Raw genomic sequence first — 144,179 nt, forward strand, 5'->3', positions numbered from 1 at the left:
AACAAATTCAAAATGCCACAACTCCGCAATCTTCCCCTTCACATTATTATTGTCACACTCCCTTGTACTCCTATGCCCAGCTCCCTGCTCTTGTTTTTGTTGAGGGTCCGGGACCCTCTTATAACAAGGCAAAAGGATAAAGAAGTGTACTGGGTGTCCAATCAATGTTTTTTTTTATTTGCCAGTTGCAACAAATTATCTCTGGGTTTCTAAAATCAATGCCTTACCTGTCATCTATTGTTCAAAAGGATGCCATATGTCCTCTTTCCTGCAGTTGTTTCTGTTGATGGTCCTGGACCCTCTGCTAAAAAGTCCTAAGGATAAAGAAGTGTACTGGGTGTCCAATCAATGTTTTTTTCTATTTCCCGGTTCATATAAATTATCTCCGGGATTCTTAAATCAATGCCTTACCTGTAATTAATTGTTCAAAAGGATGCCATATGTCCTCTTTCATGCTGTTGTTTCGGTTGAGGCTCCGGGACCCTCTTATAAAAAGGCCTAAGGATAAAGAAGTGTACTGGTTGTCCAATCAATTTTTTTTTCTATTTCCCTGTTCATATAAATTATCTCAGGGATTCTAAAATCAATGCCTTAACTGTAATCAATTGTTCAAAAGGATGCCATATGTCCTCTTTTCTGCTGCTGTTTTTTTGAGGCTCCGGGATCCTCTTATAAAAAGGCCTAAGGTTAAATATGTGTACTGCGTGTCTAATCAATGTTTTTTTAGATTTCCGGTTGCAACTAATTATCTCTGTGTTTCTAAAATCAATGCCTTTCCTGTAATCTATTTTTCAAAAGGATGCCATATGTCCTCTTTCCTGCTGCTGGTTTTGTTGAGGGTCCTGGAGCCTCTGCTAAAAAGGCCTAAGGATAAATAAGTGTACTTGGTGTCTAATCAATGTTTATTTAGATTTCCCGGTTGCAACAAATTATCTCTGGGTTTCTAAAATCAATGCCTTAAATGTAATCTATTGTTCAAAAGGATGCCATATGTCCTCTTTTCTTTTTTTTTTAAAAAAAATTTTCTCTGTATTTTTGTTTATTTTAGAAAATTTAATGCACTTATAGGTTCACTAAGATTATGACTTTGCACACTGCCATTTTCCATGCAGCATTTTGACATGTCGTGTGATATGACTAGAAGAATGGTATGTTTTGAATCTGCTGAGCATAATAATAATAAAAATAAAAAAAATTAATTTAACTTGAGTTACTAACTGAAGCATGACTTCAGGAGTTAGGCATGGTCCTATGTAGTGGTTGTTACTTAGCAGATTCTTTTCACTGCAAATTGCAATTGCCACAGCGTGCATAAAATGTGCGTCACCAGTCTCCAAATCTTACTTTTTAATGCCAATTGAAATTGCCACAGCTTGCACAACAGTAAATAAAATATGCGTCACCACAGTCTCCAAATCTGATGTCAAATGTATACAAAAAGACTGATAAAGTATTCCTTTCGGGGCACAAAGAGATGGCTACCGGAACACTCCAGGAACTTCACAAGAGTAGCTGTCTTGTGTTTATGGTGATGTTGGAGACATCTCTGTGTTGTGTACAGGGAAACCAAAAATACTCTCCATCTCTGTGCACGACAGGACGTCCTCCTTGTCATCCATAAACACAGGAAATTGCTGGCATTTTCATTGCTTCAAGAAGTTCAGCTTTTGTGGTGATAGTACAGACTTTAATAAACTATGATTTCCTACCATACTCAAGACAATCTTGTAGTTCAAGCTTATGACTTGCTGTGGGAAACAGTGGCCTGTCCATACCAGGAAGATTTAGACAGAAGTAACGATCTCTGCTTGCAGGTGACACATTTTTAGCGTCAATCATCAAAGGGGTTGCGTGAAGAATATGGCCGATGGACCCTTATTCACATGTTTGTCCAGAGCCACAACATTTTCAAACAGCCAGAAGAAAGGTCGGTTCTCACCAGCCTTAAGTCACGCTTCATTTACCAAATGCTGATATTCAAAAAATAGACAAACAGTGCCTTAAAAAAGACATTTGCGATATGGATTCACCAGAGCAAGGTCATTGCAAGTACTTCCCACGATAACAAATTCAAAATGCCACAACTCCGCAATCTTCCCCTTCACATTATTATTGTCACACTCCCTTGTACTCCTATGCCCAGCTCCCTGCTCTTGTTTTTGTTGAGGGTCCGGGACCCTCTTATAACAAGGCAAAAGGATAAAGAAGTGTACTGGGTGTCCAATCAATGTTTTTTTTTATTTGCCCGTTGCAACAAATTATCTATGGGTTTCTAAAATCAATGCCTTACCTGTCATCTATTGTTCAAAAGGATGCCATATGTCCTCTTTCCTGCAGTTGTTTCTGTTGATGGTCCTGGACCCTCTGCTAAAAAGTCCTAAGGATAAAAAAGTGTACTGGGTGTCCAATCAATGTTTTTTTCTATTTCCCGGTTCATATAAATTATCTCCGGGATTCTTAAATCAATGCCTTACCTGTAATTAATTGTTCAAAAGGATGCCATATGTCCTCTTTCATGCTGTTGTTTTGGTTGAGGCTCCGGGACCCTCTTATAAAAAGGCCTAAGGATAAAGAAGTGTACTGGTTGTCCAATCAATTTTTTTTTCTATTTCCCTGTTCATATAAATTATCTCAGGGATTCTAAAATCAATGCCTTAACTGTAATCAATTGTTCAAAAGGATGCCATATGTCCTCTTTTCTGCTGCTGTTTTTTTGAGGCTCCGGGATCCTCTTATAAAAAGGCCTAAGGTTAAATATGTGTACTGCGTGTCTAATCAATGTTTTTTTAGATTTCCGGTTGCAACTAATTATCTCTGTGTTTCTAAAATCAATGCCTTTCCTGTAATCTATTTTTCAAAAGGATGCCATATGTCCTCTTTCCTGCTGCTGGTTTTGTTGAGGGTCCTGGAGCCTCTGCTAAAAAGGCCTAAGGATAAATAAGTGTACTGGGTGTCTAATCAATGTTTTTTTAGATTTCCCGGTTGCAACAAATTATCTCTGGGTTTCTAAAATCAATGCCTTAAATGTAATCTATTGTTCAAAAGGATGCCATATGTCCTCTTTTCTTTTTTTTTTTAAAAAAATTTCTCTGTATTTTTGTTTATTTTAGAAAATTTAATGCACTTATAGGTTCACTAAGATTATGACTTTGCACACTGCCATTTTCCATGCAGCATTTTGACATGTCGTGTGATATGACTAGAAGAATAGTATGTTTTGAATCTGCTGAGCATAATAATAATAAAAATAAAAAAAAATTAATTTAACTTGAGTTACTAACTGAAGCATGACTTCAGGAGTTAGGCGTGGTCCTATGTAGTGGTTGTTACTTAGCAGATTCTTTTCACTGCAAATTGCAATTGCCACAGCGTGCATAAAATGTGCGTCACCAGTCTCCAAATCTTACTTTTTAATGCCAATTGAAATTGCCACAGCTTGCACAACAGTAAATAAAATATGCGTCACCACAGTCTCCAAATCTGATGTCAAATGTATACAAAAAGACTGATAAAGTATTCCTTTCGGGGCACAAAGAGATGGCTACCGGAACACTCCAGGAACTTCACAAGAGTAGCTGTCTTGTGTTTATGGTGATGTTGGAGACATCTCTGTGTTGTGTACAGGGAAACCAAAAATACTCTCCATCTCTGTGCACGACAGGACGTCCTCCTTGTCATCCATAAGCACAGGAAATTGCTGGCATTTTCATTGCTTCAAGAAGTTCAGCTTTTGTGGTGATAGTACAGACTTTAATAAACTATGATTTCCTACCATACTCAAGACAATCTTGTAGTTCAAGCTTATGACTTGCTGTGGGAAACAGTGGCCTGTCCATACCAGGAAGATTTAGACAGAAGTAACGATCTCTGCTTGCAGGTGACACATTTTTAGCGTCAATCATCAAAGGGGTTGCGTGAAGAATATGGCCGATGGACCCTTATTCACATGTTTGTCCAGAGCCACAACATTTTCAAACAGCCAGAAGAAAGGTCGGTTCTCACCAGCCTTAAGTCACGCTTCATTTACCAAATGCTGATATTCAAAAAATAGACAAACAGTGCCTTAAAAAAGACATTTGCGATATGGATTCACCAGAGCAAGGTCATTGCAAGTACTTCCCACGATAACAAATTCAAAATGCCACAACTCCGCAATCTTCCCCTTCACATTATTATTGTCACACTCCCTTGTACTCCTATGCCCAGCTCCCTGCTCTTGTTTTTGTTGAGGGTCCGGGACCCTCTTATAACAAGGCAAAAGGATAAAGAAGTGTACTGGGTGTCCAATCAATGTTTTTTTTTATTTGCCAGTTGCAACAAATTATCTCTGGGTTTCTAAAATCAATGCCTTACCTGTCATCTATTGTTCAAAAGGATGCCATATGTCCTCTTTCCTGCAGTTGTTTCTGTTGATGGTCCTGGACCCTCTGCTAAAAAGTCCTAAGGATAAAGAAGTGTACTGGGTGTCCAATCAATGTTTTTTTCTATTTCCCGGTTCATATAAATTATCTCCGGGATTCTTAAATCAATGCCTTACCTGTAATTAATTGTTCAAAAGGATGCCATATGTCCTCTTTCATGCTGTTGTTTCGGTTGAGGCTCCGGGACCCTCTTATAAAAAGGCCTAAGGATAAAGAAGTGTACTGGTTGTCCAATCAATTTTTTTTTCTATTTCCCTGTTCATATAAATTATCTCAGGGATTCTAAAATCAATGCCTTAACTGTAATCAATTGTTCAAAAGGATGCCATATGTCCTCTTTTCTGCTGCTGTTTTTTTGAGGCTCCGGGATCCTCTTATAAAAAGGCCTAAGGTTAAATATGTGTACTGCGTGTCTAATCAATGTTTTTTTAGATTTCCGGTTGCAACTAATTATCTCTGTGTTTCTAAAATCAATGCCTTTCCTGTAATCTATTTTTCAAAAGGATGCCATATGTCCTCTTTCCTGCTGCTGGTTTTGTTGAGGGTCCTGGAGCCTCTGCTAAAAAGGCCTAAGGATAAATAAGTGTACTTGGTGTCTAATCAATGTTTATTTAGATTTCCCGGTTGCAACAAATTATCTCTGGGTTTCTAAAATCAATGCCTTAAATGTAATCTATTGTTCAAAAGGATGCCATATGTCCTCTTTTCTTTTTTTTTAAAAAAATTTTTCTCTGTATTTTTGTTTATTTTAGAAAATTTAATGCACTTATAGGTTCACTAAGATTATGACTTTGCACACTGCCATTTTCCATGCAGCATTTTGACATGTCGTGTGATATGACTAGAAGAATGGTATGTTTTGAATCTGCTGAGCATAATAATAATAAAAATAAAAAAAATTAATTTAACTTGAGTTACTAACTGAAGCATGACTTCAGGAGTTAGGCATGGTCCTATGTAGTGGTTGTTACTTAGCAGATTCTTTTCACTGCAAATTGCAATTGCCACAGCGTGCATAAAATGTGCGTCACCAGTCTCCAAATCTTACTTTTTAATGCCAATTGAAATTGCCACAGCTTGCACAACAGTAAATAAAATATGCATCACCACAGTCTCCAAATCTGATGTCAAATGTATACAAAAAGACTGATAAAGTATTCCTTTCGGGGCACAAAGAGATGGCTACCGGAACACTCCAGGAACTTCACAAGAGTAGCTGTCTTGTGTTTATGGTGATGTTGGAGACATCTCTGTGTTGTGTACAGGGAAACCAAAAATACTCTCCATCTCTGTGCACGACAGGACGTCCTCCTTGTCATCCATAAACACAGGAAATTGCTGGCATTTTCATTGCTTCAAGAAGTTCAGCTTTTGTGGTGATAGTACAGACTTTAATAAACTATGATTTCCTACCATACTCAAGACAATCTTGTAGTTCAAGCTTATGACTTGCTGTGGGAAACAGTGGCCTGTCCATACCAGGAAGATTTAGACAGAAGTAACGATCTCTGCTTGCAGGTGACACATTTTTAGCGTCAATCATCAAAGGGGTTGCGTGAAGAATATGGCCGATGGACCCTTATTCACATGTTTGTCCAGAGCCACAACATTTTCAAACAGCCAGAAGAAAGGTCGGTTCTCACCAGCCTTAAGTCACGCTTCATTTACCAAATGCTGATATTCAAAAAATAGACAAACAGTGCCTTAAAAAAGACATTTGCGATATGGATTCACCAGAGCAAGGTCATTGCAAGTACTTCCCACGATAACAAATTCAAAATGCCACAACTCCGCAATCTTCCCCTTCACATTATTATTGTCACACTCCCTTGTACTCCTATGCCCAGCTCCCTGCTCTTGTTTTTGTTGAGGGTCCGGGACCCTCTTATAACAAGGCAAAAGGATAAAGAAGTGTACTGGGTGTCCAATCAATGTTTTTTTTTTATTTGCCAGTTGCAACAAATTATCTCTGGGTTTCTAAAATCAATGCCTTACCTGTCATCTATTGTTCAAAAGGATGCCATATGTCCTCTTTCCTGCAGTTGTTTCTGTTGATGGTCCTGGACCCTCTGCTAAAAAGTCCTAAGGATAAAGAAGTGTACTGGGTGTCCAATCAATGTTTTTTTCTATTTCCCGGTTCATATAAATTATCTCAGGGATTCTTAAATCAATGCCTTACCTGTAATTAATTGTTCAAAAGGATGCCATATGTCCTCTTTCATGCTGTTGTTTTGGTTGAGGCTCCGGGACCCTCTTATAAAAAGGCCTAAGGATAAAGAAGTGTACTGGGTGTCCAATCAATTTTTTTTTCTATTTCCCTGTTCATATAAATTATCTCAGGGATTCTAAAATCAATGCCTTAACTGTAATCAATTGTTCAAAAGGATGCCATATGTCCTCTTTTCTGCTGCTGTTTTTTTGAGGCTCCGGGATCCTCTTATAAAAAGGCCTAAGGTTAAATATGTGTACTGCGTGTCTAATCAATGTTTTTTTAGATTTCCGGTTGCAACTAATTATCTCTGTGTTTCTAAAATCAATGCCTTTCCTGTAATCTATTTTTCAAAAGGATGCCATATGTCCTCTTTCCTGCTGCTGGTTTTGTTGAGGGTCCTGGAGCCTCTGCTAAAAAGGCCTAAGGATAAATAAGTGTACTTGGTGTCTAATCAATGTTTATTTAGATTTCCCGGTTGCAACAAATTATCTCTGGGTTTCTAAAATCAATGCCTTAAATGTAATCTATTGTTCAAAAGGATGCCATATGTCCTCTTTTCTTTTTTTTTTAAAAAAAATTTCTCTGTATTTTTGTTTATTTTAGAAAATTTAATGCACTTATAGGTTCACTAAGATTATGACTTTGCACACTGCCATTTTCCATGCAGCATTTTGACATGTCGTGTGATATGACTAGAAGAATGGTATGTTTTGAATCTGCTGAGCATAATAATAATAAAAATAAAAAAAATTAATTTAACTTGAGTTACTAACTGAAGCATGACTTCAGGAGTTAGGCATGGTCCTATGTAGTGGTTGTTACTTAGCAGATTATTTTCACTGCAAATTGCAATTGCCACAGCGTGCATAAAATGTGCGTCACCAGTCTCAAAATCTTACTTTTTAATGCCAATTGAAATTGCCACAGCTTGCACAACAGTAAATAAAATATGCGTCACCACAGTCTCCAAATCTGATGTCAAATGTATACAAAAAGACTGATAAAGTATTCCTTTCGGGGCACAAAGAGATGGCTACCGGAACACTCCAGGAACTTCACAAGAGTAGCTGTCTTGTGTTTATGGTGATGTTGGAGACATCTCTGTGTTGTGTACAGGGAAACCAAAAATACTCTCCATCTCTGTGCACGACAGGACGTCCTCCTTGTCATCCATAAACACAGGAAATTGCTGGCATTTTCATTGCTTCAAGAAGTTCAGCTTTTGTGGTGATAGTACAGACTTTAATAAACTATGATTTCCTACCATACTCAAGACAATCTTGTAGTTCAAGCTTATGACTTGCTGTGGGAAACAGTGGCCTGTCCATACCAGGAAGATTTAGACAGAAGTAACGATCTCTGCTTGCAGGTGACACATTTTTAGCGTCAATCATCAAAGGGGTTGCGTGAAGAATATGGCCGATGGACCCTTATTCACATGTTTGTCCAGAGCCACAACATTTTCAAACAGCCAGAAGAAAGGTCGGTTCTCACCAGCCTTAAGTCACGCTTCATTTACCAAATGCTGATATTCAAAAAATAGACAAACAGTGCCTTAAAAAAGACATTTGCGATATGGATTCACCAGAGCAAGGTCATTGCAAGTACTTCCCACGATAACAAATTCAAAATGCCACAACTCCGCAATCTTCCCCTTCACATTATTATTGTCACACTCCCTTGTACTCCTATGCCCAGCTCCCTGCTCTTGTTTTTGTTGAGGGTCCGGGACCCTCTTATAACAAGGCAAAAGGATAAAGAAGTGTACTGGGTGTCCAATCAATGTTTTTTTTTGATTTGCCAGTTGCAACAAATTATCTCTGGGTTTCTAAAATCAATGCCTTACCTGTCATCTATTGTTCAAAAGGATGCCATATGTCCTCTTTCCTGCAGTTGTTTCTGTTGATGGTCCTGGACCCTCTGCTAAAAAGTCCTAAGGATAAAGAAGTGTACTGGGTGTCCAATCAATGTTTTTTTCTATTTCCCGGTTCATATAAATTATCTCCGGGATTCTTAAATCAATGCCTTACCTGTAATTAATTGTTCAAAAGGATGCCATATGTCCTCTTTCATGCTGTTGTTTTGGTTGAGGCTCCGGGACCCTCTTATAAAAAGGCCTAAGGATAAAGAAGTGTACTGGGTGTCCAATCAATTTTTTTTTCTATTTCCCTGTTCATATAAATTATCTCAGGGATTCTAAAATCAATGCCTTAACTGTAATCAATTGTTCAAAAGGATGCCATATGTCCTCTTTCATGCTGTTGTTTCTGTTGAGGCTCCGAGACCCTCTTATAAAAAGGCTAAGGATAAAGAAGTGTACTGGGTGTCCAATCAATGTTTTTTTCTATTTCCCTGCTCATATAAATTATTATCTCAGGGATTCTAAAATCAATGCCTTAACTGTAATCAATTGTTCAAAAGGATGCCATATGTCCTCTTTCCTGCTGTCGTTTCTGTTGAGGGTCCGGGAACCTCTTATAAAAAGGCCTAAGGATAAAGAAGTGTACTGGGTGTCCAATTATTATTTTTTTCTTTTTCCCTGTTCATATAAATTATCTCAGGGATTTTAAATCAATGCCTTAACTGTAATCAATTGTTCAAAAGGATGCCATATGTCCTCTTTCATGCTGTTGTTTCTGTTGAGGCTCCGGGACCCTCTTATTAAAAGGCCTAAGGATAAAGAAGTGTACTGGGTGTCCACTCAATGTATTTTTCTATTTCCCATTTGACCAAAATTATCTCAGGGATTCTAAAATCAATGCCTTAACTGTAATCAATTGTTCAAAAGGATGCCATATGTCCTCTTTCATGCTGTTGTCTCTGTTGAGGCTCCGGGACCCTCTTATAAAAAAGCTAAGGATAAAGAAGTGTACTGGGTGTCCACTCAATGTATTTTTCTATTTCCCATTTGACCAAAATTATCTATGGGTTTCTAAAATCAATGCCTTACCTGTCATCTATTGTTCAAAAGGATGCCATATGTCCTCTTTACTGCTGTCGTTTCTGTTGAGGGTCCGGGACCCTCTTATAAAAAGGCCTAAGGATAAAGAAGTGTACTGGGTGTCCAATGAATGTTTTTTTCTATTTCCCATTTGCCAAAAATTATCTCTGGGTTTCTAAAATCAATAATGTACCTGTACTCTATTGTTCAAAAGGATGCCATATGTCCTCTTTCCTGCTGTTGTTTTTGTTGAGGGTCCGGAACACTCTTCTAAAAAGGCCGAAGGAGAATGACCTGTACTGGGTGTCCAATCCTGTTTTTGTTTTCAATTTCACGGTTCATAATAAATATCGCCGTGTAACTAAAATCAATGCCATACCTGTACTCTATTGTTCAAAAGGATGGCATATGTGGTGTTTCATTCTGTTGTGGCTGTTGAGGGTCGTGGCCATGGGACAGCGTATAAAACGGCTGAAGGAGAACGACCTGTACTGCCTTGCTGCTCCTTTTAGGCAGGCCAGCTCTTTACATACATGCCCACAGACTCTGTAACAAATGCCTCTTTTAGGGAGAGGTGCAGCCATAATGCAGGGTCAGAACCTCTGCCTGCAACTGTTATACTCGATTTTGCAAAAGGAAGTAACCTTACCATGGTTCCCTGCACGCACGTATTGTTGGTGAGGGGAATCATGATGGCCATGTAGACCACCCCCAAGAGGCATGGAAGTAAGGGATGAGATGAAAGTGCTAAGATTAGTACAACTTGAAAACAAAGAGTTAGCCATGGGTGTTAGTGCAAGACCGCTTGGCTTTTTTTGGACTTTGGGTGCGGCTAATCATGCAGGCCATATAGAGCTGCCACCATTTGGTGTTGTATCATCTATTAAACTAATAAGAACAGAACTACCAAAAAACAGCCAATGAAGGGCCTTATGAAGACTGAGCCAAGGTTGTATTGTAGTATTTGGTTTGGCTAATCATGATGGCCATGTAGACCACCACCGAGAGTCCTGGAAGTAACAGGGATGAGATGAAAGTGCTAAGAATAGTACTACTTGAAACAACTGAGTTAGCCATGGGTGTTATTCCAAGACCTCTTGGCTTTATTTTTGTTTTGGGTGCGGCTAATCATGCAGGCCATATAGAGATGGCCACCATTCTGTGTTCTATCAGCTATTAAACTAATAAGAACAGTACTACCAAAATACAGCCAATGAAGGGCCTTATGAAGACTGAGCCAAGGTTGGATTGTAGTATTTGGTTAGGCTAATCATGATGGCCATGTAGACCACCACCGAGAGTCCTGGAAGTAACAGGGATGATGAGATGAAAGTGCTAAGAATAGTACTACTTGAAACAACCGAGTTAGCCATGGGTGTTAATCCAAGACCTACTTACACTGATTGTCATATGTTACAACTCACAGGTTAATTTCGACCTCTATGATAAATATAGAGAGAGATATATGAATAATCCCTGTGTGTAACTTTTTCTCAGTGCTGTTCTATAACCTTTCCTTCTCACGGCACAGCAACAGGTTCATTTCTACCTCCCTGAAAGCTCTGAGGTAGATGTATGAGTAATTCCTGTGTGCCCATCGATCGCATTATGTTTGCACTATAGTAAGAACTTTCTGCTGTATAGAAAAATCACCCATAAAATACAACGGATATTACACAGGCCGGAGCCTACTTTTGAAAAGAAATCATCCATTGGGGAGGAGAAAGACGGATCGACACTGAGCTGTTTTGAACAGCTGAAGATTAATCATCACGGACTTTGGAAAAATCATTTGGACACTTGCAAGTATCATTAGTGACATAAAGTGTCTATTTTCTATTGAGACTCTCTTGTTTCAAATCTGTATTCACTTTTGGCTCACAGGATTGGAGGACTCTGATTAGTCAGGTCACGTGATGCACACAGCTCACGGCTTGTTTTCTCATAGCTGCTATTAACGGCTAACAGATTGGACTCACTCGATATTTGCTCCAACACAAGAGCGGTTTGATATTATTAGCTCTCTGCAACTATACTGCTTTTTTTGCTAATCGATAAACTGCCTCTATCTAGATATATCTGCCTAATCAAAGTTGTACTTATATTTTAGATATCTATGCAACAATATTGTATCAATTGTTTTTTAAACGGTTTAATGTATATAGCTCAACCCTTAGCTATATTTTAACTCAGTCGATGCCGGCATCATATATGTATTTTTAACCATTTGTGTATAGTGTATATTACGGTATCCATTACTACGATATTCACATATAACTAATACACATTATTCATTAAAATCTTTTTTTATAGATCACTTGGTTTTGTTCTCTTTAAGTTTATAGAATATATGATATCACACTTTTTAAATTAACAGAATAAATTGTATCATACATTCTTATTTGGTGAGCTCCCATATAGAGCGCTTATCCCACCCCCTTTCTCATATTATACATATAGAACTCCACCAATAGGGTGAGTAACAGGTATTAAAATGCTAAGAACAGTACTACTTAACACAAAGTTAACATGAGTCCTAGAGCATATGTCTTATTATTATATTTTGTTAGGGTAATCATGCAGGCCATATAGACCTCCCCCGATAGGGTGAGTAACAGGTATTAAAATTCTAAGAAGAGTACTACTTTACACAACCTAGTTACCATGGGTGCCAGACCGCATGTCTTGTTATTCTATTTTGTAAGGGTAATCATGCAGGCCATATAGACCTCCCCTGATAGGGTGTGTAACAGGTATTAAAATGCTAAGAACAGTACTAATTAACACAAGCTAGTTACCATGGGTCCCACACCGCATGTCTTGTTGTTATACTTTGTCAGGGTAATCATGCAGGCCATATAGACCTCCCCCAAAAGGGTGTAACAGGTATTAAAATGCTAAGAACAGTACAAATTAACACAACCTAGTTACCATGGGTCACAGACCCAGAGCAGATGTCTTATTATATTTTGTATGGGTAATCATGCAGGCCGTATAGACCTCCCACGATAGGGTGAGTAACAGGTATTAAAATGCTAAGAAGAGTAATACTTAACACAACCTAGTTACCATGGGTCCCAGACCGCATGTTTTGTTATTATATTTTGTAAGGGTAATCATGCAGGCCATATAGACCTCCCCTAACAGGTATTAAAATGCAAAGGAAATTACTACTTAACACAAACTAGTTACCATGGGTCCCAGACCGCATGTTTTGTTATTATATTTTGTAAGGGTAATCATGCAGGCCATATAGACCGCCACCGATAGGGTGAGTAACAGCTATTAAAATGCTAAGGACATTACTACTTAACACAACATAGTTACCATGGGTCCAAGACCCAGAGCAGATGTCTTATTATTATATTTTGTATGGGTAATCATCCAGGCCCTATAGACCTCCCCAAATAGGGGGAGTTACAGAGATTAGAGTGCTAAGAATGGTACTACTCAAGGATCTGTTCTGGGTCCTCTACTCTTCTCCATCTATACTTCTTCGCTAGGTAAACTTATCAACAGTTATGGTTTCAAATATCACCTCTATGCTGATGACACCCAGATCTACCTTTCCACCCCTGCTCTCTCTCCCTCTGTCCTCTCTCATGTCAGCAACTGCTTATCTGGTATTTCTTCCTGGATGGCCTCTCACCACCTAAAGATTAACATGTCCAAGACTGAGCTCCTTCTTATCCCCCCCTCAAGCTCTACGCCGACTTCTGACTTCTCTATCCCTGTTGACGGCATTACCATTTCCCCATCGCCCCAAGTCCGCTGCCTCGGAGTCACACTTGACTCAAACTTATCCTTCATCCCCCATATCCAATTGCTTTCTACATCCTGCCGCAATCATCTACGCAATATTTCTAAAATTCGCCCTTTTCTGAGCGCTGACACCACAAAGCAAATAATCCACTCCCTTGTTATCTCCCGACTTGACTACTGCAACAACCTACTCGCTGGCCTTCCTCTTTCCCGCCTCTCCCCCCTTCAATCCATCCTAAATGCCTCTGCCAGGCTGATCCACCTTTCCCGTCGAACTGTATCTGCTGCACCTCTCTGTGAGTCCCTTCATTGGCTCCCCATTCACAGCAGAATTAAATTCAAAATTCTCACCCTTACATACAAAACTCTCACCAACGCCGCTCCCCTCTACCTATCCTCTCTAATACACAAGTATACTCCAGCCCGTCCACTAAGATCCAACAATGACCTGCTCCTTGCATCCGCAACTATCACCTCCTCTCATGCTAGACTGCAGGACTTCTGTCGTGCAGAACCTACCCTCTGGAACACTCTCCCTCGTGCTGTCAGGCTTTGCCCTAATCTTTCTTCCTTTAAATGCTCCCTGAAGACTTTTCTGTTCAGGGAAACCTACCACCCAACTCAATAATAAATTCATTTCACTTACCTAATATTTCCCTCATCTAACTCTGTATTAACATCCGTCTCAATCTTGCAGTCCTCACCTCCTGTTTCCCAACCTCCTACCCTTCTAGATTGTAAGTTCCCACGGGAATAGGGCCCTCAATCCCTCCTGTATGTGTTTGTAAATTTTACAAGTCTTGTATCGTTTTATTTAAATGAATTGTATCCATGGACAGCGCTGCGGAATATGTTGGCGCTTAATAAATAAAGTATAATAATAATAATAATAATACTTAAAACACAACCTAGTTAACATGGGTCCCAGACCGCATGTCTTATTATTATATTTTTTCAGGGTAATCAGGCAGGCCATATAGACCTCCCCCGATAGGGGGGGTAACAGGGATTAAAGTGCTAAGAAAAGTACTAATTAACACAAGCTAGTTACCATGGGTCCAACACCGTGTGTCTTGTTGTTATACTTTGTCAGGGTAATCATGCAGGCCATATAGACCGCCCTTGATAGGGGGAGTAAAAGGGATTACAGTTATAAGAATAGTACTACTTAAACACAACCTAGTTACCATGGGTCCCAGACCAGATGTTTTCTTATTATACTTTGTCAGGCTAATCATGCAGGCCATATAGAACTCCAACAAAAGGGTGGGTAAGAGGGATTCAAGTGATAAGAAAAGTTTTACTTAACACAACAAAATTACCATGGGTCCCAGAACGCGTGTCTTGTTGTTATACTTTCTCAGGGTAATCATAACCGCCATATAGACCTCCACCAATAGGGGGAGTTACAGGGCGGAAAGTGCGAAGAATAGTACTACTTAACACAACCTAGTTGGGTCCAAGACCGCATGTTTAATTATTAGACTTTATCAGGGTAATTATATATCTAAAAAATCTATCTATTTTTCTTCTGTCGATTCTATCTAACTATCAATCTATGTATATCTATCTATCCTATCTATCTATCTTCTGTCCGGACTGTTTGGAGACAGCCACTTGTGTTTCTGACAAATTTGAAGTAGGAGGACAGAACAATCATCTTCTTCCATCTCCCGGTTCCAAAAATGAAGGCCATATAGACCTCAACCGATTGGGGGAGTAACAGGTTGTAGTAAAATGTTAATAATAGTACTACTTTACACACCACGGGTCACAGACCACATGTCTTATTGTTATACTCTGTCAGGGAAATTAAATATATTTCAAATCCATTTATTTATATATCAAATCGATCGAACTAACAAACGTATATTACATATTTTCGTTGTTGTCATTCGTATCTATAAAATATATATTGCATCTTTGATTCCATAACATTCGTATCTATCAAATGTATATTGCATCTATTGATCAATGTAATTCGTATCTATCAAATGTATATTGCATCTATTGAGCTATGTACAGTGTATCGATCGTATGTATATTGCATCGATTGAGCTATGTAATCTATGTATCTATCAAATCTACCTATCTCGTGGTTCTGCAAGTGGACTGTTTGCGGTTGATTGCGGTGCGTTACACTTGGAGTTTGCTCTGTCACTGTGATGCGGCTGTAACCCTTACACTACCTGATAGATACGACATCATTACTGATGTTTTAAAGCACGTTATTGCAAACAATTTGGGAATGTTAGGTGATTTAGGCCCTTTATGGGTTAAAAGCAGACTCTGCATAAACTATGTAATTTTACATGGGAGTTTTGCCAGGGATCCCCCTCCAGCATGCCACAGTCCAGGTGTTAGTAACCTTGAAACAACTTTTCCATCACTATTGTGGCCATAAAGAGTCCTTGTAGGTTTTAAAATTCACCTGCCTATTGAATTCAATGGCGGTTCACGAACAATACCGGAAGTTCGAGTCCGCCGTTCGCGAACCGAAAATTTTAAGTTCGCGACCTCACTAACAGCGTTACAACTTAATATATTAAACATATACACATAAACATCCTAAAAGGATCTGCCTGGACTCGAACCCTTGTTGCCGTATTCTTAGGTTAAAAAAGATAAAGCCATTTAGGCTTTTACAGATTTTTTTAATTCTGATTACAAATACAGTATATACTATATAATTATTTACCATCTATTCAGCTTTGTGTGTTGTTCCAATTTTTAATGGTGCATTTCAGGTATTGTTACTAGTACTAAATTATAAAACTAAGTTAAAATTAAAATAGAATTAAGATTCAAAATGGTCCTCTACTTGGGATCAAACTCAGGTTGTTATGATAGCAAGTCGGGGGTAATACCACCAAGCTATTTAGTAGGGGGAATGTTTCAAATTGTCTAAATTTATTTCCATCTTAATATGAGGATAGTCCACGGCTTCATTCATTACTTGTGGCAAATACAGAACCTGGCCACCAGGAGGAGGCAAAGACACCACAGCCAAAGGCTTAAGTACCTCCCCCACTCCCCTCATCCCCCAGCCATTCTTTGCCTTTTCGTCACAGGAGGATGGTAGAGAAGTGTCGGAAGATTCAGAGTAGTCTCTTATGGAGGGTAGTACTCTTCAGAATGGAACTGGAGTTTTAAGTAGTCTTATCAGACTCTCAGTGAGAGCATTGACGAATGTTAAGGTCTGGAGGTGCAGGGAGAGTCTTTCTGCAAAACCATTCAGACTCGTATTAACAGGTCCTTAACCCCTTAATGACCGAGGACGTGCAGGGTACGTCCTCCAAAAAAATACCCTTAATGACCAAGGACGTACCCTGCGATATCGAGGCATCCTGCAATAACATTTTTTAGCATTCTGATGCAGAGAGAGACACTCTGTGGCCCTCTCTGTATCGGCCATCGATGGCCACAATCGTTGGTGGGTGGGGGGCGGGTGGGCAGCCATTGATGCCTTCTTTGTAGCAGAGGGGGGCGGGATCGTGGGCGGGGTAGTCGAAGGTGCGCATGGACACGCGCGTGTGCACGGGGGGCGGGCGCATGCACGGGTAGGGAGCGGGTGGGAACCGCTACACTGCAGAAAAATATTTAAGAAAAAGTGGCAGAGAGGGGGAAATGAAAGTATAATAAAAATAATCTAAGGGATCTGGGAGGGGGTGGGGGGTTGGTCTTTGGGGGGGGCAAGCTACAATACAAAAAAAGATGGCTACCAATAAGTTAGAGGGGAGGGTTAGAGAGCTGTTTTGGGGGGGATCAGGGAGGTTGGGGGCTAAGGGGGGATCCTACAGAGCAGCATATGTAAATATGCTTAAAAAATAATCAAAAATAGCTTTTATTTTAGTACTGGCAGACTTTGTGGGGTGGGGGAGGGAAGAGAGCTGTTTGGGAGGGATCAGGGGGTGTAATGTGTCAGGTGGGAGGCTGATCTCTACACTAAAGCTAAAATTAACCTTGCAAGTTCCCTACAAGCTACCTAATTAACCCCTTCACTGCTAGCCATAATACACGTGTGATGCGCAGCGGCATTTAGCGGGCTTCTAATTACCAAAAAGCAATGCCAAAGCTATATATGTCTGCTATTTCTGAACAAAGGGGATCCCAGAGAAGCATTTACAACCATTTGTGCCATAATTGCACAAGCTGCTTGTAAATAATTTCAGTGAGAAACCTAAAATTGTGAAAACTAGCGCTAATTTTGAAAGAAAAGTGGTTTGGAAATAGCAAAGTGCTACTTGTATTTATTGCCCTATAACTTTTAAAAAAAGCAAAGAACATGTAAGCATTGGGTATTTCTAAACTCAGGACAAAATTTGGAAACTATTTAGCATGAGTGTTTTTTGGTGGTTGTAGATGTGTAACAGATTTTGGGGGTTAAAGTTAGAAAAGGTGTGTGTTTTTTCCATTTTTTCCTCATATTTTATATTTTTTTATAGTAAATTATATGAAGTGATGAAAATCATGGTATCTTTAGAAAGTCCATTTAATGGTGAGAAAAACAGTATATAATATGTGTGGGTACAGTAAATGAGTAAGAGGAAAATTACAGTTACCCACACAGTAAATGAGTAAGAAGAAAATTACAGCTAAACACAAACACCGCAAAAATGTAAAAATAGCATTGGTCCCAAACGGACAGAAAATGGAAAAGTGCTGTGATCATTAAGCAATGACAATGTTGACAAGTTTCACTGCCTGCTTTCTACCACTCAAGTCCATGTCAGGAGCAATGCTAGAACACTGTCAAACTTGAGAGGCCGTGTTCCTGTTCCACGGCATGGATTCTGGTAAGATCGTTTCATATTTTACATTTATATGATAATGCAAGAAGACAGGGTTATAGTGTGGTTCACTTTATCTGTATAGAATCAAGGGTTAATATCTCCGGAAGGGGATTATTGAACAGGGGGGGATTTATACATGATTGCTTTATTGTGTTTTTTGCTGCAACATGTGTGAGATGTGGCTCTGGCAATGTGCGAACAGTCAGGTTTTTCTTTCATTTTGATTAATTGTGCAGCCTGTTTAGTTCGGCACGCTTTTTCTTGGCTGCAGGGGCGGTCCTGCATGGCACTTCATGTGACCGGGTGTGGCCTCATTCTTTTCCCTTTCCTGACTGTCAGTTGCAGGGGACGAACCGTTTGCTCTGTGGGCCTGGGTCATAGGAGGTGGTGAGTGCCCTGGCCATTGGGATATAAAGGTGCCATTTATTTTGTTAGATAGTCCATATTAAAGCACAAGCTATGGAGGATTCTGATGCGTTAGAGGGTACTCCCTCTTTGCCTAAATCTAATACCTGTGTTTATTGTGAGGAGGTCTCGGTATACCCACCTGCTCAACTATGTTCCACATGCCTTGATAAAATAGTGATATCTAAAAAGAACAAGATTATTAGTTCCACTGAGCTGTCCACCTTTGAGGGTTCACCTGATTTTGCTGATCATTTGCAAACGGCGGTGTCTGCGGTCTTCAGTGCTTTACCCCGCCCTGATAAGCACAAGTGAAAGGTTAAATATCAATTCCCCTAGACTTACTCAGCTTTCCAAAAGATTCAACCTTCAAATGTCAACTTTTGTTCTATAGAAACATTTTAAACTCAGAACAAATGTCAACATTGTTTCTGGTATTTAAGTATATACCAAAGTGTGGAAAATGTATGCTGGGCTTTAGCATACAAAGAGTTAATACAATATTATATCAATCATATACAGTAATGCTAAATGTTATTTCTTTATCTGGTATCCATGGTAACAAGCTAGTGCAGAAGCTGATGATGGCACAGTATTCCATCACCTTATGATGTCACAGTGTGCTACATTATCACTGTGGGCTTTAGGTAAGAGTCTTCACTGGTGCTATTGGAGATGTAGTTGACAGCATTGGATTCTTGCTCTAAAGCAAACAAGAAGTATTCAGTGAATTATTGTGATTTATCCTTCATAGAATTATGGCAGCTGAGAATGTAAGTAGAATAACCGTTAATTTAATTGTTATTTGTTTAGAGAGAGCAAGAAATGGAATATATGTTACTGTAGGTGTCCACTAAGTACATCATGGTCTGCTCTTACAGTATCACATTATTCACTACTTATGCATATTATATTTCTGACCTCTATATCCCTTTAAATGAAGACATATACACACAATAGAAGTTACACATGAGACTGGGATTGTCCATATAACAATATTCTTATTATCTTGTCTTCTGAAGATGCTGAATGATGTTCTGTCTTTTGATGACAAGATGTTCCTCATTGACTTTAAGGTAATTAGATTAGTTAGCATTATCCTAATCTACCCCTAACCCACACTGTCTCATCCTATTACATTTCACTGTAATATTAAATAGAATACTGCAGAACCTTTCATTTCATTTGCTTGTGTTTCTAGTCTGAAATATATAAGGGATTGATGGATTTTAAATGATATCCCTCTAAATGGCGATATAGGCCAATAATTTACCGTTACACACTGGGCACAATACTAGAGGAAAAGGAAGGAGATGCAGAGGATGAAGAGTTAAGTATACAATTTATCTAAGGTATGTTGTTGAGGAATGTGCTTATGGCCACTAAATGTTGTCTTGGGTTCTTGCCTTAAATTGTTTTGCCCCTAGCAATGCCCCTGCTCTTGTTAACCTCATATACACATATATATATATATATATATATATATATATATATATATATATATATATATATATATATATATATATATATATACTGTATACACCCACATTTGAACCCTTTCTAGTTGAATACCTGAAATTATCCCCTTAAGGCCCGGGAATTTCAGACTAAAACTTCCCCAAAAAAGAGCATGTTTAGTATTGTTGCCATCACTACATTTTAACAGAAATAGTGCCTTGTGTTGTTTTTTTATTTACCTATTAAAACTATATATTTTTTTAGTAGACAACCCAAAGTATTGATCTAGGCCAATTTTTGTATTTTCCATGCCACCATTTCTCCACCAAATCCCATAAAATATTTTTTTTTTACTTTTTCACAAACTTTAGGATTCTCACTGAAATGATTTACAAACAGTTTGTGCAATCATGGCACAAATGGTTGTAAAAGCTTCTCTGGGATCCTCTTTGCTCAAAAATAGCAGACATATTTGACTTTGCCATTGCTTTTTGGTTATAAGAAGGCCGCTAATTGCAGCTGCAAACCACACTTTTATTATTCCCAGCAGCGAATTTTAGTTTTAGTGTAGAGATTAACCTCCCACCTTACAATTCCCACCCCCTAATCCCTATCTGATCCCTCTCAAAAAGCTCTCTTCCCTCCCCCACCCTCCACTGGTCACCCCCATATTAAGTACTGGTGGACAGTCTGCCAGTATCCAGTTTTAGACATTTTCTTTTTTATTTATTATTTTCTTCAGTGTAGGATTACTCCCTTACTTTCCCACGTCACTGATCCCCCCAAAAAGCTCTCTAACGCTCCCCCTTCTAACTAATTTCCGCCATCTTAGGTACTGGTAGCTGTCTGCCAGTACCCAGTTTTTTATAATTTTTCTTTTCTGTTAATAAAAAAAACCACACATTTTGTTTCTGTAGTGTAGCTGCCCCCTCATTTACCCCCTCCCCCTCCAAGATAATTTTCCTACCATCTATACACCCCTTTCACTCTAGGATCCCCTCTCCCTCCTCCCCCCTCCCTGCCGCTCTCAGAATTTAGTTTTTCTGCAGTGTAGTGCATTATAAAAAAAAAATGACAGTTAGATAGCGCTAGTTCATGTGTGCTATGTAGATAAAAATAGTGCTCACTCCCGTGGAGTTATTTATGAGTCAGCTCTGAATGACTGAAATTCAAGTCTGTCAATAGAGATAAGGGGGCAGTCTGCAGAGTTTTATACACACGGTAATCACAGAGGTAAAAAGTGTATTAATATAACAGTGTTGCTTATGCATAACTGGGGAATGGGTAATAAAGGGATTATCTATCTTTTTAAACAATTTTTTGGTCCTTTAAATATTACAATTGTGATAAATGCAGCCATAATTTTCATATTGGTTTACATGGTGCGCTATACACAGTGATCTGGATTACCAAATGGTGCGCTAATTATAGCAGTATAAAAGAACATAAGCAGTATCGCTGGACCACACTAACATTAGCATTCAACTTGATATTTCAAGTCTATGGTAAATTCTAAAAACTAAAGGTGCGGGAGAAAAAGTGCTCCGTAGTTGGAGCTAACCAGATCTGAGGGAAAAAGTGATTATTATAGATTTCTATCGGCTAGATTTGGAGTTTGGCGGCCAAGGGGGTGCGTTAGCTACGCAGGCTTTTTTCTGGCCGCACCATAAAAATAACTCTGGTATCGAGAGTCCAAAAAAATGCTGCGTTAGGCTCCAAAAAAGGAGCGTAGAGCATTTTTACTGCAAATGCAACTCTCGATACCAGAGTTGCTTACGGACGCGGCCAGCCTCAAAAACGTGCTCGTGCACGATATCCCCATAGGAAACAATGGGGCTGTTTGAGCTGAAAAAAAACCTAACACCTGCAAAAAAGCCGCGTTCAGCTCCTAACGCAGCCCCATTGTTTCCTATGGGGAAACACTTCCTACGTCTGCACCTAACACTCTAACATGTACCCCGAGTCTAAACACCCCTATCCTTACACTTATTAACCCCTAATCTGCCGCCCCTGCTATCGCTGACCCCTGCATATTATTATTAACCCCTAATCTGCCGCTCCGTAAACCGCCGCTACTTACATTATCCCTATGTACCCCTAATCTGCTGCCCCTAACACCGCCGACCCCTATATTATATTTATTAACCCCTAATCTGCCCCCCTCAACGTCGCCTCCACCTGCCTACACTTATTACCCCTAATCTGCCGAGCGGACCGCACCGCTACTATAATAAAGGTATTAACCCCTAATCCGCCTCACTAACCCTATCATAAATAGTATTAACCCCTAATCTGCCCTCCCTAACATCGCCGACACCTAACTTCAATTATTAACCCCTAATCTTCCGACCGGAGCTCACCGCTACTATAATAAATGGATTAACCCCTAAAGCTAAGTCTAACCCTAACACTAACACCCCCCTAAGTTAAATATAATTTAAATCTAACGAAATTAATTAACTCTTATTAAATAAATTAATCCTATTTAAAGCTAAATACTTACCTGTAAAATAAATCCTAATATAGCTACAATATAAATTATAATTACATTGTAGCTATTTTAGGATTAATATTTATTTTACAGGCAACTTTGTATTTATTTTAACCAGGTACAATAGCTATTAAATAGTTAAGAACTATTTAATAGTTACCTAGTTAAAATAATAACAAAATTACCTGTAAAATAAATCCTAACCTAAGTTACAAATACACCTAAAACTACACTATCAATAAATTAATTAAATAAATTACCTACAATTAGCTAAACTAAAATACAATTAAATAAACTAATCTATAATACAAAAAAAACAAACACTAAATTACAGAAAATAATTTTTTTTTACAAGAAGTTTAAACTAATTACACCTAATCTAAGCCCCCTAATAAAATAAAAATGCCCCCCAAAATAATAATAACACTACACTATCAATAAATTAATTAAATAAAATACCTACAATTACCTACAATAAAACCTAACACTACACTATCAATAAATAAATTAAATACAATTCCTACAAATAACTACAATGAAATAAACTAACTAAAGTACAAAAAATAAAAAAGAACTAAGTTACAAAAAATAAAAAAAATATTTACAAACATCAGAAAAATATTACAACAATTTTAAACTAATTACACCTACTCTAAGCCCCCTAATAAAATAACAAAGACCCCCAAAATAAAAAAATGCCCTACCCTATTCTAAATTAATAAAGTTAAAAGCTCTTTTACCTTACCAGCCCTGAACAGGGCCCTTTGCGGGGCATGCCCCAAGAAATTCAGCTCTTTTGCCTGTAAAAAAAAACATACAATACCCCCCCCAACATTACAACCCACCACCCACATACCCCTAATCTAACCCAAACCCCCCTTAAATAAACCTAACACTAAGCCCCTGAAGATCTTCCTACCTTGTCTTCACCTCACCAGGTATCACCGATCCGTCCTGGCATCCGGTGCTGAAGAGGTCCAGAAGAGGCTCCAAAGTCTTCCTCCTATCCGGCAAGAAGAGGACATCCGGACCGGCAAACATCTTCATCCAAGCGGCATCTTCTATCTTCTTCCATCCGGTGCGGAGCGGGTCCATCTTGAAGCAGCCGACGCGGATCCATCCTCTTCTTCCGGCGTCTCCCGACGAATGACGGTTCCTTTAAGGGACGTCATCCAAGATGGCGTCCCTCGAATTCCGATTGGCTGATAGGATTCTATCAGCCAATCGGAATTAAGGTAGGAATATTCTGATTGGCTGATGGAATCAGCCAATCAGAATCAAGTTCAATCCGATTGGCTGATCCAATCAGCCAATCAGATTGAGCTTGCATTCTATTGGCTGTTCCGATCAGCCAATAGAATGCGAGCTCAATCTGATTGGCTGATTGGATCAGCCAATCGGATTGAACTTGATTCTGATTGGCTGATTCCATCAGCCAATCAGAATATTCCTACCTTAATTCCGATTGGCTGATAGAATCCTATCAGGCAATCGGAATTCGAGGGACGCCATCTTGGATGACGTCCCTTAAAGGAACCGTCATTCGTCGGGAGACGCCGGAAGAAGAGGATGGATCCGCGTCGGCTGCTTCAAGATGGACCCGCTCCGCACCGGATGGAAGAAGATAGAAGATGCCGCTTGGATGAAGATGTTTGCCGGTCCGGATGTCCTCTTCTTGCCGGATAGGATGAAGACTTTGGAGCCTCTTCTGGACCTCTTCAGCACCGGATGCCAGGACAGATCGGTGATACCTGGTGAGGTGAAGACAAGGTAGGAAGATCTTCAGGGGCTTAGTGTTAGGTTTATTTAAGGGGGGTTTGGGTTAGATTAGGGGTATGTGGGTGGTGGGTTGTAATGTTGGGAGGGGGGGTATTGTATGTTTTTTTTTACAGGCAAAAGAGCTGAATTTCTTGGGGCATGCCCCGCAAAGGGCCCTGTTCAGGCCTGGTAAGGTAAAAGAGCTTTTAACTTTATTAATTTAGAATAGGGTAGGGCATTTTTTTATTTTGGGGGTCTTTGTTATTTTATTAGGGGGCTTAGAGTAGGTGTAATTAGTTTAAAATTGTTGTAATATTTTTCTGATGTTTGTAAATATTTTTTTATTTTTTGTAACTTAGTTCTTTTTTATTTTTTGTACTTTAGTTAGTTTATTTCATTGTAGTTATTTGTAGGAATTGTATTTAATTTATTTATTGATAGTGTAGTGTTAGGTTTTATTGTAGGTAATTGTAGGTATTTTATTTAATTAATTTATTGATAGTGTAGTGTTAGGTTTAATTAGAACTTAGGTTAGGATTTATTTTACAGGTAATTTTGTTATTATTTTAACTAGGTAACTATTAAATAGTTCTTAACTATTTAATAGCTATTGTACCTGGTTAAAATAAATACAAAGTTGCCTGTAAAATAAATATTAATCCTAAAATAGCTACAATGTAATTATAATTTATATTGTAGCTATATTAGGATTTATTTTACAGGTAAGTATTTAGCTTTAAATAGGATTAATTTCTTTAATAAGAGTTAATTAATTTTGTTAGATGTAAATTATATTTAACTTAGGGGGGTGTTAGTGTTAGGGTTAGACTTAGCTTTAGGGGTTAATCCATTTATTATAGTAGCGGTGAGCTCCGGTCGGCAGATTAGGGGTTAATAATTGAAGTTAGGTGTCGGCGATGTTAGGGAGGGCAGATTAGGGGTTAATACTATTTATGATAGGGTTAGTGAGGCGGATTAGGGGTTAATACATTTATTATAGTAGCGGTGCGGTCCGCTCGGCAGATTAGGGGTTAATCAGTGTAGGCAGGTGGAGGCGATGTTGAGGGGGGCAGGTTAGGGGTTAATAAATATAATACAGGGGTCGGCGGTGTTAGGGGCAGCAGATTAGGGGTACATAGCTATAATGTAGGTGGCGTCGCTTTGCGGTCGGCAGATTAGGGGTTAATTATTGTAAGTAGCTGGCGGCGACGTTGTGGGGGGCAGGTTAGGGGTTAATAAATATAATACAGGGGTCGGCGGGGTTAGGGGCAGCAGATTAGGGGTACATAGGGATAACTTAGCTGGCGGCGCTTTGCGGTCGGCAGATTAGGGGTTAAAAAAAATAATTGAGTGGCGGCGATGTGGGGGGACCTCAGTTTAGGGGTACATAGGTAGTTTATGGGTGTTAGTGTACTTTAGGGTACAGTAGTTAAGAGCTTTATGAACCGGCGTTAGGCCAGAAAGCTCTTAACTCCTGCTTTTTTTCTGCGGCTGGAGTTTTGTCGTTAGAGCTCTAACGCTCACTTCAGAAATGACTCTAAATACCGGAGTTAGGAAGATCCCATTGAAAAGATAGGATACGCAATTGACGTAAGGGGATCTGCGGTATGGAAAAGTTGCGGCTGAAAAGTGAGCGTTAGACCCTTTAATCACTGACTCCAAATACCGGCGGTAGCCTAAAACCAGCGTTAGGAGCCTCTAACGCTGGTTTTCACGGCTACCGCCAAACTCCAAATCTAGGCCTAAGTTAATTTCATGAAGCAGAGGAGTATAATTGGATATGACAACATTGTATATTTAATTAATTTAAAAAACACACAATCTTCTAAAACATTTGATAAAGGACGATATATTCTAAACTATTAGAAATTAGAAATAAGATGCCGGCATCAATAAAATTAGCACTAAAAACAATTGTAAAGAATACGCATATAGCAAATGTAGAAAACAGACGGCTAGATTTAGAGTTTTGTCGGTAACGACCCTCAAAGCTAACGCTGGCTTTTTTCTGGCCGCACCTTTTAAATAACTCTGGTATTGAGAGTCCACAGAATGGCTGCGTTAGGCTCCAAAAAAGGAGCGTAGAGCATATTTAACGCAACTTCAACTCTCGATACCAGAGTTGCTTACGCACGCGGCCAGCTTCAAAAACGTGCTCGTGCATGATTCCCCCATAGGAAACAATGGGGCTGTTTGAGCTGAAAAAAAAACACCTGCAAAAAAGCCGCGTTCAGCTCCTAACGCAGCCCCATTGTTTGCTATGGGGAAACACTTCCTACGTCTGCACCTAACACTCTAACATGTACCCCGAGTCTAAACACCCCTAACCTTACACTTATTAACCCCTAATCTGCCGCCCCCGCTATCGCTGACCCCTGCATATTATTATTAACCCCTAATCTGCCGCTCCGTAAACCGCCGCTACTTACATTATCCCTATGTACCCCTAATCTGCTGTCCCTAACACCGCCGACCCCTATATTATATTTATTAACCCCTAATCTGCCCCCCACAACGTCGCCTCCACCTGCCTACACTTATTAACCCCTAATCTGCCGAGCGGATCTCACCGCTACTATAATAAAGTTATTAACCCCTAATCCGCCTCACTCCCGCCTCAATAACCCTATAATAAATAGTATTAACCCCTAATCTGCCCTCCCTAACATTGCTGACACCTAACTTCAAGTATTAACCCCTAATCTGCCGACAGGAGCTCACCGCTATTCTAATAAATGTATTAACCCCTAAAGCTAAGTCTAACCCTAACACTAACACCCCCCTAAGTTAAATATAATTTAAATCTAACGAAATAAATTAACTCTTATTAAATAAATTATTCCTATTTAAAGCTAAATACTTACCTGTAAAATAAATCCTAATATAGCTACAATATAAATTATAATTATATTATAGCTATTTTAGGATTTATATTTATTTTACAGGTAACTTTGTATTTATTTTAACCAGGTACAATAGCTATTAAATAGTTAAGAACTATTTAATAGCTAAAATAGTTAAAATAATTACAAAATTACCTGTAAAATAAATCCTAACCTAAGTTACAATTGAACCTAACACTACACTATCAATAAATTAATTAAATAAAATACCTACAATTATCTACAATTAAACCTTACACTACACTATCAATAAATTAATTAAATACAATACCTACAAATAAATACAATTAAATAAACTAACTAAAGTACAAAAAATAAAAAAGAACTAAGTTACAAAAAATAAAAAAATATTTACAAACATTAGAAAAATATTACAACAATTTTAAACTAATTACACCTACTCTAAGCCCCCTAATAAAATAACAAAGACCCCCAAAATAAAAAAATGCCCTACCCTATTCTAAATTACAAAAGTTCAAAGCTCTTTTACCTTACCAGCCCTGAACAGGGCCCTTTGCGGGGCATGCCCCAAAGAAGTCAGCTCTTTTGCCTGTAAAAAAAACACATACAATACCCCCCCCCCAACATTACAACCCACCACCCACATACCCCTAATCTAACCCAAACCCCCCTTAAATAAACCTAACACTAAGCCCCTGAAGATCTTCCTACCTTATCTTCACCCTGCCAGGTTCACCGATCCGTCCTCGGAAGTCTTGATCCAAGCCTCGGAAGTGTTGATCCAAGCCTAAGCGGGGGGCTGAAGAGTGACGTCCATCCTCGGGCTGAAGTCTGGATCCAAGTGGCGGCTGAAGAAATCCATCATCGGGATGAAGTCAGAAGTCCATCATTGGGATGAAGTCTTCTATCAAGCCGCAACTTCAATCTTCTTTCTTCCGGAGCGGAGCGGAGCCATTTTCTTCCCAGCGGACACGGATCCAAACTCTTCAAGCGACGCCTACTAGCCGAATGACGGTTCCTTTAAGGGACGTCATCCAAGATGGCGTCCCTCGAATTCCGATTGGCTGATAGGATTCTATCAGCCAATCGGAATTAAGGTAGGAAAATTCTGATTGGCTGATGGAATCAGCCAATCAGAATCAAGTTCAATCCGATTGGCTGATCCGATCAGCCAATGATCGGAACAGCCAATGGAATGCGAGCTCAATCTGATTGGCTGATTCCATCAGCCAATCAGAATTTTCCTACCTTAATTCCGATTGGCTGATAGAATCCTATCAGCCAATCGGAATTCGAGGGACGCCATCTTGGATGACGTCCCTTAAAGGAACCGTCATTCTTCAGTTGGATGTCGTCGGAAGAAGATTGATCCGCGCTGGATGTCTTCACGATGGAGCCGGTCCTCATCGGATGAAGATAGAAGATGTAATTTTGTAATTATTTTAACTATTTTAGCTATTAAATAGTTCTTAACTATTTAATAGCTATTGTACCTGGTTAAAATAAATACAAAGTTGCCTGTAAAATAAATATTAATCCTAAAATAGCTATAATATAATTATAATTTATATTGTAGCTATATTAGGGTTTATTTTACAGGTAAGTATTTAGCTTTAAATAGGAATAATTTATTTAATAAGAGTTAATTTATTTCGTTAGATTTAAATTATATTTAACTTAGGGGGGTGTTAGTGTTAGGGTTAGACTTAGCTTTAGGGGTTAATACATTTATTAGAATAGCGGTGAGCTCCAGTCGGCAGATTAGGGGTTAATACTTGAAGTTAGGTGTCGGCGATGTTAGGGAGGGCAGATTAGGGGTTAATACTATTTCTTATAGGGTTATTGAGGCGGGAGTGAGGCGGATTAGGGGTTAATAACTTTATTATAGTAGCGGTGCGGTCCGCTCGGCAGATTAGGGGTTAATAAGTGTAGGCAGGTGGAGGCGAAGTTGAGGGGGGCAGATTAGGGGTTAATAAATATAATATAGGGGTCGGCGGTCTTAGGGGCAGCAGATTAGGGGTACATAGCTATAATGTAGGTGGCGGCTCTTTGAGGTCGGCAGATTAGGGGTTAATTATTGTAGGTAGCTGGCGGCGACGTTGTGGGGGGCAGGTTAGGGGTTAATAAATATAATATAGGGGTCGGCGGTGTTAGGGGCAGCAGATTAGGGGTACATAAGGATAACGTAGGTGGCGGTCGGCAGATTAGGGGTTAAAAAAATTTAATCGAGTGGCGGCGATGTGGGGGGACCTTGGTTTAGGGGTACATAGGTAGTTTATGGGTGTTAGTGTACTTTAGAGCACAGTAGTTAAGAGCTTTATGAACCGGCGTTAGCCCAGAAAGCTCTTAACTACTGACTTTTTTCTGCAGCTGGAGTTTTGTCGTTAGATTTCTAACGCTCAGTTCAGACACGACTCTAAATACCGGCGTTAGAAAGATCCCATTGAAAAGATAGGATACGCAATTGACGTAAGGGGATCTGCGGTATGGAAAAGTCGCGGCTGAAAAGTGAGCGTTAGACCCTTTCCTGATTGACTCCAAAAACCGGCGGTAGCCTAAAACCAGCGTTAGGAGCCTCTAACGCTGGTTTTCACGGCTACCGCCAAACTCTAAATCTAGGCCAGAGGATTTAAAACAATCTCATAAATCATAACAAAGCATGTTAGTTATATAGCGAGATGATACTGTGGTACGTACAGCAGAGTTCATAAAACACTAATTGAAACAAATTCTAAAATGTCCATAAACAATTGTTGATTCTGAAATGTTCATGAACAAATGCTGAATTATACGCTATCAGAAAAGGTATAATATCCTTTACGATAAGGCATTGATTAAAGGTATTGCCTGAGGGAAAGATAAATCTGGGAACGTCTTCGGCTGTGCACAGTTTAGAAAAACTCACTGTTCATGATGGTATATCCAATATCAAGGTTCTGTCGGGTGTCCTGAGAAGTGCGATGACGTCAGAACACGTGTCCTGGTCGGCTCTTGATAAAGGTAGCTGGGTCTACCGAAACACGTAGAAATTTGCTTACTGTTCTTCACACACTTTGGGATATTTACTCGTTATTGCAGGTTCATCCCCATGTTCTAAAGATCTGTTATATGGGCATATGAATAATTCCTGTATTTACTTTTAATCCCTTTTTGCAGCACAACTATTAGCAAAATTCAGGTTCATCATTTGTTTTTTTCACAATACTAAGCAAACCAAATGTATAATTCCTGATGTGCGTTGTATGCAGTTTGACATTTATCTTTAATTATTGACGGATGTTACATTGCTACAATTGTTTCTCTTGAAACTTCAATTACGAGGACACTCTGTTTCTCTACAACAAGGAATTACCATTGCTGAAAGTCCTATAACATTAAGTCGACCAGGACACATGTTCTGATGTCATCGCATTTCTCAGGAGGCCCAACAGAACCTTGATATCGGATATACCATCATGAACAGTGAGTTTTCTAAGCTGTGCACAGCCGAAGACGTACTCAAATGCAATCAGCCAATAGGATTGAGCTTGCATACTATTGGCTGTTCCAATCAGCCAATAGAATGCGAGCTCAATTCTATTGGCTGATTGCATCAGCCAATAGGCTTTTTCCTACCTTAATTCCGATTGGCTGATAGAATGCTATCAGCCAATCGGAATTCAAGGGAAGCCATCTTGGATGACGTCATTTAAAGGAACCTTCATTCGTCGGGAGTTGTCGGAAGAAGAGGATGCTCCGCGTTGGTTGGCTTGAAGATGGACCCGCTCCGCGCCAGATGGATGAAGATAGAAGATGCCGTCTGGATGAAGACTTCTGCCCGTCTGGAGTACCTCTTCTGCCCGGATAGGATGAAGACTTCTGCCTGTCTGGAGGACCACTTCAACCGGCTTCGTTGAGGACTTTGGCCCGGTTGGGTGAAGGGGTGAAGACTTCTCAAGGTAGGGTGATCTTCAAGGGGTTAGTGTTAGGTTTTATTAAGGGGGGATTGGGTGGGTTTTAGAGTAGGGTTGGGTGTGTGGGTTGCAATGTTGGGGGGGTATTGTATTTTTTTTTTACAGGTAAAGGAGTTGATTACTTTGGGGCAATGCCCCGCAAAAAGCCCTTTTAAGGGCTATTTGTAATTTAGTATAGGGTAGGGATTTTTATTATTTTGGGGGGCTTTTTTATTTTATTAGGGGGATTAGATTAGGTGTAATTAGTTTAAAAATTTGTAATTATTTTTTTATTTTCTGTAATTTAGTGGGGGGTTTGTACTTTAGTTTATTTTATTTTATTGTATTTAATTGTATTTAGTTTAGGGATTTAATTTAATTATAGTGTAGTATTAGGTGTAATTGTAACTTAGGTTAGGTTTTATTTTACAGGTACTTTTGTATTTATTTTAGCTAGGTAGTTATTAAATAGTTAATAACTATTTAATAACTATTGTACCTAGTTAAAATAAATACAAAGTTGCCTGTAAAATAAAAATAAACCCTAAGCTAGCTACAATGTAACTATTAGTTATATTGTAGCTAGCTTAGGGTTTATTTTATAGGTAAGTATTTAGTTTTAAATAGGAATAATTTATTTAATTGTAGTAATTTTATTTAGATTATTTTAAATTATATTTAAATTAGGGGGTGTTAGGGTTAGACTTAGGTTTAGGGGTTAATAACTTTATTTATTTATTTTTTTTTTTTTTTTTTTTTTTTTTTAAATAAATATTTTTATTGAGGATATACTTTTAACATACAGCCTTTCTCAAACATGAATATAAGCAAAGTCAACGTTTAACAAAGTACGAAAGGAATATTCTTATGTACAGGTTTCAGATATTGCTGTCAAGTAACAAGAATAGGGGCGTCTTCCTGTGTGGGAATCCTCGTTTTTACAGAGGTCACCTTATGTATGTATAATGAGCATTTTAAAGGTATACAGGTATATAGCATATGTTTACAAAGGTGTAATCCTTAAAACCAACAATCCAGTCGAAAAGAGGCATTCAATCAGCAAAGTGTTACTCGGTATGTTATGACTCAGGCTCCAAATGTGATAGGGGGTTCCCCGACCCCTCTCCGCTTGCTATCTGGTAAGTAGAGCTTTGGGTTACTATCACAGGTCTCAGATACGGGAGGGAGCAAAAACTCAATATATGGGCCACAGACAAAGGTGTTTGGAGAGGGTGTGTTCTCATCTCTCTACCCTCCCCTTAGTGTCTAGGTTCCAGAACTGGGGGTCGCGTGAGATAGCATAGAGTCCCAGGGTTCCCAAATAACGCAATAATTACTCAGTTGCCTTCTCTCCCTAGCAACATAATTTTCCATATTTTTGAGGTAGTTCACGTTTTCAATTACACTTTGTAGTCTGGGGGGCTGGCTCTTTTTCCAGTTTCTGGCTATAAGTAGTTTAGCAGACATGAGAATATAAATCAAGAGGTTTTGTTTAGCTTTGGGGAGCCTGTCTATGTCTAAGTGTAGGATGGCTAGGGCTGGGTTCAGGGCCTGAGTCAGTTCCAGCTCTGTACAAATCTTACCGATTTTCTGCCAATAAGTCGCTAGCTTGGGGCAGGTCCACCAGACATGGATGGGGGATCCCGGCTCCCCGCACTCCCTCCAGCACAGCTGTGAATGTTCTGGGAAAAGTCTCCTTAATTTTGTGGGCACCAGGTGCCATCTGGTTATCACTTTAAAATATAACTCGTAAATAGTGATACAGTGGGTCGCCTTTTTCGTCAGTTCAATGGCTTTGTCCCAGCTTTCTGCCGGGAATGTAGCTTGTAGTTCCTCTTCCCATGCATTCATGTGTACTGTTTTTGGGGTAGTCCCTTCCTCTAAAAGACAATGATAGTGTACCGAAAGTGGTTTGTGTAGCTGCATATTAGTAGTCCACCGCGTCTCCCATACAGTCAGGTCTCTTAGTGTGTCATCTAGAAAGCCCCACGATCTCATTAGAGTGCGGAGTCTTAGTAAGTCAAATTGATGTCTAGAGGACAATGTGGGTAGGTCTACCATGTCTTTGTGGGTCAGTAGCTGTCCGTTCTTGTAGAAGTCTCTCACAGAATTTAGTCCCGTAGTAACCCATGAGCTGAGATTTGAGTCAAGTAGCCCTATCAAGAGACCTCTTATTGGGTGTATTGGTGAGGGGTGTGGAGCCACTAGTTTATTGTGTCTCAGCTTAGTCCAAGCATCTCGGCACCCTCTCACGATATCATTCGCGACATGGATCTTGGTTTGCCAGTGTTGGGGCAACCAAAGGAGATCCTCCAAGAGGATATATGCCGGGAGCGACGCCTGCTCCAGTTCCCTCCATCTCGTTGGAGGGAGGGCCTGAGCCCATGCTGTAGCATGGGTTAGCATAGCCGCCTCGTAGTATGTTTTGATACTGGGAAGGCCAAGGCCTCCTCTCTCTATTGGCTGTTGCAAGATATGTGCCGCCACCCGGGGTCTCTTGTCGTGCCAGGTATATGAGTTAAAGAGTGTCTGGAACCTCCTCAACAGCGCCCCCGGGACTGGTATTGGAATACAACGAAATAGGTAGGTGAGCTTTGGTAGAATCATCATTTTAAGGGCTGCTACCCTGCCCATCCAGGAAACATCGCTATATCTCTTTGAATTAATTTCTGAGGTGACCTTTGCTAGCAGTGTTTCAAAATTCTCTTTGATCACCGCAGTCTTTTTATGTGAGAGAAAGACTCCCAGGTGGCGGATCCCTTGGCAGGACCACTTGAATGAATAGAGGCGCTGGATCTCATCTCTCTCATTCTGCGGAATATTGATGGAGTAAGCCTCCGTCTTGGACACATTTAATTTATAATAGGAGATGTCCCCAAATTGTTTAAAAAGGGCCATCAAGGAAGGGAGAGAATCTACTGGGTCCGAGAGGAAGACCGTAAGGTCATCGGCAAAGAGTGCAAGCTTTTGAGGGATGTCATGCATCTGGACCCCGTGAATCAATGTCGATTCTCTAATTGCAATTGCCAGGGGTTCGATAGCTAGAACGAATAGTAAAGGGGAGAGAGGGCACCCCTGTCTGGTTCCATTGCTAATTGTAAGTTTAGGGGAGCAGAATCCCACTCCCCTAACAACTGCCGTTGGGATTGAATACAGCGCTTTAGTCGCGGTGACAAACGGATCTGGCACGCCAAACGCTGAAAGTGTCTGGAATAGGTAGGCCCATCTAACCCTGTCAAAGGCCTTCTCGGCGTCAAGTGACAGGGTAAGTATAGGGAGTCCCATGTCCATTGCCTCTGAATATATATTTAAGAGGCGTCGGGTATTGTCAGTTCCCTGTCTTCCCTGCACAAAGCCTACTTGGTCGAGGTGTATAACTGTGTGCAGGTGCTTCCCTAATCGGTTTGCCAATATTTTGGCATATATTTTGGCGTCTACATTAATAAGCGATATGGGTCTGTAACTGGAGCACAATAGTGGGTCTTTACCCTCTTTGTGAATAGTGGTGATATTCGCTTCTAGAAATTCTGCCGGAAAAGCGCCTCTAGTCGCTACACTCTGGAACAGTCGAAGTAGTACCGGAGATATGATTGGGCAGAGCTCTCGGTAAAACGTGACTGTGAACCCATCTGGTCCGGGTGCTCTATGGGGAGCTAGATCTTTTATAGCTCCTTTGACTTCCGCTAAGGTGAACTGTCGTTCCAGTTCGGCCCTGGAGTCTTCAGATAGGGTGGGTACAGGCAAGCTCTCCAAGAACCTGGAGATACTAACATGTGTAGGGTCGCTAGTTGCTTTCGAGTCCCCAATGTTGTATAGGGAGGAGTAGTAATCAGCGAAAGCTGATCCTATTTCTTTAGGGGAATATACTACACCGTTACTCGTTGAGATGCAGGGTATCCGTTTCTGGAGCGTGCGCTTACGGAGCTTATTGGCTAGGAGTTTATCTGCTCTATTGCCCTTATGGTAGTATAGCTGTTTGAGCTTGTGTAGGTTTTCCTGGACCCGCGACAAGTCTCTTTTGGAGATTTCGTCTCTGATAAGTCCTATTTGAAGGGCTATCTGGGCGTCTGGGCTTGTTTTATTCTCCTGCTCTAGGGTTCGGAGGTCTCTATATAATTTCGCTAAGGGTTGGCCAGTCTCTTTACGTAATCTGGCTGCTTTTTTTATAAAGTGTCCCCGCAAATATGCTTTGAGGGCGGCCCATACCATAGTGATATCAGTGAGTCCTGAGTCATTATGTGACAGAAACTCCTGTACTGTCTTTTGGAGTGCAGGCAGTTCTGTTTCAGATAGCCATTGCTCCGAGAGTTTCCATGGGGGTCTGGTAGTGAAAGCTTGCAGCTTAGTGAAGTCTAGATAGACCATGTCATGGTCTGACCACGTGCATGGTCTAATGTTGGGGTTGACGAATTGGTCTAAGGACCATGAGTCACAGAATATATAGTCCAGTCTGGAGTACGAGTTATGGGCCTTTGAATGATGCGTGAAGTCTTTCACTGAGGGTGCTAAGCACCTCCAGGCGTCATAGAGGTTATGTTGGTATATAAGTTTTCGAAAGGCATTGGAGATAGAGGAAGTGTTTCTCTCAGAATGTATTGCAACAGAGGACTGTTTGTCGATGGTTGGGTTCCAGACCATGTTGAAGTCTCCCCCTATTACTAGGTGTCCCCTCTTAATCTGATCTATGTGTGTTAAAAGTTTACGAAGGAATGGGATCTGCTTGGAGTTGGGTGCGTACAATGATACTAACGTAAATATTGAGTTATTGAGTGAACAGATGAGGATCAAAAATCTGCCCTCACTGTCTCTTTCGACATACTCCAAGTTAAATGATAGTTCCCTGCTGATCAAGATGGCAACTCCTTTATTTTTACTTTCTAGGTTAGAAGCAGTTTCACAGACTGGGTAGTGCTGGGAGAGTCCGGAGACACGGGGCTCCCCCATCCAATGAGTCTCTTGCAGGAACAGAATGTGAACCTTATGTGTCAGGACATATTGCTGTAATAGATTTCTCTTAGTGGGAGAGTTAAGACCCTGCGCGTTTAGCGTGGCTATGCGTATAGGGATCATTTTGGGGGTGTGGGCGAGACTCCTTGGGTTAATTGGAGTGCAAATGTGTTCTTAGTTAGGAATTATAGACGTCTGGGCGTTGGTAGTGGGGTCTAGGGGCCCGTGGGAAGTTCTGGACCGAGAGAAGTAGTATGTAGTAATTAAAGAGCCTCAGTAACTGGCTGAAAGTGGTGATCTTACACTTTCGCAATGAGTGCACCTACTGGTCTATGCCAGTGGGGCACAACTGATGAATTGGGGGGGAGCTAAGCGGAGAGGGGTTCATGGCCCCGCCGATTTGGAGCCTAATGTAAGAAGGAGTAAAGAGGAGAAAAGAAAAAGGAGAAAGAAATAGAAAAAGCCAAGATGAAAGAAAGAAAGTAAAGCTTAAGATACATATGTGAGACATGCATGTCATATATAAGATAACAATTAACTCTGTAAACCTCTTAATAAAACATTAATTACAGTTTCAATTTCAATAGGAGGGGCTGTGGTTTGTGTTTGATAGTCTAGCATCCAATGATTAAAAATTTCACAGTCACCACTCCCCTGCTAGGTATCACTAAACTTTTCCCGTCTAATAATATACTCTGTGTGTCATATAGTTAAGTTCTCCCTAATGGTAGTATGGACATTCGGGACTAAGATTATGGTATGATTCACTAGACCATGGGTCGCTAGCTAAAAGTCAGGGAACCGCATTAGCCAAGATCTGCCAGTAGAGATCTCAGCAGGGTTGGGACAACCTTCTAATGTTGGGCCCATAAGAGAGTGAAACAAAATGTCTCAGTAGTCACTATAGAGGGTAAGGTGTTACAGGGAGAGTTTAAATATGGTCTGGTCGTAGGGTAAAGTCAGTCAATGGTAGATTCTCTCTGGAGAGATGGTCATATTATTTAGGGGTAGGTTTGGTCTAAGCTCAACTTCCGTCATGCTCGGGTATCTGGGGTGGTCAGGTAGGTGAGTTTAGGGGTATTCAATGTTTTTAAGTGTATAAATCGGTTCTGTAATATCTGAGATAAGTATGTGATTCAATACCAAGAGACAAACCTAGTCAATTCCCATAGCTTATATAATGGATAACAGTATATGTAAGGACAATAAAAGAAAAGAGCAACCATGTTTAAAGTCTCTAATAAGTGTCCATTGTATAGAAAAGCAGTGGCAAGACACACATGAGGGTTCCTGGTAGGCGTCCATTGTAGTAATAAACCATAATAGTGGACATGTGAACAGTAATATGAGAACCAGAAAAAACGAACATATCTAAAGTCTGTTATAAAAGCTCATGTAATCAAAAAGAAAAACCAAGGGAAACAGATAAATTACACTATACAATAGCTTAGATCTCACCCATCTTCATGCCTTTCAGTCCATAAGATAGACCATCAGGGGTTGGGGAATTTTCCCTCCTGTGATGAGCTGGTGGTTTCTCTCAGAAGGTTCAACAGAGGTAGTAAAAATCAGAAAACGTAGAACATAGCACATAAAAGCAGGCTCTCTATGGGTCTGAGTCTTGGTGTGGGCCAGTAGGGTTTCTGTGCTTCTTGAAGATCTCATTAGAATGTCCAGTAGTGCTAGGGGGTCTCTGTGGTAAAGGTTTCCATGGTGGAGCCGATGCTCTTAGTCCAGAAGTCGGTCCCGGGGCAGAAGAGTGATCCTCCCCGTCAGCAGGGAGTAAGTTCCATTTTTGGAGTAATTCACGGGCTTGTTGTGGAGTGGAAGCCATATATTGCTGGCCATCTTTGGTAATGAAGAGGCGTACTGGGAAACCCCATCTGTATTTTAATTCTTTCTCCCTCAGTATTTTTGTATAGGGCTGGTAGTGTCTGCGAATCTGCAGTGTGTGGGTGGAGAGGTCAGGATAGACTTGCAGACCGGCATATTCTTCAGGCAGGCGTTTATCTCTGGCTAGAGCTCTGAATATTTTCTCTCTGTAAGTGTAGTAGTGGAGCTTCGCTATGACGTCTCTTGGTTGGCCTCCATCCGCAGAGCGAGCTCTAAGGGCCCGGTGGGCTCTATCTATAAGGGTTTCAGAGCCTGTTGCAGGTCCCAGTACTGCTTCAAACAGTCCCTGGAGATATTTTTCTAGGTCCTGTGGTAGCACTGATTCCGGGATGCCTTTGATGCGAATATTGTTCCGGCGAGATCTATCTTCTAGATCTGCCAGTTTTAACTCTAGATCTGTGATTTGAATGGCTAGAGACTGAGAATAGCCGAGTAGGTTGGTGTGATCTATTGCTAGGTCTTCCTGTTTGCGCTCAAGCGCGTCTGTTCGCTCCCCTATGAGGCCAATATCTCTCTTTAAATCTGCATGAGACCTGTCGAATCTCTTGGTCAGGGAGTCATGGTGTGAGGATAATAGGGACTGGATGGCTTCTATCATATTGTTATTGGGACTATCGGACGCTCCCAGGACTTGTGTCGCTTTCTGTTTCAGTAATGATCTAGTTTGAGTGTCTGAAGCACTCCCGGCATCTGAGTATTCATCCTCTGAGCCCGGTTGGAGGGCGCTAGCACGGTGCTGAAAGTGATCAGCAACAGTTCTCTTTGGTGTGGCTTGGGGCTTCTGTTTCCTTTTGTAGGCTTGCGACATTCTGTTGCTATGAGATACAAGATTTTTTTATTGGCACGTATATATCACTGTGGAGGGCCTGCTTGTTTCACATATGTTAATAAAGAGACATTGACCGGCGGGGCCACAAACACTTGAGGTTTAGTTACATGCTGTTAAAAGATTTGCTTTTTAAAGGAAAATATATGTCCTCCTGAGAGCTACGTGGCCTAGGGGTCTTGCTAGCAGAAAGCTTTGTCCTGCACTGCTGGGTACGCTGGTGGTAGAAATGAAAAGATGGCTGGACCCCGTGGAGGTCAGATAAAGGGTAGAAAGGCCAACTAAACTTCTCAGGTTGCTCAAACTTTTCCCAAGTATAAATTATATCTGCAGTATCTTGTGCGGTAATAGGAGGGTAGTCTCTAGTTTTAGTACCGTAATAGTGATAGGTAGGGGATGAAGTTGGGGCCTGGGGTATCAAATCCTTTGCAGGGTCACAGTTAGTTTGTTTATCTGCAGTGTCTCTGATGGAGCCTTAATAATCCACTGGCTGTTTATGGTATCACTATCATTCTGTGTGTGCTGCACAATAGGAAACCATTAACTGCTGTTTACAAAGGCTGTAGGTAAGAGGCTATACATTGGGTGAGAAAGGAGGCTGCTCACAGTCTTATGTTTCTAGGGATGAGCCTTTACCTATGTAGCCTGAAATACTGTAGATAGCTCTGCAGGACGAGCTCTAAGTGCTGTCACAGGGGAAAGAAATGCTGGAATTAACGTTCCCTGAAGTGTCAGTGGGGTAACGCTACTTGGATGTATCCTAATGAGCTCAGTAGTGCAGAAAGGGTTAACGGAGTGTTTCAATCTTACCCCAAGAGTCGAGTCAGTCCCTTTGGATCTACAGGCTAGGCGTGCAGCAGTTGCGGCCTGAAGGTGGAGGTAAAATGGCCGCTGTTCGCGCCACTTTCCCTGCAGCCGTTATCGGTAAATTCCCTCTGCTTGGAGGATGGCCCGGGAAATGTAAGTGGGAGTGCGGGCTAATTCCTGGTCCTCTGGAGGTTTCAGGTACTCGGAGGGATGGGTAGCAGTGTCTAAGTCCCAGATGGTGTCCGGTGTATGGTGAGGAAGAGGGCGTCTGTCTAACGCCAGTCGGCGGGTACACTGGGGGCACTTCTTGTGTTACTCACTCTCCGGAGCGGAGCCCCGACCCTCCGGAGATGATGGTCAGTGGTACCCGGTCTGTCCGTTTCTCGATCGCCGGCTGATCAGCTCCTGCCTCAGTTTCTACCTGGATCAGCGCTGCAGGAAGAAGAGGTCGGTCCGGTCAGTGTTTGGCACGGTTGATCGATTAAAAGTGACCAACCAGTCTGGGTATATAAAAGCTGACCCTCAGAATACAACAAGTCAGAGGTTTTGTCTGAGTATAAGTTAGTTGATTGACTTTTAGTGGTTTTTAGTGCGGAGCTCTCTGTGAATGCGTCCTCACAGTTAGGCTGCTAGCTCCGCCCCCCCTAGATGGAGTAAATTTTGTTATTGAAATGGTTAATAACTTTATTATAGTGGCAGCGACGTTGGGGGCGGCAGATTTGGGGTTAATAAATGTAGGTAGGTTGCGGCGACGTTGGGGGCGGCAGATTATGGGTTAATAAATATAATGTAGGTGTCGGCGATGTTAGGGGCAGCAGATTGGGGTTTATAGGTATAATGTAGGTGGCAGGCAGTGATGTGCAGTGACTTCAGAGGCTGGTGAGGCAGTGGCTATGAATCGGATACGCCTTCATTCTTTTTATATCCTTTGTTGAAAATCATATCTAAATATGCTCAGTATCTACTGAGCATATTTAGATATGATTTTCAACAAAGGATATCTGGTTTTTTCATTCTTTTGATATCCTTTGTTGAAAATCATATCTAAATATGCTCAGTAGTTACTGAGCATATTTAGATATGATTTTCAACAAAGGATATCAAAAGAATGAAGAAAATCAGATATCCTTTGTTGAAAATCATATCTAAGTATGCTCAGTATCTAGACGGTTGCTTGAATAAGGTTTTTTAAAATCTCACGATTTTCAGTCACTTTTGCATTGTGGTTGATGATATCTAATCTCCGCTGTTCATTTAAAGAAATATCTATCCTTCTCACTGTCACTGATCCAAAGGTTTTCCAAGCAAATTGGTTTTGAATGTGACTAGTCGATTTCTCATGTTTGTTAGTGCCCCTTGGTAGATTTTTTAAATCTCCAAATCCAGCATTTGTCAAAACATTATCTGTAATGGAGAATAAAATACATGGAAAGCAGTAAAGGTGATTCTTTGTAGCACAGCCACACAGCCATTCTTTCCTTTGATACCTCTCCATTTGGAATGTACGTGTCATGGTTTTGTCTTTTTGAAGTAAGTCCTTCAGCTCAGGCATTGGTCTTCCTTTATTTATTACTTCAATTTTTTAGGGAAAGTCCAATCTTGAGAAATTTCTAAGGTTGGATATAGTGTTTTCCATTTTCCAAAAATTAGAATACTGAACACCTGGCAACAGAGAAAAAAAGAGAGAAATCAGAAGGAGAGAACTAGAGTTAATCAAAGTAAATCTAAAAATAAACATATTGTGTAAAAAACAACAAACAACTTACTTGCTTTCTTGCATAATGAACATCTAGATATGCTCTGTGTAGTGTAGCCCTGTCCTTATTGCGATATGGGAGCTGATATCTTTTAAACTGCAGTCAGATTCTGAATAACTATCTACGCATGCGCAACAACTGGCACATCAAAACGAGGTCAAGGTCAAAAGGAATTTGAATAAACTACATTAAAAAACACTAAAATGGATAAACATATGTAGACTGTCACATACGATAGCAGATGACATTGGTTAGTGGGAACTTACAGGTTTCAGTAGATACATTTTCACTAACGTCAAAACCACCCCCAAAATTTTTTCCTTGACACATATCGCTGTCAGAATTACTAATTAAAATTTTTAAAAAATAACCTCATTATGGGGTAAAGAAAAGCACACAAACCTAGCTTTCAACCCTCAAAACTTTATTAATACCAAAGAAGGTATCTGCCATTAAAGGGACAGTAAACAACTTGTTATTACAAGACATTTCTGTTTTGTTGCTAAAGAATAACATATTAGTTTAGTCTTAAAAAGACACAAAACACAGTCATGTATGCTCATGATTCAGACTAAGCAGCAATGCTAAACAACTTCACAATTTATTTTATAACATTTGCTTCATTCTGTTAATATCCTTTGTTGAACGAACAGAAATGCACTACTAGGAGCTAGCTGAACACATCAGGTGAGCAGTTTTGATTATGTGTTTAACCTCTCTGCAGGGTTTAATAGCAAATCCACAAAATAAATAAAATGTTTGAAAAGATTTGTCTGGTATTAAGTTTAAAGGGACATTTCATCCCAAAATTTTCTTCAATTTACATTGTTCCTAATAATCCATTTTTCAACTATAGTGTATTAAACTGTTTACAAGTAGCTCACTATTTTGCCCTTTGAAATAGATGATTTAGCTTGTGGCTTACCAAACTATACTGACATATTTGATACTGGAGTCTCAGTTATTGAATAGCCAAAGCAAGCACAGCCAGCAGAAGAAATTACACTCCCAGTGGGGTGCACTGCAGGATAGTTCATTAATAAAAAGATTATAATTGTAACACCAGCCATGGTATTTTATGATAAGTGTTTTTAAAGAAAGTTAAGTTTGATAAACAATGTCTATAAAATACTGGAGAATTAGAGCATGGTTGTAGTTTATTCAAACTGTGTACTTTTTTGGGTTCATTGATAATGTAGCATAAAATGAAAAAATAGCTTGTACTCTAATGAGAATGTTCACAGGAATAAAAAAATCAAAAGCTTATTAACACCAGGGGGTCGATCCAATATAAATCGTCGCCCGCAAAAGCCGGCGACGCCAATATTTGCGCGGATTTGGTATCACATATACGGCGTAACCTAGAAGTTACGCCCGTATATTTCTGCCGTCGCCCGCAGTTTTTTGGGCCATAGGCAGGTATACCAAACCCGCGCAGTTTGGTATCCAATATGCAGCGTAAGGACTTACGTGGCGAAAATGGAGAAAACTTACTCCATTTTCACCTCGCCACAAAAAGCAGCCGTAAGAAGCCTTACGCTGACTATTGGAGCCCCGTAACTCCCTAAACTAACTAGAAAATAAACCTAACACCTAACGCATGCGCAATGTCTATCTCCCTGTCAACCGCGATCTGCTAAAATAAACCTAACACCTAACGCATGCGCAATGTCTATCTCCCTGTCAACCGCGATCCCCCCCCCCCCCGAAATCCCTAATAAAGTTATTACCCCCTAAACCGCCGCTCCCGGACCCCGCCGCCATCTACATAAACTAACCCCCTACTGTGAGCCTCTAAAACCGCCGCCATCTACCTTATCTATCCCCTAATCTGACCCCTTACACCGCCGCCACCTATATAAAAATTATTAACCCCTAATGTAAGCCCCTTACACCGCCGCCATCTCTATTAAAATGATTAACCCCTAATTTAATCTACCTACCCCGCCGCCAGCTATATTATCTATATTAACCCTAAGTATATTATAGTTAATATAGGTATTACATTATATATATTAACTATATTAACCCTAATTATATTAGGGTTAATATAGTTAATATAGTGACTATAGTATTTATATTAACTATATTAACTCTATCTAACCCTAACTAAATTTATATTAAATTAATCTAATTCATTTATAAACTAAAATATTCCTATTTAAATCTAAATACTTACCTATAAAATAAACCCTAAGATAGCTACAATATAATTAATAATTACATTGTAGCTATGTTAGGGTTAATATTTATTTTACAGGTAAATTGTTAATTATTTTAACTAGGTATAATAGATATTAAATAGTTATTAACTATTTAATATCTACCTAGTTAAAATAATTACCCAATTACCTGTAAAATAAATCCTAACCTAAGTTACAAATACACCTACACTATCAATAAATTTAATAAACTACAAACATCTATCTAAAAATACAATTAAATTAACTAAACTAAATTACAAAAAAAAACAAACACTAAATTACAAAAAATAAAAAAAAGATTACAAGATATTTAAGCTAATTACACCTATTCTAAGCCCCCTAATAAAATAATAAACCCCCAAAATAAAAAAAATTCCCTGCCCTATTCTAAATTCAACAAATTTCAAAGCTCTTTACCTTACCAGCCCTTAAAAGGGCCTTTTGTGGGGCATGCCCCAAAGAATTCAGCTCTTTTGCATACAACAAATACAATACCCCCCCCCATTACAACCCACCACCCACATACCCCTATTCTAAACCCACCCAAACCCCCCTTAAAAAAGCCTAACACTACCCCCCTGAAGATCTCCCTACCTTGTCTTCACCACACCGGGCCGAACCCCTGATCCGATCCGGGCGATGTCATCCTCCAAGCGGCAAAGAAGAATTCTTCCTCCGGCGACGTCTTCCTCCAAGCGGCAGCAAAGTCTTCATTCTTCCGGCGGCATCTTCAATCTTCTTTCTTCGCTCCGCCGCCGCGGAGCATCCATCCCGGCCGACTGCTGAACTTGGAATGAGGTACCTTTAAATGACGTCATCCAAGATGGCGTCCGCCGAATTCCGATTGGCTGATAGGATTCTATCAGCCAATCGGAATTAAGTTAAAAAAATCTGATTGGCTGATTGAATCAGCCAATCAGATTCAAGTTCAATCCGATTGGCTGATCCAATCAGCCAATCAGATTGAGCTCGCATTCTATTGGCTGTTCCGATCAGCCAATAGAATGCGAGCTCAATCTGATTGGCTGATTGGATCAGCCAATCGGATTGAACTTGAATCTGATTGGCTGATTCAATCAGCCAATCAGATTTTTTTAACTTAATTCCGATTGGCTGATAGAATCCTATCAGCCAATCGGAATTCGGCGGACGCCATCTTGGATGACGTCATTTAAAGGTACCTCATTCCAAGTTCAGCAGTCGGCCGGGATGGATGCTCCGCGGCGGCGGAGCGAAGAAAGAAGATTGAAGATGCCGCCGGAAGAATGAAGACTTTGTTGCCGCTTGGAGGAAGACGTCGCCGGAGGAAGAATTCTTCTTTGCCGCTTGGAGGATGACATCGCCCGGATCGGATCAGGAGTTCGGCCCGGTGTGGTGAAGACAAGGTAGGGAGATCTTCAGGGGGGTAGTGTTAGGCTTTTTTAAGGGGGGTTTGGGTGGGTTTAGAATAGGGGTATGTGGGTGGTGGGTTGTAATGGGGGGGGGGTGGTATTGTATTTGTTGTATGCAAAAGAGCTGAATTCTTTGGGGCATGCCCCACAAAAGGCCCTTTTAAGGGCTGGTAAGGTAAAGAGCTTTGAAATTTGTTGAATTTAGAATAGGGCAGGGAATTTTTTTTATTTTGGGGGTTTATTATTTTATTAGGGGGCTTAGAATAGGTGTAATTAGCTTAAATATCTTGTAATCTTTTTTTTATTTTTTGTAATTTAGTGTTTGTTTTTTTTTGTAATTTAGTTTAGTTAATTTAATTGTATTTTTAGATAGATGTTTGTAGTTTATTAAATTTATTGATAGTGTAGGTGTATTTGTAACTTAGGTTAGGATTTATTTTACAGGTAATTGGGTAATTATTTTAACTAGGTAGATATTAAATAGTTAATAACTATTTAATATCTATTATACCTAGTTAAAATAATTAACAATTTACCTGTAAAATAAATATTAACCCTAACATAGCTACAATGTAATTATTAATTATATTGTAGCTATCTTAGGGTTTATTTTATAGGTAAGTATTTAGATTTAAATAGGAATATTTTAGTTTATAAATGAATTAGATTAATTTAATATAAATTTAGTTAGGGTTAGATAGAGTTAATATAGTTAATATAAATACTATAGTAACTATATTAACTATATTAACCCTAATATAATTAGGGTTAATATAGTTAATATATATAATGTAATACCTATATTAACTATAATATACTTAGGGTTAATATAGATAATATAGCTGGCGGCGGGGTAGGTAGATTAAATTAGGGGTTAATCATTTTAATAGAGATGGCGGCGGTGTAAGGGGCTTACATTAGGGGTTAATCATTTTAATAGAGATGGCGGCGGTGTTAGGGGCTCACTTTAGGGGGTTATAGATATAATATAGCTGGCGGCGGGGTACGGGAGCGGCGGTTTAGGGGTTAATAGCTTTTTTATTGTTAGGCTAGTGAGGGGGGATAGCGGATAGAGGGTTAGACAGTGCGGGCTATGTTAGGGAGGCGTGTTAGACAGTGCGGGCTATGTTAGGGAGGCGTGTTAGACAGTGCGGGTGTTTTAGACTTTAGTCAGGTTTTATAGGCGCCGGCAGTTTCTAACGTGCCGCAAGTCACTGGCGACGCCAGAAATTTGTACTTACGCAGATTTCTGGACATCGCTGGTTTGTGAGACTTACGGCACGTTAGCATCTGACGGCGACCTATATGGGATGGCTCGAGTTGCGAGCTGAAACTGCGGGCGACGCCGGTTTCCTCGCTTGCGCCGCAAACTGCGATCGATATCGGATCGCGCCCCAGGGAGTACAAAAATAAATTAATATGCAGGAGTCGGAGGAAATCATGTGTTGAATTTCTACTAATGATTCACATAATATTCATTTTATCTAGCTGTTTAGCCTTCACTTACTGCAATAAAAAGAACAATCAGCCACAGCTACTCATTAGGCACTAATTTGATCCAGCTTCCAAAGTTTGGATTTCTATTAATAACTTTATGACAACATTGAGCCTGTAGACAGCTCTGTTTAAACACAGCATCAAAGCAGCAACCTACAACATCAATAAATTGATTTGGGGATTGCTAAAATAATATTTATAAGGAGTGCACTGAGCACTCATACATCCTCACCTGTCCTTTAACATAGTCTTGGGCACTCAGCTCACGACCTCAGTATAATATAATATTATGTGCCAGTGTGCTACCTATAAATTATATGCGCCAGAATAAAATGTAGACTGCAATCTAAATGTGGCACAGTGCAGAGACACTCAGCTCGCCTCACCTCAGTTACTTGTTAATCAGTATAATATAATATTATGTGTTCACTGCTAAATACCCAAAAAAAACATGAGGCCATCAGATAAAAAAAAAATGCATAGTCTAAGATCCGGATGTGGCCACAAACAACTCAACAGCCTATAACACACAGAGTGGCACAGTGCAGACTCCAGAGAGACACTCAGCTCACGACCTCACCTCAGTACACTGTGAAGCTGATGTTACTGTCCCTATGCATAAAATATACCAATTAACCAGTGGATAACTACATTGTATTGTTCCAATCATTTTCTGAACATTATACAGTATAATAAATACAATATTATTCTGGGTTATTGATTTTGTCTCCCTGACATTCAGCATAATATGGTGCTAATATTGCATCTTGCTTTGCTCAGGCAGGTGTAGATTAATGTTACATAATAGTTGCAATAGATATAAAATCTAATTCGAATTTAACATTCTATTGTTTTAAAGTAATTTCTTTTGCATGATGTACCGAGTCCACGGATTCATCCTTACTTTTGGGATATTATCCTTCATAACAGGAAGTGGCAAAGAGAGCACCACAGCAGAGCTGTCGTATAGCTCCCCCCTTAACTCCACCCCCCAGTCATTCTCTTTGCCGGCTCTAAGCATGAAGGGTAAAGTGAAAGAGGTGTTAAGCTGCTAGTTTAATTTTAACTACAATCAAGAGTTTGTTATTTTTAAATGGTACCAGTGTTGTACTATTTACTCTCAGGCAGGACATAGATGAAGATTTCTGCCTGGAGGATTATGATCTTAGCATTTGTAACTAAGGTCCACTGCTGTTCCCACAGAAGCTGAGGAGTACAGGAAAACTTCAGTGTGAGGAGCGGTTTCTTGCTATGCAGCAATGAGGTATGTTCAGTCATATTTTCTGCAGAGACTATCGCCTAGATTTAGAGTTTGGCGTTAGCCATCAAAAGCAGTGTTAAGGGATCCTAACGCTGCTTTTTACCGCCCGCTGGTATTTAGAGTAAGACAGGAAAGGGTCTACCGCTCACATCCCTACCGCGATTCCAGGCTACCGCAGATCCCCTTATGCCAATTGCGTATCCTATATTTTCAATGGGATCTGCCTAACACTGGTATTTGGAGTCTTGGGAGAAGTGAGCGGTAGACCCTCTACCGACAAGACTCCTAACGCCAAAAAAAGTCAGTAGTTAAGAGCTTTATGGGCTAACGCCAGAATATAAAGCTCTTAACTACTGTGCTCTAAAGTACACTAACACCCATAAACTACCTATGTACCCCTAAACCGAGGCCCCCCCCCCACATCGCCGCCACTCTAATACATTTTTTTAACCCCTAATCTGCCGACCGGACACCGCTGCCACCTACATTATCCCTATGAACCCCTAATCTGCTGCCCCTAACATCGCCGACCCCTATATTATATTTATTAACCCCTAATCTGCCCCCCCCCAACTTCGCTGTTACATAACTACACTTATTAACCCCTAATCTGCCGACCGGACCTCGCCGCCACTATAATAAATGTATTAAACCCTAAACCGCCGCACTCCGCCTTGCAAACCCTAGAATAAATAGTATTAATCCCTAATCTGCCCTCCCTAACATCGCCGCCACCTACCTACAATTATTAACCCCTAATCTCCCGCCCGCACCGTCGCCGCTACTATAATAAAGTTATTAACCCCTAAACCTAACTCTAACCCTAACACTTCCCTAACATAAATATAATTTATATTAAACAAAATAATATTCCTAAAATTAACTAAATTATTCCTATTTAAAACTAAATACTTACCTATAAAATAAACCCTAATATGGCTACAATGTAATTAATTATTACATTGTAGCTATTTTAGGATTTATATTTATTTTACAGGCAACTTTGTATTTATTTTAACTTGGTACAATAGCTATTAAATAGTTAATAACTATTTAATAGCTACCTAGTTAAAATAAATACAAAATTACCTGTAAAATAAATCCTAACCTAAGTTACAATTAAACCTAACACTACACTATCATTAAATTAATTAAATAAATTACCTACAATTACCTAAAAAAAAATACAATAAAATAAACTATTCTATAATACAAAAAAAACAAACACTAAATTACAAAAAAATAAAAAAGAATTACATGCAGTTTAAACTAATTACACCTAATCTAAGCCCCCTAATAAAATAAAAAAGCCCCCAAAATAAAAAATTCCCTACCCTATTCTAAAATACAAAAGTAATCAGCTCTTTTACCAGCCCTTAAAAGGGCTTTTTGCGGGGACTTGCCCCAAAGTAATTAGCTCTTTTACCTGAAAATAAAATACAATACCCCCTCAACATTACAACCCACCACCCACATACCCCTACTCTAACCCACCCAAACCCCCCTTAAATAAACCTATCGCTAACCCCCTGAAGAATCAGATTGAAGTTTAATCCGATTGGCTGATCCAATCAGCCAATCGTATTGAACTCGTATTCTATTGGCTGATCGGAACAGCCAATAGAATGCGAGTTCAATACGATTGGCTGATTGGATCAACCAATCGGATTGAACTTCAATCTGATTGGCTGATTGCATCAGCCAATCAGATTTTTTCTACCTTAATTCCGATTGGCTGATAGAATTCTATCAGCCAATCGGAATTGAAGGGACGCCATCTTGGATGACGTCCCTTAAAGGAACCTTCATTCGTCGTTAGTCCGTCGGTAGAAGAGGATGGCTCCGCGTCGGCTCCTTTGATAGTTTAATATAAATTATATTTATGATAGGGGGGTGTTAGGGTTAGGGTTAGAGTTAGGTTTAGGGGTTAATAACTTTATTATAGTAGTGGCGACGGTGCGGGCGGGAGATTAGGGGTTAATAATTGTAGGTAGGTGGCGGCGATGTTAGGGAGGGCAGATTAGGGGTTAATACTATTTATTCTAGGGTTTGCGAGGTGGGAGTGCGGCGGTTTATGGGTTAATACATTTATTATAGTGGCGGTGAGGTCCGGTCGGCAGATTAGGGGTTAATAAGTGTAGATAGGTAGTGGCAACATTGGGGGGGCAGATTAGGGGTTAATAAATATAATATAGGGGTTGGAGGTGTTAGGGGCAGCAGATTAGGGGTTCATAAGTATAATGTAAGTTGCGGCGGTGTACGGAGCGGCAGATTAGGGGTTAATAGTATAATGCAGGTGTCAGCGATAGCAGGGGCAGCAGATTAGAGGTTAATAAGTGTAAGGGTAGGGGTGTTTAGACTTGGGGTACATGTTAGGGTGTTAGGTGCAGACTTAGAAAGTGTTTCCACATAGGAAACAATGGGGCTGCGTTAGGAGCTGAACGCTGCTTTTTTGAAGGTGTTTTTTCAGCCCAAAATGCCCCATTGTTTCCTATGGGGATATCGTGCATGAGCACGTTTTGACAGCTTACCGCTACCGTAAGCAACGCTGGTATTGAGGGTTGTAGTGGAGCTAAGTTAGGCTCAACACTCCCTTTATTGAGCCTAACGCAGCCCCTCAGACAACTCTAAATACCAGCGTTGTTGGAAGGGTGCGTTGGCAAAAAAAAGCAGCGTTAGCTACGTGGCTTTTTACCGACAAAACTCTAAATCTAGCCGTATGTTAACTCAGAAAGGCTGACAGTATCCCCATTAGGGCAAGGGTAAGAAGTAATCCTAGTATGAAAGAGGCTTTACTAGCTTGCATGAAGGGCTAAGTTTTTTGGGCACTCAGTTGGTTTATCAGACATCCCAACTCTCCCTGAAGTTCAGGGAGTCTCCCTGATTGTAATAGTGGCTCCCTGATGCCAGCAAATGGAATGCAATCTCCCTGAAACTCCAAGTACCATGATCCAATGTGGCCCAAATCCGGAAAAGTGTGTCTTTAATGAATGCCTTTAGTTGCTGGGACGTTATAGAACCCTCAAAGCATGTATCAGTAACCAAAAAGCCCCCTCTGATTTTAATAAAATAAAACACAAATACTACCTTATTTACTGCACGTAATTAAACTTCGTATTCTAAAATATTTAAGCATTCAACAAGCGTACGATCACTGGAAAATAGGTTTGTTGTATGTGGTTGTGCAATAAAGCTACTTTTTTAATGTGACTTTAGTGGGAAGCTACTTTAATGATAAATCTTTGTCTTATTTAGGGTTTCAAGGTGTCCAATATATAACTGGGAGGGAGGTAGCAGCGCAGTAGCGGGTGAAGCCACCTCCCTGAAATGAGTTTTTGCAGGTTGGGATGTCTGGTTTATGAGAAAGTGGGACAAACGTTTGTGTGTTCTGGGAGTAACTTTTTTTATGTTTATGGGAACATTTGCTTGAGGGGTTATTTGGCTTATTTAGGGTTGTTATAACCCACATGGTTTTCAAACATAGCTAGATTTGTATAGGCCCCAGCAACATCAAGTGAGGTGGGCGGGCCTATTTTCCCGCCTCAGTTGCGCATTTAGTAATTCAGACAAGCAGCAAGCAACTTCTCCTGAGGTCCTGTTAGTCTTCTGAGGGCCTATTCGAAGCTTTAACCCCATATTATCGTTCCTAAGAGCAGGTAGGGCCACAGCAGAACTGTGGCAAGGTGCTAATAGGGGTTTTAACCGGTTTTAGACAAATTTCAATCCGGTTTTGTCATTTGTGGGTTTATTGCTTATTTACTTGTGGTGCAATCGTTCTAAAGCTTAGTGGGTACACTGTTAAAATTTTGGAAAATTTGAAGCAATTTTAACCTGTTTTGCAGTTTGTGTATGCCTTTTTTTCTCTTAAAGGCACAGTACCGTTTTTGCAAATTGTGTTTTTTTCATTAAATAAAGTGTTTTCCAAGCTTGCTTGCTTTATTACTAGTCTGTTAAACATGTCTGACACTGAGGAAACTCATTGCTCAATTTGTTTAGAAGCCATTGTGGAACCCCCTCTTAGAATGTGTCCCACTTGTACTGATATGCCTATAAATTGCAAACAGCATATTTTGACTTATAAAAATTTGGCATTAAATGTCACAACCGGTAACGCCCGCACAAGCGACGCCAAGTACTTCTAGTGCGTCTAATTCTTTTACCTTGCAAGATATGGCTTCAGTTATGAATACTACCCTCACAGAGGTTTTATCTAAACTGCCTGGGTTGCAAGGGAAGCACAGTAGCTCTGGGTTAAGAACAAATGCTGAGCCTTCTGACACTTTAGTAGCCGTAGCCGATATTCCCTCACAATGTTCTGAGGTAGGGATGAGGGATTTGCTGTCTGAGGGAGAGATTTCTGATTCAGGAAAGAAGTTCCCTCAGACAGATTCAGATATGACGGCATTTAAATTTAAGCTAGAGCACCTCCACTTATTGCTCAGGGAGGTTTTAGCTACTCTGGATGATTGTGACCCTATTTTAGTTCCAGAGAAATTGTGTAAAATTGATAAATATTTAGAGGTTCCTGTTTACACTGATGTTTTTCCGGTCCCTAAGAGGATTTCGGACATTGTTACTAAGGAGTGGGATAGACCAGGTATTCCGTTCGCTCCCCCTACTGTTTTTAAGAAAATGTTCCCTATTTCTGACACCATAAAGGACTCATGGCAGATGGTCCCTAAGGTGGAGGGAGCTATTTCTACTCTGGCTAAGCGTACAACTATACCTATTGAAGACAGTTGTGCTTTCATTGATCCTATGGATAAAAAATTAGAGGGTCTCCTAAAGAAAATTTTTGTTCATCAAAGTATATATAGCATGCATTGTTCCTGTAACCACTGCAGCTGCCTTTTGGTTTGAGGCTCTGGAAGAGGGTCTTCAGATGGAGACCCCATTAGATGATATTTTGGACAGAATTAAGGCTCTTAAGTTGGCTAATTCTTTTATTACAGACGCCGCTTTTCATCTTGCTAAGTTAGCGGCAAAGAATTCAGGTTTTGCCATTTTAGCGCATAGAGCGTTATGGCTTAAGTCCAGGTCAGCTGATGTGTCATCTAAATCTAAGCTTTTGTCCATCCTTTTCAAAGGTAAGACCTTATTCGGGCCTGCACTGAAAGAGATCATTTCAGACATTACTGGAGGGAAGGATCATACCCTCCCTCAGGATAAGTCAAATAAGGACAAGGACCAAACAAAATAATTTTTGTTCCTTTCGAAACTTCAAGAGTGGTCCCACTTCCTCTTCCTCTGCTGCAAAGCAAGAGGGGAACTTTGCTCAATCCAAGCCAACCTGGAGACCTAATCAGGCTTGGAACAAGGGTAAACAGGCCAAAAAGCCTGCTGCTGCCACTAAGTCAGAATGAAGGGGTAGCCCCCGATCCGGGACCAGATCTAGTAAGGGGCATACTCTCTCTCTTTGCTCAGGCCTAGGCAAGAGATGTTCAGGATTCCTGGGCAGTAGAAATTGTAACCCAGGGATACCTTCTAGATTTCAAGGACTCCCCTCCAAGGGGGAGGTTCCATCTTTCTCAATTGTCTGTAAACCTGACAAAAAGAGAGGCGTTCTTACGCTGTGTAGAAGACCTTTCTACCATGGGAGTGATCTGCCCGGTTCCAAAAGCAGAACAAGGGCAGGGGTTCTACTCCAATCTGTTTATAGTTCCCAAAAAGGAGGGAACATTCAGACCAATTCTGGATCTCAAGATCCTAATCCAGTTCCTAAGAGTCCCATCTTTCAAGATGGAGACCATTCGGACTATCTTACCATTGATCCAGGAATGTCAATATATGACCACCGTGGATTTAAAGGATGCGTATCTACACATTCCTATCCACAAAGATCATCACCAGTTCCTCAGGTTTGCCTTTCTGGACAAGCATTATCAGTTTGTGGCTCTTCCTTTTGGGTTGGCCACAGTGCCACGAATCTTCACGAAGGTGCTAGGGTCCCCTTCTAAGGCCACGGTGCATAGCAGTGGCGCCTTATCTAGACAACATTCTGATTCAAGCGTCGACCTTCCAACTAGCCAAGTCTTACACGGACTTAGTGTTGGCCTTTCTAAGATCTCACGGGTGGAAGGTGAAAGTAAAAAAGAGTTCTCTTTCCCCCCTCACAAGAGTTTCATTTCTAGGGACTCTGATAGACTCAGTGGACATGAAAATATTTCTGACAGAGGTCAGGAAATCAAAGATTTTGTCCACCTGCCAAGCTCTTCACTCCATTCCTCGGCCGTCAGTGGCTCAGTGTATGGAGGTAATCGGTCTAATGGTAGCGGCAATGGACATAGTTCCGTTTGCTCGCTTGCATCTCAGACCACTGAAACTATGTATGCTCAATCAGTGGAATGGGGATTATGTGGATTTATCTCCTCAGATAAATCTGGATCAAGAGACCAGAGACTCTCTTCTTTGGTGGTTGTCACAGGATCATCTGTCCCAGGGAATGTGTTTCCACAGGCCAGAATGGGTTATAGTGATGACAGACGCCAGCCTTCTGGGCTGGGGTGCAGTCTGGAATTCCCTAAAGGCTCAGGGTTTGTGGACTCGGGAGGAGGCTCTCCTACCGATAAATATTCTGGAATTAAGAGCGATATTCAATGCTCTCCAGGCATGGCCTCAGCTGGCTTCGGCCAGATTCATCAGGTTTCAGTCGGACAACATCACAACTGTGGCTTATATCAATCATCAGGGCGGAACAAGGAGTTCCCTAGCGATGATAGAGGTCTCAAGGATAATCCGATGGGCAGAGGCTCACTCTTGCCATCTTTCAGCGATCTATATCCCAGGTGTAGAGAACTGGGAGGCAGACTTTCTAAGTCGTCAGACTTTTCATCCGGGGGAGTGGGAACTCCATCCGGAGGTGTTTGCTCAACTGGTTCGGCTATGGGGCACACCAGAATTGGATCTGATGGCATCTCGTCAGAACGCCAAACTTCCTCGTTACGGCTCCAGGTCAAGGGAACCTCAGGCTGTACTGAAAGATGCTCTAGCAGTACCCTGGTCGTTCAACATGGCTTATGTGTTTCCACCTTTCCCTCTCCTTCCACGTCTGATTGCCAGAATCAAACAGGAGAGAGCATCAGTGATTTTGATAGCGCCTGCGTGGCCACGCAGGACTTGGTATGCAGACCTGGTGGACATGTAATCTCTTCCACCATGGTCTCTGCCGCTGAGACAGGACCTTCTGATTCAAGGTCCATTTAAGCATCCAAATCTAATTTCTCTGCAACTGACTGCTTGGAGATTGAACGCTTGATTCTATCAAAGCGGGGTTTCTCTGAGTCAGTCATAAATACCTTGATTCAGGCTCGAATGCCTGTTACCAGGGAAATCTATCATAAGATATGGCGTAAATATCTTTTTTGGTGTGAATCCAAAGGCTTCTCCTGGAGTAAAATTAGGATTCCTAGGATTTTGTCTTTTCTCTAAGAGGGATTGGAGAAAGGATTATCAGCTAGTTCTCTAAAAGGACAGATATCTGCTCTGTCTATTTTGTTGCACAAGCGTCTGGCAGATGTTCCAGACTTTCAGGCTTTTTGTCAGGCTTTAGCTAGAATTAAGCCTGTGTTTAAATCTGTTGCTCCGACATGGAATCTAAATTTAGTTCTTAGAGTTCTTCAGGGGGTTCCGTTTGAACCCATGCATTCCATAGATATTAAGCTTTTATCTTGGAAAGTTTTGTTCCTAGTTGCTATCTCTTCAGCTCGAAGAGTTTCTGAACTATCTGCATTACAATGTGACTCGCCTTATTTTCCATTTCCATGCTGATAAGGTGGTTTTGCGTACCAAGCCTGGGTTCCTACCTAAGGTAGTTACTAACAGGAATATCAATCAGGAAATTGTTCCTTCTCTGTGTCCTAATCCTTCTTGTAAGAAGGAACGTCAGTTGAACAACTTGGACGTGGTTCGTGCTTTGAAATTTTATTTGCAGGCAACCAAAGATTTTCGTCAAACATCTTCTTTGTTTGTTGTCTATTCTGGAAAACGTAGGGGTCAAAAGGCTACGGTGACTTCTCTTTCCTTTTGGCTGAAAAGCATCATCCGTTTGGCTTATGAGACTGCTGGACAGCAGCCTCCTGAAAGGATTACAGCTCATTCTACTAGAGCGGTAGCTTCCACATGGGCTTTTAAAAATGATGCTTCTGTTGAACAGATTTGTAAGGCTGCGACTTGGTCTTCGCTTCATACCTTTTCCAAATTTTCCAAATTTGATACTTTTGCTTCTTCGGAGGCTATTTTTGGGAGAAAGGTTTTGCAAGCAGTGGTGCCTTCCGTTTAGGTTTCTGTCTTGTCCCTCCCTTGATCCGTGTCCTAAAGCTTTGGTATTGGTATCCCACAAGTAAGGATGAATCCGTGGACTTGGTACATCATGCAAAAGAAAACTAAATTTATGCTTACCTGATAAATTTCTTTCTTTTGCGATGTACCGAGTCCACGGCCCACCCTGTCTATTCAAGGCGGATGGTATTTTTTATTAAAAACTTCAGTCACCTCTGCAGCTTATAGTTTCTCCTTTTTCTTCCTTGGTCTTCGGTCGAATGACTGGGGGGTGGAGTTAAGGGGGGAGCTATATAGACAGCTCTGCTGTGGTGCTCTCTTTGCCACTTCCTGTTAGGAAGGATAATATTCCACAAGTAAGGATGAATCCGTGGACTTGGTACATCGCAAAAGAAAGAAATTTATCAGGTAAGCATAAATTATTTTTTTTTTATTCGATGATATTCTCAAGCAGCAGAATATAGGCAACCTGGCAATGTAATGTACAATACTAATATAAAAATTATCAAATTTTCTTCGTTCTCTTGCTATCTTTTTTTTTGAAGAAGGCATCTAAGCTAAGGAGACAGACATTTTTTGGTTCAGCACCCTGGAAGCGCTTGCTAATTGGTGGGTGCGTTTAGTCACAAATCAGCAAGTACAACCCAGGTATTGAACCAAAAATGGGCCGGCTTCTAAACTTACATTCTTGCTTTTCAAATAAAGATAGCAAGAGAATGAAGAAAAAGTGATAATAGGAGACAATTAGAAAGATATTTAAAATTGCATGCTCTATCTGAATCAAGAAAGAAAAAAATGGGTACAGTGTCCCTTTAAGACCTTATATCAAATAAATATCAGTGGTATGAAATATGTAGGTAGAATGGTCACAAATTGCATTACTTACTGATGGATTACAACCCTGAGATTTTGTATTCTCTGTCTAGATTAATACATTTGAATGAAAAATGGTGAGGAGAAAATAGTCACAAAATTCTCTTTACATCTGACCACCGACTAATACTTGACAATCCCCAGTCAATAATACATTAGAAAGTAATGTAATATATATAATATTTAAGTACTTATTTGTATTCAGTGTAATATGTTAAATCAAAATCAGTGTAACAAAAACACTGACAGAGGGCTATTCTGTTCTGCTCTACCTTTGATGTGGACGTTTTTATTGTTTGTTAAGGTTTGACACCTGTGCACTGCAAAAGTGTGCCCTGACTTGTGTCACTCTCCAGTATCTGGTTCCTAAACAGGATTGTAAATTTTTGGTCAACAAATCTGGTATATTATTGCTGTCCCTGGGCTCTATTAACCTTAACCACAGTGGCAATTCTATATCCTAAACCAATTACCTGTCTCATGATACTAAGACAAAAATGCTCATCCAGAGAAAGAGTATATATTTATTGTTATAGTATTAAATCTATATTCACGATGCCCATGATTCAATGAGATCATGGATCTACTTTTTTGTGTGTGACTGTTGCAATGTAATTTCAAACATGTGTGAGAAATATCAGAGAATATAAATAGGCACCAAAGTATGTATTTTTCTTTTATTTAATCACTTTCATGCAAAAATACCAATTTTTACTTGAATTGAATTTGACATTGTCAATTCAAGTAAACATTGGTATTTTTGCATGAAAGTCATTAAATAAAAGAAAAATACATACTTTTGGTGCCTACTGCCTAATCCTATTTATATTCCCTGATATTTCCCACACATGCTTGAAATTACATTGCAACAGTCACACAAAAAAAGTAGATCCATGTCTGATCTCATAGAAGAATCATGGGTTGGGCATCGTGAATATAGATTTAATACTATAACAATAAATATATACTCTGTCTCTGGATGATCATTTTTGTCTTAGTATCATCATGATGAGACACAGCCTTGGTTCTTCCACTTGGAGTGCGAAAACACATTTTATTTGTAGCTTGAGCAAGTTGAGCTTCAGGTTCAACTCTATATAAGTAATATATAAGTCAGTCTGAGGAGAAATAACACAAGCAGGATGATTACTGAGGTTCAGTCATCTGTATTTAATTTATTGGAATAAATCTTGAGTAGTACTTGGTGAATCTTCGGATTTATTTTAAGATAGTGAGGTGAGCTGGGGACAGTATGGTATTGCCCCAATTTTTCTTCACATCAGCTTTATAATTATAGAAGCACTGCTTAATTTGTTTCACAAATTTTCTTTGATGAACCAACACATAAGACCATGCTGCACCAATAGAATATTTTCATCATGGTTAAAATGTATACACCACCTTTGCCTATTGGTTGTTTGTGGGTGCCGTGGTCTAGTTTCCTAACTTCACAACTACAGTTATTCTATATCATTCATCATCATTATTTGATTATGATAGAATACAGTTTTAAAAATACTTTTAAATGTAATTCTATTATCTCTTTCTCTTTGTATGCTTTGTATTACCACCCCCACCACTAGAAATTCGTTTCGTTTCGATTCATTTTTTTTTTTTTTGGCTCGGTTCGGTCAAATCAATTCGGTAATGCATTCTTATTCGTTTCAGTACCGTTCGTAGTTTCGTTAATTCGTTCTTTCGGATGCATTCGTAACCGCAATTCGAATTTCGGACCGATTTTTAATTTCTGACGTTTTTTAATTTCGTATACGATACGGTTCGATTATTTCGGATATATTCGATTTGTTTTTCTAATCGATTTGATATTATTTAATCATATCAAATATTATTCCTAAATGAAATGTATTGTATTCCACTTTTAAATGACTGTAATATATTAACAATAATAAATGTAATATGTAATTTATTTTATTTTAAAGTTTTTAAACACTATCTTTATAATTAATTATTTATACTGTGCAGTGTGCAGCCAATCATGCAGCCTAATTATGCTTGCATCACTCCTGCAGTCTGCACACTATAGCCACACCCATGTAACATATCTTATTCTTAAATTTTTTTGTGAGAGTTGAAGACTGAAGACAGAGAGCAGGTTGTTGGAGAGAAAGAATGTCTGAAATTGCTATTGTTCATGGAGGTGATAGGGGGGACATTAGAGATAGCGACAGTGTAGCTATGGAGAGTAGTACTAGAGGTAGGGATAGGGACCGTGGAGAAGGTAATAGGGATAGTGATAGAGGTAAGGAATCTAGGCGTCGGATTCATCATAGGGATAGGATTAGGCAGTTTAGGGACCTAGTTGGTAGTACTAGTACTACTAGGCTAGGTAGGGACAAGGAGAGGCATGGTGAGCACACCAGTGCCAAAAAACATATTAGTAAGCGGAGGAGGCCACTTACAACAAGTTCCTCTGAGTCTGATGCTATTGAAGAGCGTGCTGCCACATCACCAAGGCACAGAGGGCCAATTTTTACAGCCGATGAAAATTTGTGCCTAGTGTCAGCTGTGCTCAAAGTCAGGCACATTTTATTTTCATCAAGTGTTTCCTCGTCGGCCAAGCAAGCGGCATGGGACACTGTTTGCGATGCCATCTTCGCAGTTGGAGCAGTGGAGCGTACAGCCGCCTGTGTCAAGCACCGGTAAATTTTCAAAATCAATTTTCTTTTATAGTAAAAAACTAACTCTAGTGTGTGTTAGCCTGTGTGTACATACTACACAGGTCAAAATGTGTAAACTAAAGAAATACATTCAATTAATATTATTTTTCATTGTCATGGCATCTTTATTTGAAAAAACAGGAATGTAAGTCAAGCTTAAAGCCAGGGATAGTAAACTCTGAAAATATATTTCATGATTCTGCTAGAGCATTTATTTGTTAATCAACTTTCTAATGACTCCTATTTTATTATTAATTAGTCTTTTTTCTCTTATCTTTATTTGAAATTGTAGCTTGATAATTTAAGGACAGGACAGAGCCTGCCCATTTTTTGTTTTAGTACCCCCTGGCGAGCTTTTGAGATTGGTGGCAACTGGCAACATTTATTAAACCAATTCTGCACCTAAAAAATGCTCATTCCTGCTTTCAAATAAAGATTCCATGTGAATGAAGAAATAATGACTTACTATTAAATTATATAATTGTTTAAATTTTCATCTCTATCTTGAAATAAAATGTTTGTATTTACTATTTTATTAATTATCCATTTAAGGCCTTTTTTATAATATTTACAGAATTAAAGATGGAAACTTTGCCCAAAAAATACCAAATATATTCTTTTTTTTGGATTATATATATTTTACTTCTCATGATTTATAAATAAAGGCAAGGGATAAACTTTAATCCACTTTATGGGGCACAAAGTCAGATTCAAACGTAAAGGGACACTTAACCAAAATTATTTCTTTCACGATTCCGATAGAGCATCAATATTTTTTTTTATCAACTTTCTAATTTACTCCTATTATCAAATTTTCTGTGTTCTCTTGGGGGTCAATGTATTAATGTGGGAGGGGAAATGATACGATGTAGCGTATCATGTCCGCCGCACATCGATAAATGACAGCTGCTTCATAACTTTTCCTGCGAGCCTCAGGGGCATGAAGCCCCGTATCGAGCTTGATAAATTAACCCCTTGGTAACTATCTCTTTATTGGAAAAAGAATGAATGTAAGCCTATGAGCCAGCCCATCCTTGGGTCAGTACCTGGGTAGAGCTTGATGATTGTTGGCTAAATGTTGCCACCAATCAGCAATCGCTATCCAAGATGCTGAACCAAAAATTGTTCCATTTCTTAAAGGGACAGTCTAGTTAAAATTAAACTTTCATGATTCAGATAGGGCATGCAATTTTAAACAACTTTCCAATTTACTTCTATTATCTAATTTGCTAAATTCTTTAGATATCCTTTGTTGAATAAATAGCAATGCACATGTGTGAACCAATCACACAAGGCCTTTAGGTGCAGCAACCAATCAGCAGCTACTGAACATATCTAGATCTGCTTTTCAGCAAGTGATATCAAGAGAATGAAGCAAATTAGATAATAGAAGTAAATTAGAAAGTTGTTTAAAATGACATGCTCTTTCTAAATCAAGAAATAAAAAAATTGGCTTTCATGTCCCTTTAAGCTTTACAATTATTTACATTCCTTCTTTTTCATATCAAGCTCCAAGGAGACTGACTAAATATTAATAAAAAAAAATAATAGTATTAAATTTTATTAAAATTCTATGCTCTACCCGAATCTTGAAATAAAAAATTTGTCTTCAGTGTGCCTTTAAATATTCATTTATAAAAAAAATTATACTTATCAATTTATTATCAAATTCACTTTGAGCAGCGCCGTCCTCATGCTTTTCTCGTGCAGTTTTCTCTACTCTCCACTGCACATTCAGCGTTGGTTGTATTATTTTTTAAGTCCAGGTATGTTTTTCTCATGCTGCAGTCTCACTCTCTAGTATGTGCATGACAGCATCAGCCAAACATACCTGTCCTTATAATATAAATATCTTATTGTTAAAGGACCGCTCATGCTGCAGTCTCACTCTCTAGTATGTGCATGACTGCATCAGACAAACATACCTGTCCTTATAATATAAATATCTTATTGTTAAAGGACCGCTCATGCTGCAGTCTCACTCTCTCTAGTATGTGCATGACAGCATCAGACAAACATACCTGTCCTTATAATATAAATATATTATTGTTAAAGGACCGCTCATGCTGCAGTCTCACTCTCTCTAGTATGTGCATGACTGCATCAGCCAAACATACCTGTCCTTATAATATAAATATCTTATTGTTAGAGGACCGCTCATGCTGCAGTCTCACTCTCTCTAGTATGTGCATGACAGCATCAGCCAAACATACCTGTCCTTATAATATAAATATCTTATTGTTAAAGGACCGCTCATGCTGCAGTCTCACTCTCTCTAGTATGTGCATGACTGCATCAGCCAAACATACCTGTCCTTATAATATAAATATCTTATTGTTAGAGGACCGCTCATGCTGCAGTCTCACTCTCTCTAGTATGTGCATGACAGCATCAGCCAAACATACCTGTCCTTATAATATAAATATCTTATTGTTAAAGGACCGCTCATGCTGCAGTCTCACTCTCTCTAGTATGTGCATGACAGCATCAGACAAACATACCTGTCCTTATAATATAAATATCTTATTGTTAAAGGACCGCTCATGCTGCAGTCTCACTCTCTAGTATGTGCATGACAGCATCAGACAAACATACCTGTCCTTATAATATAAATATCTTATTGTTAGAGGACCGCTCATGCTGCAGTCTCACTCTCTCTAGTATGTGCATGACAGCATCAGCCAAACATACCTGTCCTTATAATATAAATATCTTATTGTTAAAGGACCGCTCATGCTGCAGTCTCACTCTCTAGTATGTGCATGACAGCATCAGACAAACATACCTGTCCTTATAATATAAATATCTTATTGTTAGAGGACCGCTCATGCTGCAGTCTCACTCTCTAGTATGTGCATGACAGCATCAGCCAAACATACCTGTCCTTATAATATAAATATCTTATTGTTAGAGGACCGCTCATGCTGCAGTCTCACTCTCTCTAGTATGTGCATGACAGCATCAGCCAAACATACCTGTCCTTATAATATAAATATCTTATTGTTAGAGGACCGCTCATGCTGCAGTCTCACTCTCTCTAGTATGTGCATGACAGCATCAGACAAACATACCTGTCCTTATAATATAAATATCTTATTGTTAAAGGACCGCTCATGCTGCAGTCTCACTCTCTCTAGTATGTGCATGACTGCATCAGCCAAACATACCTGTCCTTATAATATAAATATCTTATTGTTAAAGGACCGCTCATGCTGCAGTCTCACTCTCTCTAGTATGTGCATGACAGAATCAGCCAAACATACCTGTCCTTATAATATAAATATCTTATTGTTAAAGGACCGCTCATGCTGCAGTCTCACTCTCTCTAGTATGTGCATGACAGCATCAGCCAAACATACCTGTCCTTATAATATAAATATCTTATTGTTAAAGGACCGCTCATGCTGTTTAATAAATAACATAATTAAGAAGTAGCTATAGCTAATAAAAATACAATGCAATTCTAACACTTCATTAAAATGTATATAATTATTTTTATACCAATTTTATTTGTTTATGGTCACCTGTATATGTGACAGATATCATCCAATCACAGACTATGGGGCATATGTTGTATCAAGCTCCGAATGGAGCTTGATGCCCCGTGTTTCTGGCGAGCCTGCAGGCTCACCAGAAACAGCAGTTATGAAGCAGCGGTCACAAAGACCGCTGCTCCATAACCTGTCCGCCTGCTCTGAGCAGGCGGACAAAACTCGCAACAATACAACCCAATCGAGTTGATTAACACCCCCCTGCTGGCGTCCTATTGTCCGCGAGTCTGCAGGGGGCAGCGTTGCACCAGCGGCTCTTGTGAGCTGCTGGTGCAATGCTGAATAGGTCGAGCGTATTGCTCGCCGTATTCAGCGAGGTCTGTCGGACCTGATCCGCTATGTCGGATCAGGTCCGCCAGACCTTGATAAATATGCCCTATATGTATAACCTGTGAGCTTCTGCACATGCTCAGGAAGTTATTACATAAAAAGACTGTAAATTAAATGTATATAAATGAAGTAAATTATTAAATGTATATACCTAAAAGGACATGAATCAATGTTTCTTCCACGATTCATATAGATAATAAAATTTTAATTAAATAACTTTCAAAATAACGTATATTATTTGATTATCTTCCTTCTCTTATCATTTGTTGAAATGTTTTTCTAGGCAAGCTTTGGAGCAGCAGAGAAGCTATTTTCTCGCTGTTGATTGGTGGCTGCACAGTGCATATACATATATTTCAATTTGATTGGCTCAACCAGGTGTTTTGTTAGAAATTATTCGTGCATCGCTGCTCCTTCAATAAATGATACCAAGAGAATGAAATTAATTAGAAAATCAAAGTAAATGCTAAATGTTTGGAAAATTATATCCTCTATCTGAATCAGGCAAAATATTTTGTTTTCTTTTCATGTCCCCTTAACTTTCCAATTATCTGATCTAGCTGATTCAGAATCAGAAAACTTTATTTTCACTTTATAGTCCATTTCAATGTATAACAGATAAGCAAAGACTACTGTACTAACTTTACAAAAAAAAACCCAATTTATTTGTTACATAACTAAATTTTACATTCATATAAAACAACAATAACCTGTGAATTTATATATATATATTTCTATTAATCTATCCATCTCTATAATATAACTTTTTAAAAATAAAAAAATCCGTGGTAAAGGTCAGGCACTGTCATTCATTTCCAATAGCTCCGCTGGTATTCTTTGGATGTATCTGATGCAAAATGTAAGAAATCCTTATTTTCAAATAAAGTCAGTATAGTTTATCAATAACCAAAAATATGTTTTTATTTTATTTATAGGTATTATGATTGCAGGGCCATTGTAAAAAAGAAAATGTCATTGATGCACTCCACAAAGAGAGTGCGTTTTAACAGTTGGGAGATGGAGATGCGGGACAAGCTTCTTGAAGAGGCTGTTGTCACTGGAGAAGGAAGTGTCACTGGAGAAGGAAGCTCAAGTAGGAGAGACGAATCTGTCAGGGAAAAGAGAGCTGGTGAGTAAAATTAAATATACGATTACTTTGATTACTTTGCATGGGTGTGGAAATAAAAACCAAAAAAAAGGGGAATAAAGTGGAATACAAGACAATCGGTTTATCCTTTAGCTATTACAATTTCCCTTTTTTTTAAAAAAAAAAAACAAATAAAGAAAGACCCATATCTGTAAGGCCAAAAAATCATGTATGACGGGAGTTGCATTCTAGGCAGCATATATAGTTACATAAACATATTTCATAACTCAATTTCCATCATCCACATACATTTCTTGTGTATGTGAATTGTGAATGTGAAAGATGGAATATGAATGCATCTGTCATAGTTGTATATGAGAGAATCAAAATCACACTTTTTATAAGTCTGGTGAGGTAGCTTGATTGTCAAAATGCCATGACTACAAAAGCCTGTTCAAAGATACAAATGTTCATATCCCAGCAGGGCCAACTCAGCCCTTAATCCTTCTGATGTCGCTCAAATGAGTACCATTACATTTCTTAATAATAACAACTATAACTATTCAACTACCGATTTTTTTAAATTTTGAGAGCGAGCGCTGAAAATGACCTTCAAGACTTTGAGTACCACTGTGAGAAAGGCGCTATATAAATAATAATTATATATATATCATCCTTCTCCCTCACCATGGCCCTTCTTTTGTGTTCCCCTCACTCCCCTATGCCCCTTCATTTGTTGTTCCTCTATATCCTTTTTCCTCATGTCATCTTTCTTCTCTTTCCCTCCCAAGGCCCTTTTTTTTTTTCTTTCCCTACCTCACCAATACCTGAATTTTATACGCTGTGGCCTTTGCATCCTTTTTTCTGTAATGTGACTTCAAATATTTAAAATATAAAAAATCGACCATGACATTAAATGCCTATTATGGTCTGTTGACAAGATGTTCTATATATATTTCACTACCTGGCCTGTATAGGTTTTTTTTTACATTATGATTCATTCATCACTAACAACTTTTGTCCACTAATACACGTGTTAGACTTACCTGTCTCTTATCCTTGATGTTTTCCAGATCAACGAAAATACTCTGCAGGCCGATCATCAGCCCCAAGCACGTCTCAGCCAAGTTCTGGTAAGTACCTAAATAAGGAATACAAAGTAGGTTTTAGAATAAAAAAAATGGATTGAAGATTAGATTTCTACTCCCAGAGTATTACATTCAAATAGTAGTACCCTGTCCCAGTTCCCTAGCCCATCACTAATAACTATTGTTCACTAATACACGTGTTAGACTTACCTGTCTCTTATCCTTGATGTTTTCCAGATCACCGAAAAAACTCTGCAGGGCGATCATCAGCCCCAAGCACTGATCAGCCTAGTTTTGGTAAGTATCTAAATAAGGAATACAAAGTAGGTTGTAGAATAAAAAAAATGGATTGAAGATTAGATTTCTACTCCCAGAGTATTACATTCAAATAGTAGTACCCTGTCCCAGTTCCCTAGCCCATCACTTATAACTATTGTTCACTACTACACGTGTTAGACTTACCTGTCTCTTATCCTTGATGTTTTCCAGATCACCGAAAAAACTCTGCAGGGCGATCATCAGCCCCAAGCACTGATCAGCCTAGTTCTGGTAAGTATCTAAATAAGGAATACAAAGTAGGTTGTAGAATAAAAAAAATGGATTGAAGATTAGATTTCTACTCCCAGAGTATTACATTCAAATAGTAGTACCCTGTCCCAGTTCCCTAGCCCATCACTTATAACTATTGTTCACTACTACACGTGTTAGACTTACCTGTCTCTTATCCTTGATGTTTTCCAGATCACCGAAAAAACTCTGCAGGGCGATCATCAGCCCCAAGCACTGATCAGCCTAGTTCTGGTAAGTATCTAAATAAGGAATACAAAGTAGGTTGTAGAATAAAAAAAATGGATTGAAGATTAGATTTCTACTCCCAGAGTATTACATTCAAATAGTAGTACCCTGTCCCAGTTCCCTAGCCCATCACTAATAACTATTGTTCACTAATACACGTGTTAGACTTACCTGTCTATTATCCTTGATGTTTTCCAGATCACCGAAAAAAATCTGCAGGGCGATCATCAGCCCCAAGCACTGATCAGCCTAGTTCTGGTAAGTATCTAAATAAGGAATACAAAGTAGGTTGTAGAATAAAAAAAATGGATTGAAGATTAGATTTCTACTCCCAGAGTATTACATTCAAATAGTAGTACCCTGTCCCAGTTCCCTAGCCCATCACTAATAACTATTGTTCACTAATACACGTGTTAGACTTACCTGTCTATTATCCTTGATGTTTTCCAGATCACCGAAAAAAATCTGCAGGGCGATCATCAGCCCCAAGCACTGATCAGCCTAGTTCTGGTAAGTATCTAAATAAGGAATACAAAGAAGGTTGTAGAATAAAAAAAATGGATTGAAGATTAGATTTCTACTCCCAGAGTATTACATTCAAATAGTACCCTGTCCCAGTTCCCTAGCCCATCACTAATAACTATTGTTCACTAATACACGTGTTAGATTTACCTGTCTCTTATTCTTGATGTTTTCCAGATCACCGAAAACACTCTGCAGGGCGATCAGCCCCAAGCACGTCTCAGCCTAGTTCTGGTAAGTATCTAAATAAGGAATACAAACATAGGTTTTAGAAAAAAAAACATGTATTGAAGATTAGATTTTTACTCACAGAGTATTACATTCAAAATGTATCCTGTCCCAGTTCACTAGCCCTGTTACCTTTTTCTTGGAAAGTTACTTTCCATGATCAAGTGTTGTGCTTCAAGATATAATGAACCAAACATTTTTCTTTCATGATTTCATACTAGAATCTGCTAGAACAGCAAATGAACCTACTTAATTACAGTATTTGATAATCAATTTTTCTTTGTTTTCTAATATTATCTTTATTTTACAAAGCAATAATGTAAGCCTGGTCCCCGTTTTTTTTTTCTTTCCAACCCATGCATAGTGGCATAGTGCTTGCTTACATTCTTGATTTATAAAATAACAATAAGAAGAAGACAACAAAACAAATGTTATGATAGGACTATAAATTTATAAAGCTGCTTTATATTTCCTGCTCTTTCAAAATATTGAAAGTCAAATATTTGTTTAATTATCCATTGTATCGCGATTTTCATACAATGACTTTCATCAGCCTGATAATGATTCTGCCGGCCATCCACTTGTTGCGACTATCAGCTGACCATTCTCTGCTAAATGTATGGCACACTATTCACCCTTTCATTAAATAATTTTTTTTTTAATGCTTTACCATTTAAAAAAAAAAAATTAATATTCAAAATAAATATTGATGTCTTCACACAAACTTATTATCTATAATTTAGTATACCTTGGCTTGTGCTGATTTTATTCTATATTTAACAGTGTTAGTAACTCGGATTCGGATCCCACCAGTAGCAGCCTTCGGAAGTGGAGAGATGCCCACTACTCCTCCACGTAAGTTATAACAAACTGAAAATATAAACAAACAAGACAGGCAAAAATTATCTTGACATTTTATGTAATTAAGCCTTTACTATATCAAAAATAATCAGCTACAAATGATTTATAACGCAATTTTTCTACAAATAAATTTATTAAAGGGATACTAAATAAAAAAAAATTCTTTCATGATTCAGATAGAGCATGAGATTTTAAGCACCTTTCTAATTTACTCCTACTATCAATTTTTCTTTGTTCTCATGCTATCTTGATTTGAAAAAGCAGTACTGTAAGCTTTAGAGCCGGACCATTTTTTGTTCAGCACCTGGGTAGCACTTTCTGATTTGTGGCTAAATGTAGCAAACCAATCAGCAAGCTCTACCAAGGTGCTGAACTAAAAATGGGCCGGCTCCTAACCTTTTATTAATGCTTTTTCAAATCAAGATAACATGAGAACAAAGAAAAATTGATAATAATAGGAGTAAATTAGAAAGTGGCTTAAAATTGCATGTTCTATCATAATCATGAAAGAAAAGATGTGGGGTTAGTATCCCTTTAATTGAATATAACTTTTATTTAGATTTGACAGAGAGATAAAATCGGTCCATCCTGGATATTAAAATATATTTGAGCGAATAATGTATAATAAAAGTTTGTGGATAGTCTGTTGCTGTATTTTTCTTAGATATTATGGAAGAAATCTTTTAGCGAGAGTCTTTCTATGTCTGTACAACATGTCGACAAATACATTGGTTTTCATACAACAAAATAATATTTGATTACTGTTTCATCTATTTCAGAACTACGCTGCATTTCTGCAGGTGGAAGCCATAGCAGTCAACTGCATTCACCTGTTCTTTGTGTAGAGGGAATTCCTGTTGTAAATATTCAAGCAACATGCTTTTCACCATCGTCATCTGTCATCGTTGACCAAACATCAACAGAAGACCATGCCCCCATTGTGGATGAGCAGACAGCCCAGACTCAAGCACCTCAACTGGAAGAACAACATCGGTATAGCCGGACGGAAGAATTACTTCTGGAAAATTTACTGGCAACAAAAAAATTAACAAAAGCGGTCAACAATATGAGAAAAGATGTCCATAGACACATAGACAGGGCATTAGCCCGTGTCAACAGAGATCAGAAGCAAGCAATTGATCAAATGCACGAATCCATTTTGGATGCAATTTATCTGAATCTACACAATGTTTCCTGACCTGAAACATAGATAGAACTTTATTATATAACTTAATTTTATGACTCAAACTTGTGATACTTATATTATTTTACAAAGTTTAAAAATTGAAAGTTACATTAAAAACCTTCTTTATGAGCAGCACTCCATGCCGGTTTAATAAAAATTATTTTGAAGTAAACGTATTGATAATTCTTACCCGTGAACTCCTTGTAGCATCCTCTTTTTTAAGGTCTGTCTCCTCCCTCAAAGTCAAGTCTACAGTTTTTCTTTAGAATTCTATGAAAAACATGAGAAAGAAACACAGAATATTTTATTAATAAATGTAAATAAATAATGGAATGTGGATTAAGTGGTAAATTTAAAAGTCACTCACTTGTTTGTGCCTCTGTGCAAAGCATTACTATTATTGTTTTTTTTTTCTTATGAGGATCGGACTTCCAGAATGACAACACTGTCCTAGAGATTAACCGTATTTTTTTGCGTATGGTAGCAGCTGGCTGATTGTTCAATCTATATTTTTTTGTATCACTAATATTTTTTCTTACTGCACAAAAATATTATTCTTAGTTGTAATTCAATGTTTTTTTCTTAAACATTAAGACAATAATTTTGGATAACAGTCTCCAAAACTCCCACTAACTAATAAAAACATTTGTGGCTTAACATGAACTGTAACTAATGTGTGACAATGCTTACAACAGAAACTTTTCGTGTAACGTGTAAATATGTGTTAAAAATTGTAAAATTATGATGAAGGTGCACTTATAAATTATAAACGATTTAAAAAAAATGGATACACTAGTACAAATGCTTGAGCAAGCTTGTTTAGGGCGGCTAAATCAATATCTAAAAAAATAACGAAAAATATAAAGAAAGTCAATAGAAAGTTGAAATTGTAATAAAATCAACCATCACACCCTTGGGAAGTAAAATCGCTGTCAAATAGAAATTTATTTTTGGGTCGCCATTCTATGACAAATCATCACATAACATTTCAATGTTTATTATGAAATATTTAAGGTTGAAGGTCACATGACGTTACCTTCAAATTACTAATATAAATCAAAATAATGGGATTTTTGGGCCTTAGCTTTTAAGTTTAAATTATTTGTAATTTGTTTTACATTTTTGGATGGATACCCTGCTGTAGTGGGAATAAAATATATTATGTCTCAAAGAGGGGTAGAAAATTTTGAATTTGGGAAGTTACTTGATTGATGACCTCTAGCTAACTAAAAAATATCATCCAAATAAGAGATCTTTTGCTTTAGGAGCCATGATGATTGATTTGTCATGTAATGACAACCAGCAAAGCTGGATTAGCCTAACGGGATACCAGTAAATGTATTGTTGGGCGGGAGCAGATATGGCTAGAAAAGCTAGAATTTAAAGTGCTGATTAATGGATGTAATTGGGCTTTACAGTGCATATAGCAAGAATATGTTGAAAAAATTAATTAAAAAATTATATACTATAATTTGGAAAAAAAATATTGTGGGGAAGGAGTATCACAGTAATCTCACCTTTGGGAAAAATTGCATGTGTGCATTATACTGAGTGGACGGAAAATAGGGCTGTTTGCCCAATTTTCCAGGGATGATTTTAATTCCCAGTCCAGTACTAAATGGCACACTGCACAAGTGGGTCAGCAGGAGATTATATGATCCACTTTTTAATCTGAATCAAAGCTGAGAGCTGGGTAACCCAGCTTTGGAAGATTTATTTTTAAAAATGTCATCTGCTCCAGGAGATGGGGGGACAACTGTGCACGATGAGGTGAAAGTGTATTTCCAGTGACTGAAAATACATGTTCACTGTGGACGCTGGTTGGGGGACAGGAAAGTAGCTCTTGGGCTACCACAGACAGGACATTCCACAAATACCTCTTTTCATCCCAAAATGTCAAGGGATCAGTACTGGGGGGCAGGGGAGGTTGAGATAGGTAAAGCTTAACCGTGTCGGCAGCATTGCTCTCTTTCATCGGGGGATCTCTAATGTCTCCAACCAATGTGCCCAGTGTATCAGCCCAAAAAGTAGCTGCTGTGGTGGGACGAGGACAAGCAGCAGTGCTAGAGCTTTTGGGTGACAGAGTCTCACTATCAGACTCTGTCATCTCTTCATCTTCCTCTACAGGTGACATTTTTTTTTGTCTATCACGCACCCTCTGTATCAATTTGTCCCGCCATGAGGTCAAGGTATTTGTACGGAGTGCTATCTTTCCCTTTACTCTAGGATCACAAAGTGTGGCTAGCATATAGTGAGGGCTACTGTCGATGCACTCTTTTACGCGCCGAGTCAGTTGCTCCTTCAACCTCCTTACAAGGGCAGCAACATCATCATGAAGATTACCACCAGGCAATACTTCCCTATTAGTAAGGAAATTATCTAATAGGTTAGAGAGGTGAGTGAAGAGGGGAATGACTTGTGCCAGGCTAGCGTTCTCTTGACTTAAATTTTCTGTCACCGCCCGAAAAGGTGTGAGGACTGCCACTACCTGTTCAATCATGGCCCAGTCATCCCTGCCCAGTGGTCTGTCAATGCCAATGGAATGTTTGTATGCCATTGCATGGATTGCCTTTTGCTGTTCAAATATACGCTCCAGCATATCTAATGTGGAGTTCCATCTAGTACTCACATCTTGTTTGAGCCGGTGCTCTGCAAGTCCAAAATTTTTCTGTTCCTGCCTAAGGAGATGGCTATCTTTGACACTATGATGGAAGTGGCCAGCTATTTTTCGGCAACACTCAAAAAGTGTTGCCAACCTTCCAGTATCGTGATCGAGGGCAAACTTAACAACAAGATGCAGTACATGTGCTGAACAGCGTATACCCACAAACCCGCCATCCCGTAGCGCCTTTAGCATATTGGCTGCCGCATCGGTGACAACAAAACCCATTTGTGCCTTTGTCCCTGCCTGCTCTCCTAGCCACTGAGCCACCATATTACTCAGTACATGTCGGATGTTCTGTGAGGTGTGCTGATGATCCATCACCTCAGCATGCAGGAGAAAGGAGCGGTACCCCTTGGCTACTGCACCAGTCACTGAGTCTGAGGTTTTTGAGCCTGAACTTTTGGCTGATATAACTGGTGGTGACACATTTGGCAGCCACCAATGTGCCGTCAAAGACAGGAAGGCATGTTGGCCACTAGGAGCACTCCATAGGTCAGTGGTGAAGTGCACTGACTGTCCAGCAGCCTTTACCAGCTCCTCCTTCAAAACAACAACGCATGATCTGTAAAGTGAGGGAATTACAGATCTACTGAATGTGGTACAAGAAGGAACTTTATAATGGGGTACAACTGCCTCCATAAGTTGTTTAAAGGGGTCCCCTTCCACCATATTTAAAGGAACCCCTCCAACCGCTATGAGCTGGCCAATGAGGCGTGTAATTTTTCGCACCTGCTGTCTTGACATGCGACTGGAATGTACACCAAATTGCTCCATTGTGGGCTGGGTGGATTTCATGGGATGTTGGCTGACACTGATAGCAGCTGCACCAGAAGAGGCATGATCACCATGCCCCTTGTGATTCCTACTGGTGGTGACTGTGACACTGCTAGTAGTAGTTCCCCTAGTAGTGCTGGCTGGAGCAGAGACACCACTTTCTTCCCTTAACACCACTGGCTTGTGATGGGTGCGAAGGTGTTGGTTCATTCCTGAATTGGTCAGATGCCCCAACACTCTACCCCGGCTGACTTCCCTACCACACAATTTGCATTTGGCTTGGCGACCATCACCAATAGCCTCAAAATGCTGCCACACTTGTGCACGACGGGTACCTTTGCCACTGTGCAGTGAAGAATCTTTTGTGACAGTTTCTTTGGCCGCACATGCTGTAGCAACTTCTTTTCTTTTTGTTATTTCATGGCCTTCTCTCTGTGATGTAACAGGAGGAGGCCTAAACATTGAAGGGATGGCGGGAATGGAGGAGGTTAGTGGCCTACCAGTAGTGGCGGGTGCACTAACTACAATCTGGCTGGGAGACTCAACAGAAGCTATTGGAGAGCTCAGTGACACTCGTGGTGACGATGTTGGAGACGGAGAGGAATACAAATCTATAGAATACTGTGAATGATGGGTAGGTGAATAGTGAATTTGATCATCTGGTTCAAAATTATGAGATGATGCTGATTCATCCATGTCAGTAAAAATGGATTTATCACTAGCGACATATGTTGGGGAGCCCTCTTCTCCCTGGTGACTACTGATGCCCTCTTCACATATATCAATAGCAGATGGGCTATCAGTAATGTTGGCACTGGCAGTAGCAGTGGTGGTGGCAGCAGTATCAGCATGAGAAATGTTGCCTTCCTCATACTCAAATACTTCACGTTTGGGCTGCTTAAATGAATGTTCACTGGAAAAGCCTGCATTGGTACTGTTTGGCTTCTACTGTAAAACATTTTAGTTGGCAACACGGTACTAGAACTGGACATAGCAGAGGTGGTGACACAACTGGCACTAGTGATTGTACTAGTTGTTTTGGGGGGAAGATCCGGAAAATTAAGACGCCGACGAAATGCGGACTGCTTCCTGGTCTCAGAGGAGGACCTATCAACCCTGCTAGAGGATTGTGACCTTGAATTTTTACTTACAGCCCTTTGAAATTTAGAGGGTGGACTCAGATGACTACTAGTACTACCGCTAATGAGTCTACGAGTGCTTTGACTACTGCTGCTGCTAGCTCTGCTTGAACCAGTAAACTTTACCTGAGGCTGCTTCATTTGCCTCTCCTTTGTAGTATCAGGTCTATTGTGAGACCTAAATGAGGTTTCACGTGTGGAGGGTGGATGAGAAATGTCTGTGCCTGGCAATGAGGATGTGGATTCTGTGGAAGGATTTGACACAGACAGTAACGGTACACATGTAGTGTCACTGGTGGTTACTGTGACACTGCTACTGGTTGTTTGAGGAACATGAGGTGGGGGAGGACTATCCATTATAAATAGGTAGTTGTCTATATATATTTAAAAAATAAAAATTGAAAAAATAAATAATACTAATTATTTTATTAGTGTAGATTTAGCCAATAATAAAGATTGGATAATGTGTCTAGTTCTGATGATGCTGATGTGTTCCAAAAAAAAATAAATAACTAAAGGACAAGTGTGCCTGCTGTAATGTAATATAGGAAGACAGCAAAGCAAATAAAGATAGAACTCTGATAAATTAAACAGACAAAAAAAATGAAATTAAATTGTGTGTGGATATATATAAAAAATGATGATTAGTATACATACACACACACCAAAAAAAATCCTATGCAAAAATAAAAAATGTGCCTGTAATGTTATATACGTTTACAGCGCAGAAAATAAATTATACTACAGTTAAACAAACAAAAAAAAAATGTTATTAAATTCTGTGTGGGGATATCAAACTACAAATGAATAGTATACATACACACACACACACACAAAACAAATAATAGATTTATCCACAAAGAGTAAATAAGGGTGATGTCTGTGTCTTTTGCTGATGTGTTCAAAAATCAAAAAAATGCTATCATCATTCAGCAACCAACCTGTGTGCCTGTTATCTAACTTTAAAGTTTAAGACAGCACACACACACACACAGCAAATAACTAGATCTCTGTCTTAAACAAAAAAAACAAAATAATTGCAGTGAGCTCAGCTCAGCTCATTACAGATAGAACTCCAAAAAGTCACACAACACAATCAATAGAATAGTACACAATTAGAATATTTATTTTTAACTAACTATACTAACTAACTAGTACTCTAGTGAGAAGTTTTAAATAATAACAATCAATTATTAATGAAAGAACTATAAGATAAGGAAATATAATATATTTGACTGTTGTTAAACTTTCTCCTCTCCCTTGAATCACAATTTCAGCCAAAAATAATAATATAATAAGCACAAATACGCAGACCAGTAAATCTCTAGGACACTGTGCCTTCTTCTCTTCTGTAACTGTTCAACTTCACAACAAGTTCAGGGACTGTCTTCTGCTGCAATGCTGACACCAGAATGGAAGTCTGATAATATCTGCCTTCTGATTAACACAACAGCACAGATAAGTACAGCCCTTGAGGAAAAGCTAGCACATTGCACTGCGTGTGACAGTAATCCAACCCACAAAATTATAATAATATTAATTATTGGACCAGAAAACTATCACTGTGACAGAATCCAACCCCCCCAAAAAAAATGAATGATCTGATTGGACAAGAAGATATATGACACTACACTCATTTTAATAAACTAATCAATTCGAATCGATTCGTTGTCACTCGTTATTACTACTAGTATACCATGATAGTCCAAAAACCAAAATAAATATTTTATATTTTCATTTGTTCAATAAATAATTACATAATCATTCAGATCTCACTTTCTTCTAACTATTTTGTGGTTCTTTGGATTTAATAATAAGATTTATTTGAAGAAATCATTTGAAAACTGCGCCACGCGCACGTCCGAATGAAAACGAATATATCGGAACGAATCGAATTTTTCGGAACAAATGCATTCGGATTAGTAGTTACGTAACGATACGTCACGTGTAACTAAAAATCGAACTGCGTCACATGTAAAATTGTAAATAAAAAAATCAATGCGCCACACACATCCGAATCACAACGAATACGTCCGAACGATTCGAAGATTTCGGAACAAATTCATTCGGATTAGTTTTTTTCGGAAACCATTTCATTCGGATATTCGATTCGGCCCGAAGCTCCGAATTCTACAAAATTCGGACGAATTTGAATTCGGTACGAAACGAATCGCACATGTCTACCCACCACTGTGTTCTCTCAATATATTGACAACACCAGATACTGTCACAGGCTCAGAGAGGATTAAATCATTATTCCACCACGCCTTACACAATTCATTGATACTTAGCAAAACATCTGTAGCTGTAGGATGCTGGTAAAAGCTTTTATTAGAATCAAAACAGCAGTCACGCAGTGTACTGTTGCATAACTAATTTATTCCAAATGCTTATGCTAGTAATAATGGGCAATTGGGCATGTCTGTTTCATATGGAAACCAGCATCAGTGCACTTTGTAGTCAAAATGAACTTTGTAACCACCCGCCGGCGCCGGGAGGATCATGATCAGACATCTACTAGCTAGGTGTTCCCGTGCTTTACAGGCCTGAGAGGCCGCACAGTGCGCACACAAAAATCAAGTGTTTATTTTTGACTCATCATTGCACTGCAGTGGGCGATATAGTTATGCTCTGCAGCCTTTTACTAATACACATTCAGAACATCGATCGACAATCGTAATTAGCCAGAAAGCCACCCGACCCGGTCCCACGTTCAGAACGTCTTAATCTATTTTTAGTAAGTGTTTTTGTCAGTGCTATACTGTGTGGTGTTTTTCACACCAATGTATAAGTTATGACATTTATTAAAATAACCTCGTTAAACGAGGTTAATAAATGTCATAACTTATAAATTGGTGAGAAAAACACCACAGTATAGCACTGACAAAAACAGTTACTAAAAATAGTAAAAGTAATACGTTCTGAACGAGTCACGACTGAGATATAACATTTTTGCTGCCTAACTGTCTGCCAATCAATCATCTGCCAATGCTGCCATAACACAACTCCTGAACTAAAACTCCTGAACTAAATCAAAACTTTGAGGCTGAGTGAATGATGAACTTCGATGAAGTAAATGTAATAGCACCGCCTCCTACCTAAAGATGCACCAAAATGTAGTGCTAAGTGCGCGGCCGTCGTCTAATAGACTTATCTACTGCTCTTCACTCACTCACTGAGCACCACCAGACCACACTGACTGATGTCGACTGACTCTCTGACTGATCTGATGACGCCGCCGCACGTGACAGATGCTGACGCGCTCGATTCCTTCCCGCCCGGCACTTTCAGCCCACAGACTCAGACAAGCTGATGTCTGATTGGCTGAGAGGCGGCCAGGGCTCCCGAGGCTTTCAGAGTCAAGCCTCCGGTGGGAGCTGTATGGGCCGCAAGAGAGCAATGCCATTAGCACTTATTCTCCTCTTGGTGGCACTGTCTCAGCAGCCCATACACTTTCACAGTCAATACATTCATATTGCGCAATGGAAGTATAGCTGGCCTCTACTTTCTTGCGCAATATGAATGTATTGTATATTACTATTACGTTTTTTTTTTCTATACAAGTTACATCAATTAATAACAAAATAATAAAGTACTGAATTTGGTAGAGGGGGGGGGGGGGGGTCACCTTTTTATTAAAAAAAAATGGGGAAAAAAATATATATTTTTTTTATTATTATTTTTTTTTTAAAAAGGCTGTAATACATACATTGGCCAGGGGAGGCACTGCCTCACCTGCCTCCTATGAGTGTACATCACTGGTAAGCATGATATTTCACCCATAATCCCCATGTATAAAAATAATTATACCCATATTCCTATCAGAAACAGGTCAAATATGTTCCTTGGCATGTGTAACCATGATATTCCACCCATAATCCCCAAGTAGAAAAATAAGTATAACCATATTCCTATCAGATACAGGTCTAATATGTTACTCTGCATGTGATATTCCACCCATAATCCCCACATAGAAAAATAATTATACTTATATTCCTATGTGGGGATTATGAGTGGAATATCATGGTTGCACATGCTAAGACACATATTTGACTTGTTACTGCTAAGAATATGGGTATAAATATTTTTATATATGCGGATTATGGGTGGAATATCATGGTTACACATGCCAAGGAACATATTTGACCTGTTTCTGATAGGAATATGGGTATAATTTTTTTTCTATGTGGGGATTATGGGGGGACATTGTTAGAGGACTCCTCTAGGACCACGACCCTCTTGTTCTCTTCTGCTCCAGGACTCTGGTATCTGCACTGCAAAGTTGTTACAAGCGCTTGGAGAGCTGTTTCACAAAACACACAAGGATATGTTTGCAGAACAACTCTAACTTTATTATGTCAGGGTGGCCAGTTATATACATTCCAGAATACATTGAAATCTGTAGTCATTAGCTCATTTCTAAGATAAGGAAAAACATCTGGCATCCTGTAACTTGTACATCACATTTGTCAGATATCCTTGCAGACATTAAGTAAATTTATGACTGACAGGACAAAGGAGTAATGTAGGATCTCAAAATATACCAATCTGATGTATAGCTACCTTTGACCTAACTAAAATTGCTTATATCAGCAGTGTTTTCTTACACATAGCTCAAGGGTTCAAAAGTACATGTAAAATGTGTGTATAAAGGTGACCATGCTTCTAGCTACAATTGAATATAAAAGGGATACAAAAGGATACCTTGCAATTAAACATAACATATAAAAATGATACAATGTATATATATATGCTCCCTAGATATTATAATATTCTTACAATTGTTTTATAGCCAAGAGTTACAGCATATAGGTTTAACAAGTGACGTATTCATAATTACATCATTTCACATGGTATTTCTATAAGAACAAAGAAACTCATAGAAAATATAATTGGAATTAAAGGAGTGTTAGGGAGTCATTTCTACAGGAATACCTAACTACAGATAAACAGTAACTGGGCCTCCTGGCCCAGCACAAATCACAGCCGTTTGACATCTTGTAGAGATAACAATGCATCCAAGCACATCTTCAGGGTCATTCTCAGGGCTATTATATCTATGCAAGTCTCCCTAACATCAGCATATTTCTTACTACATAATAAACCACTATAATAAAAGTCTAATCATTACAAAATGGATGCTAATCATCACAAGATGGCTGCGGTGAACAAGATGGCTGTCGTCAGGTTCATATTACCCCTAACATACCATCCTTTTATTCTAACAGAATAACATAAAAATAGACTGGCATAGAAAAGTAGTAAAGCCTTATATTATGGTAACAGAACTCTGTGAGAATACTAAAGAGAAAAATATTTGCATGTCGTGATATACTTTTATAGGCTAATTGTCACTGCATATCGGTACAGTCCCTCCAATACCTTCCATCTATCTTCCAGCCTTCCCAAAACTACCGGTCCACCGGCACAGAGACCCAACCAGCCCCCCATCCACCCCCAAACAACGCTGCATCTTCTATCTCTCCACCTGCATTGCTAGCACCCCCCAATATGTCCAACAGTTCCTTTTAAAGCATGACATAGCAACAGCACAACTGTCTCTAGGTGGCCTCTGATCACTTTAAGAACAGTCTTTGTCCATTTGAGAGCGCTGCACCTTGACACTTTGCTATAATACAGTTCTCCAACAGTTCATTTGCAGTAGGGGTGCTTATCCACGGTTCTTCCGCAGGGAGATACTGGAAATCTGATGGTTTGTTCATGGGGTAGACAAGGCAACCAGTGGATACCCATGGCAAGCAAACACTCGAGTCAAAGGGAGTCTAGGAAGCAAACAGAAACAGTACAGGATGAGTACACACCGCAATACAATCACAATTATGTCCAAATAAAACGTCACTTTCATCCTATGTCATTTAAAAACAAACAAAACATTGTTGATATATAATACAAACTAAATACATTGATACTTTACAGAGAATAATTCACAGCTTCTCTATACAATTTAAATGATACTTCATGAATATTAAGCAAGTGAAAACTGCTAAACTTCATCAAGAGGCTGCATGGCTATACTAAAACTTATGCTAAGGCCTGCCCTGTAGCAAAAATGAAAAATAAAACAATCAATAAAAACATTTTCCCTCAAATGAATTTCTTTACACGGTTACTTTGAACTACTAAAAGTAAATAACCTAGTGTTGCTTTATTCTGCACAGCTACTATCTATAATGTTTATAATTCTCCAACTATGATCTTAATAGTCAACAATCTCACCTGATATAAACATTTAATAGTTTACTAATTATTTTATGCAACCTAAATTCTCTCACACTCCTGTATGAGGAAAGAATACAATCATAACATCATTTAAAACTACAAAATCTCTTAAAGGTAAACACATCTTTATGGTAAGATAATTACTCTCTTTGAAAAACATCAGGAATTACCAAATTCATATTGCAAGTACCATACCAATTAATAAAAGGTAAACAAAATACATTTGCTTTCATAACATAGCTCCAATAAGAGCCATAGCATGTAGAAAATATACAATCAATATGACTATAATTATGCTACTCCCTAAACAAATATTTATCTGTCTAATTAATATAAACTTCTAGCTGAGACATGTCCTCATTATGTTCCACAGAGTGGAGGGTCTAAAATATTCTGATGGCCATTCAATAGGTTACAATACTGCAAAGTTTAGACATACACTTATCTAAAGGGTTACTTTGTTAAGCATATAAACTACAATGTGCACTAATACCAATAAAGCATATGACCTCTTATACCTAATATGTTAAATAAAAATAAAACAACTACAAGAGAATACAAAACAAGCAATATAAGTAATCGAGTTAAAACAATACTCCCCTAATTTAATTGGTTGACCCTGTAACAGCATAACAGGTCCTCCATATCGAGCAGTAAGGCATAGTCCAGAGAAGGATAGTCTTTATGTCCTGAAGACACACATCAGAGGAAACAGTCATGGATTACCCAGAGTCCAGTTCTGGGGCTAATACCAGCATGCAAAGCAAAGAATGGATCCATAGATAGTTCAGCAACTTTTTTTACTGCAGTATGATGGTTAAAACAAGCTTGACAATAGGTCTCTCATCTTTATCTTTTCTTTCTTTAAAGGTTTACTTGCATTCCATCTTTAATCTTTTGAAGAGTGCACTTATGGAATTTTGCCTGTACAGATTTGACCTAAATATGGAAACTCAAAAATAATTCAGTTAGTGTGTTTCAATCTCTGAAGACAGCATACTCTCATCCTGCAAATACAAATATAGTGTTAAGAACCAAATAGAAAAATAAAACATTTTAGGCATCTGAAATATGAGAGCAAAATAAAACACAGAAAGACAATAAAAAGATCTAATCCACCAGGGAGGGAAAAAAAAGAGTGGGTTGTTGGTGTACAGGCTACGACCGGGGTGGCCAGCAAGGTAGATGCTTTTCCGTGGCCAGATTCCCAATGAAGGAAAGTTCTAGACAATCCTAGGGACGTAGTGCATCCTGCATAGGGGTAAGACAAAGAAATTTTAGGGCACAGCTGGTGGTTAGACAATAACATTGTACGAGAAGATTCAAAACGGTTTAGGTTCACCTCCTAAAAGCAATCACCCCATTACATAAAGATATTCATCAATACTCATCAATACTTCCCCCTTGTTTGCGTGAAACATCCCATGTGGCATGCAAACACAACATAACAAAAAACGAAAAGACAAATTATGCACTCCACTCATGCATGCAGAATACAATTCTCAATAGCAAGCAAAATGACATACACTTCACAATTCAATATGCTGTCCATACAGCACGCTTCCACACGTAGTCACAAAAGAGAAAAACATAACAAACAATGAAAACCAATCGGTCTTGTCTTACACAACACAAAACATTAGCTGCTGCCACAAATTTCAAACAACCACAAGTAACTTAGAATGCAACACATATTCTGACATTCACTGAAATGCAACACTCTCAGAACACTACAAACAATTAAAAACATCCACTATGTACAAACACGGCAGATGCACAAGAAACTTCAGTTGCAGATTATACAAATAAAATTGCGCTTATTTAGGAAAGATCAAATAACCACAGTAGCCACTGTTAAAGGGACATTATAGGATAAATGAAAATTACATTATTCCGATAGGACTTTTAATTTTAACCAACCTCCCTAGATTAAACCAAACATAGGTAGGCTTATATGCTAATTTTTAAGCCTTTGAGGACTGCCTCTTATCACAGGCTGTATAAATCTCATTACAACCCCAAGAGACAAAATACACGTAAGCCATATAAATAAAACTAAAACTGTGATCAGATAAATTAGCAAGTTATAGAAATGCAATAGAATCAGATCAAATGTGCATCATTTGTTTTAGGGGTGTTTATTTGTAGACACCTTATAGACCACGGCTTAGCTGTTAAGCAGCAATCAAAGTCATTGCAATAATAGTGGTAGACTAGTTAATAACCAAATAACTATATATATTTTTAAAGTGTCACTGAAATCACTTCATTAAATAATATCTCATTTATTTATTGAACGCAGTGGGGGTTATTTTAAATAACAAAGAGTTATATCTGTGAGATACAGTTTGACAGCCACAGAAATAAAATTATCATTTTTAAGCTATATTCTGTGATAAAATATAATATAAATACTTGTTTCTTTGTAGTGAGCAATTTATATTTATCATTTTTTTATAACATAGAACACCAGTACTGCCTCTTTAAATGTAAAGTACAAATCACTCTCTCTGCAACAAAGCCAAACAGAGAAACTTTTTTTTAAAGAAAAGCAAAACATGCACAGTGTTATCATTCTTCTCAAGGATAGTGAGGCAAGCTCAAAGTTTCATTTCTACTTAAAGGAGAAACACTGTTTACTGCTTAAAAATATAAAATTCACACTAAAACTTGATAAATGCTAATTAGTTTAACCACAACAAAATGATTGGATTTAACATTGTATATAATTTGATATTCACCATTCTGCAGTTGTCCAGCCAAATATAACAACCGCATATAACACAAAAAAATAAGCTTTCTGAAAAAGAATACTAATACAATTTCCCCTTTAAATTATTCCCAATGATCCTTATAATAAAAATACATACTGACGTTCATTAAATAGCCTAAACAAGCATAAGCAGCATAAGAACGCACTCACAGTGGGATGCAGGCTAGTTAAAGGGACATTTTAACCAAACTAAAAATAATCTTTAATTGAAACTGCTAACACAGTTAAATATACTAGTGTTAGGCTTACAGTAAACCTCATTGTCTTTTATGTAAATATTCCCTTAAATTCTCAGATGTTATATCAGTTTTCCTGTATCCCTTTAAATATTTTCACTCCTCTGTTTTTTTCTCATTTTTTTTTTTTTTTTTTCTGTCCGCTAGTCTCCCGGATCCCTACACTAAAATTGTAAACAGCTTATCACTTCAGTTTGCATTACAGAGAGAATTAAGTTATGCTGCAAAAAGAATCTCTCCTATATGTTATACTATGCAGCTTGTATCACAAGTCATGGACAATACATTAATAGCAACACCTTGTTACAGTGGACTGTCCCTTTAAGGACTAACCATTCATCACGTAAATTACATATGTATATTCTAACCATAATTTAGGCTGCTTGTATGATTTACCACACAAATTTCACCTCTGTACTGTAGCATGCCCTGCAGATTAATTTACTTGCAACAAAAACGGACGCACTTTTAAATAAACTTTCAATTACAGCTTATAACTATATGTCATTGGGTGCACCAACTCTATGCACAGACCTTACAAATACAACATACGTTAACCCATTAATCATACCAGAAACAGTTTCATATTTACCAGAGCGTGACAAAAAAAATCACACACACCATCGCACTTTCAAAGCCACTTTCAAAGCCGTTACTTCACTTGCAGAAAGCAATATCATATCTTTACATGCCGCCACACAATTATCACTTAAAACTAACACTGCACATGAATACAACATACTTAAAACATGCTGGTGACTTTAAAATACAGGTATATAAAATAACATTACCAAATATCTTCTAAAAACGTCTGATTTCCCAGCAGAGAAACAGAAAGAAACATTCTTACGATACAGACACACAAGTTCATTCCATCTCGCATACCAGAGATTCACTCCCTTTTTTTTTTCTTTCGCAGAAAAACATCTATTGCATCGCGTACAACATATATATATTAAAAACCACCAGATTAACCTGTCACCAAGTTCAAAATGTATTTTTCTTTCCGATTCCACGCAAAATGGCCATTTTTTGACTGGATTGGGATAATCATTTTCAAATAATACATTCTGTTTTTGGTTTAAAGTAAATCTGTTACACGCATACCACAGTGAGGACCGACAGACAAAATCTCCTAAATTTCCTTACTACACACACACATACAACAGAGCTTCTGAAACAGTTTTTTTTTTTCTAAATTTCTCTTCACTGACTCTACACCGCTGCTCACTGACAGATTTTTTATTTTTATGATCCCCCCTCCCTCTCTAGAGTGGGTGCCTTTCTGCCTGAAATAAACTTTTTCTTTAACAACACAAAAAGAGCAGCAGTAATAAAATGCACAGTCACTTAATATATATTTTAAGCACAAAACAGCACAGTAATTATATAGCAATAAAAAAAGCAAACTTTAAAAGCAATTGGAAAATGCAAATGCAATACAGCAATTTGAAGTGTGCAAGCAGAAAAACATATACAATACAGCAAATTCAGTTTATAGCAAGCATGAAAGAAACAGATTGCGCATAGAAAAAAAAAAAATAGCAAAACAATTTCCAGGCCGATACCAGAGTTTATGGATAATATGCAATACATTTTATGAATTATACCCCTTTATTTTACAACATATATACCGCATACAACACTATATACTTCAAATACCACATTAAATCCTTATATTCCAACAGAGACTCGAACTCCGTTTTAACCTTAAAATACTATATTTTAACCAATAAAAAACATATGTCTCTAGAGGACTCTAACCTCACCATATGTCACTAGAGGCCTCTAACCTCTGACACTATTTAATATCAAAAACCAATAAATATGTATCATCAGAGGACTCTAACCTCAGATATCATATCTAAAAAAAAACCCCAATAAATATGTATCATTCAGAGGACTCTAACCTCAGATACCATATCTAAAAAAACAATAAATATGTATCATTCAGAGGACTCTAACCTCAGATACCATTTAATCAATAAACCATGTATCACTTGGAGGCCTCTAACCTCAGATACTGCTTTATAACCAAAAACAAGAGAACTTTAACCACTTGAACAAAAAATTGCCATAAAAACACCTTAAAAACACCTTAAAAATACATATATACACAACATACACATATATGCATAACATACATACACATTCCCCACAATTTTTATTTTTTTATAGATAACCTGAGGGTCTGGTCTTATAAGGTTCTAGATTGACAATGGGTAAGCAAAAAACAGTGCAAAACAAGTGTTTTACTTACCCCTTGACAAGCTACCACTTCTGGACACCATTTGTTAGAGGACTCCTCTAGGACCACGACCCTCTTGTTCTCTTCTGCTCCAGGACTCTGGTATCTGCACTGCAAAGTTGTTACAAGCGCTTGGAGAGCTGTTTCACAAAACACACAAGGATATGTTTGCAGAACAACTCTAACTTTATTATGTCAGGGTGGCCAGTTATATACATTCCAGAATACATTGAAATCTGTAGTCATTAGCTCATTTCTAAGATAAGGAAAAACATCTGGCATCCTGTAAGTTGTACATCACATTTGTCAGATATCATAAAGTAAATTTATGACTGACAGGACAAAAGGAGTAATGTAGGATCTCAAAATATACCAATCTGATGTATAGCTACCTTTGACCTAACTAAAATTGCTTATATCAGCAGTGTTTTCTTACACATAGCTCAAGGGTTCAAAAGTACATGTAAAATGTGTGTATAAAGGTGACCATGCTTCTAGCTACAATTGAATATAAAAGGGATACAAAAGGATACCTTGCAATTAAACATAACATATAAAAATGATACAATGTATATATATATGCTCCCTAGATATTATAATATTCTTACAATTGTTTTATAGCCAAGAGTTACAGCATATAGGTTTAACAAGTGACGTATTCATAATTACATCATTTCACATGGTATTTCTATAAGAACAAAGAAACTCATAGAAAATATAATTGGAATAAAAGGAGTGTTAGGGAGTCATTTCTACAGGAATACCTAACTACAGATAAACAGTAACTGGGCCTCCTGGCCCAGCACAAATCACAGCCGTTTGACATCTTGTAGAGATAACAATGCATCCAAGCACATCTTCAGGGTCATTCTCAGGGCTATTACATCTATGCAAGTCTCTCTAACATCAGCATATTTCTTACTACATAATAAACCACTATAATAAAAGTCTAATCATTACAAAATGGATGCTAATCATCACAAGATAGCTGCGGGGAACAAGATGGCTGTCGTCAGGTTCATATTACCCCTAACAGACATCATGGTTACACATGCCAAGGAACATATCTGACCAGTTTCTTATAGGAATATGTGTATAATTATTTTTCTACATGGGGATTATGGGTGGAGCATCATGGTTACACATGCCAAGGAACATGTTTCTGATAGGAATATGGGTATAATTATTTTTCTATGTGGGAATTATATGTGGAATATCATGTTTACACATGCCAAGTAATATATTTGACATGTTACTGCTAAGAATTAGTGATGTCGCGAACCTTAAAATTTCGATTTGCGAACGGCGGACTCGAACTTCCGCTACTGTTCGCGAACCGGCGAACCGCGCGAACCGCCATTGACTTCAATAGGCAGGCGAATTTTAAAACCCACAAGGACTCTTTCTGGCCACAATAGTGATGGAAAAGTTGTTTCAAGTGGACTAACACCTGGACTGTGGCATGCCGGAGGGGGATCCATGGCAAAACTCCCACGGAAAATTACATAGTTGATGCAGAGTCTGGTTTTAAGCCATAAAGTGCCTTAATCACCTAACATTCCTAAATTTTTTTTGAATAACATGCTTTAAAACATCAGGTATGATGTAGTATCGATCAGGTAGTGTAAGGGTTACGCCCGCTTCACAGTGACAGACCAAATCCCCGTGTAATGCACCGCAAACAACTGCAAACAGTCCATTTGCACAACCACGAGTTAGATAGATTTGATAGTTAGATACATACATTACATAGATCAATAGATGCAATATACATATGATAGATACAAATTACATAGATCAATAGATGCAATATACAGAATTACATAGATCAATCGATGCAATATACATTTGATAGATACGAATTACATAGATCAAAAGATGCAATATACATTTGATAGATACGAATTACATCGATCAATAGATGCAATTTATATTTGATAGATACGATTGATAGTTAGATAGATTTGATAGATAAATAGATAGATTTGATAGATATATGATTTCCCTGACAGAGTATAACAATAAGACATGCGGTCTGGGACCCGTGGTGTGTTAAGTAGTATTATTCTTAGCAGCTTACTACCTGTTACTCCCCCTATCGGGGGAGGTCTATATGGGCTGCATTTTTGGAACAGGGAGATGGAAGAAGATGATTGGTCTGTCCTCCTACTTCAAATTTGGCCTAAACACAAGTGGCTGTCTCAAATCAGTCCGGCCACGAGATAGATAGATTTGATAGATAGATATACATAGATTGATAGTTAGATAGAATCGATAGAAGATAAATAGATTGATTTGATAGATATATAATTACCCTGACAAAGTATAATAATAAAACATGCGGTCTGGGAGCCATGGTAACTAGGTTGTGTTAAGTAGTACTATTCTTAGCACTTTAATCCCTGTAACTCCCCCTATCGGGGAAGGTCTATATGGCCTGCATGATCACCCTGACAAATTATAACAACAAGACACGCTGGCAGGCAGGCAACTGCAATTCAATTGCACTAGCAGACTGATAATTCACAGTCAAAAAAGTTTTTATTTTAAATATTTACACTACTTTTATAACAAATATGATTTGTGGCACTAGTTGGAAAGTGGGCCTGGCACACACGCTGGCAGACAGGCAACTGCAATTAAATAACAATAGCAGACTGATGTAAAAGTTTTTTTAAAAAAAAGTTACACTAATGTTACAACAGATAGGAGTGATGGCACTCAGGATAGAAGTAGGCACAGTATGTGCTGGCAGCCTGACACACAGGCTGGCCTGGCAACTAAAATTAAATAACACTAGAAGACTGATGTAAAAGTTTTTTTTTACATAATTTAAACTAATGTTACACCAGATAGGAGTGGTGGACTGGCACTGAGGATTGAAGTAGGCACAGTATATGCTGGCAGCCTGACACACAGGCTGGCACTAATGGCAGCCAGGCTGGCCTGTCAACTAAAATTAAATAACACTAGTAGAGGACTGATGTAAAAAAAAATGTTTACAAAAATTTACACTAATGTTACACCAGATATAAGTGGTGGAAAAAAGAGCTATTAATCACACTATATGATGTGGGCCTGACACACAGGCCTGATGGAAAATGAAATTAGATTACACTAGCAAAATGATGTAAAAGTTTTTGTTTTTTAAATTTAAAATAATGTTAACCAGATATCAGTGGTGGCACTGAAGAATTAATCACAGTATATGATGTGGGCCTGACACAGGCCTGATAGAAAATGAAATTAGATTACACTAGCAAAATGATGTAAAAGTTTTTTTTTTTTGAATTTACAATAATGTTAAGCAGATATCAGTGGTGACAGAGAGCAATTAACCACAGTATATGCTGTGTGAGCCTGACACACAGGCCTGATAGAAAATGAAATTAGATTACACTAGCAAAATTATTTAAAAGTTTTTTTGTTTAAATTTACAATAATGATTGTTAAGCAGATATCAGTGGTGGCACAGAAAAATTAAACACAGTATATGCTATGTGAGCATGACACACAGGCCTGATAGAAAATGAAATTAGATTACACTAGCAAAATTATTTAAAAGTTGTTGTTTTTTAATTTACAATCATGTTAAGCAGATATGAGTGGTGGCTGGTACAGCAATTAACCACAGTATATGCTGTTTGAGCCTGACACACAGGCCTGATAGAAAATGAAATTAGATTACACTAGCAAAATGATTTAAAAGTTTTTTTTTTAAATTTACACTAATGATTGTTAAGCAGATATCAGTGGTGGCACAGAGCAATTAATCACAGTATATGCTGTGTGAGCCTGACACACAGGCCTGATGTAAAATGAAATTAGATTACACTAGCAAAAGGGTCAAAGTTTCCTCAATAATGACGAATAGGGGGCGGATCGAACATTGCATATGTTCGCCCGCAGCGGTGAACGCGAACAAGCTATGTTCGCCGGGAACTGTTCTCCGGCAAACTGTTCGCGACATCACTACTAAGAATATGTGTATAATTATTTTTCTATGTGTGGATTATGGATGAGACATCATGGTTACATATGCCAAGGAACATATTTGACCGGTTTCTGATAGCAATATGGGTATAATTATTTTTCTATGTGGGGAATATGGGTGGAATATTATGGTTACACATGCCAAAGAACATATTTGACTTGTTACTGCTAAGAATATGGGTATAAATATTTTTTATATATGGGGATTATGGGTGGAATATCATGGTTACACATACCAAGGAACATATTTGACCTGTTTCAGATAGGAATATGGTTATAATTATTTTTCTACATGGGGATTATGGGTGCAATATCATGGTTACACATGCAGAGGAACCCATTTGACCTGTTTCTGATAGGAATATGGTTATAATTATTTTTATACATGGGGATTATGGGTAAAATATAGTTACACATGCAGAGGAACACATTTGATCTGTTTCTGTTAGGAATATGGTTATAATTATTTTGATACATTGGGATTATGGGATTATGGGTATCATGGTTACACATGCAGAGGAACACATTTGACGGGTTTCTGATAGGAATATGGTTATTATTTTTATACATGGGGATTATGGGTAAAATATCATAGTTACACATGCAGAGGAACACATTTGATCTGTTTCTGTTAGGAATATGGTTATAATTAATTTGATACATTGGGATTATGGGATTATGGGTATCATGGTTACACATGCAGAGGAACACATTTGACTGGTTTCTGATAGGAATATGGTTATAATTATTTTTCTAAATGGGGATTATGGGTGGAATATCATGGTTACACATGCAGAGGAACACATTTGACCTGTGTCTGATAGGAATGTTTATAAATATTTTCATACATTGGGATTATGGGTGAAATATCATGGTTACACATGCAGAGGAACACATTTGACCTTTTTCTGTTAGGAATATGGTTATAATTATTTGATACATTGGGATTATGGGTGAAATATGGTTACACACGCAGAGGAACACATTTGACCTGTTTCTGATAGGAATATGGTTATAATTATCTTTATACATGGGGATTATGAGTGCAATATCATGGTTACACTTGCAGAGGAACACATTTGACCTGTTTCTGATAGGAATATGGTTATAATTATTTTTCTACATGGGAATTATGGGTGCAATATCATGGTTAAACATGCAGACGAACACATTTTACCTGTTTCTGATAGGAATGTGTTTATAATTATTTTCATACATGGGGATTATGGGTGCAATATCAAGGTTACACTTGCAGAGGAATACATTTGACCTGTTTAAGATAGGAATATGGTTATAATTATTTTTATACGAGGGGATTATATGGGTGCAATATCATGATTACACATGCAGAGGATCACATTTGACCTGTTTCTGTTAGGAATATGGTTATAATTATTTGAATACATAGGGATTATATGGGTGGAATATCAAGGTTACACATGCAGAGGAATATATTTGACCAGTTTCTGATAGGAATATGGTTATAATTATTTTTATACATGGGGATTATGAGTGCAATATCATGGCTACACATGCAGAGGAACACATTTGACCTGTTTCTGATAGGAATATGGTTATAATTATTTTTATACATGGGGATTATGAGTGCAATATCATGGTTACACATGCAGAGGAACACATTTGACCTGTTTCTGATAGCAATATGGGTATAATTATTTTTCTATGTGGGGAATATGAGTGGAATATTATGGTTACACATGCCAAAGAACATATTTGACTTGTTACTGCTAAGAATATGGGTATAAATATTTTTTATATATGGGGATTATGGGTGTAATATCATGGTTACACATACCAAGGAACATATTTGACCTGTTTCAGATAGGAATATGGTTATAATTATTTTTCTACATGGGGATTATGGGTGCAATATCATGGTTACACATGCAGAGGAACCCATTTGACCCTGTTTCTGATAGGAATATGGTTATAATTATTTGTATACATGGGGATTATGGGTAAAATATAGTTACACATGCAGAGGAACACATTTGATCTGTTTCTGTTAGGAATATGGTTATAATTATTTTGATACATTAGGATTATGGGATTATGGGTATCATGGTTACACATGCAGAGAAACACATTTGACTGGTTTCTGATAGGAATATGGTTATTATTTTTATACATGGGGATTATGGGTAAAATATCATAGTTACACATGCAGAGGAACACATTTGGTCTGTTTCTGTTAGGAATATGGTTATAATTATTTTGATACATTGGGATTATGGGATTATGGGTATCATGGTTACACATGCAGAGGAACACATTTGACTGGTTTCTGATAGGAATATGGTTATAATTATTTTTCTACATGGGGATTATGGGTGGAATATCATGGTTACACATGCAGAGGAACACATTTGACCTGTGTCTGATAGGAATTAGACATGTGCGATTTGTTTCGGATTTATTCGGAAATTCGGAAAATTCGGTAAATTCGGAGATTCGGATCGATTCGAATTTCTGAGTTAAAATACTTCCGAATCTACCGAATGAATCCGAAATAGCTGCCGTATCTCCGAATAAATCCGAATTAGCTCGGTAAAATTCGGCATTTCTCCATAGGAAACAATGGGGAGTTTCGGCTTAAAAAAAACCTAACACCGCAGCCCCATTGTTTCCTATGGGGAAACACTAAGTCTGCACCTAACACCCTAACATGTACCCCGAGTCTCTAAACACCCCTAATCTAACACTTATTAACCCCTAATCTGGCGCCCCCGCTATCGCTGACACCTGCATTATCTTATTAACCCCTAATCTGCCGACCGGATATTGCCGCCACTATAATAAATGTATTAACCCCTAAACCGCCGCACTCCCGCCTCTCAAACACTATAATAAATTTCATTAACCCCTAATCTGCCCCCCCCCAATGTTGCCGCAATCTAACTACAAGTATTAACCCCTAATCTGCCGACCGGACATCGCCGCCACCTACATTATAGCTATTAACCCCTAATCTGCTGTCCCTAACATCACCGACCCCTACATTATAGTTATTAACCCCTAATCTGCCCCCCCAAATGTCGCCGCAATCCTAACTACAAGTATTAACCCCTAATCTGCCAACCGGACATCGCCGCCACCTACATTATAGCTATTAACCCCTAATCTGCTGTCCCTAACATCGCCTACCCCTACCTACATTATAGTTATTAACCCCTAATCTGCCCCCCGTCGCCGCAATCTAACTACAAGTATTAACCCCTAATCTGCATTAAGTATTAATCTGCATTAAGTATTAACCCCTAAACCGCCGCACCCCCGCCTCGCAAACACTATAATACATTTTATTAACCCCTAATCTGCCCTCCCTAACATCGCCACCACCTACCTACAATTATTAACCCCTAATCTCCCGCCCCCAACGTCGCCGCTTCTATAATAAGGTTATTAACCCCTAAACCTAAGTCTAACCCTAACCCTAACACCCCCTAACTTAAATATAATTTAAATAAAACGAAATAAATTTACTATAATTAAATAAATGAATCCTATTTAAAACTAAATACTTACCTGTAAAATAAACCCTAAACTAGCTACAATATAACTAATAGTTACATTGTAGCTATCTTAGGGTTTATTTTTATTTTACAGGCAAGTTTGTATTTATTTTAACTAGGTACAATAGTTATTAAATAGTTAATAACTATTTAATAACTACCTAGCTAAAATAAATACAAATTTACCTGTAAAATAAATCCTAACCTAAGTTACAATTGCACCTAACACTACACTATCATTAAATTAATTACATAAATGAATCCTATTTAAAACTAAATACTTACCTGTAAAATAAACCCTAATATAACTACAATATAACTAATAGTTACATTGTAGCTATCTTAGGATTTATATTTATTTTACAGGCAACTTTGTATTTATTTTAACTAGGTACAATAGCTATTAAATAGTTATTGACTATTTAATAGCTACCTAGTTAAAATAATTACAAAATTACCTGTAAAATAAATCCTAACCTAAGTTACAATTAAACCTAACACTACACTATCATTAAATAAATTAAATAAATTAACTACAAGTACCTACAATTATCTACACTTAAATAAACTAAACTAAAGTACAAAAAAACCCCCCACTAAATTACAAAAACAAACAAACACTAAATTACAAAAACTCAAAAAATATTACAAGAATTTTAAACTAATTACACCTAATCTAAGCCCCCTAATAAAATAACAAAGCCCCCCCAAAATAAAAAAATGCCCTACCCTATACTAAATTACAAAAGTTAACAGCTCTATTACCTTACCAGCCCTTAAAAGGGCCTTTTGCAGGGCATGCCCCAAAGAAAACAGCTCTTTTGCCTGTAAAAAAAAAACACCACCCCCCAACATTACAACCCACCACCCACATACCCCTACTCTAACCCAAACCCCCCTTAAATAAACCTAACACTACCCCCCTGAAGAGCTCCCTACCTTGAGTCGTGTTCACCCAGCCGGGCCGAAGTCTTCATCCGATGGGGCAGAAGAGGACATCCAGACCGGCAGAAGTCTTCATCCAAGCGGGGCAAGAAGAGGTCTTCCATCCATCAGAAAAGTACCAAAAAACAAACAAACACTAAATTACCAAAAATAATAAAATATTACAAGAATTTTAAACTAATTACACCTAATCTAAGCCCCCTACTAGCTATTAATATAGCTACAATATAACTGATCGGAACAGCCAATAGAATGCAAGGTCAATCTGATTGGCTGATTGGATCAGCCATTCAGATTGAACTTGATTCTGATTGGCTGATTGAATCAGCCAATCAGATTTTCCTACCTTAATTCCGATTGGCTGATAGAATCCTATCAGCCAATCGGAATTCAAGGGACGCCATCTTGGATGACATCACTTAAAGGTACAGTCATTTAGTCGTCGGATCAAGAAAGAAGAGGATGCTCTACGTCGGATGTCTTCAGGATGCTGCCGCTCCACTCCGGATTGATGAACATAGAAGATGCCGCCTGGATCAAGACTTCTGATGGATGGAAGAACTCTTCTTGCCCCGCTTTGATGAAGACTTCTGCTGGTCTGGATGTCCTCTTCTGCCCCATCGGATGAAGACTTCAGCCCGGCTGGGTGAACACGACTCAAGGTATGGAGATCTTCAAGGGGGTAGTGTTAGGTTTATTTAAGGGGGGTTTGGGTTAGAGTAGGGGTATTTGGGTGGTGGGTTGTAATGTGGGGGGGTATTGTGGTTTTTTTTTACAGGCAAAAGAGCTGTTTTCTTTGGGGCATGCCCCGCAAAAGGCCCTTTTAAGGGCTGGTAAGGTAATAGAGCTGTTAACTTTTGTAATTTAGTATAGGGTAGGGAATTTTTTTTTTATTTTGGGGGGCTTTGTTATTTTATTAGGGGGCTTAGATTAGGTGTAATTAGTTTAATTGTAACTTAGGTTAGGATTTATTTTACAGGTAATTTTGTAATTATTTTAACTAGGTAGCTATTAAATAGTCAATAACTATTTAATAGCTATTGTACCTAGTTAAAATAAATACAAAGTTGCCTGTAAAATAAAAATAAACCCTAAGATAGCTACAATGTAACTATTAGTTATATTGTAGCTAGCTTAGGGTTTATTTTACAGATAAGTATTTAGTTTTAAATAGGATTCATTTATTTAATTATAGTAAATTTATTTCGTTTTATTTAAATTATATTTAAGTTAGGGGGTGTTAGGGTTAGGGTTAGACTTAGGTTTAGGGGTTAATAACCTTATTATAGTAGCAGCGACGTTGGGGGCGGGAGATTAGGGGTTAATAATTGTAGGTAGGTGGCGGCGATGTTAGGGAGGGCAGATTAGGGGTTAATACATTTATTATAGTGGCGGCGATGTCTGGTTGGCAGATTAGGGGTTAATACTTGTAGTTAGATTGCGGCGACTTGGGGGGGGCAGATTAGGGGTTAATAACTATAATGTAGGGGTCGGCGATGTTAGGGACAGCAGATTAGGGGTTAATAGCTATAATGTAGGTGGCGGCGATGTCCGGTCGGCAGATTAGGGGTTAATACTTGTAGTTAGATTGCGACGACGTTGGGGGGGGCAGATTAGGGGTTAATAACTATAATGTAGGGGTCAGCGATGTTAGGGACAGCAGATTAGGGGTTAATAGCTAAAATGTAGGTGGTGGCGGTGTCCGGTCGGCAGATTAGGGGTTAAATAATTTTATTATAGGGTTTGCGATGTCGGGGGGCCTCAGTTTAGTGGTTCATAGGTAGTTTATGGGTGTTAGTGTACTTTGTAGCACTCAGTAGTTAAGAGCTTTATATTCCGGTGTTAGCCCATAAAGCTCTTAACTACTGACTTTATTTGGTAGATTCGGATGGCCGTGTATTACACTAGTACTATTTACACCTAATATACAGTACATAATACTAGTCTAATACACAGCATATCCCACCTAAAACATACTGAAATTCCGAATTTCGGAACCGAATAGAACCAAATAGAACCGAATTCAGCCGAATTTATTCGAATCCGAATAAATCCGAAACGAATTCATTCGAATTTTGCCGAATTCAAATCGATCCGAACCGAAATTCGGAAAGTCCGAATCGTTCCGAACCGAAAACGAACCGAATTTTTTAGCCATGCACATATCTAATAGGAATGTTTATAAATATTTTCATACATTGGGATTATGGGTGAAATATCATGGTTACACATGCAGAGGAACACATTTGACCTGTTTCTGTTAGGAATATGGTTATAATTATTTTGATACATTGGGATTACGGGTGAAATATGGTTACACATGCAGAGGAACACATTTGACCTGTTTCTGATAGGAATATGGTTATAATTATCTTTATACATGGGGATTATGAGTGCAATATCATGGTTACATTTGCAGAGGAACACATTTGACTGGTTTCTGATAGGAATATGGTTATAATTATTTTTCTACATGGGGATTATGGGTGGAATATCATGGTTACACATGCAGAGGAACACATTTGACCTGTGTCTGATAGGAATTAGACATGTGCGATTTGTTTCGGATTTATTCGGAAATTCGGAAAATTCGGTAAATTCGGAGATTCGGATCGATTCGAATTTCTGAGTTAAAATACTTCCGAATCTACCGAATGAATCCGAAATAGCTGCCGTATCTCCGAATAAATCCGAATTAGCTCGGTAAAATTCGGCATTTCTCCATAGGAAACAATGGGGAGTTTCGGCTTAAAAAAAACCTAACACCGCAGCCCCATTGTTTCCTATGGGGAAACACTAAGTCTGCACCTAACACCCTAACATGTACCCCGAGTCTCTAAACACCCCTAATCTAACACTTATTAACCCCTAATCTGGCGCCCCCGCTATCGCTGACACCTGCATTATCTTATTAACCCCTAATCTGCCGACCGGATATTGCCGCCACTATAATAAATGTATTAACCCCTAAACCGCCGCACTCCCGCCTCTCAAACACTATAATAAATTTCATTAACCCCTAATCTGCCCCCCCCCCAATGTCGCCGCAATCTAACTACAAGTATTAACCCCTAATCTGCCGACCGGACATCGCCGCCACCTACATTATAGCTATTAACCCCTAATCTGCTGTCCCTAACATCACCGACCCCTACATTATAGTTATTAACCCCTAATCTGCCCCCCCAATGTCGCCGCAATCCTAACTACAAGTATTAACCCCTAATCTGCCAACTGGACATCGCCGCCACCTACATTATAGCTATTAACCCCTAATCTGCTGTCCCTAACATCGCCTACCCCTACCTACATTATAGTTATTAACCCCTAATCTGCCCCCCGTCGCCGCAATCTAACTACAAGTATTAACCCCTAATCTGCATTAAGTATTAATCTGCATTAAGTATTAACCCCTAAACCGCCGCACCCCCGCCTCGCAAACACTATAATACATTTTATTAACCCCTAATCTGCCCTCCCTAACATCGCCACCACCTACCTACAATTATTAACCCCTAATCTCCCGCCCCCAACGTCGCCGCTTCTATAATAAGGTTATTAACCCCTAAACCTAAGTCTAACCCTAACCCTAACACCCCCTAACTTAAATATAATTTAAATAAAACGAAATAAATTTACTATAATTAAATAAATGAATCCTATTTAAAACTAAATACTTACCTGTAAAATAAACCCTAAACTAGCTACAATATAACTAATAGTTACATTGTAGCTATCTTAGGGTTTATTTTTATTTTACAGGCAAGTTTGTATTTATTTTAACTAGGTACAATAGTTATTAAATAGTTAATAACTATTTAATAACTACCTAGCTAAAATAAATACAAATTTACCTGTAAAATAAATCCTAACCTAAGTTACAATTGCACCTAACACTACACTATCATTAAATTAATTACATAAATGAATCCTATTTAAAACTAAATACTTACCTGTAAAATAAACCCTAATATAACTACAATATAACTAATAGTTACATTGTAGCTATCTTAGGATTTATATTTATTTTACAGGCAACTTTGTATTTATTTTAACTAGGTACAATAGCTATTAAATAGTTATTGACTATTTAATAGCTACCTAGTTAAAATAATTACAAAATTACCTGTAAAATAAATCCTAACCTAAGTTACAATTAAACCTAACACTACACTATCATTAAATAAATTAAATAAATTAACTACAAGTACCTACAATTATCTACACTTAAATAAACTAAACTAAAGTACAAAAAACCCCCCCACTAAATTACAAAAACAAACAAACACTAAATTACAAAAACTCAAAAAATATTACAAGAATTTTAAACTAATTACACCTAATCTAAGCCCCCTAATAAAATAACAAAGCCCCCCAAAATAAAAAAATGCCCTACCCTATACTAAATTACAAAAGTTAACAGCTCTATTACCTTACCAGCCCTTAAAAGGGCCTTTTGCAGGGCATGCCCCAAAGAAAACAGCTCTTTTGCCTGTAAAAAAAAAACACCACCCCCCAACATTACAACCCACCACCCACATACCCCTACTCTAACCCAAACCCCCCTTAAATAAACCTAACACTACCCCCCTGAAGAGCTCCCTACCTTGAGTCATGTTCACCCAGCCGGGCCGAAGTCTTCATCCGTTGGGGCAGAAGAGGACATCCAGACCGGCAGAAGTCTTCATCCAAGCGGGGCAAGAAGAGGTCTTCCATCCATCAGAAAAGTACCAAAAAACAAACAAACACTAAATTACCAAAAATAATAAAATATTACAAGAATTTTAAACTAATTACACCTAATCTAAGCCCCCTACTAGCTATTAATATAGCTACAATATAACTGATCAGAACAGCCAATAGAATGCAAGGTCAATCTGATTGGCTGATTGGATCAGCCATTCAGATTGAACTTGATTCTGATTGGCTGATTGAATCAGCCAATCAGATTTTCCTACCTTAATTCCGATTGGCTGATAGAATCCTATCAGCCAATCGGAATTCAAGGGACGCCATCTTGGATGACATCACTTAAAGGTACAGTCATTTAGTCGTCGGATCAAGAAAGAAGAGGATGCTCTACGTCGGATGTCTTCAGGATGCTGCCGCTCCACTCCGGATTGATGAACATAGAAGATGCCGCCTGGATCAAGACTTCTGATGGATGGAAGAACTCTTCTTGCCCCGCTTTGATGAAGACTTCTGCTGGTCTGGATGTCCTCTTCTGCCCCATCGGATGAAGACTTCAGCCCGGCTGGGTGAACACGACTCAAGGTAGGGAGATCTTCAAGGGGGTAGTGTTAGGTTTATTTAAGGGGGGTTTGGGTTAGAGTAGGGGTATTTGGGTGGTGGGTTGTAATGTGGGGGGGTATTGTGGTTTTTTTTTTACAGGCAAAAGAGCTGTTTTCTTTGGGGCATGCCCCGCAAAAGGCCCTTTTAAGGGCTGGTAAGGTAATAGAGCTGTTAACTTTTGTAATTTAGTATAGGGTAGGGAATTTTTTTTTATTTTGGGGGGCTTTGTTATTTTATTAGGGGGCTTAGATTAGGTGTAATTAGTTTAATTGTAACTTAGGTTAGGATTTATTTTACAGGTAATTTTGTAATTATTTTAACTAGGTAGCTATTAAATAGTCAATAACTATTTAATAGCTATTGTACCTAGTTAAAATAAATACAAAGTTGCCTGTAAAATAAAAATAAACCCTAAGATAGCTACAATGTAACTATTAGTTATATTGTAGCTAGCTTAGGGTTTATTTTACAGATAAGTATTTAGTTTTAAATAGGATTCATTTATTTAATTATAGTAAATTTATTTCGTTTTATTTAAATTATATTTAAGTTAGGGGGTGTTAGGGTTAGGGTTAGACTTAGGTTTAGGGGTTAATAACCTTATTATAGTAGCAGCGACGTTGGGGGCAGGAGATTAGGGGTTAATAATTGTAGGTAGGTGGCGGCGATGTTAGGGAGGGCAGATTAGGGGTTAATACATTTATTATAGTGGCGGCGATGTCTGGTTGGCAGATTAGGGGTTAATACTTGTAGTTAGATTGCGGCGACTTGGGGGGGGCAGATTAGGGGTTAATAACTATAATGTAGGGGTCGGCGATGTTAGGGACAGCAGATTAGGGGTTAATATCTATAATGTAGGTGGCGGCGATGTCCGGTCGGCAGATTAGGGGTTAATACTTGTAGTTAGATTGCGACGACGTTGGGGGGGGCAGATTAGGGGTTAATAACTATAATGTAGGGGTCGGCGATGTTAGGGACAGCAGATTAGGGGTTAATAGCTAAAATGTAGGTGGTGGCGGTGTCCGGTCGGCAGATTAGGGGTTAAATAATTTTATTATAGGGTTTGCGATGTCGGGGGGCCTCAGTTTAGTGGTTCATAGGTAGTTTATGGGTGTTAGTGTACTTTGTAGCACTCAGTAGTTAAGAGCTTTATATTCCGGTGTTAGCCCATAAAGCTCTTAACTACTGACTTTATTTGGTAGATTCGGATGGCCGTGTATTACACTAGTACTATTTACACCTAATATACAGTACATAATACTAGTCTAATACACAGCATATCCCACCTAAAACATACTGAAATTCCGAATTTCGGAACCGAATAGAACCAAATAGAACCGAATTCAGCCGAATTTATTCGAATCCGAATAAATCCGAAACGAATTCATTCGAATCCGAATAAATCCGAAACGAATTCATACAAATTTTGCCGAATTCAAATCGATCCGAACCGAAATTCGGAAAGTCCGAACGTTCCGAACCGAAAACGAACCGAATTTTTTAGCCATGCACATATCTAATAGGAATGTTTATAAATATTTTCATACATTGGGATTATGGGTGAAATATCATGGTTACACATGCAGAGGAACACATTTGACCTGTTTCTGTTAGGAATATGGTTATAATTATTTTGATACATTGGGATTACGGGTGAAATATGGTTACACATGCAGAGGAACACATTTGACCTGTTTCTGATAGGAATATGGTTATAATTATCTTTATACATGGGGATTATGAGTGCAATATCATGGTTACATTTGCAGAGGAACACATTTGACCTGTTTCTGATAGGAATATGGTTATAATTATTTTTCTACATGGGAATTATGGGTGCAATATCATGGTTAAACATGCAGACGAACATATTTTACCTGTTTCTGATAGGAATGTGTTTATAATTATTTTCATACATGGGGATTATGGGTGCAATATCAAGGTTACACTTGCAGAAGAATACATTTGACCTGTTTAAAATAGGAATATGGTTATAATTATTTTTATACAAGGGGATTATATGGGTGCAATATCATGGTTACACATGCAGAGGATCACATTTGACCTGTTTCTGTTAGGAATATGGTTATAATTATTTGAATACATGGGGATTATATGGGTGGAATATCAAGGTTACACATGCAGAGGAACATATTTGACCAGTTTCTGATAGGAATATGGTTATAATTATTTTTATACATGGGGATTATGAGTGCAATATCATGGCTACACATGCAGAGGAACACATTTGACCTGTTTCTGGTAGGAATATGGTTATAATTATTTTTATACATGGGGATTATGAGTGCAATATCATGGTTACACATGCAGAGGAACACATTTGACCTGTTTCTGATAGCAATATGGGTATAATTATTTTTCTATGTGGGGAATATGGGTGGAATATTATGGTTACACATGCCAAAGAACATATTTGACTTGTTACTGCTAAGAATATGGGTATAAATATTTTTTTATATATGGGGATTATGGGTGGAATATCATGGTTACACATACCAAGGAACATATTTGACCTGTTTCAGATAGGAATATGCTTATAATTATTTTTCTACATGGGGATTATGGGTGCAATATCATGGTTACACATGCAGAGGAACCCATTTGACCTGTTTCTGATAGGAATATGGTTATAATTATTTTTATACATGGGGATTATGGGTAAAATATAGTTACACATGCAGAGGAACACATTTGATCTGTTTCTGTTAGGAATATGGTTATAATTATTTTGATACATTGGGATTATGGGATTATGGGTATCATGGTTACACATGCAGAGGAACACATTTGACTGGTTTCTGATAGGAATATGGTTATTATTTTTATACATGGGGATTATGGGTAAAATATCATAGTTACACATGCAGAGGAACACATTTGATCTGTTTCTGTTAGGAATATGGTTATAATTATTTTTGATAAATGTAAGAAAAGGAAACCCAGAATATGATAGGCAGTCTATAATGTATTAACAACAAAAAGGTATCAAATAAAGTGCACGGTGCTAAATAGAAACTACCAAGTTCCTTGGTGTATCACTCATTCACTCGCTCCAGCGTGGACAATGGAGATCTCACTCACCCAATCCAATGGAGAAGGCGGGTATCGCCATTCGCGGCTGTAGGTTCTATCCGGACGCCTCTAAGGGGGCACGGCCCAATCCCGGCCAATGGAACACACTCTGGAACGAGGCAGAGATCCCTTGCTCCACCTCAACTTATTCCAGATACTTGTTCCTCCGATAGAAAGCAGTATCCCTCCGCCAGTGACGTAGCGAAAAACAGTTCCTGCTTGCAATAGGAAACTTCCAAATGTAGAACAGCACACAATGCACTCCTTATTGAAGTATATAAGCTCGTAATGCACAGCAGGAAACAGCCAAACTCCGGACAATAACAGCTGCAGAAAGAGAAAGTGGAGGCTGTTTCCTTAAAAATAATTCCTTTATTTATTCAGTTTAAAACCGGCAAACACAGCAAGGATAGGGTATGGTGTAGAAGGCGCAGCACAGTCTGGCTTACGCGTTTCGGATGAAATCCATAGTCATAGCCTACTGTGCTGTGCTCCACACCTGCTTAAAACTAGTTAAAACAAATGTGATTGGCGCACACATAAAAACAACGCCTTCAAGTTTTAACCAATACCAACAGTGTATAAAATTAACCCACTGGTGTCAGGACCGCACATTGTAATACATTGCCTTAGCTCATACAAACGTTATATACACACTGCAATGTTTATGTGAACAACCAACATTGTAGTATACATTGTAAACAAAATATCCAGTACTAAGGGTCAGTAAATAATATTAATGTTGTTGGAAATTCTGTTGCCCAAATAATGCGCATAGGGGACTCAATTAGTTAATCCTCAATATGTACAAATCAATACATTATTCCTATCCTATCTAATGCACTAATGGGCAACAGAATTCAAATAGAACCCATAGTAAAGAATACCACAATAGATGGATATCAAATGTCAAAAATGAAATAAAATAAAATGAGTGTATTTAACAAATAAACATGTAATAAGCAAATAGTTCTAAATGAGGAGTAACCTATCAGATACTATGTAAAATAAAGATATCTTAACAAATTGACATCATACTGTCATCTGGTAGGAAAAGACAAGCTGACAAATGGAGCCTCCCCATATAGTAATCTAATGTGATGTAATACAGGTTAAGCACACATGACCACCCGATGAGTCTTACATTATAATAAACAAGGAGATCTGTTTGTGAATGTATTGCATAATACCATAGTATTCATTCCCACAGGTTCATTACATCATATCTTGAATTTAAACCTTCAGGCACCCGAGTGCCCAAGTTGAAAATCCAAAAGGCTTCGCGTCTGGCGAGCAATTGGTCCAAATTGCCCCCCCTGGCAGGTCTAGAAACTTTCTCAATCGCACACCATGTAAATCCTTTGAGGTTATTATCATGGTAGACTCCAAAGTGTTGTACTATTGGAGTCGTGGATCTCTTAGTGGAGAAAGAGGAGAGATGTTCCCTAATTCTGGAGTTCAAGTCTCTGGAGGTGAGTCCCACATATTGAATCTGGCACAATGTGCATTCAATCATATAGACTACCGATTCTGTTTTACAATTCATACATGAATTGATTTTGTAACTTTTCCTCGTTTTTGCACTCACAAATTCCTTAGTCACCTTTGCATAATCACAGGGCTTGCACTTCCTGTGACCACATCTATACATCCCAGTATGTATCAACCATGATCCCTTTTCATCTTTGTCAGTTTTTAACAAGGTTGGCGAGAGAATAGAGCCCAAAGTGGGGCTTTTCCTATAGGCACATCTGAGTCCTTGTCGGACTGTGTCAACCAATTTGTCCCCAGCCTTCAATATTGGAAAATGTTTCCTAATAATCTCGCATACCTGAGGATATTGGGTACTGTGTGTTGTAACAAAAGTAATTCCCTGCTTGGTTGTACTGTGCTTATTTTTAGTTTTCAATAAACTCTCTCTCGGTATTACTTGTACGGATTCTCTTGCCCTTTTGATCACTTTTTTGGGATACTTTCTTTCTTTTAACCCCTTAGTGACCAGAGCACTTTTCCATTTTCTGTCCGTTTGGGACCAAGGCTATTTTTACATTTTTGCGGTGTTTGTGTTTAGCTGTAATTTTCCTCTTACTCATTTACTGTACCCACACATATTATATACCGTTTTTCTCGCCACTAAATGGACTTTCTAAAGATACCATTATTTTCATCATATCTTATAATTTACTATAAAAAAAAATATAAAATATGAGGAAAAATTGAAAAAAACACACTTTTTCTAACTTTGACCCCCAAAATCTGTTACATATCTACAACCACCAAAAAACACCCATGCTAAATAGTTTCTAAATTTTGTCCTGAGTTTAGAAATACCCAATTTTTACATGTTCTTTGCTTTTTGTGCAAGTTATAGGGCCATAAATACAAGTAGCACTTTGCTATTTCCAAACCACTTTTTTCCAAAATTAGCGCTAGTTACATTAGAACACTAATATCTTTCAGGAATCCCTGAATATCCCTTGACATGTATATATTTTTTTTTAGTAGACATCCCAAAGTATTGATCTAGGACAATTTTGGTATATTTCATACCACCATTTCACCGCCAAATGCGATCAAATACAAAAAATCGTTCACTTTTTCACAAATTTTTTCACAAACTTTTGGTTTCTCACTGAAATTATTTACAAACAACTTGTGCAATTATGGCATAAATGGTTGTAAATTCTTCTCTGGGATCCCCTTTGTTCAGAAATAGCAGACATATATGGCTTTGGCGTTGCTTTTTGGTAATTAGAAGGCCGCTAAATGCCACTGCGCACCACAAGTGTATTATGCCCAGCAGTTAAGGGGTTAATTAGGGAGCTTTTAGGGAGCTTGTAGGGTTAATTTTAGCTTTAGTGTAGTATAGTAGACAACCCCAAGTATTGATCTAGGCACATTTTGGTATATTTCATGCCACCATTTCACCGCCAAATGCGATCAAATTGAAAAAAAAGTTAAATTTTTCACAATTTTAGGTTTCTCACTGAAATAATTTACAAACAGCTTGTGCAATTATGGCACAAATGGTTGTAAATACTTGTCTGGGATCCCCTTTGTTCAGAAATAGCAGACATATATGACTTTGGCGTTGCTTTCTGGTAATTAGAAGGCCGCTAAATCCTGCTGCGCCTCACACGTGTATTCTGGCTAGCAGTGAAGGGGTTAATTAGGGAGTTTGTAGGGAGCTTGCAGGATTAATTTTAGCTTTAGTGTAGAGATCAGCCTCCCACCTGACACATCCCACCCCCTGATCCCTCCCAAACAGCTCCCTTCCCTCCCCCACCCCACAATTGTCCCCGCCATCTTAAGTACTGGCAGAAAGTCTGCCAGTACTAAAATAAAAGGGTTTTTTAAAAAATAAATAATTTTTTTTTAGCATATTTACATATGCTAGGGTGTAGGATCCCCCCCTTAGCCCCCAACCTCCCTGATCCCCCCCAAAACCGCTCTCTGACCATCCCCTCTGCCTCATTGGGGGCCATCTTGGGTACTGGCAGCTGTCTGCCAGTACCCAGTTTGCAAAAAAAAAGGGCTTTTTTTATATTTATTTGTCTTTTTTCTGTAGTGTAGCTTCCCCCCCACACAGACAAACCCCCACCACCTTGCTGATCTTTTTTTTTTTTAAAAAATATTAGGGCATTTAAACATTTTTACTAACTCATTTTCTGTAGTGTAGCGGTTCCCACCCGCTCCCTCCCCGTGCACGCGCCCGCCCCCGCCCTCCCGTGCACGCGCGCGCGCCCGTGCGCGCCCCCGCTCATCCCCGCCCACGATCCCGCCCCCCCTGCACATACCCAGGGCCATCGATGGCCGCCACCCGCCTCCCGGTCCGGCTCCCACCCACCAACGCCGGGAACCACCGATCTCCGGTGCAGAGAGGGCCACAGAGTGGCTCTCTCTGCACCGGATGGCTTAAAAAAGTTATTGCAGGATGCCTCCATATCGAGGCATCACTGCAATAACCGGAAAGCAGCTGGAAGCGAGCAGGATCGCTTCCAGCTGCTTTCCAAACCGAGGACGTGCAGGGTACGTCCTCAGGCGTTAACTGCCTTTTTTTTGAGGACGTACCCTGCACGTCCTCGGTCGTTAAGGGGTTAATCTCATCTCCAATCTTTCTGCCTCCTTACAAAAATCCTCATTGGAGGTACAGTTCCTTTTGATTCGTGTATATTCACCTTTTGCAATAGCAAAGGGAACATGTCTGGGATGACAGCTTGTTCCTAAAAGTAAGGAATTCCCTGAAATGGATTTTCTGAAAATCCTGGAAAGTATTTTGCCATCGGAGCTACCCTCCAATGTAATATCCAAATAGTTAATTGAACTCTGACTCGCTTCAAAAGTGAAGCTAAGTCCAATGTCATTATGATTGAGATAGTCAATGAATCCCTGGATGTCAGACTGATTACCCGACCAGATGAAAAGAAGATCATCTATGTATCTCCTATAAAAGGAGATACATTTCCTGTAAGGGTTTCTATCTCCAAAGATGTGGTAAAACTCCCACCAGCCTAAAAAAAGATTTGCAAAGGAGGGAGCAAATTTGGCCCCCATGGCGGTACCACATCTCTGGAGATAGAAAACATCCTCAAATTTAAAAAAATTGTGTGACAAAAGAAAAAGTGTAACCTTCAAAATGTACTTGATGAAATCATCAGAGTAATCAGTATTGTGTTCCAGAAAGAAAGCAATAGCCTCTATCCCTTTAGAGTGTGGAATACTAGAATAGAGCGACACTGCGTCCACCGTGAGCCAGATAGATTGTGGTGTCCATCTTACATTATCCATAACATTAAGGATATGTTTGGTATCCCTAATGTAAGAATGGAGAGTGACAACAAGGGGTTGGAGGATCGAGTCCAACCACTCTGACAGATTACCCAGAAGGGATTCCACACCACTCACTATTGGCCGTCCCTGGACATTTTCCAGGGATTTATGTGTCTTAGGTAAATGGTGGAACAACGGTATTTTCGGACAATCAACTAACAAATAGTCCATTGTTGCCTGATCCACAAAACCTTGTTCCAATCCATCATCCAAAAGATGTACTAGTTTGGAACGAAAGTGAGTGGTGGGATCCCTTTGCAAAACTAAGTAATTATTCTCATTACATAGTTGTCTGTGGCCTTCATCTATATATTGTTGTCGGTCCATGACCACAACCATTCCCCCTTTGTCAGAGTTTTTAATCACCAGACTATGGTCCTCTTTTAGAGAGGCCAAAGCACTCTTCTCAGCAAGAGACAAATTAAATCTACTTGGGGGTTGATTGGCCTTTAGTTGTAAAAGATCCCTTTCGACCCTGTTGTAAAATGTTTCAATGACTAATCCCCTGTTATGAATAGGGTAAAATTTAGATTTCTCCTTAAATTTGGGACCCATGTTGCGACCACCCAAGTTCCCCATTGATTCTATTTGCAACTGTTGCAGTGTGACTGTGTCACATTTGTGTTCAAAATCAATTGGGTCCCTGGTATCAGTATCAACATGGGTAACTGGCACATCGGTATGATCAAGTGTACTCAATCCATGAAAATGTTTCTTTAAAGTCAAATTCCGTGTTAATTTATTGACATCCATAATAGTTCTAAATACATCAAAATCTATAGTGAGTCCCCTATGCGCATTATTTGGGCAACAAAATTTCCAACAACATTAATATTATTTACTGACCCTTAGTACTGGATATTTTGTTTACAAAGTATACTACAATGTTGGTTGTTCACATAAACATTGCAGTGTGTATATAACGTTTGTATGAGCTAAGGCAATGTATTACAATGTGCGGTCCTGACACCAGTGGGTTAATTTTATACACTGTTGGTATTGGTTAAAACTTGAAGGCGTTGTTTTTATGTGTGCGCCAATCACATTTGTTTTAACTAGTTTTAAGCAGGTGTGGAGCACAGCACAGTAGGCTATGACTACGGATTTCATCCGAAACGCGTAAGCCAGACTGTGCTGCGCCTTCTACACCATACCCTATCCTTGCTGTGTTTGCCGGTTTTAAACTGAATAAATAAAGGAATTATTTTTAAGGAAACAGCCTCCACTTTCTCTTTCTGCAGCTGTTATTGTCCAGAGTTTGGCTGTTTCCTGCTGTGCATTACGAGCTTATATACTTCAATAAGGAGTGCATTGTGTGCTGTTCTACATTTGGCAGTTTCCTATTGCAAGCAGGAACTGTTTTTCGCTACGTCACTGGCGGAGGGATACTGCTTTCTATCGGAGGAACAAGTATCTGGAATAAGTTGAGGCGGAGCAAGGGATCTCTGCCTCGTTCCAGAGTGTGTTCCATTGGCCGGGATTGGGCCGTGCCCCCTTAGAGGCGTCCGGATAGAACCTACAGCCGCGAATGGTGATACCCGCCTTCTCCATTGGATTGGGTGAGTGAGATCTCCATTGTCCACGCTGGAGCGAGTGAATGAGTGATACACCAAGGAACTTGGTAGTTTCTATTTAGCACCGTGCACTTTATTTGATACCTTTTTGTTGTTAATACATTATAGACTGCCTATCATATTCTGGGTTTCCTTTTCTTACATTTATCTCCTTTTGGTATTACCGGACATACCTACACCCAGTTTTATGATATTGGTTCAGCCTTTTACTAAGACTTTTTTGCACAGTTATGGAGGAAACACAGCAGGCCTTTTACTCACTGATGCCTGTAACTGCACGTACGACTTTGCCTACAGATTGTGAATTGATTTTCTCTGAGGATAAAGGAGTATTAGCACTGAGCACTTTGTTTGAACAAATGGAGACATTGTTACTAAAAGAATCTAAAACCCAGTGGGATATCTGGACATTAGAAAAGTATTTGAGTCTAAGTATGATACCGAGGGGATTAAGGCTATACAAGTTTCCGACATGGGTCCCAAATTTAAGGAGAAATCTAAATTTTACCCTATTCATAACAGGGGATCAGTCATTGAAACATTTTACAACAGGGTCGAAAGGGATCTTTTACAACTAAAGGCCAATCAACCCCCAAGTAGATTTAATTTGTCTCTTGCTGAGAAGAGTGCTTTGGCCTCTCTAAAAGAGGACCATAGTCTGGTGATTAAAAACTCTGACAAAGGGGGAATGGTTGTGGTCATGGACCGACAACAATATATAGATGAAGGCCACAGACAACTATGTAATGAGAATAATTACTTAGTTTTGCAAAGGGATCCCACCACTCACTTTCGTTCCAAACTAGTACATCTTTTGGATGATGGATTGGAACAAGGTTTTGTGGATCAGGCAACAATGGACTATTTGTTAGTTGATTGTCCGAAAATACCGTTGTTCCACCATTTACCTAAGACACATAAATCCCTGGAAAATGTCCAGGGACGGCCAATAGTGAGTGGTGTGGAATCCCTTCTGGGTAATCTGTCAGAGTGGTTGGACTCGATCCTCCAACCCCTTGTTGTCACTCTCCATTCTTACATTAGGGATACCAAACATATCCTTAATGTTATGGATAATGTAAGATGGACACCACAATCTATCTTGCTCACGGTGGACGCAGTGTCGCTCTATTCTAGTATCCCACACTCTAAAGGGATAGAGGCTATTGCTTTCTTTCTGGAACACAATACTGATTACTCTGATGATTTCATCAAGTACATTTTGAAGGTTACACTTTTTCTTTTGTCACACAATTTTTTTAAATTTGAGGATGTTTTCTATCTCCAGAGATGTGGTACCGCCATGGGGGCCAAATTTGCTCCCTCCTTTGCAAATCTTTTTTTAGGCTGGTGGGAGTTTTACCACATCTTTGGAGATAGAAACCCTTACAGGAAATGTATCTCCTTTTATAGGAGATACATAGATGATCTTCTTTTCATCTGGTCGGGTAATCAGTCTGACATCCAGGGATTCATTGACTATCTCAATCATAATGACATTGGACTTAGCTTCACTTTTGAAGCGAGTCAGAGTTCAATTAACTATTTGGATATTACATTGGAGGGTAGCTCTGATGGCAAAATACTTTCCAGGATTTTCAGAAAATCCATTTCAGGGAATTCCTTACTTTTAGGAACAAGCTGTCATCCCAGACATGTTCCCTTTGCTATTGCAAAAGGTGAATATACACGAATCAAAAGGAACTGTACCTCCAATGAGGATTTTTGTAAGGAGGCAGAAAGATTGGAGATGAGATTAAAAGAAAGAAAGTATCCCAAAAAAGTGATCAAAAGGGCAAGAGAATCCGTACAAGTAATACCGAGAGAGAGTTTATTGAAAACTAAAAATAAGCACAGTACAACCAAGCAGGGAATTACTTTTGTTACAACACACAGTACCCAATATCCTCAGGTATGCGAGATTATTAGGAAACATTTTCCAATATTGAAGGCTGAGGACAAATTGGTTGACACAGTCCGACAAGGACTCAGATGTGCCTATAGGAAAAGCCCCACTTTGGGCTCTATTCTCTCGCCAACCTTGTTAAAAACTGACAAAGATGAAAAGGGATCATGGTTGATACATACTGGGATGTATAGATGCGGTCACAGGAAGTGCAAGCCCTGTGATTATGCAAAGGTGACTAAGGAATTTGTGAGTGCAAAAACGAGGAAAAGTTACAAAATCAATTCATGTATGAATTGTAAAACAGAATCGGTAGTCTATATGATTGAATGCACATTGTGCCAGATTCAATATGTGGGACTCACCTCCAGAGACTTGAACTCCAGAATTAGGGAACATCTCTCCTCTTTCTCCACTAAGAGATCCACGACTCCAATAGTACAACACTTTGGAGTCTACCATGATAATAACCTCAAAGGATTTACATGGTGTGCGATTGAGAAAGTTCTAGACCTGCCAGGGGGGGCAATTTGGACCAATTGCTCGCCAGACGCGAAGCCTTTTGGATTTTCACCTTGGGCACTCGGGTGCCTGAAGGTTTAAATTCAAAATATGATGTAATGAACCTGTGGGAATGAATACTATTGTATTATGCAATACATTCACAAACAGATCTCCTTGTTTATTATAATGTAAGACTCATCGGGTGGTCATGTGTGCTTAACCTGTATTACATCACATTAGATTACTATATGGGGAGGCTCCATTTGTCAGCTTGTCTTTTCCTACCAGATGACAGTATGATGTCAATTTGTTAAGATATCTTTATTTTACATAGTATCTGATAGGTTACTCCTCATTTAGAACTATTTGCTTATTACATGTTTATTTGTTAAATACACTCATTTTATTTTATTTCATTTTTGACATTTGATATCCATCTATTGTGGTATTCTTTACTATGGGTTCTATTTGAATTCTGTTGCCCATTAGTGCATTAGATAGGATAGGAATAATGTATTGATTTGTACATATTGAGGATTAACTAATTGAGTCCCCTATGCGCATTATTTGGGCAACAGAATTTCCAACAACATTAATATTATTTACTGACCCTTAGTACTGGATATTTTGTTTACAATGTATACTACAATGTTGGTTGTTCACATAAACATTGCAGTGTGTATATAACGTTTGTATGAGCTAAGGCAATGTATTACAATGTGCGGTCCTGACACCAGTGGGTTAATTTTATACACTGTTGGTATTGGTTAAAACTTGAAGGCGTTGTTTTTATGTGTGCGCCAATCACATTTGTTTTAACTAGTTTTAAGCAGGTGTGGAGCACAGCACAGTAGGCTATGACTACGGATTTCATCCGAAACGCGTAAGCCAGACTGTGCTGCGCCTTCTACACCATACCCTATCCTTGCTGTGTTTGCCGGTTTTAAACTGAATAAATAAAGGAATTATTTTTAAGGAAACAGCCTCCACTTTCTCTTTCTGCAGCTATAATTATTTTTGATACATTGGGATTATGGGATTATGGGTATCGTGGTTACACATGCAGAGGAACACATTTGAGTGGTTTCTGATAGGAATATGGTTATAATTATTTTTCTACATGGGGATTATGGGTGGAATATCATGGTTACACATGCAGAGGAACACATTTGACCTGTGTCTGATAGGAATGTTTATAAATATTTTCATACATTAGGATTATGGGTGAAATATCATGGTTACACATGCAGAGGAACACATTTGAACTGTTTCTGATAGGAATATGGTTATAATTATTTTGATACATTGGGATTATGGGTGAAATATTATGGTTACACATGCAGAGGAACACATTTGAACTGTTTCTGATAGGAATATGGTTATAATTATTTTCATACATGGAGATTATGGGTGCAATATCAAGGTTACACTTGCAGAGGAATACATTTGACCTCTTTAAGATAGGAATATGGTTATAATTATTTTTATACGAGGGGATTATTTGGGTGCAATATCATGGTTACACATGCAGAGGATCACATTTGACCTGTTTCTGTTAGGAATATGGTTATAATTATTTGAATACATGGGGATTATGGGTGGAATATCAAGGTTACACATGCAGAGGAACATATTTGACCAGTTTCTGATAGGAATATGGTTATAATTATTTTTATACATGGGGGTTATGAGTGCAATATCATGGCTACACATGCAGAGGAACACATTTGACCTGTTTCTGATAGGAATATGGTTATAATTATTTTTATACATGGGGATTATGAGTGCAATATCATGGTTACACTTGCAGAGGAGCACTTGGGAATTATGGGTAAAATATCATGGTTAGACTTGCAGAGGAACACATTTGACCTGTTTCTGATAGGAATATGGTTATAAATATTTTTATACATGGGGATTATGGGTGGAATATCATGGTTACACTTGCAGAGGAACACATTTGACCTGTTTCTGATAGGAATATGGTTATAATTATTTTGATACTTTGGGATTATGGATGCAATATCATGGTTACACATGCAGAGGAACACATTTGACCTGTTTCTGATAGGAATATGGTTATAATTATTTTTATACAATGGGATTATGGGTGAATAACAGAATTTATGTTTACCTGATAAATTTCTTTCTCCTACGGTGTGTCCGGTCCACAGCTTCATCCTTACTTGTGGGATATTCTCATTCCCTACAGGAAGTGGCAAAGAGAGCACAACAGCAGAGCTGTCCATATAGCTCCCCCTCTAGCTCCGCCCCCCAGTCATTCGACCGACGGTCAGGAGAAAAAGGAGAACCATAGGGTGCAGTGGTGACTGTAGTGTACAAAAACAAAAATTTTAAACCTGACTAAAAGCCAGGGCGGGCCGTGGACCGGACACACCGTAGGAGAAAGAAATTTATCAGGTAAACATAAATTCTGTTTTCTCCTACATTGGTGTGTCCGGTCCACGGCTTCATCCTTACTTGTGGGAACCAATACCAAAGCTTTAGGACACGGATGAAGGGAGGGAGCAAGTCAGGTAACCTAAACGGAAGGCACCACTGCTTGTAAAACCTTTCTCCCAAAAATAGCCTCCGAAGAAGCATAAGTATCGAATTTGTAAAATTTGGCAAAAGTATGCAGAGAAGACCACGTCGCTGCCTTACAGATCTGTTCAACAGAAGCCTCATTCTTGAAGGCCCATGTGGAAGCCACAGCTCTAGTAGAATGAGCAGTAATTCGTTCAGGAGGCTGCCGTCCGGCAGTCTCATAAGCCAATCGGATGATGCTTTTTAACCAGAAGGAAAGAGAGGTAGCAGTAGCTTTCTGACCTCTCCTCTTACCAGAATAGACGACAAACAATGAAGATGTCTGTCTGAAATCCTTTGTTGCGTCTAGAAAGAATTTTAAATCACGAACCACATCTAGATTGTGTAACAAACGTTCCTTTTTAGAAACTGGATTAGGACACAGAGAAGGAACAACTATTTCCTGGTTAATATTCCTATTGGAAACCACCTTTGGAAGTAAACCAGGTTTGGTACGTAAAACGATCTTATCTGTATGGAACACCAGATAGGGTGAATTACACTGCAAAGCAGACAATTCAGAAACTCTTCTAGCAGAGAAATAGCAACCAAAAACAAAACTTTCCAAGATAGTAACTTAATATCTATGGAATGTAAAGGTTCAAACGGAACCCCTTGAAGAACTGAAAGAACTAAATTTAGACTCCATGGAGGAGTCACAGGTCTGTAGACAGGCTTAATTCTGACCAACGCCTGTACGAACGCCTGAACATCTGGCACGGCTGCCAGACGTTTGTGTAACAAGACAGACAGAGCAGATATCTGTCCCTTTAAGGAACTAGCTGACAGACCTTTCTCCAAACCTTCTTGGAGAAAGGAAAGAATCCTTGGAATTCTAATTTTACTCCATGAGTAACCCTTGGATTCGCACCAATAGAGATGTTTCTGCCATATCTTATGGTAAATTCTCCTGGTTACAGGCTTTCTAGCCTGAACCAGAGTATCTATAACTGATTCCGAAAACCCACGCTTAGATAGAATCAAGTGTTCAATCTCCAAGCAGTCAGCTGCAGAGAAACTAGGTGTGGATGTTCGAATGGACCTTGCACTAGAAGGTCCTGTCTCAATGGTAGCTTCCATGGTGGAGCCGATAACATATTCACCAGGTCTGCTTACCAAGTTCTGCGTGGCCACACAGGAGCTATTAGAATCACCAAAGCCTTCTCCTGTTTGATCCTGGCTACTAGCCTGGGGAGTAGAGGAAACGGTGGAAAGACATACGCTAGATTGAATGACCAAGGCGCCACTAATGCATCTACCAATGTCGCCTTGGGATCCCTGGACCTGGACCCGTAGCGTGGAACCTTGGAGTTCTGACGAGACGCCATCAGATCCAGATCTGGAATGCCCCATAGTTGGTTAACTGGGCAAAGACCTCCGGGTGAAGTTCCCACTCCCCCGGATGGAAAGTCTGACGACTCAAATAATCCGCCTCCCAGTTGTCTACTCCTGGGATGTGAATTGCAGATAGATGGCAGGAGTGATCCTCCGCCTATTTGATGATCTTGGATACTTCTCTCATCGCCAGGGAACTCTTTGTTCCTCCCTGATGATTGATGTACGCTACAGTCGTCATGATGTCCTACTGAAATCTTATGAATTTGGCCTCCGCTAGTTGAGGCCAAGCCAGGAGCGCATTGAATATCGCTCTCAGTTCCAAAATGTTTATCGGGAGAAGAGATTCTTCCCGAGACCATAGACCCTGAGCTTTCAGGGAGTCCCAGACCGCACCTCATCCTAAGAGACTGGCGTTGGTCGTGACAATGATCCACTCTGGTCTGCGGAAACTCATTCCCTGGGACAGGTGATCCTGAGACAACCACCAGAGGAGCGAGTCTCTGGTTTTCTGGTCCATTTGTATCTGGGGAGACAAATCTGCATAATCCCCATTCCACTGCTTGAGCATGCACAGTTGCAATGGTCTTAGATGAATTCTGGCAAAAGGGACTATGTCCATTGCCGCAACCATTAGACCGATTACCTCCATGCACTGAGCCACAGAAGGCTGAGGAATGGCATGAAGAACTCGACAAGCATTTGAAAGTTTTGACTTCCTGACTTCCGTCAGAAAGATTTTCATTTCTACCCATACTATTATTGTTCCCAGGAAGGGAACCCTTGTGACCGGGGACAGAGAACTTTTTTCTACATTCACCTTCCACCCGTTAGACCTTAGAAAGGCTAGAACAATATCCGTATGAGCCTTCGCTTTGTGGAAGGACGATGCCTGAATTAAGATGTCGTCTAGGTAAGGTGCTACCGCAATGCCCCTTGGCCTTAGCACTGCTAGAAGGGATCCTAACACCTTTGTAAAAATTCTTGGAGCAGTGGCCAATCCGAAGGGAAAAGCCACAAACTGATAATGCTTGTCCAGGAAACGAATCTTAGGAACTGATGGTGAACTTTGTGGATCGGAATATGCAGGTATGCATCCTTTAGGTCCACGGTAGTCATGTATTGACCCTCCTGGATCATTGGTAAAATTGTTCGAATTGTTTCCATTTTGAATGATGGAACTCTGAGGAATTTGTTTAGGATCTTTAAGTCCAGAATTGGCCTGAACGTTCCCTCCTTTTTGGGAACTACAAACAGGTTTGAGTAAAAACCCAGTCCTTGTTCTGCTTTTGGAACTGGGTGTATCACTCCCATTTTTAAAAGGTCTTCTACGCAATGTAAGAATGCCCATCTCTTTGTCTGGTCTAAAGACAAGCGAGACATGTGAAACCTTCCCTTTGGAGGAAGGTCCTTGAATTCTAGGAGATACCCCTGAGAGACAATCTCTAAAGCCCAGGGGTCTAGGACATCTCTTGCCCAAGCCTGAGCAAAGAGAGAGAGTCTGCCCCCTACCAGATCCGGTCCCGGATCGGGGGCTATCCTTTCATGCTGATTTGGTAGCAGCAGCAGGCTTCTTGGCCTGTTCCCCCTTGTTCCAGCCTTGCAATGGTTTCCATGCTGGTTTGGGCTGGGAAGTGTTACCCTCTTGTCTAGAGGCTGTAGAGCTAGGAGCCGGTCCGTTCCTGAAATTGCGAAAGGAACGAAAATTAGACTTATTTTTTGCTTTGAAAGGTCTATCCTGTGGAAGGGCATGGCCCTTTCCCCCAGTGATGTCTGAAATAATCTCTTTCAATTCTGGCCCGAATAGGGTCTTACCCTTGAAAGGAATAGTAAGCAATTTTGTTTTGGACGACACATTCGCCGACCAAGATTTTAGCCAAAGCGCCCTCCGCGCCACTATTGCAAAACCTGAATTTTTCGCCGCTAATTTAGCTAATGAAAAGCAGCATCTAAAATAAAGGAATTAGCCAACTTCAGTGCGTGAATTCTGTCCATGACTTCATCATATGGAGTCTCCTTCTGGAGCGAATTTTCTAGTTCATCGAACCAAAAAGACGCCGCCGTGGTGACAGGAATAATGCACGAAATTGGTTGAAGAAGGAAACCTTGCTGAACAAAATTTTTATTAAGCAATCCTTCTAATTTTTTATCCATAGGATCTTTGAAAGCGCCTCTATTGGAATAGTTGTGCGCTTAGCTAACGTTGAAACTGCCCCCTCTACCTTAGGGACCGTCTGCCATGCGTCCCTTCTGGGGTCAACAATGGGGAACATTTTCTTAAATATAGGAGGGGGAACAAAAGGAACACCTGGCTTCTCCCACTCCTTAGTGACTAAGGATATAGTGACTAAGGCTTAGTCACTATATCCGCCATCTTAGGTATCGCAAACGCATCAGTGTGTACTGGGACCTCTAGGAAATTGTCCATTTTACACAATTTTTCTGGGATCACCAAAGGATCACAATCATCAAGTGCAGCTAGGACCTCCTTAAGTAGGGCGCGGAGGTGTTCTAGCTTAAATTTAAATGTTATGGTATCAGGCTCTGCCTGCTGAGAAACTTTTCCTGTCAGACAGGCCCTCCCTCACCGCCAATTCAACTTGATGTGAGGGCACTACAGATAAATTATCCTCTGCGTCTGCTTGCTCATTGTCTGTGTTTCAAACTGAGCTATCACGCTTCCTAGGAAAGGCTGGCAGTTTGGATAAAAAATGCTAATTGTTGCATAGTAATCGCAATTGGTGCGCTAGATGTACTGGGCATCGCCTGCCCGGGCATAGCTGGTGTTGACACAGAAGGAGAGGAAAGCAAGCTATCTTCACTACCTTCAGCTAAAGAATCATCTTGGGCTATATTTTTAAGTGTGATTGTACTGTCCTTAAGCTAGTTGGACGCTATGGCACACTGCACACATAAATTTAATGGGGGAACCACCTTGACCTTTGGACATACAGAACCTAGTCTATCTGAAGATTCAGACATGTTTGACAGGCTTAAACAGAACTACAATGCAATAAAAATTATTTTTGACAAAAATGTTACTGTCTCTTTAAATAATAAAAGAGCACACATTATTACTGAAACATCAAAAAACCATGAAATAAACATCCGATTTTAATGAAATTTTCACCACATAGCCTTAATGCTTTGAAAAGATTGCACACAAATTTTCAGACCAATTAGCCCCTTAATGCCCAAACCGGAGCTAATAACAGTTATTAACCGGTTAACACACTACAGTACTAGCCCCAGCTTCCCCTGGAGCCTTCACCCTTCTTAGGGATTATTTTAGTAGGAAATAAGCCTCCCTGGAGTCCTTTCTGATGCCCCACATGAAGCTGCATGGACTGCCTAGGCAAAATCAACTGCGCAATTGAGGCCTGAAAATGAGGCCTCCTCCCTCTTCATTCCAGAGTGGAGGGGCCTTTCTGACTAGATTTAGGTGTCCAAATAAGTGCCAGGCCGAAATTAAACCCCAAAAGTGTTTTAAAGTCTGCAAAAACACCTTATTTATAGTGAAAAACATGCTAAAAAGCAATCAATTTTAAAGCCCACAATAGTGTCAACCAGCATAGAGCCCTAAATATAAGCCATCATTTTATACAGAGTCTAAGAAAAAATGGCTTACCTATCCCAGAGGGAATTTCTGACAGTCTTCTAGCATTACATGGTCTTGTTAGAAAAATGACTGATCATACCTGAAGCAGTTAAGCCTGCAAACTGTTCCCCCCAACTGATGTTCTCTGGTTTCAACAGTCCTGCGTGGGAACAGCAATGGATTTTAGTTACTGGTGCTAAAATCATACTCCTCTCAACAGAAATCTTCTTCACTTTCTGATGCAGAGTAAATAGTACAAACCGGCACTATTTTAAAATAACAAACTCTTGATAGAATAAATAAAAAACTACAACTAACACCACATACTCTTTACCACCCCCGTGGAGATGCTACTTGTTTAGAGCGGCAAAGAGAATGACTGGGGGGCGGAGCTAGAGGGGGAGCTATATGGACAGCTCTGCTGTTGTGCTCTCTTTGCCACTTCCTGTCGGGAATGAGAATATCCCACAAGTAAGGATGAAGCCGTGGACCGGACACACCAATGTAGGAGAAATCATGATTATACTTGCAAAAGAACATATTTGACCTCCCGGACCCCATCACAACTTTAATAAAGTTATTAACCGGACAGATAGCTCAGCATGCTAAGGCAGTGCATGCTAAGGCACTGTGACTGAGCTCTGTAGCAACCCAAGGGTTGCAGGTTCAATCCCCGGTGAGGCCCACTCAGCCTTTCATCCTTCCGAGGTTGATAAAATGAGCAGTGCCTTGAGACCCTTACGGGTGATTAGCTGCGCTTTACAAGTACCCAATACATACATTTCATATCCCGCCTCTCCCGGACCCCGCCGCCATCTAAATAAATGTATTAACCCCTAAACCTCTGGCCTCCCACATCACTACTATTAACTAAATCTATTTACCCCTAAACCGCCAGCCCCCCTCATTGCCATAAACTAAATTAAGCTATTATCCCCTAAACATAACAACCTGCTAACTTTACATTAAAATTACAACATCCTATCTTATAATGAATTAAAACTTACCTTTAGAATTAAAATAAACTATATTAAACTATTAATTAACCTACCCTAACTATTATACTACAATTACATTAAACTGCAAATTAAATTAACTATATTACTTATTAAAAAACCCTAATCCTACTCAAATTATTTAAATATACTATTGAACCTTATTAAAAATTACTAAATTACAAAAAACAAACAAACGCTAAGTTACAAAAACAAACACTAAGTTACAAAAAACAACAACACAGTATCAAAAATAAAAAAGAATTACACCTAATCTAATAGTCCGCCTTTTGCGGGGCATTTCCCCAAAGAAATCAGCTCTTTTACCTGTAAAGAAAAATATAAACACCCGAACATTAAAACCCACCACCCAACCAACCAACCAACCAACCAACCAACCAACCCCCCCAAATAAAAAGCCTATCTAAAAACATAAGCTCCCAATTTCCCTGAAAAGGGAATTTGTATGGACATTGCCCTTAAAAGGGCATTTAGCTCTTTTACCTGTCCAGACACTATTTTAAAAATAAAACCCACCCAAAAAAACCTTAAATAAAATACTAACCCCCGACGATCCACTTACAATTTTTGAAGTTCTGCTTGAAGGATCCATCCAGTCGGCAAGAAGTCTTCATCTGGGCGGCCTCTTCTATCTTCATCCATCTGGTACGGAGCTCCTCTTCAATATGGTCGCCGCCGTAAACTGGATCTTCAATGGCGTCCCTTGCATTCTGATTGGCTGAAAGGTTCCAATCAGCCAATAGGATTAGAGCTGCTAAAATCCTATTGGCTGTTCCAATCATCCAACAGGATTTGAGCAGCTCTCATCCTATTGGCTGTTCCTAGTATAATAGTTAGGGTAGGCTAATTAATAGTTTAATATAGTTTATTTTAATTCTAAAGGTATGTTTTAATTTATTATAAGATAGGGATGTTGTAATTTGAATGTAAAGTTAGCGGGTTGTTAGGTTTAGGGGTTAATAGGTTTAGTTAATGGTAGTGATGTGGGAGGCCAGAGGTTTAGGGGTTAATAACTTTATTTAGTGGCGGCGGGGTCGGGTTTTCTACCATATAAATCAATGGGATATCTGGCAGCATCGAACATAAGCTTTTGCTGCTTTCAGACTCCCATTGATTCCTATGGCATCCGCAGCCTCCAGGGTGGCGGATTGGAAACCAGGTACGCTGGGCCGGAATAGCCGCGAGCGTACCTGTTAGAAGTATGAAAACTTTTAAAAAGTGTCAAATAGTGCCGAATGTGTATTCGGAACATCTGTAATGACGTAAGCATCGATCTGTGTCAGATTGAGACCGGCAGATCGTATATTATGTCACAGATTTCAACTTTTCCCGGGATGTAGGCTTTGATAACTAGGTCGAATCAAGCTCGCCACAATTAGGCTGCGGAATTCCAGCGTATTTGCGGTTGACAGCTTGATAAATATAGAGAAAAAAACAATCGCAAAGGCGAATGATAAAGAATGTACTCGGATAGCACTCACCAATACTAGACGGAGGAGCCACTATATACAGATTGAGGAAAGCCCAAAATGGTGGCGGGTATTTAAAACTTAACTTTTAATGTGACGGGTTAAAAATACATAATGAATTAAAAACAGTTGTGGACCACGGGACAAATTAATTATAATACTGAGGTGAGAGACACCAGCAAAAAATTACTAGCATATGTGTTATTATATAATACTGATAGGTATAAGTCCTGGGTGTGAGTGACTTGTAGTGCTTTACCCCCCCCCCCCCCCCTCTGGAGTGAGGGTATTGGTGGTGTACTTAATAGTATAACCCTTCAGTGATGTTATGGTGCAACATCCTTATAATTGTAATAGTAAAAATGATTTGTGATTACTGCTCTCTAGCTGATACATACATTAAGGACTGAGAGTATAGTTAGAGCTAGAATGGCTAATATTGTTATTAGTGAGCTGAAATAACAAATAAATATATCAACGATGGCTTTCTTATGTAATGATCAAAGGAGGGGTTAAACTGGTACTTGTGACTACCATGGAATAAAAATGTATCAATCTCAATTCCTTGAGGCAAAGTGTTAATATCAACGGGATGGAATAGATCACTCGTTTGTTCAATATCTGTGGACACAGGTCCTATATTTCAGTCAAATGTGGTGCTTACCACATCCTCAAATACGAGGTCATTTGTGGTGTACTTATTATAGATGTACTAACAACAGCATAAGAATTGCTGACAGTTGTCAGCTATAATCCCACTAATATGCTCCCCCTGAACTGTGAATGTAATTAGACACAGTTACTACTTTTACTGGATAGTGAAATAAAGCTGTTAATAGATACCTCACAAAGTAATGAAAATTCTCCTATACAGTTCTTGGGAGTGAAGTTTGGCAAATAATTATGAACCGCCTAAAGAGGGGATAAAGTTCCTAATGCTTAGAAGCAATCCGTAATATCTGAATTGAGTCCTAAGTAGGCTGATTTGTAGTGTGTACTATAATCAGTAGTTCAATTTCGGCACTATGCAAAGGATACTTAATAGCTAGTAAGTTACTTATTACCACACTCTAAGGAGAGATATCCACAGGATCTAATTTATATAGTGCAGAGTAAAGCTCCAATTTACCCGTTTTATAACATAACATACTTATTATTAATAACTCTAGTATAGTAGCTCACAATTTAGTGATATCAGTTCATTAACATGGATTAAGGTTCAAAACTTTCCGGATTTATACAGTGCAAAGTAAAGCTCCAATTTACTCGTTTTTAAAGTAGAATACTTTTTACTACTAGCACTGGTATAGCAGCTCATCGTTTGGTGATATCTGTTTATTAACTTAAAAGAAACTAAGAGTAAGATACAAAACTCTCCGAATCTGATAAGTAGCACTATAGGCATTCACACATTCTCACTCACACTTAGTTTAAATTTCTAGATTAACGCTGTCACTCGTGCATCCAAACAACTGCTGGGGTATTTTAAAAACAGAGACCGGAGGTCTCAGTGCGCCCTGACATGTTTCGCCAGTTTGGCTTTGTCAAAGTTGGGGCGCCCGCCGATACGCTGAGCATAAATAGGCTGGCTGCGGGGGAAGTGATGGGATGGAGCCTCCCGATTGGTTGCACACTAGCAGATGAAGGATTGGTCGGCTCGGGGGTGTGGCAGCAATGACGTACACTCCAGGCTTACGGGGTGTGTTACTGGGTATCAACCGTATGATTGACAACTGGGATAGATGAATGGAGTGATATGCATATTAATAACATGGCCAAAAGTACAAACTTACAATACAATGTGTTGGAACAGATAAAACCCCAAAGACCTGAAGTGAAAAGCAAGTGAACTGACACAATCACTATATGAAATGTGAATAAAAATACTCTCAAAAATAAATGTACACTATTAATACAATGGAAATGTTAAAGGAATATGTGGAAAGTGACACAGAAAAATCTTTTTTATTTTTATTATATTATATTTTGTGCTGCTTCATATAAATAAAAACCGCAAAGGTGAGGAAAATGAAAGCGATCATATTGATTCTACAATCCATCAATAATGCTCATGTGTATATAGTGCTAATGCATAGGTGACTAGGACCCAAAATGTGCAGGTATTTAGTGTAGATTGTGAAAAGAGGGAGAATAGGAATTACAGAGGTGTGAATAAAAACAATATTTAGAGGATCCACCTAGGAGTCCACGTAAATGGGAGTGAGGTGCTGGAGGATATTTATACTTAAAACAATTTGGAGGATATATCTATTTTGGCAAAAGAATTGGCCATGATTTGGAAGGGTAATTGTATTATCCAGACGTTGAATAACTTACACCTAGATTTAGAGTTTTGCGGCCAAAGGGGTGTGTTAGCTACGTGTTTTTCCCCCCCGCACCTTTTAAATAACGCTGGTATTTAGAGTTCTCTGAAGGGCTGCGTTAGGCTCCAAAAAGGGAGCGTAGAGCATAATTTACCGCCACTTCAACTCTAAATACCAGCGTTGCTTACGGTAGCGGCCAGCTTGAAAAACGTGCTCGTGCACGATTTCCCCATAGGAAACAATGGGGCAGTTTGAGCTGAAAAAAAACCTAACACCTGCAAAAAAGCAGCGTTCAGCTCCTAACGCAGCCCCATTGTTTCCTATGGGGAAACAGTTTCTAAGTCTGCACCTAACAACCTAACATGAACCCCGAGTCTAAACACCCCTAACCTTACACTTATTAACCCCTAATCTGCCGCCCCCGCTATTGCTGACACCTGCATTATATTATTAACCCCTAATCTGCCGCTCCGGACACCGCCGCAACCTACGTTATCCTTATGAACCCCTAATCTGCTGCCCCCAACATCGCCGACACCTACATTATATTTATTAACCCCAAATCTGCCCCCCCAACGTCGCTGCTACCTTACCTACACTTATTAACCCCTAATCTGCCGACCGGACCTCGCCGCCACTATAATAAATGTATTAACCCCTAAACCGCCTAAATTAATCCTATTTAAAGCTACATACTTACCTGTAAAATAAACCCTAATATAGCTACAATATAACGAATAATTATATTGTAGCTATTTTAGAATTTATATTTATTTTACAGGCAACTTTGTATTTATTTTAACTAGGTACAATAGCTATTAAATAGTTATTTACTATTTAATAGCTACCTAGTTAAAATAATTACAAATTACCTGTAAAATAAATCCTAACCTAAGTTACAATTAAACCTAACACTACACTATCAATAAATTAATTAACTAAACTACCTACAATTACCTACAATTAAATCAACTAAACTAAATTACAAAAAAAACAAACACTAAATTACAAAAAATAAAAAAAGATTACAAGAATTTTAAACTAATTACACCTACTCTAAGCCCCCTAAAAAAATAACAAAGCCCCCCAAAATAAAAAAAAATGCCCTACCCTATTCTAAAATAAAAAGTTAACAGCTCTATTACCTTACCAGCCCTTAAAAGGGCTTTTTGCGGGGCATGCCCCAAAGAAATCAGCTCTTTTGATCGGAACAGCCAATAGAATGCGAGCTTCAATCTGATTGGCTGATTGAATCAGCCAATCAGATTTTTCCTACCTTAATTCCTATCAGCCAATCGGAATTCGAGGGATGCCATCTTGGATGACGTAATTTAAAGGAACCTTCATTCGTCGTTAGTCCGTCATTGAGGATGGATGGCTCTGCGTCGGCTGCTTCAAGATGGACCCGCTCCGCTCCGGATGGAAGAAGATGCCGCCTGGATGAAGACTTTGGACCCTCTGGAGGACCTCTTCTTGCCGGATAGGATGAAGACTTCGGACCCTCTGGAGAACCTCTTCTTGCCGGATAGGATGAAGACTTCGGACCCTCTTCTGGACGGATCGGTGATACCCGGCTGGGTGAATACAAGGTAGGGAGATCTTCAGGGGCTTAGTGTTAGGTTTTTTAAGGGGGGTTTGGGTGGATTAGATTAGGGGTATGTGGGTGGTGGGTTGTAATGTTGCGGGGGTATTGTATTTTTTTTTACAGGCAAAAGAGCTGATTTATTTGGGGCATGCCCCGCAAAAAGCCCTTTTAAGGGCTGGTAAGGTAATAGAGCTTTTAACTTTTTATTTTAGAATAGGGTAGGGCATTTTTTTATTTTGGGGGGCTTTGTTATTTTTTTAGGGGGCTTAGAGTAGGTGTAATTAGTTTAAAATTCTTGTAATCTTTTTTTATTTTTTGTAATTTAGTGTTTGTTTTTTTTGTAATTTAGTTTAGTTGATTTAATTGTAGGTAGTTTAGTTAATTAATTTATTGATAGTGTAGTGTTAGGCTTAATTGTAACTTAGGTTAGGATTTATTTTACAGGTAATTTTGTAATTATTTTAACTAGGTAGCTGTTAAATAGTAAATAACTATTTAATAGCTATTGTACATAGTTAAAATAAATACAAAGTTGCCTGTAAAATAAATATAAATCCTAAAATAGCTACAATATAATTATTCGTTATATTGTAGCTATATTAGGGTTAATTTTACAGGTAAGTATTTAGCTTTAAATAGGATTCATTTATTTAATAAGAAATAATTTATTTCGTTAGATTTAAATTATATTTAACTTAGGGGGGTGTTAGGGTTAGACTTAGCTTTAGGGGTTAATACATTTATTAGAGTAGCGGCGAGGTCCGGTCGGCAGATTAGGGGTTAATACTTGAAGTTAGGTGGCGGCAATGTTAGGGAGGGCAGATTAGGGGTTAATACTATTTATTATAGGGTTTGCAAGGCGGGAGTGAGGAGGTTTAGGGGTTAATACATTTATTATAGTGGCGGCGAGGTCCGGTCGGCAGATTAGGGGTTAATAAGTGTAGGTAAGGTAGCGGCGATGTTGGGGGGGCAGATTAGGGGTTAATAAATATAATGTAGGTGTCGGTGATGTTAGGGGCAGCAGATTAGGGGTTCATAGGGATAATGTAGGTGGCGGCGGTGTTCGGTCGGCAGATTAGGGGTTAAAAATATTTACTAGCGTGGCGGCGATGTGGGGGGACCTCGGTTTAGGGGTACATAGGTAGTTTATGGGTGTTAGTGTACTTTAGAGCACAGTAGTTAAGAGCTTTATAAACCGGCGTTAGCCCATAAAGCTCTTAACTCCTGACTTTTTTCTGCGGCTGGTGTCTTGTCGGTAGAGGGTCTACTGCTCTCTTCAGCCAAGACTCTAAATACCGGCGTTAGGAAGATCCCATTGAAAAGATAGGATACGCAATTGGCGTAAGGGGATCTGCGGTATTGAAAAGTTGCGGCTGGAAAGTGAGCGTTAGACCCTTTCCTGACTGACTCTAAATACCAGTGGGCGGTAAAAAGCAGTGTTAGGAGAATTTAAAGCTGGTTTTGACGGCTAACGCAGAACTCTAAATCTAGGCTTTTGTGACTATAATAGAACAAATTATAAAAGACACCCTATATATATCCTGAAGAGAATATACTCCCCAAAATTTAGATGGGGATATTGAATATCAGTTGCCATAATTCTCCGAGTTATTTTATTAGTTTTTTATTCATCATTCCAGAAGGGGATTTATAGAAAGCAATAGTAATTATTTTGCTCATTTAACCCCTTAGGCTGTACGCAATCTAGGAGGTAGATCCATCTGCATTCAGATCTTAAAAGTGCTGTTTCTAAGTTGCCCCCCCTGATTCCTAAGGATATTTTTTCTATTCCTTGGCATTTTAGATTGCTGGGGTTAGAGCAATGGTATTTAAGAAAATGAGATGCTACTGATGTGATTGATTTACCGTCCTCCAGGTCTTTGCTGGCATTTTTAATATTTCTGACATGCTCCTGTAATCTGGTATGGAGCTTCCTGCTTGTCATGCCCACATAGATTTTAGAACAGCTGCAGTACAGAGCATATATTATGTTTTCTGTTGAGCAGCTGATATACTTCTTCATTTTATGTGTATGGCCGAATCAATCTTGAATTGAATCAGTCTTGCGTATATACTTGCAGGAGGAGCACGTCCTACAAGGGAAAGACCCAGCGGTTATAGCCGTTCTTGTTTTTCCCACCTGGAAGTGGCTTCTGGAAACCTTGTCTTTGATGTTAAGGGTTCTTCTATATCCTATTTGGATTTTATCACCCACTATTGATTTGAGATCCTGATCTAACATTAGAATGTGCCAGTTTATATTCAAAATTTCACTTACAGCATGAATTTGAGGCTTGTAAGTTAGAATCAGTCTTGTCTGTTCATCTGATTTTTTTATATTTTGTTCCGTAGGAGATCTGTACGATCAGTATGTGCTGCTCTGGATCTGGCTTTTTTAATACATCTTTTGCTATAGCCCCTATCTTGGAGCCTCTGTTCCAATTTTTTGGCCTGTTGGATAAACAGCTGGTCATCACTGCAGTTTCTTTTGAGGCATAGAAATTCGCCAACTGGTAATGATTTCGGGGTACTGGGGGCATGAGCGCTGTTCTTATGCAATAAGCTGTTTGTGACAGTTTCTTTCCTGTAAAGATTGGTTTGGATTTTACCATCTTGGTATTTAAAAATATTCAGATCTAGGAAATTGATTTCTGCTTGGCTCATAGTATAAGTCAATTTGATGTTGAAGTCATTTTGATTCAATTTCTGCAAGAAAAATTCCAAACTTTCCGTACTATCTTCCCACATAAACAGGATATCATCTATGTACCGAATCCAAAACGGTATTTGGTCGGTCTCTGTAGAGTGGGAATCACTGAATACCAAGTGTTTTTCCCAGAACCCTAGGAATAGGTTGGCATACGTTGGGGCACATGCCGTACCCATTGCGGTGCCCTGAACTTGCAGATAAAATTGGTTAGCAAAGGTGAAAAAATTATATTTCAGGACAAACTCAAGTAATTTGAGTATGAACAGATCATGATTGTGACCTTCCGAGGATCCTTGGTCTAAGAAGAATTGCACAGCCTTAAGTCCTTTTTCATGTTCAATGGAGGTATAAAGGGATTCTACGTCCGCGGTGACTAACCAGGTTTCTTTTTGGATATTGATGTTCTCCAGTCTTTGTAATACCTCCATGGTATCCTTTACGAAAGATGGTAAGGCTTCAACAAATTCTCTAAGGCGGTAGTCTACATATTGACTGGCACTTTCAGATAAACATTCATTGCCCGAAACAATTGGCCGTCCCGGTGAATTCGTGATATTTTTATGCACCTTAGGAATGAGATAAAAGGTGGCGACTTTGGGTTCCTTAATTGTGAGAAACTTAATTTCTTGAGGGTTAACAACTCCCATACTGATTCCTTCTTGGATAATTTTATTATAGATCTTACTAAAGGACTCGCTTGGATTGTTAAATAGCATCTTATAGCACTGTTTATTCCTTAATTGTTTCTCTACTTGTTTAAGATATAAGTTTAAAGGGCCAGAGAACTATGTTGCCCCCCTTGTCAGCCTCCCTTATTATTATGTCATCCCATGTTTGTATCTCTTTGAGGGCCAATTTTTCAGGTTTGGTAAGGTTCTGCGGCGATGATGTATGTTTAAGTCGAGAGATCTCTTCACAGACTACTTGGTTGAATATCTCCAGTTGGGTGGATAGGTTGTATTTGGGTACAAAAGTAGATTTTGTTTTTAATTTGGATCTCCATGGTTTGGATTCCTGTTCACTTTCCTGTAGTAGACTTTCTAGATCTTCTAAAGTTCGTCTATCTTCCTCAGGTATGGAGGGATCATGTTTTCTGACAAATAATTTTTTGAGATTAAGTTTGCGTACATACAATTGTATATCTTTTATGACTTCGAATTTGTTAAGTTGTCCAGTGGGACAAAAATACAAACCCTTAGAGAGTACTGAGGAGTGTGCTGTAGACAGTTCATGTTGAGATAAATTGATTATTTTTAGTGATTTAATCTCATCTGTGAGAAAGGGCTCGGGGCTCTCTGGTGTTGTTGCCTGTCCCCTCGATGGGAGGATCTGGTATGGCCTCTGGTCCGAGTAGGTTTTTTGTTTATATTTTTGCCCCCGTCTGGAGGGTCTGCCTCGTCTGGTCCGCCATCCTCTAAAAAACTTTTTCTTTTGTTTCTGGCAGGTAGGGTAAATGCGGTACCCGATGTGCCTGGAGTGGCCTCTGGGATGTCACTGTTGGTATTGTCCTCCCCATCTGTGTCAGAGATGTCACTTTGAATCATGTTGGCTTGAGCACTTCTAGAGGTGTTCTTATAGAAATTCCACCTCCTCCACTTATAAACTTTTTTGTCTTTATAATCATGAATATCCCTAAGTAATTTGCCTTGTTTCATGTCCCTCAATTCTTTAATGTATTGATCAAGTTCTTTTTGGTAATTTTTATATAATTTTTCGAAGTCAGAGTGGGTTTCAAATTTTTTTAATTGTATGTATTGTTCCTGGATGGAAGTTTCTAATTTTTCATACTTCTCTTTGTCATGTCTTATAAGAATGCTCATGAGTTTGAAAGAACATTCTGATAGAGCTGTTTCCCATTCCTCTGTTAGTGTTACATTTTCAAATTCAAATGCTGGAAAAAGTTGAATTCTTAGGCCTCTAGGGATTTTTGCTCTATGTATTTGTCGAAAAATTGTTGATCCCACCACACCTTTTCTTGTTTGAACATATTTTTATGTACCTCTTTTAACAAGGTTTCCAAAAATAGAATTGGAGTATAGTCTTCTGTAGCATTATTTTTAAACATATTATTCAAATCTACTGTTCTTTTAGCATGTCTATCAGACCTATCTTTACCAAAGGAATCAGCCATATTGATATTTGGTTACCTGAATCTAGTATTTTAGTTCACAATGAACTAGTGGTACAGTAGGGATAACTATAATGAATAATTCACAAAAAGTAATCTATTAGACTAATGTTCCGTTGTGTGCTCTATCGTAGGGAAACTGTTGGAACAACAGTATGGTTTACACTTGGTGACAAGAGAAAGAGAAATTGTGATGGCACTACTGGTATTGTGTCCTTATACCCGATTAACTATCCCGGTGTAATCTTCACAGGGAAAAAGTTGTACAAATATTATGGATAAGACAGGGGTGCTGTACATTAAAGGAGTTACTAGAGAAAAAACCAATCGCAAAGGCGAATGATAAAGAATGTACTCGGATAGCACTCACCAATACTAGACGGAGGAGCCACTATATACAGATTGAGGAAAGCCCAAAATGGTGGCGGGTATTTAAAACTTAACTTTTAATGTGACGGGTTAAAAATACATAATGAATTAAAAACACAGTTGTGGACCACGGGACAAATTAATTATAATACTGAGGTGAGAGACACCAGCAAAATATTACTGGCATATGTGTTATTATATAATACGGATAGGAATAAGTCCTGGGTGTGAGTGACTTGTAGTGCTTTACCCCCCCCCCCCCCTGGAGTGAGGGTATTGGTGGTGTACTTAATAGTATAACCCTTCAGTGATGTTATGGTGCAACATCCTTATAATTGTAATAGTAAAAATTATTCGTGATTACTGCTCTCTAGCTGATACATACATTAAGGAGTATAGTTAGAGCTAGAATGGCTAATATTTTTATTAGTGAGCTGAAATAACAAATAAATATATCAACGATGGCTTTCTTATGTAATGATCAAAGGAGGGGTTAAACTGGTACTTGTGACTACCATGGAATAAAAATGTATCAATCTCAATTCCTTGAGGCAAAGTGTTAATATCAACGGGATGGAATAGATCACTCGTTTGTTCAATATCTGTGGACACAGGTCTTATATTTCAGTCAAATGTGGTGCTTACCACATCCTCAAATACGAGGTTATTTGTGGTGTACTTATTATAGATATACTAACAACAGCATAAGAATTGCTGACAGTTGTCAGCTATAATCCCACTAATACGCTCCCCCTGAACTGTGAATGTAATTAGACACAGTTACTACTTTTACTGGATAGTGAAATAAAGCTGTTAATAGATACCTCACAAAGTAATGAAAATTCTCCTATACAGTTCTTGGGAGTGAAGTTTGGCAAATAATTATGAACAGCCTAAAGAGGGGATAAAGTTCCTAATGCTTAGAAGCAATCCGTAATATCTGAATTGAGTCCTAAGTAGGCTGATTTGTAGTGTGTACTATAATCAGTAGTTCAATTTCGGCACTATGCAAAGGATACTTAATAGCTAGTAAGTTACTTATTACCACACTCTAAGGAGAGATATCCATAGGAACTAATTTATATAGTGCAGAGTAAAGCTCCAATTTACCCGTTTTATAACATAACATACTTATTATTAATAACTCTAGTATAGTACTACTTTATACCTCCATTGAACATGAAAAAGGACTTAAGGCTGTGCAATTCTTCTTAGACCAAGGATCCTCGGAAGGTCACAATCATGATCTGTTCATACTCAAATTACTTTAGTTTGTCCTGAAATATAATTTTTTCACCTTTGCTAACAAATTTTATCTGTAAGTTCAGGGCACCGTGATGGGCACGGCATGTGCCCCAACGTATGCCAACCTATTCCTAGGGTTCTGGGAAAAACACGTGGTATTCAGTGATTCCCACTCTACAGAGACCGACCAAATACCGTTTTGGATTCGGTACATAGATGATATCCTGTTTATGTGGGAAGGAAGTAAGGAATGTTTGGAAATTTTCTTGCAGAAATTAAATCAAAATGACTTCAACATCAAATCGACTTATACTATGAGCCAAGCAGAAATCAATTTCCTAGATCTGAATATTTTTAAATACCAAGATGGTAAAATCCAAACCAATCTTTACAGGAAAGAAACTGCCACAAACAGCTTATTGCATAAGAACAGCACTCATGCCCCCAGTACCACAAAATAATTACCAGTTGGTGAATTTCTACGCCTCAAAAGAAACTGCAGTGATGACCAGCTGTTTATCCAACAGGCCAAAAAATTGGAACAGAGGCTCCAAGATAGGGGCTATAGCAAAAGATGTATTAAAAAAGCCAGATCCAGAGCAGCACATACTGATCGTACAGATCTCCTACGGAACAAAATATAAAAAAATCAGATGAACAGACAAGACTGATTCTAACTTACAACCCTCAAATTCACGCTGTAAGTGAAATTTTGAATATAAACTGGCACATTCTAATGTTAGATCAGGATCTCAAATCAATAGTGGATGATAAAATCCAAATAGGATATAGAAGAACCCTTAACATCAAAGACAAGGTTTCCAGAAGCCACTACCAGGTGGGCAAAACAAGAACGGCTATTACCGCTGGGTCTTTCCCTTGCGGGACGTGCTCGTCCTGCAAGTATATATGCAATACTGATTCAATTCAAGATCGATTCGGCCATACACATAAAATGAAGAAGTATATCAGCTGTTCAACAGAAAACATAATATATGCTCTGTACTGCAGCTGTTCTAAAATCTATGTGGGCATGACAAGCAGGAAGCTCCGTACCAGATTACAGGAGCATGTCAGAAATATTAAAAATGCCAGCAAAGACCTGGAGGACGGCAAATCAATCACATCAGTAGCATCTCATTTTCTTAAATACCATCGCTCTAACCCAGCAATCTAAAATGCCAAGGAATAGAAAAAATATCCTTAGGAATCAGGGAGGGCAACTTAGAAACAGCACTTTTAAGATCTGAATGCAGATGGATCTTCCTCCTAAATTGCGTACAGCCTAAGGGGTTAAATGAGCAAAATAATTACTATTGCTTTCTATAAATCCCCTTCTGGAATGATGAATAAAAAACTAATAAAATAACTCGGAGAATTATGGCAACTGATAATCAATATCCCCATCTAAATTTTGGGGAGTATACTCTCTTCAGGATATATATAGGGTGTCTTTTATAATTTGTTCTATTTTAGTCATTAAGTTATTCAACTTCTGGATAATACAATTACCCTTCCAAATCATGGCCAATTCTTTTGCCAACATAGATATATCCTCCAACTTGTTTTAAGTATAAATATCCTCCAGCACCTCACTCCCATTTACGTAGACTCCTAGGTGGGTCCTCTAAATATTGTTTTTATTCAAACCTCTGTAATTCCTATTCTCCCTCTTTTCACAATCTACACTAAATACCTGCACATTTTGGGTCCTTGGCCATGTTATCAATACGCATATCACTCCATTCATCTATCCCAGTTGTCAACCATACGGTTGATACCCAGTAACACACCCCGTAAGCCTGGAGTGTACGTCATTGCTGAACTAGAGTAATCACTTTAACTACAGGCTGTAGCCAAGTGATAAATTATTTAGCTGCGCTATCCAAAGATAGCTTGATGTGTGTAGTATACTAATATCTAAATGATCCTTGGTGAGCACAACTAGATATTATATATAAAAATGTATTTATTGCAATGCAATAGCAAAAAAAAATAAAAAAAATAATAATAACAGAGATAAAATTAATAATACAGATAAATCAATGCAAGCATATAGTGGTTAGAACATTCAGATACACATAATAAGTAGATAATAAGCAGATTTTCTAAAACATGTCAAAGCAAAACATACAAAGCATTAAACATACAAACGAGACCAATGGGATGGTATTAGTGAAACGATATGGCTCCAATGGAATATGATAGATTATGGCAAATGAGGCAAGCCGTATTAGTGAAGCAGACAAACGTGTTTAGCAAACACAAGCGATGTTAGCAAGGTTAGCGTTTTCCTATTTTCCAAGGTTGCAGAGTTGGCAAAACTGCAGAATGGAGGCGAGAAGAAAGGACAAGAAAGATCCTTTTACAAACATAAAACAAGTTCAATTTGGCAAGGTGTTTACTAATACTTACACCGGAAGCCAAATGGTGATCCCCTGTATTTATTGTCAGTCCAGGCGGCAATTTTCGAATGATCCTATGCTTTCCTGGAGAGACCAAGTTTCACAGCTCAGGAGGATGTTTGCGGCAATCAGTTCAATGGGGCTACGGAAGCCCAAGTGGTCCAGTAGAAGAGTAACGCGTTTCGGCTGTACGCAGCCTTTCTCAAACTCAATATTTGTTTTTTGAGAGTTCACAGGCAGTCTGTCAGGTGATTTCCTCCACACAGATATTACGGATTGCTTCTAAGCATTAGGAACTTTATCCCCTCTTTAGGCTGTTCATAATTATTTGCCAAACTTCACTCCCAAGAACTGTATAAGAGAATTTTCATTACTTTGTGAGGTATCTATTAACAGCTTTATTTCACTATCCAGTAAAAGTAGTAACTGTGTCTAATTACATTCACAGTTTAGGGGGAGCGTATTAGTGGGATTATAGCTGACAACTGTCAGCAATTCTTATGCTGTTATTAGTACATCTATAATAAGTACACCACAAATAACCTCCTATTTGAGGATGTGGTAAGCACCACATTTGACTGAAATATAGGACCTGTGTCCACAGATATTGAACAAACGAGTGATCTATTCCATCCCGTTGATATTAACACTTTGCCTCAAGGAATTGAGATTGATACATTTTTAGTCCATGGTAGTCATAAGTACCAGTTTAACCCCTCCTTTGATTATTACATAAGAAAGCCATCATTGATATATTTATTTGTTATTTCAGCTCACTAATAACAATATTAGCCATTCTAGCTCTAACTATACTCTGAGTCCTTAATGTATGTATCAGCTAGAGAGCAATAATCACAAATAATTTTTACTATTACAATTATAAGGATGTTGCACCATAACATCACTGAAGGGTTATACTATTAAATACACCACCAATACCCTCACTCCAGAGGGGGTGGTAAAGCACTACAAGTCACTCACACCCAGGACTTATACCTATCAGTATTATATAATAACACATATGCCAGTAATTTTTTGCTGGTGTCTCTCACCTTAGTATTATAATTAATTTGTCCCGTGGTCCACAACTGTGTTTTTAATTCATTATGTATTTTTAACCCGTCACATTAAAAGTTAAGTTTTAAATACCCGCCACCATTTTGGGCTTTCCTCAATCTGTATATAGTGGCTCCTCCGTCTAGTATTGGTGAGTGCTATCCGAGTACATTCTTTATCATTCGCCCTTGCGATTGTTTTTTTCTCTAGTAACTCCTTTAATGTACAGCACCCCTGTCTTATCCCTAATATTTGTACAACTTTTTCCCTGTGAAGATTACACCGGGAAACTTAATCGGGTATAAGGACACAATACCAGTAGTGCCATCGCAATTTCTCTTTCTCTTGTCAGCAAGCTTGATAAATATACCCCTATATATAGCGAACAAAGTATACGTCACATAAGATAACGCACATTTATTTGTAGCTATAGGGCACAATTCCACAAAGTATATGTCACATAACACACAGCTATAGGGCACATTTCCACAAAGTATATGTCACATTATAACACACAGATATAGGGCACAATTCCACAAAGTATATGTCACATTATAACACACATATATATGGCACAATGCCACAAAGTATATGTCACATTATAACACACAGATACTGTATATGGCACAATGCCACAAAGTATATGTCACATTATAACACACAGATACTGTATATGGCACAATTACACAAAGTATATGTCACATTATAACACACAGATATATGGGCTCAAAGTATATGTCACATTATACACACAGATATATGGCACAATGAATTATGCCACTTAATAACACATATAGCTATAGCATGAGGAATCTGATTTTTTCAATTGTTTTTGCTGCCTTGGATGGTCATCATTAATCTCTTCAAGACTTCAAGAGATTAAGGATGATCATCCAAGGCAGCAAAAATAATTGCATTATTATGGGTCACTCACATACTGATATATGCTGAAATGAAAGAATCAGAATCAGTAAGTGACATGTAAGTGACTTATAATGACAATCAGTATGTGACAAGTCCACTTACATACTCACCCATACATACAGAAATACAGACAAACATAGAAACACAAACACATATGACGGTTTTAAAAAACAAAAACAAAGCAAAGCCACGCATAAAAGAAAAGGAACTGGTTATGGAGCACTTAAGTACAGAAACATATTAACACACGCACACACACACACATATATATCTATCTATCTATCTATCTATATATATATATATATATATATATATATATATATATATATATATACAAAATTGCAGAGGTGAACGGCACTCACGAGTATGTCAGCTACCTGGTGCTCACACTATGGAGAAACAAACAGTAAAGCAGTTATGGATCCCACGGACGGACTCCGTGTTGCAGCAAGGACCCAAGAAAAGCAGGCACACAGGTTTTTTCATAAACACTCCGGTTTATTTGCAAAGTTGATTACCAAACGTTTCGGCTCACACACGAGCCTTTGTCAATGGTGTACAAAACCAAATGTGGAAAACTAGAGCACAAACTAACCTTAAATACCCACCCAGCCCAAGTGATAGACCAATCAGAGAGAGTGACAGCGGCACACCCACTCACACAGACCTAAACAGCTTATTGCCGGGCTCAATGTGGGCGTCACGTGACGTCATCACGTTACCGCCGTCCTGTGTGTAACCATGGAAACATGCGTAACCATGAAGACCAAGCATACACAAATGTACTGTGCGGGTGCGCTGGCGGGTAAGCCTCTGATGGAAAACATATCAATTAATCAAACAGTGATCTGAATACCCCTATATACAAATACAATAAAGGAATAGGTATCTATCTATATGCAACACTAAGACAAACCTAATATATAGCTTATAAAGTGAAAGGCGCTACCGAAACCCAGAGTATAAAAAACTACTAACACAGCCCTCTATACTCATAGTATCAAGGCATGTGGGGAGGTAGCAGGTGAGGGCATAAAAAACAATCTCAAGCCCCCTAGATATTTAGACAGGTATACATTGCATCATGCCAGAGGAGTAGGTAGAAAATACTTATTTTCTACCTACTCCTCTGGCATGATGCAATGTATACCTGTCTAAATATCTAGGGGGCTTGAGATTGTTTTTTATGCCCTCACCTGCTACCTCCCCACATGCCTTGATACTATGAGTATAGAGGGCTGTGTTAGTAGTTTTTTATACTCTGGGTTTCGGTAGCGCCTTTCACTTTATAAGCTATATATTAGGTTTGTCTTAGTGTTGCATATAGATAGATACCTATTCCTTTATTGTATTTGTATATAGGGGTATTCAGATCACTGTTTGATTAATTGATATGTTTTCCATCAGAGGCTTACCCGCCAGCGCACCCGCACAGTACATTTGTGTATGCTTGGTCTTCATGGTTACGCATGTTTCCATGGTTACACACAGGACGGCGGTAACGTGATGACGTCACGTGACGCCCACATTGAGCCCGGCAATAAGCTGTTTAGGTCTGTGTGAGTGGGTGTGCCGCTGTCACTCTCTCTGATTGGTCTATCACTTGGGCTGGGTGGGTATTTAAGGTTAGTTTGTGCTCTAGTTTTCCACATTTGGTTTTGTACACCATTGACAAAGGCTCGTGTGTGAGCCGAAACGTTTGGTAATCAACTTTGCAAATAAACCGGAGTGTTTATGAAAAAACCTGTGTGCCTGCTTTTCTTGGGTCCTTGCTGCAACACGGAGTCCGTCCGTGGGATCCATAACTGCTTTACTATATATATATATATATATACAGCTATATATCCACATCAGCAAGAATAATGCAGTTACATGTGCCTGCTCTATGCCAAATTCAGACCCCAGACCAGACGCATACTCTCTGCATTCACATTATGTGGATATACAAATGTTATATCACAATCCTGGTTATAGCAACTATAACAGATTTAATGGTGTTCTTATAATTGATACCAGGAAGGTGTAGTACGACAAATCACTACTATATTAGTGGAGTCACCTATGATTATTGAGCTCAGTCAACAATTTTGCACCATCACTGCCCTTAGTATCTCTAATAGACTGAGGTTTGAAGTATTATTGATATTTAGTATTTTCTTTGGGGACGATTACTTTAAGAGATAGGACTTGGTGAGACTTTTTGAATTACCAGGAATAATAACCCATACACACATATTTAATTCATAACCATTGACCTCCTATTTCCCCTTTTTCTTGCTTTCCATTGTCTATTTGCAGACCATAATTAGGGTTACATTACAATGTATACCATATTTGGTTCATGTGTACTAGTTGATTCAAATGCTGTTTAGCTGCTAGCAGTTTTAATTTAGCTTTACCCATTTTAATAAATAAATAAAGATTTGAGTTTTAATTTTAAGAACCACATTACACCTTCATTAAAAGAAGGTCCAGTGTGCTGGCAATGGTATCCTGTCCAGCTCTCATGCTGAAATATGTAAATACAATATAACAACATCAACCTCCTGACTAAGAGAAAATGGGGTCTGGCGGTTGAGAATTAGAACAGCCTACTATGGTGGCACACATGTAATCCCCATAACCAGCCGCAGCAGAGGAGACTGTACATAGGCGGCCGGCCCGGGCCTACTACTAGACTAGTAATGTAACCTCTATCTCTCAGACCAGACCTCACATACCTGGCCACCAGCTGAGTCACAGCCTTGTCATCACACTCGCAGCTCTCCTCACTGGCACTGTTCACTAGCCGCCCTCACTGAATGCCACGGATGGACTCGGCCCAGAGGCATCTTTCTGGCCTCCACCTCTGCACTGACACCCACAGCACTAGTCTGTCTGACAGCCGCTGCCTCTCTGTGTCACATGGATCCTGGCACACAGCATGCCGGCATTAGTGTAGTGCAGCCGCGTGCCAGGCGTGTCGTCACTCACAGTGCGCCCAGTCTCAGACTTGTCAGTAGCATAATTAACCGCCAGAAACAGTGCGCCTGTGCGGCCGATCTGAATGGGGAAGGTATATGATGATTGGCTGAAGTAGTACCGTACGGCCGCGGCATAACCAAACCAACTAAGTTCTCAGGAGGATGGAATGTGATGCAATTAGTAGTATACATATACTTAATAAACATTAACATTTATTAAATATTTTACAAAACATAAATAAAAATTCAGTTCTCAAAAAACATTTTTAGAAGATAACCTAGAACTAGTAAGAATATTCTTGGTGCTATTCTTGGTGATCCAAAATTGGTCTGAAAGAATGTTACTTCTTTGGTACAATGAATAGATTTGAATAAAACCCCCAATCCTTGTTGCTGCTGTGGAACTGGGATAATTACCCCTGAGAGTTCTAGATCTGAAACGCATTTCAGAAAGGCTTGAGCTTTTACTGTTTTTTTGGTACATGGGTAAGAAAGAATCTTCCCAAAGGAGGTCTTTTTCTGAATCCTATTCAATACCCCTGAGAAATTATATTCTGAATCTACTGATTTTGGACAGAGTTTGTCCAAACTCTTTGAAATTGTTTTAGTCTGCCCCTTTCCAGAAGAATTGAGGGCCGCACCTTCATGTAGGTTTAGGGGCAGGATTTGGTTTCTTATAAGACTTGGATTTATTCCAATTTGGAGATGGTCTCGAATTAGAGCCAGAGGCCTTAGGGGAAGAAAAGGTTTTCTGCTCTCTATTCTGACGAAAGGAAGGAAAATGATTGGGAGTTTTACATTTACCCTTAGATTTCTTGTCGTAGGGCAGAAAAACTCGCTTACCCCCAGTAACAGTGGAGATAATAGAATCCAATTGTGAACCAAAAAGATTTTTACCTTGAAAAGCGAGAGATAATAATCTAGTTTTAGACACCATGTCAGCATTCCAAGATTTAAACAATAAAGCTCTTCTTGTTAGAATGGCTAAAGACATGGATTTGACATTGATCGTCATAACATGAAATATAGCATAACAAATAAAATGATTTGTTTGTTGAAGTAAAACAATAATGTTAGATAATTCAGAATCTGAAGACAACTGTCCAACCAAAAAAGTAGAAGCAGCAGCAGCAACATCAACCATAGATATAACCAGTCTAAGAATATAGCCAGTATGTAAATATGCCCTTCTTAGATAATTTTCAAGCTTATCTAAAGGATCCTTAAAAAAAGTACTGTCTTCCATAGGAATAGTAGTACGTTTGGCAATAGTAGAAATTGCCCCATCAACTTTAGGAACGGTTTCCCAAAGATTCTAAATTGGTTACAGGTAAAGCATACAATTTCTTAAACCTAGAAGAAGGGTAAAAAGAGTTACCAGGGGGGCGGAGCCAACTACTGGGCTGAACGGACACACACTGCAAGAGCTCCGGCTCTTGATCCTACTATTTGGGTCCTATTAATAATTGTATATACATAGCAAACACCTTAACAATGACCCCTGCAAACTCATCTCATAGATTAAGCTGTAGGTTGGAATAGGAAGCCTGAGACACAAATATAACCTAGAGCTAAGACCTCCGCTCCGGACACGAGGACACAGAATACAGCCGCACTCACTACAGTTAGAGGCAGATTGGCAGCTTAGCTATATCTACATTACCTGCATTCATAAATCAACCGCTCCTATCACAATGGCATGGCTCTGGCAACTACTTTCGTGATTTGATGAAGACCCTGTCAAGAACCTTGAAAGACAGATGGAATAGAGGTTTAGTGACTTCTCAGCTGTCCTGAAATCAGCTTTTTGTACACCTGCCGACCAACCATTACCATTGGGTGAGAACCTACCTGAGGCTATGTGGACTGCCGAGATAGCCATTATCCCACCCACCGCAGGAGCAGGAAGCAGAGATTGCAAACCTGATGATCCCCAAGTAAGAGAAGCCGACTCCCAAGGAGCTGCAAGGCCTCAGAAACAACTAAGGCTGAAAAATCAGAGTAATTGACACGCAACTACCTTCCACTCTGGGGATCATTCCATGATGCCAGCTGGAAACCCCGAAATCCCAACTCCGGATCTAAATCAGACAGGAAAATGTTCAATGCGCTCATTGAGATGGGGACACAAAGGAGCTTGAATGCGGAGCTCCGGTCTTTGAGGCTGATTATCTTTCCTGTAACCTGCCACTTTAGTCTCATGACAGAGAAAAAACTTTGTTATGGGCAGGGTGTGCCCACTCACCTCTGCCTGAGAACAGGTGTGGGCTAGCCTTCTCTTGCAGATTGAACTGGGGCAATCCTGAGATTCTTTTAGCCCCCCTAAGGAACATTCCGGATACCGATTTGCGACATGGTCTGGAGGCTAGCTTTGTAGCTGCAGTACGTTGCTCTCCCTCTTTTACCTATACTTACGCTGCCCCAATGACATAACTAGTGGATAACTAATAATATACTAGGGAGCGCTCAAACAAAAGCTAAAGAGTATAATAAAATCAGAACAGTTAAAAAATAATTTAAATTCCAAATTTTAGAAAAAACCTATATCACACAGGCGCAGAAGATTAACCACAAAAGTGGACATAGGAATGATCCACAGTTATCAATGTATAGAAAAAATATGAAAATAATAATAATAATATCAAGAGCCAGAGTGAGATGCCGGTTACACAATAGCTGAAATATAGAAAATATATATTTAATTACACAAAACAATAATATGTATAGGTTGACCTATTACAAAGAAAAATAAAATAAATATTCAGAATATCACAAAATGTACACAGTAAACAGTAATATAAAAACAATAATATAAAAACAAATGAAAGGTGCAACAGTTCTATGTAACTCTATAGGAAGCGGCTATTGCATTGCACCTATATGATTTTTAATGTTCGTATCAGAGCTGTATTCCAAAGTGGCAGTCTGTTTTAACAGTCTTGTATATCAATCCACCAATGTATGTGCGGAGGTGCAGCAAGTTGTGAGGAGCCGTCCTAGCAGTGATTGTAGATGACGCTGTGCTCCTATAGACAGAGAGTCCTCTTAGTGTCTTATCAGGATAAATAACAAAACGTATATCCGTACTCACATGTCAAAAAGCAGGAACCGGCTTCCAATAAGCACAAACACCGATCATGCTTTAAACCACCCACTGGGATTACGGGTTAGAGATATAAAGCAAGGATGCTGAGCTATATAAATCTAAAGGTTGCGGCTGAAAACCCGGTGATACAGTGCAGTTTCTTTTACAGGTTTAGGATTGATCCAGCAAAACTAAACTTCCAAGACCTTTTTAAGGGCCAATACTGCCGTTCTCACCAACAAAGGGTTTATTCGCCTGTAAGTCAAAGAGCTCCCGTGCTGGAGCAAGGTTAAAGAGCAACGCGTTTCAAAACCGAAGTTTCTTTCTCAAGCTCTACTATGAAATGTCAGTTTGCTTCCTTTTAAACACAAAATCTGACACCTGGTCTAATTAACCACTAGACTATACTTCTTTCAACTAGGGTATTCAATGTATTTGTAATCAATATATTCATGTGCCTCTGTATTTAGAATTAAAAAACACTTTTATACTTTTAGAGTGAATAATGTTGTATATTCAAATCTGTATATTTAAAATATATTCAAATTACATTTCAAAACATATCTAAAATATGCTTAAAATACATCTAAAACAATATCCAAGATCCTAACCTAAGGCCTATCGAGTCTAAAGCGGAATAACTTACCATTGGGCTATCTATTTTGATCTTACTAGGAGATTCTATAATTTAAATATATAATCTAAATATATAATTGTTAAAAGTATTTTAATAGCGGAAATAAGCCTAGAATTTTTTTTTTTAAAAGATCAGTTTCTGAAAGAGTATAAAAGAGCCGTCACAAAAAACACCCTAAGTCAAAATCTATATTTAAACCTTGTGGTGTGAGGGTTCTTAATTCGAAAATCCATTTTGCTTCTAATTTGAGGATCTCTTTTTGTATATTACAACCCCTCCAATTTGGTTTAACTTTGCCTATTACAGTGTAAGAGAGATGTTTTATATTCCCATTATTGCACTTTTTGAAATGTTTGGGGACGGGTAATTCTTTGTTTCTTTCTGAATCCATATTTTCAATGGAATTGATATGTTCCCTTATCCTGTCTTTTACAGCCCTTGTGGATTCTCCAATGTTCTGGGCCCCACATAAGCATTCTAATAGGTAAATGACATTAGAATCTGCATCTGTATAAGTCCTTAATCTTATATTCTTTGTTAGTAACATTTGATTTAAAATTCTTATATTTTTTTGAATTTCTGCATGCTTTGCAGCTCAAGCAAGGGAAAAAACCTGTAATTTTATTTCCCCTTAGATCTTTGTCTCTATTTATACAATGTCCTATGCTTTTCAAATCAGTTGGGGCTAATCTACTTTTAAGATTCCTACATTTTCTATACACAACTTTGGGAATATTTGGCAAATAGGGTCCTAAAGTCTCATCAGACCTAAGGATGTGCCACTGTCTTTTTAAAATACCTTCTAGTTTTTTACTATCAACATTAAATTGAGTGATGAATGGAATATTTAGGGCCTCCATACTATCACCAGTGTTCTTAATTATATTAATTTTAGTATCCTCATTTTTTGTTCTGTCTTTTTTAGTCACTAAATTAGCTCTATTTATCTTTAAGGCCTCCGATCTGGTTGATTCTATTAGATCAGGATTATAGCCCTTTTGTAAAAATGTATTAACTAAAACATTTGATTGATCAATAAAAACAGAATTTATGTTTACCTGATAAATTACTTTCTCCAACGGTGTGTCCGGTCCACGGCGTCATCCTTACTTGTGGGATATTCTCTTCCCCAACAGGAAATGGCAAAGAGCCCAGCAAAGCTGGTCACATGATCCCTCCTAGGCTCCGCCTTCCCCAGTCATTCGACCGACGTAAAGGAGGAATATTTGCATAGGAGAAATCATATGATACCGTGGTGACTGTAGTTAAAGAAAATAAATTATCAGACCTGATTAAAAAACCAGGGCGGGCCGTGGACCGGACACACCGTTGGAGAAAGTAATTTATCAGGTAAACATAAATTCTGTTTTCTCCAACATAGGTGTGTCCGGTCCACGGCGTCATCCTTACTTGTGGGAACCAATACCAAAGCTTTAGGACACGGATGAAGGGAGGGAGCAAATCAGGTCACCTAGATGGAAGGCACCACGGCTTGCAAAACCTTTCTCCCAAAAATAGCCTCAGAAGAAGCAAAAGTATCAAATTTGTAAAATTTAGTAAAAGTGTGCAGTGAAGACCAAGTCGCTGCCTTACATATCTGATCAACAGAAGCCTCGTTCTTGAAGGCCCATGTGGAAGCCACGGCCCTAGTGGAATGAGCTGTGATTCTTTCAGGAGGCTGCCGTCCGGCAGTCTCGTAAGCCAATCTGATGATGCTTTTAAGCCAAAAGGAGAGAGAGGTAGAAGTTGCTTTTTGACCTCTCCTTTTACCAGAATAAACAACAAACAAGGAAGATGTTTGTCTAAAATCCTTTGTAGCATCTAAATAGAATTTTAAAGCACGAACTACATCCAAATTGTGCAACAAACGTTCCTTCTTTGAAACTGGATTCGGACACAAAGA

Source organism: Bombina bombina, chromosome 4 (genome assembly GCF_027579735.1).
Source record: "Bombina bombina isolate aBomBom1 chromosome 4, aBomBom1.pri, whole genome shotgun sequence".
Taxonomy (NCBI): domain Eukaryota; kingdom Metazoa; phylum Chordata; class Amphibia; order Anura; family Bombinatoridae; genus Bombina; species Bombina bombina.